This window comes from Emydura macquarii, unplaced genomic scaffold, assembly GCF_026122565.2.
Source record: "Emydura macquarii macquarii isolate MOO-44397 ecotype Brisbane River unplaced genomic scaffold, CSIRO-AGI_Emac_v2 contig_2473, whole genome shotgun sequence".
NCBI lineage: Eukaryota > Metazoa > Chordata > Testudines > Chelidae > Emydura > Emydura macquarii.
In genome coordinates, this window is record NW_027132610.1 from 8,440,175 (window position 1) to 8,584,353 (window position 144,179).

Sequence of the window (144,179 nt, forward strand, 5' to 3'; positions counted from 1 at the left end):
AAAATTCACAGTGCTCAGCAAGCTTCTTCAGAGCTGCTACAAATTGCACAATTGTTTCACCTTCTTCTTGATTCCTTTTGTGGAACATCAATCTCTGCAATTACCAGCAGTTTTGGAGAAAAATGTGCCTCCAGGATTTTCACAATGTCACTGTAAGATTTTGTCTCAGGCTTATCAGGGTGCACTAAGCTGTGCAATAAAGTATAAATTTTAGCTCCTAGAACACTTAAGGAAAATAGGCACCTTCTTTGCATCTGTAATTTCATTTGCAATAACAAAAAGCTGAAAATGCTCAGTATATGAGTTCTATTCCTCTAGAGTCTCATCAAAAGGTCTCAGGGGCCCAGTAAGTGTAGCCATTGCTGCCCCCTCCTTTTTTTCCCCTTTCTTTCTCTTGTCTTTTAGTGTCTTTTATTCATGTGTGTTGGGGTCATTCACACACAATTGCTAGGGATTTCCATTTCCATTTCTTGTTTCTTCCTCGTTCCCAGTCTGTCTGCTTCACTTTGGTCAGAACAAAGCAGAGCCTGTTTTAGTTTCGGTTTGAACCATCAGTATAAACAGCCCAGCCCCCAAAACAGCAAAAAGCTTTTTTTCTTACATTGACTTTTACTTCTTTGCCAGTGCAGCACAGGTCAATCCCATCCTTCGTCACCACTTTTGTTATGTTGAATCCTTTTTATTGCTTGTGTTCAGAGAGAGAAATCAGCACAGGATCAGAGAGAGATACAACACACGGAGCGTCTTTATTGAACTAACACTAAAACCAGCCAGGATTGGCTGAGCTATCCCCTAATAGTCTAACTTTATTGCTATGGCAACAAGCTAAGCTCTGTTAGGCAAGACACAATTAGGCAAGACACAAAATACACAACATATTTGGAAAAACATTAAATCTGAAAATGTCTGACCACTCCTAGTGTTGCAACAAGGTGCAGCTCTTGTACATGCGCACGCAGCCCCAGCACAGCTATTATGAGGAGGTAGCCCTTTTGAGAACATCTACACAGCCTGGGTCGGCAGGCTTGGGCTAAAGCAATAGCATTAAAACTAGCTGCCTGGACGTTGTGGCTCGGGCTGGAGCTCAGGCTCTGAAGCTTAGGCAGAAGGATGGGCTCCAGAGTCTGAGCCGCAACATAAAAGCACTGTCCACACAACTTTCTTTAGCATGATAGCGTCAGCCTGGGCTTGGAGGCTTACTGCTGGTTGCTGCCACAGGCTGTGTAGATGCACCCTTTAAGGCCAGGGTTAGGGAGCGCAGGCTCCAGGAGGAGCACGTGACAGAGAGGGGTCATGTGCCAGAGGGTACATATACACTACAGTGTATGTCTGGGCTCAGACTCAGGCTGAAGCCCAAATTGCTCATCTGTCTACACACAAATCTCTCAGATGTGGGCTCAGACTTGGGTCCCAGGATCCTGCAGGGGTGGAGGTTCGGAGCCCAGGTGAAGCAGTGACCAAAGGTTTGAGCCCTATTGCTTTGCAGTGTAGAGACAGCCTGATTTGACTCACATCCTGGGCATCCACCAACAGTATCTCACAATCCCGTGGGCCAACTTCCTTTGTCCTCTCTGTTCCAACAACTTCCAATCGACTCAATTGAAAATGGAAGCCAACTCCCATTGCCGTATAGCAGCAGCTCAGTGAGTAAGCGTTAACCCTTCCATTGCCTTCTGACCAGCGAGCTGCAAACACACCATCAGCAAGCCTTCTGTGTTTGCAGAGAAGACTGATGAGAACAAGCCTTTTGCAAAGCATGTTGCTTCATGGCCACGGGAGCACATCAGATTTTGGTGATTCTTCTGGTACAAGACCAGCAACACTGCGGACTTCAGTACAAGTAACAGGAATGACCACGCATGCCAACAGAGAGTGAAAAAACTGGCAGCTTTGCAAATTTACTGGACTGGTGACCAGTGCAGGGAGCAGATTAAGTAGCCTAAGAGGGAGTACTGGAAAACCAGAGACCAGAACCACAACTCAGGCAACTCACTGATATGGTGCACTTTTTATGAGGAACTTGACTGGGTGCTGGGCACTGCTCCCAGCAGGGAGCCAACTGTGGTGCATGATGACCTGGTTAGTTGGGATGGTGCCCTGAATCCAGTATGGAGACCGAGTGCAGCAGGGACAGAGTGAGGACCATTATGCAACTGATGCCCATCCTAAAATTTAATAATTGTAAGGCTTAATTGTACACCAAGTGATTATACTCTTTTTATTATAATCTGATTAAATCTTCAATAACATTTTGCAATCACTGCAGATCAAAACCTAAAATCAAAGCCATCAACAACACTAGTGATGGTTTGCTAGGATGAAAAACAAAGCAAAAATGCTCATAATTACCTATATGTTATGTAACATACAATGGTTTAAACCTGCAAACCCTTCCTCACGTGATTTCAGTGGAACCACTCAGGTAAGGGTTTGCGGGAAATCCATGGTGTGTGTTTACTGGCATGTTGTAATAATGGTTCACTATATGTACTGAGCATGGGAAGTGGATGACCATTCTGCATGTCGATGCCTAGCATATGGGGACCCCTCCTTTAGTGAGGTTCCCAGGCATTACTAGAACTACAAATAATGTAATTACTGTGTCTCAGATTGATCATAGTATTTATGATCATTGATCATTTATTGAGCATTGCCTTTATGGAATTTGATGAAATCTTCTCACATTGCTTAGTGCTAAAAGTATCATCTCCATTATGTAAAATATTTAGTTGAAAACTAAACTGGACTGTGCACTAGAAGATGTAATGAAGGAAACAATCTAGTATTACATTTCCAGCTCTAATTCCCATTATGATTTGGTGTTCATATTGATGGTATTTATCATTAATCTTCAGAGACTTAAAGTAGTATCCACCAAATATAGGATATCCATAGAATATGCCCAGTATTCCAAATATAGACAAGAGAGTTTGCAGATAAAGAGTTGGTATGACCACTTCTAGTCAAACTACCATTCCTCTTTCATGATCTTTGAAATCAGGTATTCAAGAAAACCACATTTCACCAAATATACCTTTGAAATATTGTAGGTTTTATACCACGTTCATCTTCATGGTATCCAAATGCCTCACAGATGCTCAATGCAACATCAGTTTTAGTGGAGGCTGCGAGATAGCTCCTCAAATGCATATATGGATCATCCTTTAGTGTTATGCGAATGCAGTTCTGAATCCAGAATCTAATTAAGCAAATAATTATGATTCTGATCTTTTGAGATGGGGGGTTGGAGGGCTGACCCTCAAGAGATAAAGCAACTGAATCAACTGAGTATATACAATATTATGGTATTATAAGAGTGTATAGAGAAAGGTTTTTTTCTGAAAGCTAATGACACACCGGCGATTAATATCATTGTGCAATGTATGGTATTAACACTATGTAAGGAGTTATGTATATTCATTGATATTAGGCTGTACAGTCTGCCCAGACACGAGGGGGTGTCAAAGCCATCTACCTGTCTCCTGTGTAAATTAAGCATGGTGAAATCAGAAACAATGGAAGCTCCATTTACACTGAAACCACACAGGGGGATGGGAAACCCCCAGGAAGGGAAGAACAGCATGAGGTCCTCGCCTCTTGAAACAAAGTCACTGAACTTTGGAAGATATAAGCAAGGACAGACGCCATCTTCCGCATCCATCACTAGACAGACAAGAGGCCAGAGCTCTTGCAAGCTGAGAAACATGTGTCCTTCCACCAAAGCAAGGTTGGGCGGGGAGGATGTGGGAAGTAAAGTCTTTGGAACTAAATATAGGCGAGAAACCTGCTTAGGTAAAGATCTTTCACCTAAAATGACAAGGGAAGCCAGCACCTTGTGCTTTTGTGGAAGGTCTTGACTGAAAGTCAGCCATGGCTGGGAGGAAGGACTGGTGAGAGAAACCATCTTGAACAAGGCTTGTATCTTGCAAAATTAAGATTTAGATTTTTAAATGCATGTTTTCACTTATTTGCTTATGGCCCTTTCTAACTTTATTCCTTATACTTGAACTCACTATATCTTATGTGTAATTTGTTAATACATTTATTTCATTTTTACCATAAACCAACTTAGTGCTGTGTTTAAAGCAGGGGTTCTCAACCTTTTTCTCTTGGGACCCCCTTTGAAAATATTTCAGGCTATGCCCCCCTTACTCCTGCGCGGCTGCTGTGTGAGGCCCTGCCTTCAGAGCACCTGGCCAGCAGCTTCTGCTCTCTGGCCATCCAGCTCTGAAGGGCTCTGGCTGTCAGCCATGCATGAGGCTGATAGCCACAGCCACAGCATGTGTGGGGGCTGACAGCTTGACACCCCCGCATAACTACTTCACAAGCCCTTGAGGGGTCCCAACCCCTAGTTTGAGAACCCCTAGTGTACGCCTTAAACATTAATTTCCTAATTTGTTTACCTGATACTGGATCTGCCACCAGGTGAATTGACTGAGACTGATACCCAGTAAGGTGCAACCAAACAGCTTTTATTTTGGGACGTGTCAGAAACACGATTCCCACAACACAGATATAACACTACTTGAATAAACACTGGTGTCGAGACAGGATGGGGGAGTGAACCCCAGGCCCAATACCTTAGACCACAACCCCTTTGGTCCCCTCAGTCTGCGAAGGTATTTACAGTTTCTTTTCTCTCCCTCCCAGGGAGTGCTGGCCACGATCTCCTTCACTGGGTCCGGATCTCCACAGTAAGTCTGTTCCCGTCTGCTTCTTGTCCTTGATCCGTAGCCACGCAAAACAACGGTACCTCACCATGCTACCGCTAAGATGGGCAGCCCCTTGCTCTGGCACTTACTGCCTTAAATAGCTTCCCAGGGGCTGAGCTTAGCCAATCCACTGCTGGGATTTTCCCGCCTTGCTCGGGCTTTGCACATGGTACCGATTCTTAGGTTTTCCCGCCTTTCACTGTCACTGGGCAGACTTCACCTGCTGGCAGCCTGCCAAGTGTTAGCATCCTGCCTGTCTGAGGCCAATTCAAAACGGATTCTAAATCCAAGATGGAGTTTTCCCTTATTATTTATCCTATTTACAACCAAAAGAAGGGCACATAAAGATAACTTTCATTTCCACTGACACTGGTGTAAAGGATAGGGTGTGTTCAGCCCAGGTAATAAATTGTGATGTGATCTTGTATCTTTAGAGGAACAAACGAACCATATTATTTCTCTGAACTGCCCAGGTGAGAGCTGGACATTGCAGAGCACATGGTTTTGGGAAAAATATGGGTGTGTGCTGAGGTGAACCTGCTAGTTGTCTGATGGAAGCCGGAGTGGGGCTATAGACAGGCTGCCGGGGTCAGAGCTGCTGAACCAGGGTTGTCCGGCACACAGACACTTAGATGTGACCTGCATGCTTGTAGCTGGCAGTATGCATCCACGGCTGGGAGCTACAGCAGCAAGGCATTATAAGGCACCCAGGGATGCAGGGCAAGTGGTGACAACATCTCACCGGTCTGGAACTCCATCCCAGAACTTGACAAAGGCCCATGCACATATTATGAATGAAGAGAAAAATACCTCCCATATTTAATAGGACTAAAGTGAAGATGACTGAGGTAAAACTTACCTTGTTTACATTATTGTTTGTGCCAAAACAGATCTGGGAAGTGGGTTTAGATTTTCATTGTATCTGGATGCATTTTGCAATTGAGTTTTGTGATACTGAAATTTTCCCTCAGTAGTTCCTGATTGAAACAGAAATTAACCTAGTGAAATTGTGAACCTGCCGATTTTGCTTCATTGGGATGTCATGAGGCAAAATAAACTGCTTTATACTGTTAGCTAAAGATCCATATGGTTGCTTAGGATGACTATTCTTCTGGGAAGACAAAGTATATAGATTATTAGGTCCAGGACTTAATGTAATGGAAATGTGCATGTTCAGATGCAGAAGCTAAATCATTTAATGGTCTATACATCAAAATCCTAACCCTTTCACTTTCACAGTAGAGGAAGCACCGGAGTTGATGTATTGGCAAATCCTGCAGATCTTTTTCTTTTTTCAGGAAAGCTCTTTTCCAGTGTAAAGTTTTCTTAACCTTCTACCTCCTGGGACTCTATATAAAAAACCACAGTCGAAGACCTAGCCAGCACATCTAGCTGACTTTCCAGCAAGATTGGGTTGTGTCTCCCTGTGCCAAACCTGTCTTGTGGCACAGTCCTTTTGCTGATCAGCACCAGCTGGTGTCAGAAAGAAATTGCCCTTGTGGTAGATACTGGAATGGGTGGGTTTTCCATCACCTTCTGAAGCTTTTTGATACTACCCACTGCTGGGATATATTCCAGCCTGGTAAGTCTCATGTTCCTGTTTTCTTATGAATGTGCTCGGAGGTTTTTCTGTAAAGTTCTATAACTAATTTGTGATTAACCGGAGAGAAAAATATATCCCTAAATGGAAGGTGATTTCACTTATGTACATTCTTTGTAAAGAAAAACACAATACTGAGCAGTTAAAATAGGTAAAACGGTCTTATTTTCATTCATTCTTCAGTAATACCACACAATTAGATAGCAACACCTGAAAAAAATCTTGAAATAATTTAAACAGAAGGCAAAGAAGAACAAACCAGATAAACTAATTGCAAAATCATAAGAGAAATAAATAAAAAGCATTAGTTCAAGAGAGGGAACCCTTCAGAACAAGTTTCCATCACAAGACAATGTGATCAAAAGCTATTGCCCATTGGATGAACACATATAGCACAACTTAAGCTAAATCATGCTTTCACGATAAAAAAGAAAAAAGGTAAAAGTTTGATTTTTGCTTAAATTTTGAATATGATGTCACTTCAAATGAAATATTTTAAATCCAACACATCTGTCAATGTTTCCTAAAAGCTATGCAAAGATGTAGCTAGCAAAACTTCGCATTAAAAACAAAATATACAGTTAAACTATTTTTGGGTGGGAGAAAACTGGTTCTCATCTCAGCCAGAGATATCAAAGAAATGTAGCATCGGACTGCTTCAAAAACAAATATTCTCTATACAGTAATATACTGCGCAGGCATAGGAGATTGTTCTGTATCCTGATAGTGTGAAAGCAAACAAGCATCATACACCACAGAGAGGAATAAAATTACTTCATTCATAAGAGCTTTTACATTTTTTGCAAGAGATGGTAGCTTTATTTTTTAAACAAAGCTACTGGAATCAGTGACATGCGATAATATGCCCCAATAATACAGCTGCTAAGTCTGAAAATAAAGTTCATGCTTCACAATTGAAATATGTAGTGATTCTGAAATACATTCACTGATAATTAATACCATCATTACAACAGAGAGGTCATTCATAAATTAGTTCAGATTCTGAACTAGGTTTCTAAATGAAACACTTTTTCAAGTACGCAGAACATTAACAATGTACAGATTTTGCTCCAGATCAGCACATTAGTTGGTGTACTTTTACAAAAGGATGCTTATCCTGCAAATGACGTGGATAAAACAAATCCTGCAAGTTATAGGTTTGCTTTAAAAATGCTAAACATAATTAAAGTATTATAGTTGCCAACAATTGAGTGGCAGGTGCTTACCAAAGAAAGATGATTTCTCAAATACAAGACAGATCTTTTCAGCATTTTATGGGAAGGAAGGCGTTTGTCAGCAAGTGACAGAACAAGGAACAATTCTGCAGCTCATTTTGCACTTTGAGTCTGGCCTCTTTGCTTTTAAACGGTAACATACACTTTCATAAACAGCTTTCTTTTTTTAAATACCTCTCTGATTTACAGGTTGAGTCACAAAAATATTTCTACACAAGAATAAAAAGAGCTACTGACAACCACAATATAAACTGTAAAAATGGTTTTAGTAAAAATGTTCATCAAAATTTTTTGACATAGCAAAACATTCATTTGGAAAGTAAACTCTAATACAGCAGGCAGTTTGATCAAAGGAGAGCCAGGCATTTTTATTGTTGCCAGCATTGTGACTGATTACTTCCATATTCTTTTGCATTACAGGATACAAACTTTGTAATATATTAAATCATTTTCTAACAAAGAGTCTGATTATTGCACTTTATAAAAATTCCAGTAATATCAGGCTTTTGTCCTACTCTTCTGTGAACACTGATGACTTGCAACAATAACCATGGAACCAAACACTTTCTTATGAATAAAACAGGTCCTTGAATGGTTTTAACATAGTGGAATAAAATGAAAACACTTACAAAAATGAAAAATGCATTCCTTTTGATATTGATTTTGATACACAGCAGCAATGGGTAGGACTAATTGCTGACAAGAACCTTCTCTTAGGGAAGATAGAGTATATAGCTTACCGTTTTACGTTTCAATTTGGAAAAATACTAAGCGGAACCAATAATACCACAGTTCTTCTGCTGACTGTCTCGAAAGGCTAATGACAATAACATCTTAACATGCATGTGCCAGCTCTTAAACAATGAGTGCAACAAACTTGGTAGATATGGCTGTTTCAAGATGGAAAGATACGTACAGTGAGGAGGTTGAGAATCCCCCCCCTCTTTAAAATATAAAGTGGTTTTTGGCCCTGCTTATTACCAGCTGTATCAGTAGAAAAAAATTGGAGGTTTTGTACCAGCCACGTAGAAAATCAGCTGCTTGAACCAAAGCGGTTTTACAAAACTATATGAGGCTTCCAGGCCAACAAACAACAGTCAAAGTTACTTTGTTCCTCTGCTCTTTCAGCATAGGAACTAGTGAGGAATGGCTCATGCCCACTGTGGATAGTCCATTTACAGCAACAATCATGTCACCACACCTAAAAAAGAAAACAAAATGGAAAGCAACTCATGAACAATGATACACAACAACTCTAACACAGCAATGAGTAACAAACAACATTGCATATTTAGGGCCTTGGGTTTCTACTGGACTTGAAGTTCAGCTGCAAGAGCTAAAAGCATTTAGTTAAAAAAAAAAAAAACATGAAGTTTGACTGCCCATTGTAAGTAGTATGGGGAATTCTTGAACCCTTGGGTTCAGCTCTAGAGTAATTCTAATACTAGCTTTAAGAGTTTGCCTGTGGAAAAATATCAGGATTGATGCAGGAGTGGAGAGGGAGAGAGAAAAATAGTTTACTGGGGTTAGCTAGGGGATGATAAAACATATTACACATATATGATATGATAAAACCATATATATGTTTATAGGATATAACACACACACTTACATATAATATAAATTTATTGTAGCTGGCTAAAGCAGTGACACCTATAGTTAAGATTGCTCAACGCTTTCCAACGTAAGACCCTGTTTTCAGTTGCTTATAACTTTACCAAAATTAACCATTCAAGCTAAAATTTCCCATGCCAGGTGTCTGCCTCAGGCTGTGTGTGTGTGAGTGAGTGAGAGTGAGATATATTTATTTATTTATATTTTGGAAAGTTTCAATAAAATGGTTCAATTGTTTCCAAGAATGAGGGGGAAACAGCCTGACTCAGAGTGGTGAGGAGCAGATGGACAGTGAGGGGAAAGAACCCTTCCTAACTTTTAAGGCTACAAAGTCAAGAACTCAATGTTCTTTTAACATAGTTATTTTTAAACGTAATTGTATATTAAAATAAAAATAATAATTTACAGAACCATAAAACAAAATACAGTATGCTTAAGAACCTGAGAATGTTATTTTATCTGATATTTAAGGATTTTAAAAACTTGTTAGGATACTGGTATGCAGTCTTAAAGTGTATGACCAGGGAAACCCCATTCTCAGGAATAAGACATGCAGAATTATAAACACATTTCTTTTCTTAAGCTACTTTGTAAAGAAATAGAAATACAGAGACTACTGTGTAGTAAACCTCCACGAGTCAGGAAGATCTTCCAAAACCAGAGTATCACCCTTTGCAGTTTTGCTATTGCTATGATCTGAATCATAAGATGACCTCTAATCACCATGGCGTTGGAAACATGCACTAGGCTGTTCTGAAAATGAATTAAGCCTTCCTCATCTTGTATTCATCACGAGTCATATCTCTCCTGTACGTAAAACAATATGGTACAATCTTCTCCTCATATTATCGAACCTTCGTGCAGCCCAATTGACAAACAAGGGAAGCTTTAATAGGCATTTCAAATTCTGCATTTGGATGGACACTAAATTCAGCCAAAATGAACACCCAAATGTCAGATTTGGGGATCCTATTAAAGTACTGTATTTGAAAATTGGACCCTGCATGTTGATTGACTCTCACAATGATCTTGACTAGGTACTGCCCCCTAGCCTCTCCTCCACTCACTTCCCCACTCCTCTATTATAAAATGAGGCTCCTCTCACTTTTGTAGTCCTCCCTGAAGTAGGCAGAAAGCATTATACAACATGCTCACTTCTCCACTCTAGGCTTCAAACCCTGGGCAAGACATTTGCTACCTGTGCTGGGTCTTGGCCTAAAGAAATCAGTAGAGGTGATGGGGGAGATAGGTCAAATCAGCATCACAGGCTGATTGATGGTGGAATGTGTTTCCAAATAAAGGTGAGAGAAAGAAGAACAACTGGGACTAGTGATTCTCCAAGTTCTGACTGATCCCACTTCCCTCAGTCAAAAAAACTTACTACTTCCCAGCACTGCACCCAGTAGAGGTGCTAAGCTTTAGGGAGGTCACCAGTTCCCAAGAAACACCTGGATATTAGTCAGTGTCCCAAGGGTTATATGTAATGTAATAAAACACTTCATGAAATATGAATTGGATGGACAGAATGATAATACCATTTAAAAATATGCGACAGTACTTACTTTAATCTTCCATCAAAGTATGCTGGAGTTCCAAGAACAATTGTTTTAATGAAGAAAGGCTGGTTTGTGTGATTCTCCTCATATCCTCCAACGATGCTAAAGCCCCAACTTCCTAAATTGCTCCTCCGTAGCACTACATCATGGCAGCTATGTAGGCAGCTGTGAGGTGAGAGAACAGCGTGGAAGGAGAAAAACACATGCCACGTAAATATTTTTATGTTATGCGCAACACTTGCTATATCACATCACTGCAATAAGCATGAAAGAGAAGGGATAATAGTGAGCAAAGGATGGTAATTAATAGTTTCCCAGGATGAGTCATCTTGTAATATTTAACTATCTTGACTACTGTGTGCTTAAAATTACAAAAAATACTTTGGAGGTAAAAATGTATTAAACATAAATAACGCTCTGTTGGAATTATTGCTTAAATTCAGTTAAGTCTGGAAAGTGACACTAAAAAAATGATATGGTGGGGTTTCATATTTACTGAAAGATGATTTTTCTAACTGTCAGTTTAGGATTTTCCAACTTCAGTTTAGGATCTGAAAATCCATCTGTCTTCTTTCTGCCTCTTACTGCTTTATCACTACCAGTAATGAAAATTCTGCAGTCAGAGGACAAGTTTTTTGGATGATGCAAAAGGCAGAGTATAAATAATCCAGATTGCATTCTAGTAGCTATCTTGGCTTTGAAATACCTACAGTAGTGAAACAAGTAGTAGTAAAACAAGGAAATATGACTAAAAATACACAAAGAGAAAATCTGTTGGGTAAAAATATGTCAGATACATATAGTCATTTTCCTGACCATCACCACACTTTTAAAGTGATATTGCATATGTAAAAATGCTGAATTAAAGAATATTTTTCTTTTCATAGAAAATCCTTATTCAAATCCAGAGAAGCAGAAGAATTTGAAGTAGGGCTACCCATTGCTTCTCTAAATTAATCATGTCGTGCTATGCACTGTAGCATATAAGGCATAATTAAGGAGCAACATGTGGTTGTTTGTAATATGTGAGCAATAAATGACTGCCAACTCTTGTGAAGTAGAGGTATTTATCAGACTTGAAAACAGTTTGCTGTAATTGTATAACTCACAAGATGTTATGACTATTTTACAGTTACAGAAAGTTACATACAGGCATCTTGTACAGGAAAAACCTAGAGGAAATGAGAATGGGCCTGATCCTGGAAGCCCTTTTTATCAAGGGAAATGCTTGTTACTGTGCATAGTTCTATTCACTTCAGATTTTTATTGTGGTCTCAGTACTTATTGTCAGATTTGGTTTCTCCCCTGGTTAGTTGCAACGGGAGATTAACAGGGGTCATGATGTGCATGTATCTGACACGACCCCATGTATGGTCATGCTCGAGCCACGCACACAAAATTTATACTGAACTCAATTAGTCCTGTAGGATCATCAGAGGGATTTTGAGAGCAACTCCCACAATGCCGCTATCCTGCCTCTTGTGGATTGCATCACCATCAGAGAGGCAGGATGCCTTCAGAAAAAAAGGAGACACAAAAACAGGTGCATGTTTCAAGACAGCCACTGAATGGACCCATTCCACCACACAAAAGGCTGAAGTCCAGAAAGAGCTTTGCCTCTGTAAGTCCCTTACTCTGTAGCCTTCCACAGTGGTATTTTGGGGTAACAAAATGGGGAGAAACGCCAGTGATCTTGGAGAACCTGGCTCCCTCAGAACAACTCCCTCCAGCTATTGACCTCGAATGAAAACAATGATGTACTCTTAATCGAGTGAGAGCTGGGCTGGCAAAGACTGGTGACAATATGGTCAAGTGGAAGCTGAGGAAAGACCCCAGATATGAATGTGGAGAACCTAGGCAAACACTTGAACACTGCCACTAGTGCCCCCTGTCAACATCTCTTACTCCAGAAGAACCATTTGAGATATGTGACAACAACAGATCTTGGCTGGTTTTGGAGCAGTAAGCTATCACGACGACTTCAGGATTTCATTCTGCTACCATCACATTCTGCATGCTCTCTGTGGTTACATCTGCAAACTGTGGGTGTAATCCTGAAAACTCTTAATATTAAGGATAGGGCTTAGTGATTAAAGGTAATAGGCTAATAATTAGCACAATAAGCACAATCCTGGACAGTAAGCATTTTCCAGAATTAGGCCCATGGTTTGTTGATGTAGCTACCAGAAAGTGAAGAATGGGATGATAAGTGAAATCTGGTGATATCAGTCAGGCCACAAATCAGGAAAAGGAAGTGGGTTTGCTGCGAGTTTCAACTGAATGTATTTGTGCTTGATGGAGTTGGTGGTGGGTTTTCTTAGTTACATATGTGATATTTGTGAATGCAGGTTGGTCTGTTCTAACGTCTTTCTGCATGTGTGCCTAAGACCTGTGAGATAAAAGTCAGAGATCAGTGAAGGTTATATCCTTAATTCTAGGAAGTTATTCATTTGCCTTTATAATCTGTGTTTTGTATATTAATATAGAATGATTTGGGTAGGTGTTCTATGTTTCCTGTTTAAAACTCGGGCATAACTTAAAGATCAAAAGGACAGCTTACATTCATCAGGGGAATTGAACTTGGTTAGTATTAGACTTTTCCAAGGTTTCTGAAGGGATAATCAGTGTTTTCTTTCTTCCGATTGGCTAACAGGATACTTTTCCTGTACAATCCTTTATAAGTGGATTGTAAATTGAATGTGGCAGCAATAGTTAGCACCTGCTTCACCCTATTGCTGTCTGTGCCTAAGCTATTCTCTGCTTTTGAGTTTAAATCAGTTTTAACATTACATTAATTAAAACTGCTGTAGCAGCACAAAATAAAACCACACTAACAATGAATTGTTATTATATCAACGCATGACTGAAAAAGAAACCCTAAACATGTTGTTTCAGCCCTACGTAGGTCACACACATTTTTATAGCAAATTGAGACATGTTAGGAGAGTGACAGGAGTTAATATTATAATAACACAGTGTAAACATGAGTTTAAACAGATCATTCACTAACTAGCACCTTGGAAGCCCCAGCCACATGACCCATGATGGTGACCAGCTAGTATCATATTCGTTTTCGCTGACTGTGCTTGGCTGTTCCTCGTTCGTCTGGGGTTGTTCTTCAACTGTCTGGACCTCCAATGTTCTGAGCGCCACCACGGAAGAGTTAGCACTGGCTTTGAGCATAACCACTGCCTCACTATGACTTAGATTGGTCAGATCAATGCCATTAATATTCAGCAACACATCACCTGTTTAAAAGGCACAAATAGGAATGTGAGTCATGTGGCCTATTGAACAGTTGTCTTCCTGTGCAAATACATGGCCTGTACTTGTAACACATTACCCAATGCTGGCTCACGTCAATGTGTTATTGTGGATCTAGACAGTCAGAAACAATACTTCTCAGAGGTATGAACTGCAGGGGATTAACTCTGCAGCCTCACACGGACAATTTAAACATTATAATTTTTAAACTATATCACTGCTGCATATTTCAGCAGAAACTCCCGCTAGTGTGCTCGGCTATCATGCAATTCAGAGATGGAAATGATCTATTAGGTCAGGCATCTCTATTGCCACCAATAATAGAACTTCCCTGCTTGGAATGATCCATGTGGTATAATCTTCCAGTGCTTTGTTCAGTCCACATTTAAATGACTTGAACACTGAAGCTTCCACCACTCCCACTGGAAACTATTTTCTCCATTAGGGATTTTTTTCTCCTGACTTTTCCAGTTTACTGTTCCTTTTCTTAATTTATCCCATTACTTATAATCGTACCTCAGGATTTAAAGGGATGGGGGAAAAGTAATAGCAAAAGGTGTAACATAGCCACAAGGGAAAGTCTTGTAGAAGGTAGCACAACAAATGAGGCATGAGAAGAGTATCCCCCACTTCCCTCCCCATATGCACACTTCAATCCTACTGCTTGTCTGTGCTTTGCAAATAAGGAAAGACAAAACAGGAGTCACAGGAAAGATTGAAAAGGAAATATCAGCTCCGAGGAAGCAAGAGCATCTGTAAAAAGACAATAATGATCTGGAAAGAGTCCAAAACACAAGGATTGCTGACAAGGATTTTACTTGAGAATATTTTAAAAGAAGGAGAGTGTGAACCAAGAACGTTTCTTATTGTCTGAGTGGTTACAGTATTCCTGCTGCAGTGTAGAACAAATCAGCAAAAAACACACAAGATATGAGAATCAATCACTTTCCAGAAATTTTTGCATAGCAGGGAAGGCTAAGGCTGCAGTGGCAGGCTTCATTTGAAATTCCTTTTGCTGTAACAGCCTTAACATCACAAAAAGAAAGTCAGCTGTTGCTTCAACAAATGGATTTTTAAATAATGTTTAGAAAAAAAGATTTATATACTGCATTCCTGTTTCTACCTTACACAGTCATGAAAAATATCCTGAGTTACCTCATTTTAAATTTGCACATTTAAGTTACTTTCCATATCTTGCCCTTCTGTCAGTATGAGCCCAGGAGTTTTCGAAGTCAATGCAGTACTGCTTGGGGTTGCATTATGTATCTATGTGATTTAGGCTCACGTACAACACATTTTACAAAAAATAATCAGGAAAATGTCAGGCTCTGCCTTAAGCATTATCCCATTAGGATTACCAATGTCATCCATCCCACACCTGCTCCCACCTCCTAATTCCCTACCCAATTCCTTTCTCAAAAGTCTGGGAAAAGGGACTCCCCGCCCTGAAGATCAGCAAGCTCACTATAGGTCTGATCAGGGATGGGGAAAGAGTTACAGAAAGAAGGGTCGCTTGCTGAAAATGCCCTGCTAACCTGGCGCCTGTCATCAGAACAGACGAGTTTAGCTGAGGTACTGAAGATATTATACAGGGAGAGAGATGGTTTCTCAGACAGTGACAGGACCCAACCCATATGACCAAAATCAAAAACAGGATGTGTGTGCTGAAGTAAAAAATATCAGACAAGACCTTTAACTCATAGGGGGATTACAGTCAACTTTAAAGATATAACCAGCCATTTCCTGATCTCATCAGGCTTCCCCGGTTATCCTTATCTACAGAGCCATTTCCTAAGCCAGTGGAAAGTGTGGTATAATAAATATTCCACTGAATTTCCATTCATGTGAGAGAAGCATTTATCATTGCTACACTACATCTGCTGAGAAACCTTATGATACCATATGCTCGTAAAACAAATTAATCAACAGAATAATTGAAAGATGCACACACTGCCGTTAGAGTCAAATCTTACCTCGTTTGATCCTGCCATCTCTTGCAAGGCAGCCATGAGGTTGCACGCTAGTAACAAAGATTGGCAGGTCACCACTTTTGCTGCATCTGCCTCCTGCCACTGTCATTCCAAGGGATTCATGTGGTTCTTTTTTCACAGTGATATGCTTTTCTTGGCATGTAACACACTGAGAAAGATCCTGCAAGAAGACAACAAAAGATACTTTATTTAAAAATTTCGAAATTGATGCTTAATAGGTTCCTAATCCTTAGTTAGGTACCTACACAGAGCAGCCTGATTTTCAAAGGCGCAGAGAGCCTGCAGCCCTCACTGACTTCCATGGGAGGTGCAAGTGATTAGCGCTTTTGAAAAATCCAGCCATTTATAAAGGTTCCTTAACATGGATTAGGAGTCTAATTTTAAGCACCTATTTTTTAAGTCTCACCTTGCATTTACGTACAATATGCTTAGAGGGGCTAGCACTACACTGGACAAAGAAGAACTGCAAAGCCAAGTTTTGGTGCTGCTGCACAAAATCCAAATGTTCATATGGCTAGCGTCAGGGCACTGAGAAACACAGGACTTTGATGTTTTGGTGGAAGTCACTGTTACTAAGTACATCATTTTTGTAAGTATCATATGGACTAAACTACAGACTCAGTGTGAAATGAAAGAGCATGTGTACTTTAAGGTTCACAAGCTGACACACCCTTTAAACAGTTTATTTTTACAGAAGCACATTTTACTTTTGCTTTTGCAGCTTCTCTCAAGAATCAGGTTTACCTATGTTTGGCTTCACACCATCAGAAAGTTTTAAACCTGAACTAAAGGGTTGTTTACACAAGGAGTTGTTCTGCAATCAGCTATCCTGATTAACTCCCTGTGTGGTTGCTCTTTTTCTGGAATAAAATTGCCTTATTCCAAATTAGTTAAATCCACTTTGGAAGTAGATTAGGCTAATTTAGCATAAAACACTCTTATTCCGGAATAAGAATGTCCACACAGGGAGTTATTCTATAATAGCTATTCCAATTTAAATTCATAGCCTACCTTAATCCAAATTAACTTGCCTAGATAGACAAGTCCAAATGTGTATTTTATTTGCTTAAACCCCTCTAATGCCCACATACTTAGTGACATATTCAAAGCATTCCACATTTACCTCCAATGATCATCTCAAATCTACAGAAGACTTAGAGGTAAACTAAAATTACAGAAATAAGAAATTACACAAATTAATCTTCCAGTTGCAGTTACATCATCTCCTCCCCCCATATGAAAAAAAGAAGCAGTACCCTTTTATATTCCCCGTAAACAATGCCAGAAGTAGTTTGGTATTACAGTGGCAGACACATATCACTGTACGCGTATTAAAGGCAGCTTATTTTTAATTCCTTTAGGCTATTGACTGTCTACTTGCTGGTGCTGTATAGTTATGTAAACAGAATTCTTTAAGACAACCAACTTCAAAAACAACTCTGGCTTATCCTTAGATGAGAGAGGAGTGCAGATGAATTATATGATGAAACCCCTTGGTCCTTTTCTGAAATCTCTCAAATTTTTGGAAGAAAATCCTGGCAAAAACCCAAGTGCTCACAATTTAAATGACTGACATTGAATTTGGATACCAAAACTGTTTGTTGAAAAAGGATAAAGGAGGTTTATTAAGGCCAAACACTCTAGGTGATTATATGATTCATTGACTTTGAAGAGCCAGAAGTTGTATTTTTGGAACTATGAAAATACCTGAAGCATAAGCTCTGAAAAATATTTTATTTTCGTAGGCAGTCTTCTGCATAATGTCACACGGAGTCTCTTCAGTCTGCCCTTTACCCCATTCTATAAAATATAAGCCACTCAGTACCCTTGCAACAGCCACAGCTCTCTTTCCTTCGATTCAGAGAAGGGAAAACATGACTTTTCCCGCCACAGTCAATGACAATCTGTTTACATGGCTGGTGGATATGCTCCAGCTCCTCGGGTCTTGCAGTTCAATGGCTTGCACAGCAGGAGTCCAAAGGATGCTCCGGAATGGCAATCCTCCCACATGATAGTAACACGTTACCCACTTTCTCTCACATGACTCCAGAGCTCCAATTTTATCTCATTCACAAGACTTGGATGTGTCACTGTAGCCAGCAAATTGGAATAAAATGTTATTACATTTTCTTTTCCAGTGGAGAGAGAGAGAAACACTAACCTTATGCGAACTGTGTCTGCTGTGGAACAGCTGCTGCGACTGGTGCTGGCCGCTGTTAGGAGTCCCTGCTTCTCGGAGAATACTGACTGTTTGCGATTTCACTGGTCTGAAGATTGTTAAATTCACCTTCTCCCCGCTAGCCTGAGGAATATACATGCAAAATGAAAATAATAATGAAGTTCATATCATATTGTTATTAACCAATCGAGGAGGGATGATCTTGTGGCTAAAGTATTGGGCTGGGACTTGAGATATCGGGGTTCAATTCCTGGCACTGGCTCAGACTTCCTGTATGATGTTGGGCAAGTAATTTATTTTTTCCTGCCTTGGTTCCCCATCTATAAAATGGAGATATTAATACTTTTTCTCACCCTCTCTCTTGTCTATTTAGACTGTGACCTCTTTGTGACAGGGACTGTCTCTGACTATGTGTATGTACAGCACCTAGCACAATGAGGTCCCCAGTTTCAGTTGGGGCTCCAGGCACTTCTGTGATACAAGGCAATAATAAGAAAAAGGATGGAGTATATTGACAGGTCATGGATTTCTTAGTTTACAAAACTACTCAATGTTTGTTTCAAACCTTAACAGATATTTAAAAGCAAATTATTCACCTGAACTAAGTCACTTTGTATGCAGATTCAGGGAATTTGTTGAAGTAGTTAGAGAGAATGTATAGCCAGACCACCAACCGGTGTAGTTTTGGGGACTATCCAAAAGCTCAATAGTTACCCGAATGTTTCAAAATCCCAATGCCAAAATCTCTAAATGTGAAACTGACCTCTTCAAAATCTCAATACATTGAAACATTGACATAAAAATATCACAAGATTATTAGAATCTCCCTATAATTATAAGAAGTGATACTTAAGATGAAATTTAAATTAAACAAGCAAATAACCCACCTTAGTATCACAGGTCTCCAACTGCTATTGGAGTATGGGGTTAATCAAATAGTATACAACACTACTCTACAAATTCCTAGTGTTTAGGTAAGGTGGTTTACTGGATGGGTACAGGGCTAAGAGTCAGACTCTTCCCCCCTCCGTCCCATCCCTAGTTTTGCCATTGATTGGTTACTTCCCTTTTTAATCCCCATTTTACAGACAGGGAAACTGAGGCACAATGCTACCTACTTTCATAAAGCTTTTTGAGATCTAGAGTAAAGAGGGTGATAAGTACACAGCATTATGATCTTCCTTGATTTCTTCCATTAGACTCCAGACTACACTGAGCTCATCCCATTCATATGAATAATCTTATAAGCTTCAGTAGGCTATGACACACGCCGGGGGAGGCCAACACACTTTTTATTTCTGGCCACATGGGTTGTCTGAGGCCCCAAAAGGGGACAGGTGTATGTAGTGCATTTTGCACTATTATGACCAAAAGCACCCTGCATTCACACCCTACACAGAATTGTAATAACCTTTACACAAAACATGCCTTCTGAGATATTACTTGAAAACGAAATAACTTGCTGGTCAATAATATCACGGTGAAATGTATGTAGCAACATTATATTCTCCCTGTACGATGCTGTTAGCACATGTTCAAACCCCACAGGCCTGACTAGACAAAAGGCATTAAACATGTCTATCCTAGACAAAGGAATGTGTGTTTACCTCAATTTACATATAGTAGTAAACACGGTCCTTGAGACAGCACAAGGGGGAAATGGTGAGAGACAAGGCAAATCTGCATTTCAGCACACACAGGGGAGAAGAAAAATCATGGAGCTACCTTCACTCCCAGACTCCACGTCACCTTCTTTGAGTAAACTTTCCTTTGAGGGGTAATCTTCAGAAGAATCCACTTCAAAGGGTGACTGGACTATAAAAGTGAGGGGGCAAAAACACCCCAAGGCATCTCTCCCGATCTCTCTCTCACTCACTTAAGACAAAGGAACCAGTCCTTTGACATTGGGGAGAATCCTGACCTGTGAATTTGGTCAGCAATGTTGCTGGGAACCTGTGGTAAGTATTTTACCTTGAACCAAGTCTAGCTTGTAAAGTTTAGCTACTAGAAAGCATTTTATCTTTATTTCTCTTATAACAATTGCTGACTTTAATACATTATACTTGTACTCACTTACAGTCTCCCTTTGTAGTTAAATACATTTATTTTATTTTTTAATCCAAACTAATCCAGTGTTGTGTTTGAACTGTTTGGGTAACTCCAGTTCAAGTAGCAAACTTTTGCATATTGACCCCTCAATAGTGGGCAATAGACCTCTAAAATCTGAATTGCCCAGGAGAGGGCTGGACAGTGGAGAACACACATTTTGGGGAAAATTTGGGATTGGGAGTGCGTTGGGGCCACCGTGCAAGGAGTAACCAAGGCTGGTGGAAGACAGTGTGTGGCTGGAGTTTTGCTGACAGGTTGCTGGGGTCAGAGCTGTAATTATACACAGAGTGTGGCCTAAATGCTGTTAGGCTGTCTGTGATTGGCCCAGTTTGAGAGCTACAACAATAAAGCATTGGGGGACACCCATGGTTACGGGGCAGGCAGTGGCAGCCTCTCAACAGTCTGGATCGTACCCTGGAATGTGACAACTCTATAAAAGAATCTATATTATAAGATCCCAGGAATGTCACTCCGAAGCTTAAAATGGCCGTAGAGTCAGTTTGAAGTGATGGAATCAGCTACATGGCTGGAGCTCCTTTTGTTCAGAGTATCACAAGGTTGCATCTTCCCTTGGTTTTGCGATCTGTTATCATCCAATTTTTAAGTTCTTAGCCATTCTGACTTCACAAATTACACCAGTAAGGCATGCATCTCTGCCATGCCAGGAGTCCTAGACCATTGCACTAACAGAGGTAACTCAACCAGTCACCATCATTACTCTACTGGTAATCTGCATGCAACAATTTCATTGGCTGAATGAGGGAGACTCCACATTGATACTTAGCCCAGCTGCCACACTGGTGCACCCAACTGCCACTGCACAAACCAACACAAATCTCCCAGAATTACCCCCTGTACAAATCAATCCCCCCACAACACAACCAGCATACACAATACCACCACCAAACACCCATAGCTCCTCATTGCAGCACATACCCCTCATTTGCCACCCCCACAAATCTACACTAACTCTCCCAGCACAACACAACCCACACAAAAATCAACACAACCACCCCCACACAATAACCCCAACATCACTCTGAAGCCTAGAAATTCTGTTGAGTCACTGGGAAGCAAATGGAAATAGCTACCAGCATGGCAGGGAGCTCTTTTTGTTCAGAAAATCGCAAGGTTCAATCATCAATGGGATTCACAGTCTGTTTCCATCCAATTTTTAAGTTCTCAACTTGCTTTGTTTGTTTGTTTTTAAACAAATATGACTTTATAAATTACCTGAGTGACAGCACGGGCTTTCAGCTACTAGTAATGAGTAACATCTGCCAAAGCCACCACAGTTTAGGCACAATACACAAGTTGTTCTGTCCTGTACTATGCCATTTTTGGGTGAAATTTGGTGATCTGTACAATAAATACCTTGATATGTAATACATTTTAACGTTTCAGACTGAATAAAGTACTCCTGTTAGAGGACAGAGTTTACCTGGATAATCTGAGCAGCAAGTTCCGGTGTCCCATGTTTTAGGTCATGTCCATTGATTGCGAGTACTCGGTCATTGCTGCAGAGTCTGCCATCTTGAGCAGCCAACCCCCCTTCCAAAAGGTCAAGAACAAAAACTCCTGGCTCATCTGTTCTGCGCACTAATTTAATGCCAAGCTGTTCACTGGAGTCTCGTTTATGCAGCGTCACATGAAAGCCTTCCTCTCGCAAGGAAGTGCTGTCTGCATGGTTGTGTGTCCGGCTTCCAAATCGTCTCTCTCTGAGCACTGTGAGGTGCAGCACCATGCAGGGCATGGAAAGAACAGCTCGAGCATGGTTATGGGACACATTGCTGATGTCAAAGTTATTGACCTGGAAAACAAGAAGTAAAATGATATTCATGTCTGATTAGTTGTTTCCAGATGTATAAATAAAATCCTTGCCAAACTACAGTCCAGAGACCCTGTTACAAACTCCTAATGGCTTATACCTGGAATTATCTACTTACCCCATTGTGCACCCTCTCTCTCTTCATTCAATTCTCTCCTAAAACCCCACCTCATCTGCTGAGCTGCAAAGCTAACCCCCTCAACATTACACCATCATTACTGCAATGAACACCCATTTCCACCACATTCTACATTACTGCCATCCTCTCAGTCTCCCAGTGCATTTGCGTCTGATCTTCGTGAGTCTTTCACTCTGTATGCTACTCAGGGCAGGAGCTGTTTGTTCCAGTCATACCTTTATAGAGCCAAACACATTACTGTCACTTTAAATATGAGAAGCCTTAAAAAGAATGTGTACAATTTTTTAAAGAAAGGAACTTTAAGGATTAGTTTATAATCTTCACAGAAACATTACTTTTTGTAAAATTTGAACGGGATTGGAGCATACGCAGGTGTTTTGTATCAGAAAGGTACCAAATATTTCAATACCGGATCATCTCCAATGGGGGTATATGCTCAGATATTCAGCCAATCAGATTACAGATTGGTAAATCTATAAAATTTGACCTACAGTACAGCAGGTTGTAGAATTAGCTGGTTTTGACTACTGGACAATTCTAATTCATATTTAGAGAGTGAAAAAAATATTTGTTTTTTCATATATGTCAGCATGCTTTATATTACACTTGTATGTTGCCCTAAAGCAGGGGGTTCTCAAACTTTTTATTCAGGGACCCTCTTTGAAAATATTTCAGGCTGCGATGACCCCCTCTACCCCCCAAAAATGATGACCCTTCCCATACCATGCCACTCTCCCCCCATGCCAGGCCATCCTTACTTCTGTGCTGCTGCTGGGGGCAGTGCTGCCTTCCAAGCACCTGGCCAGCAGCTTCTGCTCTCTGGCCACCCAGCTCTGAAGGGCTCTGGCTGTCAGCCATCCATGGGGGTGGACAGCTCACAACCCCCCCATAATAACCTCATGACCCCTTGAGGGGTCCCGACCCCCAGTTTGAGAACTCCTGCCATAAAGGATAGTATCTGAATTACAGGATGTCCATTTCACAGTTAATCAGCTTCATTTTGCAGTATTAGCGCTCAGGATCAGGACTGTAAATGAGACACCACATAAGTGTACAAGGAAGCAGAGACAGAGGCTGTCTTGGATGCCAGTCCAAGACTTTCTATATTAAGTCATGCACCTCCCGTACCACACCGAACAGAGAGAAATTAGCACTGCTGGGATGAAGTACCAGTGATTGTTGTTGAAAACCACGTGAGCTACAATAAAATAATTCAAAAGCATGCAAGATGCAGAATATTAGAATTATGTCCATCATTCCTATTATTATACGATTTGAGGTGGAGTTAATAAAAAAACAGTATCTGATTTTACTGGTTTCTACCTGAAAACTATTAGAGCTAGAATCAATGCAGTAAGTGATCTGAAGGCTTGGAATTTCTACTAATGCTTTGAAAACATTCATCTTTAACTCTCAGAAATTCTAGAATATTGGCTGCTAAAAACAGTAGGAATGAGAGGGGAAAAGAGATGGTAAGTCTGAATAAATTGATTTTTGTGTATGTATCACCTAAGTTGTTATTTTTTTCTTCTCCTAGGAAAATGAGAGGATCTTGGAGGTTCATGCTACTGCTGCCATCTTAAGTAGTTCCTGTTTCCACATTCAGAATGACCACAGCACAATTAAGTGAAGGAAAATATTAAACTTAGGGGAAAAAAACTACAAAGTCAAAAAATTTTCAATATAATTAGACCATTGGAGCTCTTCTTGAAAATGGAAACAAACAGCTTATGCTAGCGACAACCTCTTACTCCGACTATCAGATGCCTCTGGAAGAGGTAAACATTGAGGAGGTAAAAATATTCACTAACATATTCTTAATGAGCTGTGAAGCTAATGCCATGATTTACTTTATATAATAGCATTAAATCTTGTGCCTTAAGTCAAGTGCTAACGGGTATCTGAAAAGGAAAAGACTTCTCAATTTGGGTGAGCAAGAAGAGTTAAAGTTCACCTCACAGTCATATTCAGCTTCTCTAAACTGCTCAGATAACACTCTTTGAAGGAATCTTCAGAAGTCCACAAGTGAAGCATGAACAAATATAACTGCACGCAACACAATATCTAGTTTTGGTCTGCAAAGGCCATGCCTAGTAAATTTCATTAGCCAGCTTAGCATCTACAGAGGTCAATTCTGCGCAAGGAAGCCCTTAGGTCTTCTACAGTTTCTTCTGACCTCTCCGCATCCTGCTTCTGTACTCCCCTCTTATAATAGCAAGGGGATTCTACTGAACTAGCTTACAGAGTTTGCAGAGCCTCAGCTACAGCTACACTAGAGAGATTACAACAAGCAGTGCAGCTGCACCACAATAAACTCTCTAGTGGAGCCGCTCTAAGACAGTGGGAGAGAGCTCTCCAATTGACTTAATTAATCCACCCCGCAACGAGCGGCAGTAGCTATGTTGATGGAAAAAGCTATGTTGACTGGCACTTATGTCAGTGTAACTTATGCTGCTCCGGGGGGTGGCTTATTTACACCCCTCGTGACATAAGTGGTAGTGCAGACATCTCAGTATTATCAGTTCTATAGGATTTTTACACTGCAGTTCCAATATTTTTCCCCATTTAGAGTCACTTTCCAGCTACTTCTGGCTTTTGGGATCATAATCGACAGCTGCTCAACAACAAGGATTTCTACAACTTCAGTAGGCTCACCATTCTGGCAGCTCATGATAGCCCTTGACTACTGAAAGAGCTCTCATTGGCTACTGGGGTTAGTGACTGGATACAGCATCCAATCAATGCCTACAATTGCCTGGTTTTGAAGATAGGGGTTGGCAAAAAGTAATCCAAGCTATAAGAACACTGATAGTAAAAGGGCTGGTTTCTCTAAAGTCAGAAAAGGAAGGTTTTATAGTCTGAAGTCCATGCCAATTTTATTTAAAGGATAACTAGTATTTTCCAGCCATGTCTACCTGCTGGATTTTTTAAAATATATTTTTCTACAGTGTATGGCTAATTACAAACTCTACTAGATTATGGATAAGCAAACACTTCTATTAAGGCCAAGTTGCAGTGACCGATGCAACCAGTTTGTACCAGATGGAATGGTCCACAGTTGGCTAGAAGGGGACATTTACTAGGATATGTAGGATCCAATGGACAGTAATACTTAAAGCAGTTGAAAATAAAATTTAAGAACTCAATTGGAATAAAACAGAACTAGAGCTTTTAATACTTTCTTCTGCTATTTCCTTATTCTTCTATTCTGCTGAATGTATTATATAATTATAACAGATAATAACCAAAGTTATTTTAACTGTTAATTTTAAGTAGGAAAAACAACACTAGTATTCTCAACAGACCATTTCAAATCACATCAGTGAAGGACTTCACCACAAGTTTTTTATTTTTAAATATAATTTTTGATTTAAAGTAATAAACAATGGCTGGGCACCTGCAGCTGGAAGGTAATATTACAGCCTGGTTAGCATAATAAACAAGGCAAAGTAAACCCCATAACTCACAAATGCAGTTGCAAAAGGCAAATTATACTAATTTCCTAGCCAAAAATAACCTTTGCTTTCTTCAGAGGGGGTGCCTATAAATCAAAAGAATAGGCGAGTCTCAGAGCATTACAAATAGAAAACAATACACTCAGCCTTTCTTATCCATTTTAAAAGCTATCAAACAGAAATAATTATAGGAAGCCAAGCCCCATGAACTATGTAAATCATTGGTATCAGTACTAGAATAACAGACTCTGCTCAGTCTGAATAATAATTTGTTTTCAAACTAATATCGCAAAGCTAACATTTACACAACATAGACTGACAGGAGAACTACCACCATCTCATAACATACTGTTCTGCAATGACCGAATGCATACAAGTAGATAGACTATTTAATTAGATTCCATACTTGAAGTATTTGGTCTCCAGCAAGAAGTCTTCCATCTTTGGCAATGATCCCATCTCGATAAACCTCTTGAATAACAATGTTGATCAAAGGCGTTTCATTGCCGCCCACTATGCTAATTCCTAACTCAATAAAAGGATTGGACCGGTGAATTTCAATTGTAGTGATCTCTCCTTCAGGCAAGCTAGGTGGCTGGTGGGTTGCTACTGAGTTTAAAGAAACAAATAAAGAAAGGTTAATATACTTTATGCCCCAGTACATTTTCAACACTGCAAATTAATGGTTGACAACATAAGCACACAAGACAATGGTATTATAGAAATACAACAAATTGGATTGGCTCCACTGTCTGCTGAAACACCTCTATTAACAAAAAAAAGGGTAACTGAGCAGTACCCATGCACTAGAAGAAAAAGTTAGGTATTACTTTAAAAAGAGAACATTCTGAACCTTTCGGGACCTACCCTTTAAAAACTATTCTCTTCTTTTTCACACATTTTCTTTTCAATTAGCCCTTTCAAGTGTTTCAGTTTATCTAAAGTCCAGTTGTTTTTGCTGTATACAGACTAACATGGCTACCCCTCTGGAACAGTTTAGAAAAGGCAATAATAGAAAAGAAACATAATATTGTGAGTCCTACTCCAAGGAGTAGGAATTACATATTTGTCACTCCACCCTTAACTGGTTGCATGACAGTAACAGCTGTCACTGATTTACAAGGTCAAGGCAAGAAACAAGTACACCTCTAAAAACAAACACAGACAGCTACAATGGAAGAGGAGGATGCTAATGAATGGTGAGTACAGAGGCTACAACAGAAAAAGGAAGGGGAAAGACCACCTTCCTCTGTGGTAAGGCTCAGTGTTTCCTCTCTAATATCGCAGATGCTAGAGGTGTTACTGTTAGTTCGATGGAGATGGATGCAGGAGTTACTCAGTTGCCTTTTCGTTCGAACAGGACAGTATTCCACAGCTGGGAAGCCTGTTGATCCAGGGGAAAAAAAATCTCATCTTAGAAACCAGCTTCAGCAATTCTATAAAAAACACATTGCCTCAACGTAGATGCCAGACCATTAAGACAATAGAGACATTAACAAGCACTACAGCACCTGATAATGTTGTGGGACAGCAGCATGATACTACCGCAGTAAAATAACAGATAGTTCTTTCCCTTCTAATTGTGCTTTCCTCCAAGTGCTACATTTTCAAGCAGAGAACACTTTGGGGAGTTTAATTTTCCAATTAGAATCATTACAGGACAAGCCAAGCAGTTGTAGATGTGGGATTCGTTATTTGTTTGCAGGACATGAACTTACAATGATGTCACTTTACGTTTCTGGGCTTGATTTAGACAGATCAAACAGAGAATTACAAGATAAACATAACATACCATCTGCTGCTGTGTTCTCTTCAAAGGCAGGATTGTCAAGGCCAGGCTCATCTGTCCACACAGGAAGAGCAGTTGATGTAAAGTTCTGCTCCACTGGCACTGTTCTCGTCCCAGCATGGTCTAGATCTGGAGATAAAGTGCCTCGGTGATCTATCACACTGGGTCCATTTTCATTCTCAGCTTCCGTCTGCAGTTTGCTAGACTTCCTTTTCTCCAGTACGACCCTTCGATGGGAAGCTCCAGGACACCTAGAGACAGAACGTCATGTTACTTTCAAATATACATGAAAAGTGGCAATATTACACAGCACAAAAAGCTTGAACATTCCTGTCCTAAATTTCCTGTAACTCCCTTCCACGGCTCTCCAGGTCCTCAGTGCCCCCTCCATCCATGACCCCACAAGTCATCAGCATGCCTTCTAATCTATGTCTAACCAGTCTCTTGGTCCCCCTTGTATGCACCCGTTTGCTCGCTGTCCACAGACTGCCCCTTCTATCCATTTCCAAGAATGGGTATCGGAAACCCAATCCTTTACTCTGAGTCCAAGCCCTGCCCCCTTGTATGCCCCTGCTCAACTTCCCTCCACATTTCCCCTCCTATCACACAAATTCCTGCCTGGAACAGGCAGCATACCAGTTTGTATTGCTTAACCACTTAAAGCCTTTTTCTGAGTCAGCTCTATATGAGCGTGGCCCAGGCTGTAGCCAAAAAATAATAAATAACGGGGGGTGGAAAAGAAAGGAAAAATACTACATCCTGTTGTCACTTGTGCATGCATACCTTTTGTGAACAGAGCATCTCTCTACCCCTAGGCTAGTATATACGGGGAGCCAGAACCAGGGCTTTCTTCAGCAGGGTTAAAAAGACAGCAAGCAACAGATAACTTTAGGCAGGGGAATAAAAAAATGCATAGTCCCTAATTTACAAAAAGTTTCCTTTTAATTAGTATAAAGCCTTTTATTTTCCCAGCTCATTCTTGCTTCCTGACCTATGGTTGGGCTGGAAATGCACCTTCTTCCTTTTTCCCCACTTGATCCTTCCCTTAGTATTTATAACTGCTTTAATGAGCCCCTAGTTAAGCTGTTTGCAATCTACCTTAGAGATTTTTTGTGCATTTCCTATATGTTACTTCCATGCTGAGACAACTGTAAGTACAAAGGGGCAATACAATGTTATGGTGATCTTTCATTTATAGAATGATCTTACATTTACATAATGTCTTTCATGTACATCGGTGATCAGGTCTGGACCTTGATCTTAATTCAGTGTTGCCAACTCTCATGATTTCATCATGAGACTTGTGATTTTAGGTGTTTTTCCTATAGCCCCAGCTCTTAGAGTCATGGGAATCGCAGGGTTTTTTTTTAAGAATAAGTTTCAAGCTTGAAAATGTGAGTCCCAAAAGGCTCAAACACCAGAAGACAAATTTATTATTTTTAAAAATGGCACGATTTTAAAGTCAAAATGATATTTCAGCACCTGACTCATGATTTTAAATGCATGAGTTGGTATAATGAAATCTCCAGCCACACAGTTCTCCCTAGCACCATACCTGGGTTCAGTACCCACACTGAAGGAATCGAATCACAAAAAAAATCACAAAACTGAATCATTGAATCACAAAAATTACTTCCTGCAGAACCTGAAGCTTCCCTTTAAGTCCCATTAAATACTGGTCTGTTCTAACTTACCAGTCTAGCTCATGAAATCTAGAGAGATCAGTTTAGGGGGTATGGATGCTGAGATAGTCTAGAATTTTTTTTGATACAGTTTAAGAAGACATTTTTGTTTAGAAATATTTTGACATCTATATCAAAACTATACCGTTACAACCTGGTGTCAATTCCTTCTCCTTGCATAGAGTGTGTTTCCCATAAATATTTGGCAGATAACTAAAATCTTCACAAAGAAATAAGGTTTTGGTTTTATTTTCTAAATAGGAACTTTATAAATTGAAGTTAAAATGAGGAATTTTCAATAATGTGCTAAGCATGTCCAGTGATTTCAGTGTAATCCTTTTCATGCAGTACTCTACCTGACAAACCAATTAAAACATAATTAATCCAATTTACAGATAACAAATGCTTGTAAGAAGAGCCTCGTGAATGAGCTAGAATGGATGATGAAATGCCATTCAAACCCCAAAAGTGTTACTAGTCACTAAACTTGTAGTCATTTTGCCAGCAATATAACTGTCTTATGAAGGCTATAATTTATTTACTTCTGACCCTGCCAAGTCTTTAAAAATCACAAGTAATCCACAAACCCATGCCCTGAAGTTATCTATTTGTTTTGGGAGTTGGGGGAAGGACCAAAAAAATCCTTCAGGAGGAGGGGTTTTGTTGCAGAGATCTCTCTTCCCTCCATCCTTTCTTATGCAAACTAGTCCTTGACCTTGAATATAAACCTAGAATATCTATCCATCCATCCTACCCCGGTATAGAGATTCTGATTACTGTACAAATAGCTAAAAACCTGTGCTATCACACAGGTGTAATTCATAAAGTCGTGTGTAAAAAACCCAAAATGGCTGAGAATTTATAAATTGAATAGTAACAGACTACAAATCAAAATGACTATTGAACCTGGTGACAGTCCAAATAAAGAGCTCTCAGCTATGTTTGTAGCTGTGTCTATCACTTCACATTGACTCAACAGATGTTCTAGGCTTCAGGGTGATGTTTGGGGTTATTGAGTGTGTTTGTTATGTTTCTGTGTGGCTGATTATGTTGATTTGTGTGCTTTGTACTAGGAGAGTTGTGTGGATTTGTGCAGGTGACAGTTGAGTATAGCGACCGGGCCAAGTAATCCACCATCTGTGCTGTCTTCCTCATACAACCAATGAAAATGTTGCATGCAAATTAGCTGTCGAGTAAGAGCAGTGATTGGTTGAGTTCCCACATATCACAATGGTCTAGGAGTCTTGGCAGGCATAGATACATATCATGATGATACTGCAGCTGCACATGACATAGGTATAATTAGTAAAGTCAAATGGCTGAAAACTTAAAAACTGGAAGGTAACAGATGACGAATCCCAGCGATGATTCTACCTGATGATATTCTGAACAAAAGAGCTCTAAACCATGCTTGTACTTCTTGCATAATTTCACACTAACACAAACACTTTAAGCTAACATTCCTGGAATCTTATTATCTAGATAAAGGGATTGATCATGTACAGTATGTGCGCATTATTCAAAGAGTGAAGCCATCCACAATTTACATGGGTCATTCCATACAAGTGGCCAGTACAAATCCCAGACAATACTATACACCTTGACCTCTTCTGTTTATTCCAAATATTTTGGAGAAAAGCAATTTTAGGGCACCAATCTTCCAATTTGTTGTATATAGGGCGGCCCACTGTGCCCATGCGGGGTGCTGCTGAAGCCTGCGGGTCTCCGTGAGGCACAGGGATCTATCTTCAGACAACAAGCCACACGACCAGAACTTCAGAATGTAAAATGCATTTTACTGGCACTATTTCTCATATTATTCTCTCTCTAAAATCAGGTCATCTTATGACTAATAGAAGAGGTGGTATTAGTGTTTTTAAAAATCTCCAAAATGAACTAAAATAGATTTTCTGTAGATCAGGGTGTCATGAATGCAAGAGGTGATATGTCATGACCTAACAGGACTAGTAAGAGTTGCTGCTTAGTGCTGGTGAACCTGGAATTGCAGCTCTTCTTGGGATAAAGCATGTTTTTCTAGTTAATGCAAATTAGATTTGTTGCAGCTATATAATTGAATATGACTAGTCCTAGATGTTGAACATGTGTAATTTCAGTTCCAAACTTTATAACCCCATGCTAGATGGAAAAGAATTGTTTGTGGTAGATTTTGTTTGTGTCATAATTTTAAAGGTGGTTACTTAGAATGCTAGAAATTTTTGGAGAGATGGATTGGTAGGAGAAATGCAAAAAAGAAAGGCCCAGGTGCAAAACTAAACATTTGTTTCATGACGAATTGCATAGTGAATAACCAGGGTTTTGAAAAATTCATTTGCTCGTTCACCAGTGGTGAAAGGGAAGATTTTATTGCCAAGTTTTTATTGCAGCCTACACCATCAAGTTGCACACAATTAAAGCTTTCATTAAAAAACAAAATTTCGAACTCTCCTAGCTACACAAGTAATGTTCCAAATGGGAACTGAAGGTAACAGAGTCTGCAAACACACAGCTGAAGTGTCTCTGCTGCTGCCAAGCAGCATAAAAGTGATATTAAAAAAGACTCAGATTTTTTTCACAATTGCTATTCACAATCCTGATGCAGCAGTGGAGGATCCTAACACATGTCAATTTCATACTGTTGCTTTGGAAAGCTAGGAGCAGCAGGTCAGCAGCAAACCCATGCACTGGGAGTGTAGGGGAGGACCCAAAAAAGCCTTCGGGAGGAGGGGTTGAATTGTGGAGATCTCTCTTCCCTCCACCCTTTCTTGTGCAAGCTAGGAAGCTGGAGGAGGGGTAAGAGCAGTAGTGAGGAACCCTTCTCTCAGTAGCCAGGAGGGTCAGGAGCGGGAAAAGCCACAAAAAGCTCCTTCATCCTTCCAGCAATGGGAGCAGGTTTGGAAGGCTGGAAAAGCTTCAAATGCATCAGGCATTTAGCAGCTAGAGGCAGATAGGGAAGACAAGCCCCCAAAACAGGAGCCAGGGATAGCATCCTGGTAGGAATCCCAGCACTCTCCTACTTCTCAGAAGCCATGTGGGGCAATGAGTTTTCATCAGAGCATCTTGTTGATGGGGACACAGCTTGTAACCTGTGTGAGAACAAGTGTGGTGCAAGGAACTTTCAAACTCCAATGGTCAAAGCCAATGGAGCACCCTTTGGGCTTCCTTTACTTTGGAATGGTAGGTTTTGCATTTTTTAAATTTTTTTTTTTTTTTTTTTTGGTAATCCTTGCTATAGTCATGTATGAATCTACACATTAAATATAGAATCAAAGAAGATTAGGGATGGAAGGGAACTCAGGAGGTCATCTAGTCCAACCCCCTGCTCAAAGCCAGACCAACCCCAACTAAATCATCTCAGCCAGGGCTTATGCTGGTTTCCAGCCACTGAGCAACTCAAAAAGGTTCTTCTCTGACAAAACAGGCTTTCAAAAAGGTTTATATTTAACTTTCCACAAAAAATGCCTTTTAAAGGAGACACTAAATATTCAGTAATGGAGAAGAGAGTGTTCTGGATGCTTCTGAAATGGTTACACTTTTCAATATTGCACAGCAATTTGAGGCTCAAACTTTAAGACAGGACCTAAAATCTTCATATGAACCAAAATTTAGTTGTGCTGGACCAACAGTGTACCTTTCTAGAATGGAATTTGGCTAGATCTGAAGTCTCAGCAAGCTGAATTTAAATCAAATATTGCAGAAGTTCAGTAAGATTTTCCTGGACCTTTGTCAAGTAAATGACTTTTTATAAAATAGGTGCCAATACCATTTTTAGTTATTAAACATTAAAAGGTTTCTAAATACCACAGGCTCAGGAAATAAAGTACAAGAGACCCTTACAAGTGCTGACTCTAAGGGTCTGTGGCTCCCAAGCAAATCTGATGAACCTGAAAAACTGATAAATCAAGGGGAATCTAATTAAGCAATGAGGTAACATGGGGTGTGATTAGTGACCATGATAATCATCAAATTTGTGCCTCATGCTTCTAATTTCCTTGGTAGAATAGCTTGCATTTACCACACACACTGGAGTTGCCTGGTGGATATTATGACATTTCTTGCAGCTTTTATGCTTAAACAAAGTCAATTATTAGTTAACTGGAAATGTTAAGTCTGAGCTTGAATATATATATATATATATATATATAGATTTTAACAGTGAGGCTAACCAACATATGTCATTTCTTAGAAAAGCAGGCTAGTTCATCAGAGTGCTCACTGAAGCTGGTTTATATCATCTATGACAAAGATTACAACAATACTGAATTTTACATTTTTCTTTCTAACATTTAATAATCAGTAGTAGTATTTTATTGGATTCACCAATCCATATCAAATCAAATTCAAGCTACACGTTTATTGTACTTTTTATGCCAGTGGAGGAACTTTCCATAACGGTATTCCAATGTTTTCAAATAAACTATACTGAAAAACATAGCTTTAGCATGTATTTAAAATGTATGACAGTATCAGTAGCACAAGTCAACAGAAAGAGGGAATTCCATGCACATGGTGTGCAGCATTTGAAAGATTGTTACAGATTGATAGGAATAAATAATGACGCCATTTAAATTAGACCTCATAATATGACTTGTGCATTAGACACACACAGATTTTGTCTAATTCCAAAGTGTGTATGCATGGTGTTTTACACTGGAAAAAGTGACAAGTCCCTGCCATGACGATTTACAATTTAAATTTGATTCAGTAAAGCAAGAAATGACAAATAACGGAACAGGGCTAGGAAGGTGAGGGCACTAATAGTGAAATATCATGATATGACCCCTTAATGTTATGGATGCATTGTGTTACTTTCTGTTTTTTTGAAAATAATTGATTTAATATATTAGGGTTATAAGTTAGCCAAATCAGACTTTTTCCCCACCATCATGTAGGTTAGATGTGACCCTGCCCTGAATGAAGAAAAAACAGTGAAAATTGCTGTTAGGAAGCTGGATGGAAATAAAAAAATAAATAGTTATTCCACTTGGACCTTTTTCCAGAGAAAGGCAGATATAGAACTTTATGGAAACCTCCTCCTTCAATAGTGTATGTAACACAGTGTTTAAAATGTAAAACACAATGCATGTGTAAAGAGGTTTGAATGAAAGATCTATGAGTAGAAAAAAAATTCTGGCATTAGACGCATACCGTGTTTCCCTTGTATCCATCACCTCCCTGTCTTCATTTAATGTTTGACTATATTCCTCTCCTATTTCATTTTTAAATCCCGCAAACCCTTTAAAATGTGCCACTTATTAGGGGCTACATATTCACAAAGCTTTTCAACAAGCTGACTCGCTATCACCATCATACTTCAGTTCTCATAACTAAATGCAAGGGGATGCCCACATTTGTCCATGACCCAAATTTGACTCTGCCTGGGCCCCATTTCAGTTCATGAAATAAGAGTAATAATAAAAAACTCTCAATATTAACTGAAAATAGCCTGAAATATTGTTTAGTAAACAAAAACAATGAAATGCACGCAATAAAACAAAGAATGTTAAAATGCTTATTACAAAAAATGACAGTTTACATTTAAGAGGCCATCATTTCACCAGTGGAGCAAGTACAATATATATTCAGGCAGCCTGGTGGAGTTTTAAGGTTTTCATCTCCCTCCTTTCTGGGCCACCAAGCCCTCAGAAATAATCCCTTTCATTTGCTCTATAGCAGCCATTTTCACTTCTCACCCTATAACTTTCTAACTGGAAATCAGTACATGTCCTAGCCACATCATAACACAATGCACAGCAGCTCAATTTCTTTCAGGTCTGGAGACAGACCACAGAGCAAAAACAAGGAGGATACTCCAGAATTTACACCTCCCAGGTTACATAGCACAATCCACTAAGTCTGCTCATAAGGGGTGCAATCCTGCAAAGTGTCTTATTTTCCACTAGATTCATTGGGGTTGATAGTGCGCCATAACTCAACATGCAGAAAAATCAAATATTTTATAAGTGCATCTGCTACTCCTCAAAAAACCAAACAAAACACACCAATGAGCAATTGACCTGTTCTAGGAACAGATTTGTCAAAAAACATCTTGTATACTGAATATTTGACAAAATTGTACTGTATAAAACCTACACAGTTTAAACTGCTATTATCCTACCAATACAAAAAGGTGTACTATACAACTCCTTCCATTGCTCACCTGTTTTTGAGATGGGCTTCCAGCTCACATCGTTGCATTACTTCCTGACATACTGAAGAAAAGGGACACAAAACAAACAATTTGTCTAACAATTTATGAACGAGAATACTGGATTTTTTGCAGAGTTTAAAATGGAGCCTTTTTCGATCCAATGGACAGAAATCCTTCTCCTGCAAGAAGTTCCTTAGGCACTTGTAGCAAAATGTGTGGCCACAAGGGGTGTCTAATGGTTGCAACAAGGGCTGAAGGCAAATATGGCAGACCAAGTCATCATCCACTTCATTCTGATAGTTGTACAAGTGATTCTCCCTTGTCCAGTGTTGCTGGCCACATTCAAAACACAGAGGGTTCAAGGAGGAAGTCTGCTCCACTGAAACCATCTCATCATTTGTAGTGCCCATTGTAGAGCATGAGGTGCAGGTTTCGTTTCCTCATCAATTAGACGTGCTTGTGTAGTCTTGACTTTTTACAGTAAGGTGACTTATTCTGATGCTCTTTAATGAAATATCGTTTTTCTGCAACATACAAGAAAATTAAAGTTATTCATGCTGTGTTACAAACGATCAATATGAAAACATGGATTAGAACAGTTTAAATTGCTCGAGTTTATCAAAATACATAAAAATGCCCTAATTAGATTAATTTTATTTTTCTTTCTGGAAATCCATCATAAAAGGGTTAAAATGAAACAAATCCATAACATTTATTTTATTTTACAATAGAAACATTTTATTGCTACTTAGCTGTCTTATTGCATAGCTTTCACCTCCAAGAGGATTGTGGGTTAACAGCAAGGAGACTATGTTATGATATTTTAGATTAAAACCAAACAATTATTTTTACTGATTAACACAAATTGTGAACTGAGGGTTATGAGACCATTAATCAAATGTGTACTTTAATGCATGAAGAAATGCATTTATTTAGCTAGCAATCTCAATAGTTGAGAATAGCTGTGACATCCCATTAGTTTACATGCCACATTGTACCTATAAGTTTTTATTTAGTGGATTACTGCACACTGAGGGTAACTCATTCTACCCAATATTATATATTTGATTCAAAATGTAGTGAAAGGCCAGGAACAAGGTATGGTGCAAATTGATCATAAATTGTGCAAACTGATCATAAATTGTGCATAACTATTGACACCAGACAACCAATATGTTTGCTTTTTCATCTAATGAAGTTAAACACACAATGCACTCACATGGAAAGAAGTTACACCTAGCTAGGATACTTAAATGTCAGTCAAAGCCAACATTTAGGTCCTTGCTTGTTATAGGAATTATTTTCCAAACCCTAAGCATGTTAACTTTATTAATAATTAACAAGATGTACGTGGTCAGGAAACTAGACAGCCAAGCCACCCTATCACAAAAGTTTCAATGCTACAGTAGACCTAAAGTTCATGCAAACACTGACTGGGCTCCTCACCAATTCTTATTCCAGTTTTCTCTCCTCAACAAAAAAAAAAAAATAACCACTGCTGCCTCCAAGTAGCTTTGTGACTACAAATGTTTTTATTTAGAAAACAATTCTAATATATTTTAGCTTTTTATTTCTCTAAACAGCTGTTAGCCCTTTGAAATTTTCCTGCATTGCAAAATCCTTTTTTTTCTTTTTGCTAGACAGCACATTCCAACCTCACTCCGCCCTGCCAAATAGAAGACTTTGGGCACATTTTGCAAGGATTACAATATCCTTTGACGCAAAAAGGATTAAACAGTAATTTGTAATCCAGGATTCTATACTGCTGCGGAAATAGATGCTCCTCATTGCCCTATCTTGTAGTAAATAATGTGCACCTTCTGCTAAGGATTTCACGAGGGAATAGGATAGCAGTTCTTTCCTACTAGTGACAGAGAATGAAGAACTAGATTACATGGAAACCAGCCTTAAGTATATTATGTAAGAAATCTAACAAAAATTTGACAAGGAGCCTTGTGCATAGGGCCCTCCTCTACACAGAATGTAACCCCCTTAACTTTATGTCCACATCGGTCAATAAAATAATATAGGAGGTATGGGACTTTCCTAAGGACTGCTCTCTACACACAAAATCAGTCAAAACATAAATGTTCTAGAAAACGTAGGAGTTACTTTCCAAAGAATAATTTGGGACCTTATAAAATTATATATTGTCTGACTGCTTAATGTTCCAGAAATCCAAGCAGAATGCATCAGGTACTGTGTGTTCTAACATTCCAACGATTTCATTAACAGACAGCAGCAGCACAACAGTGGCAGTGGAGGATAAGTAGTGAAGCCATTTTTAAGCAGATATTGTCTGAAAGCCAAACCCATTCCCAACTATTAATTGCAATCAACACCCTTCCTGTTCTTTAAATGTTGTTACTTCAACAACACTGGCTCCATAATCAATGTCTTGACACCAGGAGTCATGATCTCTGCATTAAAAAATAACAGTTGAAGTATCTCACTGAAGCCCTTTAAACATAAGTTACTTGTACTGCACTCCTTTACAGAGCTCAGTGCAGCATCACATGATGAATACGCCAGTGGGATACTTGATAAGGCAAAAGATGACCATATCAGGCTTTTGGAGAGAGGAATAATATAATGCTGTCTTATGACGCTGAAGTCACCACGACTCATGGGTAACTCCAATACAATGGCATGAGATCTCATAGTCCTTGTGATAACCAGGGCACACACACTGATCTGATCTGCAGCATGGGTCGTGAAGAGAAGGGATGCAAGTTAAGTATGCCTCCTCATAGTCTGATCACCTCTTCAATGCTCAGGTCTGGGCCTCTTTCCACCTTTCTAACAGTGGTGGATCTGCTTTGATGTTCCAACCCTGTGGACTCATGGATTCTGTTGGATTCCAGAACTTTTGAGGGGAAAATAGTATCCAGACATTGGATCAGTGAGTTGGCAGGCTTGTAATACATTACAACTACTGTTATCTATGACTGTTCATGGGCATATCCTTTTGCCATGCATCCTCTTCTCAGGTCACCATGGGTTACTGGTGGACAGCATGTCTGACAGATGGTACAAGAGTGAATAAGACTGGAATACTGATGGCAAGAGATTGGTATTGAATCCATCTGGTTACAACCCTGAGGATTTGTAATCTGTGGTGAAAACTAAAAGATCTTTTTTCTAATTCACCATATTTTCTCTCAAGTCTCCAATAGAGGAATTGTTCCGGTTAGGGAGACTACCACACTAAGTGGTACTGCCTTCAACTGGTTTCAGTCTCTGCTGCAAAGAGCTCTGCAGATAGGACCAATCTAACAAATAATAGTATATTATCTCTGATTTCATTGAAGCTGAGTCAGAGCAGGTTGTAGACCCTTCTTGCTTTCTTAAATATTATTTTACTTTGCAACTGGAAACTCCAAGAGAGATCAGTTTCCCAGTCTTGAAAGAATCCATTCCCTCCATGGCTAGTGAAAGCCAGTGTTCAGTATCCCTGAAGTACCAGTGCACCTCAGTTTACAACTTGATAATCTCTCTCTCCTTATTCAATATCCTATATCCAGCATGACTATGTACAACTGCTGAGATGTTTCTTAGAATTATAGTGTAACAGTTGAAGAAAATAGCCAACTAACTGTAAGGGGGAAAAAAGGCAGAAATGTTCTAACTCTGTCTTTCAGTGTATATAGTCCACCATAAAATAAGTCTCCCGGGATTTCTGTGTGAAAGCAGAGTAGCACAGGTGATGCACTTGTTTCAATTAGTGTCCCTTCGGCAGCTGCCTGTGACTAGATATCCAACTTTGCACAAAATATTTAGCAGGTTCTTCTTTTTTTTTTTGGTCTAAAATTGGTCTTACTCATGGATCTTTTGGTTCTGATTTACTGATATAACTACAATTCAGTGAATCTATTCAAGTTCTTGCACTGGCTTGAAATGTTGTTGGTTTTTGTTTTGGTTTGGTTTTTTGCATAGACTCAAATGCCATGATTTTCACTTTTTTCCCTGGAACAATGCTATAAAACATGAAGTGAACAAGGCTCACAGCAAGAGTGACGCCCTCCCTCACATTAGCTTACTACTTCCTTCATACGTGACAAAGAACAGATTCTATATTATTTCACTGTTTACAGACGACTATGTATTTCTACATGAATGCCTTGAAGAATTTAAACTAGCCATGTTCAAAATCTCACATCAAGAAATTATTGGAGGATTAGATCTTAATAATTATTTATCATTTTTAAATTGTACAAAAGATTTCCCTTGGCTCCAAAAAACAAATATTTAAAAAAAAAATTAACTGTTTTTTCCCAGTTCCTCCTAAAAGTTTCACATCCCAGAGTTTCCAGTTGCATATACTACTCTGCACCTTTTCTTTCAACAAAAGGGAAGACCAAACGAGCATCCTCTCAATGACTGCCACTGTTGCTCCTTTGCTGTACCCAGTGGCCTCTCTGCATGTCATCTGCTTCTCTCCAAGACAGAGAGGATCCAGATTTAATTGTTATATAACTAATCAATAAAACAATTTATTTTGGAACAGGCATTTGCTCATTAAATATAATGTATATAAACCAATGTAACAATATCCAATTTAAAATTATGAAACCAAAATAATACTGAAAAAATAACCAGGTGTTCCCCCTTGATCCCGGGCTGTTCTATGCTGGCCTGCTCCCCACAGCCTCAGGGCTTCTCTAAATTGGGCTGGCTGCCAACAGCACTAAGGAGCAACTCTACTTGCTGAGGTGTAGAGATGCCAAGTCACACCCTCTGGGTAGAGAAGATGTAGGAGTTACTGTGGAGGCTTTACACAACCAGCAGTACCTAAACATAAGTACCTAAACATCCCACTGCACCCAAATAGGGGCAATCTGTTCTGGCAGGGTGATGCAAAGCTGCTCTAATTTAGTCCAGGAGATAGTCCTAAATAAATAGATGAACAAATCACAATGCCTCATTTATCAACCAGTTGGGTCACAAAATATAAAGTATATTGTCTTTAGACAGCATACTTTATAAAAGAGTCAAAAGGTACTTCAAAGATGTCTGAACTGTCTTCTGTTCTGATCATACCCAGCATCATGCTAGCTGAGCACATGAGGGAGCTGTTAAGTGATATTATACTTATTCTCCAAAATCACATAGGATTTTACATTTTCACACCTTTGTACAAATATAAACTAAACCTCATAACACCCAGACGGGATAGCTAAGCACCACATCGAGTAGTTGAGGAAACAAGGAGAGGTTAAATCAGTTGCTCAAAACCAGAGCAGAGACAAGATTAAAAATGAGGAATTCCTGGTGTCATTGTTTCAGGGTAACCACACCGGCATTCCCCTACTCCTTGGGTCCACTCCAGGAGGGCCCAGCCAGATATCAGGTCTCCAGCCATCACCTGTCTGTTGTTCCACTCCCTTCTGACTGGAGGTTTTACAGGCTGCACAGCTCCCTGCTTTACACTGTGATATTACCAGCAAGCCTGTCTGCTGATAGACCAGAACCTGTGCTTTGCTTTCTCTCCAAGGGCTGTGAACATATACTGCCAGCAGTTACAAGTTACTGCACAGCTCTTTCTAAGCAAGTGCCTTTATCCTTATGGTAAAATCATTATAGAGAAACCAAAAAACCATCAAAGCATGCTAAAAACTTACCAGAGGCCACTATTAGTCTTACAGGACCATAATAGGCCCTGGTCTTTCCAATGCTTTTACAAAGATTGGGGCCCCTCTTGGACAGAAGGTCCCGTCCATTTGCTGGATCAGAAATAAGGCCCTCAGGCAGTTTAAACACAGCCTTTTTAGATTAAAAGTCCTTTCTATTTGTCTGTTGATCTCTGGAAAACCCAGTTTCAACACACTGCTTGCATTGCCTGCCAGCCTGACTCAGCAGGTACAGTTTCTGTTTTTATTATTAAAACTGTATGGTAAAAAAAAAAACATGTAAATGAAGCAGAACTAGAAACAATACTCTGATGGTTTTATAACATCTGTGTTAATGATTCAGATATCTGAGGCTTCACTATATTCATTATATGGTCCGGGACCCCATTGTGCTAGGTGCAGTACAAACAGAACAAAAAGACAGTTCCTGCCCCCTAAGAGTAAGTATAAGAAAAAAAGACAACAGATGGATACAGACAGGCTAATGGGCAGTACAACGAGATGAGACAATATTGGTCAGCATGATAGGCTGTAGTCTCAGCACACTAGCAGCTTAACCACCGTTGAGTTTTTTGTAGAGCACAAACTATTAAAATTCTCTGATACCACAGGAAGGAGTCTGGCAACTCAAAATCAGCAACATTGCTGGAGAGGCAGGAGTGTTGTGACCAAAGCCCCAGCAAATTTCTGTTAAGGTAACAACAAAATTTTTAGTTGAGTCTTTTTATCCAACATGCACATTTTCAGATGGATGTTTGGTCCTATCTTATACAGCAAAACTTAAAATATTAAGTTCGCCAGAATAAGCAGGCCTTTTGTATTCAAGCAAATTAAAAAAATCCCAATGGTAAACTTATCTGGTCAAAATTATACCAGAACCGAACAATGTTGGGCTCAAACTACTGTCATCCATTTACATCATCTTTTCCCCCCAACGCTAGTTTCTACATTCCATAAAAACAATATAATATAATATAATATATAATAACATATAATAAATTATACTGTCAATTAAAAATGTGCATTTGGATAGTGCATCAATCTCACAGAATTTCAGGAACACGTTGTAGACAATGCTTTTGTTTTTATGCTTCAGGAATTCAACCGTAAGGTTTTTAAATAAGTCACATCTTTAAGAAAAGCATTTTCAGCTTCTTCAGCAGGAAGACAGTTTTGCTGGTTAAGAAATGAAGCATCACCTAAATCTGGTGAATGTAGATTACGGAAGAGTCAACACTACTGAAACTTGCAGTTCATATTTGTGGTGTGCTACGTTTCCATAGTAACTAAGAGCTACATGCTTTAATTACAGCAGCTACTTTAGACGGGAGTTTCTTGCAAGGACACCTGCTGTATGTTTTCTTATAAAAAGAAGAGTCTCTGGAATAATTTGATCAATGGAATATCATTATAGTTTTATATTCTGTGACCCAGTTGCCACTTGTCAAGAATGGTAGGATACAAGTAGCGATCCTGTCAACAAAAGGAAAGATGCACAAAAGGAGAATCAGGGACACTACATGAAAGTGGCCTGGGAGGTGCCCTAAACAAACCCTATTAAATCAGGCAGAAACTACAAAAGACTAAATATTTAGCCAGAAGTGTTTGTTCAAAGTATGGAAAAATCATCAAGTGGCCACCTTCCACAACACATTTAGAGGGAGCCCTCGTTTTTGGCTTAGGAGGTTGCAATAGACCTTCTCTAGTCAAACTAATTTCAATAGAAACAGGAGAGATGAAACTGGTACCTCATAGGCCTCTGCAATGCAGTACCTAGTTCATTATAACAAATACAGAGGCTACATCAGGTAAGTCTCAGACTCGAAGGAGAGATGAAAGAAGAGAAATCTTTAAAGACACAAAATTTTTTGTCATATTAGATATAGGAAATATTGAAAATTTAGACTAAGCAAGAGACTCTCAAAAAGATAGAAAAAAAGATAAACCAAGATGTAAAGAATATAAAAATGGTGTGAAATAAGGGAAAACCAAGTTATTTTTTTAAATACTTTATTTATTTGATGTGAAAATACCCAATCCCACTTGAGAATAACCAAAATTATTAGCTCTCTCCCCGCCTTCCAATGGCCTACTCCAACCCTCCTGACTGAGGCAGAGAGCAAGAGGCTCAGATAAAATTATGCTAAAGGACTTTGTAGAAATTTAAAACTAAGCCACTGCCGAGCATAATACAGGGATTGTGGCACAGGGGTAAATATGAGAAGCAAATTTGACTCACACAAGAAACCTAATAGCTGCATTCTGGGCACACTGGAAAAAATATGTATGGAAACAAGAGGAAGGCCAGCACAAAGTGCTCTATAAATAAAAACTGTGTGTTTGTATTTAAAGCATGAAAAAGTTCTATGCCATTTATAGAAAATAAATGCTCTATCCAGGCTCTGTTACTGAAAACTCAAAACAAAATATCATAGATGCACAGAGTAAAAGTCAGTCTAAAATGTCAAAGTTTTCTAGAAAAACAGGCCCAAGGTACCTTACTCTAGTGCCTCAGACCAACAGCAGAACCATCTGAATTATATTAAAGACAATGACCATCTCTCGCTGTCAAATATTGAATTTCATTAGATCAATTTAAAAAGCAAAGCAAAGCTGAATACCACAATCAGACACAAAATACAAATATATTTTGGTGTCATTTGCAGAACAGTGAAATCTTATCTCAAAATCTTGAAATAATGGCAGAATATTCTGAAAATATGTAAAGAACTAAAGTCAAGAACAGAACTCCCAAGAGATGCTCCATATACCAGTAGTAAGGGTACGATTCTGTCACAGAGGTCTCTGTGACTTTCTGGGATTCTGTGACTTTTTGGGACCTTTGTGACTTTTTCTGGGACATGGCTGAAGCATCTATCAGCTTCCAGGCTTCCAAAGTAGTGGCTGCCCCAGGTCACTGAACAGCTGTGCGGCAGAAGCCGAGGGGTGGGAGGGGAGGGGAATGGCCGGCCCCCTGCTGATCAGCTGTCCTGATCAGCTGTCCGGGGGCCGGCCCCCACTCCCAGCCACTGCCTAACAGCTGATGGGTGGCCAGCCTCCCGTCCATGGGGTTCCAGTTGTTATCCATTCCCTCCAACTCTGTCCCAATTATTTTTTTTAGCAAAGTCACAGACAGGTCCTGGGCTCCGTGAATTTTTGTTTATTGTCCATGACCGGTCTCTGACTTTTATTAAAAATAACTATGACAAAATCTTAATTTTAACCAGTGGTCATAGTTGGACATATATTCAGGTTCCATACGTTTTTAAAAATTCTTTAATTTAAAAATCATACAAAAACAAGGACATTAGAGTTCAAACTAAGACCATAAAACATTCAAGGTGCACTGGGTCTCTATCTTTTCCATATCTGTACTGTGATTCCATGTTACAACACAAAAATGTTACAGGAGCTCCCTCCCATTGAACCGGGATGAAAAGGAAGTGGTCGTGACCCTGGCTTATGACTCCCAGGTCGTGACCCCTTGATTATGACTCCCAGGTTCAGAATCCACATTATAGTGAAATTACAGAGTTAGAATACCAAAAGCCAAGATGGATATTCTGTGCCATAATTATCATATGCCAGAATAAATATGCAGAATTTTACAGATTTGCCCACAGCTTCTATTATACTATGGCTGAAAGTAAAAGACAAACTTGCCATAAATGCACAGCATGTACCACATGAACCTATGGATGTGTCACCATTACACTTCAGGCAGATTAAACTAGTTGGTGAAATTTCTTTGTCTCTTCAACACTCTGATGTGTTCTTCTATCAGTAAGAAGAATAAAGTACATTACTTTGTTAATTCAAACCTAAATTTAATCTAATAAGGAAAAAATTTTCATTCAGGATTATACACTCACCAAGTCTGAGTGTTTTAGAAACAAAGCCTTTTTTTTTTTTTTTTTTGGATAAAAGTGCAAAATTTAAATAACTTGATTGCTCTCTTAGTTGAAAAAACAACTTCCCCATGCGTAAGTAATTCAGCTAAACATGGCTTTTGTCCAAAGTATAGAAAAGCACTGATGCAACCTTTAATTAACATCACTGTAAGGATTTTATGACTGAGGAAAAAAATTAGTATGCCTATAGTCAAGAAATTAACAGCAAGGGGGATAATTAGCCAAGCTACTTTCTTCTTACTGATTGACTGAGTTGTGGAGGGAGGCAGAGAGTGAAAATTTTGCTTATCCATGCATTTATTTTTTACAAGACTAACAGCTTTTAACATCTGGGTGGCCCTTTCTGCTTGGAGAGATTAAGGCATCAGAAAGCCATCAATGAAGAAGCTAAACCTTCTATAAAGCCCATCCCATGTATCTTGTTCTCAGATGACAGCTTCCACAGAAAAGCAGAGCAACATTAACTAGATTAAACCTAACAGGCTCCCGGCTATCCAGAATGTAACATATAAAAGACATGATTTGATTTAATTATATAGATTTTTAAAAGTCAGAGGCAGGGGTCCATTTCATGCTAGGTATGTGCATGTTGCAGGAGATTTTCCCCTTAATGGTATCTGTAGGGCCACCTCTAGTGCTTTCTGGTGCCATGCACATACACGCTGGTAAAAAGAGTGCCGCCAGTCCCGCATCCTCTCAGTTCCTTTTTGCTTGTAATCCGAGAGAGGGGTAAGGAGGGTGGGTCATGGAATGGATATGAGCAATACATCTCAAAGAACAACAGTTACGGAAGGTTAGTAACCGTTTTTTCTTCAAATGCTTGCTCCTGTCCATTCTATGCTAGGTGACTCACAAGCAGGAAGTGGGCTCAGAGTTCATGGACGTGCTGACTGCAACACTGCTCTCCCAAAATTGGCATCATCTTGGGCCTTTTGGGTGACAGTGTAGTGGGATGTGAAGGTATGAACTGATGACCAGGTCACGGCTCTGCAGATGTCCTGGATTGGCACTTGTGTGAGGAACACTGCTGATGAAGCCTGGGCTCTTGTGGAATGGGCAGTCACTAAGGCTGGATGTGGGACATTCGTCTGTGCATATCAAGCCCGAATACAGGTGGTTATCCAGGATGATATTCTTTGGGATGACACAAGTAGCCCTCTCATCCTTTCTGCTATTGCTAAAAAGAGTTACATGGATTTGAGGAAGGGCTTATTCCTCTCAATATAAAAGGTGAGGTCCCGCCTAATGTCCAACATATGAAGGTGATGTTCTTCAGCAGACTTATGAGGTTTTGGGAAGAAAATTGGTAGAAAGATGTCCTGGTGGTTGTGAAACTGCGACATTACCTTTGATAGGAAGGCTGGACAGAGGCGCAACTGAACCTTGTCCTGGAAAGAACACCATATAAGGGGGTTTCAATGTAAGGGCTTTGATCTCAGTGACCCTTCTGGCTGAGGTGATCGCCATCTGGAAGTTGGCCTTCCAAGAGATAATCAGCAGGAAGCATGATGCTAATGGCTCCAAGGGGGGCCCCCATGAGCCTTGACAGGACCAGGTTCAAGTCCCATGGGGGGATAGCTTTGCAAACCTGAGAGTAGCTCTTCCAGACCCTTGAGAAACCTGACCATCATCTCATGGGAGAACACTGATCTGCCATTCACTGAAGGGTGAAAGGCTGAGATGGCTGTCAAGTGAACATTACTAGGTGAGAGAGCCAGACCTTGATGCTTTAGGTGGAGCAGATAGTCCAAGATGGATTGCACAGAAGATTGGGATGGAGAGAGATTCCTTTCAGAGGCCCAACAAGTGAAACGTTTCCACTTGGCCAGGTGGGTAGCCCTGGTGGAAGGCTTTTACTACCTAGCAAGGCCTGCCAAACCTGATCCGAGAAGGCCAGCTCCTCAGGGTTCAGCCATGCAGCCAGGTGCAGGGCAGTGAGATGCAGGTGAAGCAGCTGGCTGTAGTCTTGTGAGATCAGGTCCGGGTGCAGTGGGAGCATGAGTGGCGCTGCTGCTGAGAGGTCCAGGAGTGTGCCGAACCAAGGCTGGCATGACCATGCCGGTGCTACCAGGATAACCTTTGCCTCGTTCCGCTTGATTTTTAGGAGAACCTTGTGAACCAAGGAAATTGGAGGGACGGTCGACAGTAGATGGTCTGCCCACGAGAGCAGGAAGGCATCAGTGAGGCAACCCCCGCTGTGCCCACACAGCAAACAGAACTGATGGCATTTCCTGTTCTGCCTAGTGGCAAATAGGTCCACCTGGGGAGGCCCCCACCTCTGGAAGATGACACTGATGACCTCGAGGTGAAGAGACCACTCGTGGTGAGAGAAAAAGGCTCTGCTGAGGTGATCCACCAGTACTTCCTAGAGTCCCAGAAGATGTGCCACCTTGAGGTGAATGGCGTGTTTCATGCAGAAGTCCCAGAGCTGCAGCGCCTCCTGGCACAAAGCCGAAGATCGAGCCTCTCCCTGCTTGTTGATGTAAAACATGGATGCGATGTTGTCTGTCAGGAACTGCACCACTTTTCCTGAGATTTTGGGAAGGAACATTTGGCAAGCTAAGCGTACTGCTCTGAGTTTCCTGATATTTGTATGTAGGGAGAGTTCTTCTTGGGACCAGAAGCCCTGTGTTGCCAAGATGGGCTCCCCACCCTCGGATTGATGCATCCAAGATTAAGGCTGCAGATGGATTAGCAGCACTAAAGGGTACCCCCTTCATTACCAATCCTGAGTCTTTCCACGAGGTCAGGGAAACGAGGACTGTAGGCGGGACTGTAAGCACTGGGTCCAAGTGGTGTCTGCTTGGGGAGTAGACTGATGCCAACCACCTCTGGAGGGGCTTGAGATGCAGCCTTGCATACTATCCCATGCAAGAATATGCTGCCATGTGTCCCAATAGTTTGAGACAGACCCAATCTGTCATTATTGGATGAACCGTGACCTTGGATATCAGGTCCAAGGATATCAGCTGGAATCGAGCCTCCGAAAGGAAGGCTCTAGCTTGGGTCAAGTCATGCATTGCCCCCATGAACTCTATTCTCTGAACCGGGACCAGAGTTGTCTTTTGTTTGTTTATCAGCAGACCCAGTGCCAGGAAGGTGGCATGGACTGTACTGATGCTGTGCCGTACCTGAGCCTGCAACCAACCTTCCATCAGCCAGTTGTCGAGGTACAGGTAGACTTGCATGCCTCGGCGCTTGAGGAAGACTGCTACAACTGCCATACACTCATTGAAAACCTGCAGGGATGCCAATAGGCCAAAAGGAAGAGTGGTGAATTGGAAGTGGCGATGACCCACCACAAACCTCAGAAATCTTCTGTGGCCACAGAATAGAGATGTGAAAATATGCATCCTTTAAGTCGAGGGTGACGTACCAGTCTTCTGGGTCCAGAGAGGGAATGATGAAGGCCAGGGAGACCATGTGGAACCTCAGTTTCCTGAGATATCTGTTGAGGCAAAACAGGTCTAGGATGAGCCAGAGCCCCCATCTGGCCTTTGGAAATATAGGGAGTAAAACCCTTTCCCTCTCAAATCTTGAGGAACTTCCTCCACAGCCCCAAGAGGGACTGCATCTCCTTGATGAGGAGTTGCTTGTGAGAAGGGTTCCTGAAGAGGAACAGGGAGGGGGAGTGGGAGGGAGTAGTGGATAAAAACTGGAGGGTATATCCGACTGTCATTGTGCTTGGGACCCAAAAGGCTGATGTTATGGATGCCCATGCCGGGCTGAAGAGCAACAGATGGTCCAAAAATAAGGGGGGAGGGGGAAGGGAAGGATCTGAAATGATGACTGGTACAGCACCCTTGGGCGCACCATCAAAAGGCCTGCTAGGGCCTGCCAGAGTATCTCTGAGCCCATGACTAGGAGGCTGAGGTGGACGGGAGTGGCTGGGGCCATTTATAACATCAGCCTTTCTGTTCATAGGGCTCCTGTTTTGGAGGCCCAGAGACTGTTAAGGAGGCTGCTGGGGCCTGAAGTGCTTTCTGGAGGCAGATGGAGCATACAGGCCTAAGAATTATAGGGTGGCCCTCAAGTCCTTCAGTCCATGAAGTCTCGTATCCATCTACTCTGAGAAAAGGGAGGAGCCTTCAAATAGAAGGTCCTGGATGGAAAGTTGAACCTCGGGGGTAAGGCGGGAGGACTGGAGCCAGGAACAGCACCTCATGGTGACGGCAGAGACCACTGTTTGGGTCACCAAGTTGGCAGTGTCAGATCTCCCTGGAGAGAGATCCTGGCCACGTTCTGACTGTCTTCCAAGAGGGCTGCAAACTCCTGCCTCGACACTTGGGACAGAGTCTGAATTTATTCAGGGAATCCAATAGATTAAAATCGTATTTCCCCAACAAAGCTTGCTTATTGGCAATACACAGTTGGAGGTCACCATAGAATAAACCTTTCTTCTGAAAAGGTCCAGTTTCTTAGAATCTTTTTGTTTTGGGATAGCACTTGACTGGCCTTGCCTGTCGCTACTGTTTGTTGCAGACACCACCAGGGACCCTGGGGACGAGTGTGGGGTGGGAAGAGTCAGAGTACAGGTAATCAAATCCTTGTTGGCACGTAATACTTTTTGGGGCCAGAGAAAAAGGAGTTTGCCATAGGGCATTAACTGGTCCCATTACTGCCTCACTGATGGGCAGGGCCATGCTGGATGGAGCTGCTGCAGCCAGTATATCGATAAAGCTGTACGATGTCTGAGTTCCTCAATCTCCAAGCACAGGTTTGAAGCGACCTGCTTCAGCGGGTCCTGATGGGCCCTGAAATCATCCTGGGGAAGTAGGCTGCTGGGACCCACAATGGCCTCATCTGGGGAGGATGAGGAGGAGGCTTAGATGAGAGGAGGAGCTCCTTCCTCTTCTTCAACTATGTCCATTGGAGGCATCTCCTGGACTTCGGTACTGGAGTCGGGGCCTGGTGCTGAACAGGAAGGGGCAGTGTGAGGAAAGTCCTGGTACCAGGAACTCCCTCAAGGGTTCCTGTAAGGCCACTGCATCAGTCAACGACCCGCTGGCCATGTGCCCACTCGAGGACCAGCACCAAAGCTTGGTGGGGCATAGGCTGGGTACCGATGATGGGCTTTTGGCAGTACATAGGATACCCCTTCGGACTCCAAAGAGGATTCATCTCTTGGTGACCATGATGGAGCGGTACCAGCTTCTGCCTCCGTACAGTGCCAGGGTTCCAGGGGCCAGTGGACGTGTCAGGGATCAGGATGCTAGAATCAGGTGGGGCTTGCCCCTGGATGGCGCCCAGGGACCCAGTGCCAGGAAGGCACTTGACGCACCTTGTTCCTTTCTGCTCCCGAATGCCAGGGTTGGCGGGTACCCCAGTGGGGTTAGGGGGAGACTGAAGAGACAGAAGATTCCTAGCTGCCTGAAAAGCCTCTGGAATCGATGGCATCATCAGACAGCTGGTAGTGCAGTGGCTTCCTGGTGTCAGCGGAGGGTCCTGCACTGGATTAAATGACCTTGGTGAAATCTATGGTGCTGATGAGGGTCTAAGGGTAGCAGAGTGGCCTGGCATGAGTCTCACTCCTTCTCTCTGCTTGTCTCTCTTCTGTGCCAGTGAGCGCCATCTGTCGGCGTGCTGCTTTTTGTGCTTCTTCCTTGGCACTGGGGATGAGCTCGGTGCCAGGGGAGCACTTTGCACCGACATCGACGTGCTCGACCCTGAATCAGAGCGACTCAGCTCTGAGCCAGGTCTGAGGGTGGCTTCCATGAGGATAGCCTCTAGTCTGATGTCCGGGTCCTTTTTAGTGCGGGGTCTGAAGTCCTGGCAGATTTGGCACTTGTCCTTTATGTGAGAGTCCCCCAAGAACTTAAAGTAACTGCAGTGGGGGGTCACTCATTGGCATAGGTTTGCCACAGGAGTCACAGGGCTTGAAGCTCGGAGACCATGGCATGCCTGGCCCTTGGGGCAAAAAGTCCCACGACAATAGGAACTACATACACTAACACTACTTGTGAAACTATATACACTAAACTATTAAACTACAAATGAAGAAAAGAGTCTGAAACCACTGGGAAGAGGCCTTGCCAGAGCATGGAAAAGTCATTCCAACAACTGTCATGAGTGGTCAGAAGGAACTGAGAGGGTGCGGGGCTGGCAGTGCCCCTTATACCGGCGCATATGCACACGGCTCCAGAGGGTGCTAGAGCTGGCCCTAAGGATATCACTAAGGGAAAAATCTCCGGCAACAGTCTATGCGGCACACACACACCTAGAATGGAATGGACATGAGCAAGCACTCCAAGAAGAAGTGAAGTGTGGCTATGTTCCCTTTTCATCTTCCTTGAGAGGTGTCTTCTCTGCTTAACTGGGGAGCAAGCCCCAATCACATCACTAATCTAAAGGTCTGAATGAAGAAACTCCAAGGAGATAACTATCTTGGAGCTGCCATTGAGAGAGGGTCAACTTACACCACCTTCCATGACAGACACCTACCTCCTCTTTGACTTCACCTTCTTTGCCAGCCAGTCACATTCCGGATGGCAAGGGGAGCAGAAACTATTCTGTGGGGCAGATTATGCCCAGTGATAAGCTCTTTGGATCAGCAAAAGGATAGGGAAACTAGGTAAAATATACAATCAAATGAAAAAGCACACATCTAAAATTCAGAATTTCTAAGGAGATCTAAACCAGATGGGTGGGAATTCTTGGTTCTGCTCACTCTTTTTGGTGTGAAGGATGTAGTCTTTACAAATGGCTCAGCCCTTGACAGAGCTATGGACTGCCTTTTCTCTGCTAAGGCAGGAGCAAACAATATATTAAGGGTTACCAAACATATTCTTAGAGAATTCTTAGAAGTTTCAGGCACTCAATGCTACGAGGGAGAAGTGTTATAGAAAAGGGAGCAAAAGGCATCCTGGATAGAAGGGGACTTGAAGCTTTAGTCATTTGACTCAACTGGCTAAAGGCTGACACTAGTAACCACTTAAACTGGCCTACATAGTCATAACAAAAGGCATGCTTCTCCAGAGATCTGGAGATGATTTACCTATTCCCAGTGCAAGGTAAAAATTACCAAGATGGAGGCAGCTCCTACAAAATATTTCCCTTCTTATGTTATATCTTCATTGCAGGAGTTATCTATACTCAGGTTAATCTATGTTGAGTAAGAGCTACACATTAGCATTTGAGCTGCACAGTGTGACTGTATTAGCTGCAGAGTGATTCCATTTAGTCTGCAGTACAGTGTGATTGTGTTAGAGCTAATGAGTTGTGCTACACTCCCGGGTGGATCAGTCAACTCAAGTTAAAAAGTACCAACACACTGAAGTTATGAGGTTTTAATGTGTGGATGGGACTTAAGTAAGGGGCAACATTTGAGTTAATTCTGCAGTGAAGACAAGCCCTTTAAGACAGTGGCTGGTCACGCTTGGTTTAGATCAACTGAGGTGCTCACATCCAAGTGCAGATCACCCAAGTTAACTTTGCAGTGAAGACATACCATATGGTTATTGCTGTAGTTCATAAAGTAAAATAGTGCATGACCAGACAAAAGAGGAAAAATAAATTAGAATTCTGTATCAAGACATCCTGACAATGGCCCAACCCAGCACCTCTAAAGTGAATGCAAGGTTTGTCACTGGTTTCAATGGGAGCCGGACTGGCCCCACCTTAGGCCTGAAACCTGAACTGGGTGGACGTCTCCTGCACAGAGCCTCGCTAAAGTCAACAGGGCTCTGCACAAGAGCAGGGGTCCACTCACGAGGAGTTCACAATGCAGCACCAGGGGCACAGACTGTAAAATCCTGTAAAATCACCTGGGAAGAAATACTACAATTAGTGAGCAAACATAATCCATCGAGGAACTGGATTGCCCAATGTGTCAGCGGCACAGGAGGAACTACGCTTTAAGACATATGTGAAATAAAATCTAACCAGTAGTAACTTGCTACATTTAGTGAATATTATGAGATAACCCTTGTAAGGCTTGAGGTTGTTTTCAGCTAACAAGTTGTAGGTCGAAACTCATGGTTAAATGGTTAACGAAAATACCTGAGCCTCAAGGACAATGGCTAGTGTAAACATCCGATGGCTCAGGAAGTCAGATGTCCTCTTAGTGATTCTAATTCCAATGAGAACAGCACATTTGCTTTTAGAATTTCTGTCTCATCTACCACCTATCTGTAAGGACCGCCCCCTCCCTTCTTCCTCAATTCTACCCCCACCCCGAGTGTAACCCTAGCACCCTTGATGTAAGTAGAGTGATTAAAGTGTCTCTGCATGCATGTAATGACCATTATCACTGTTGTTCTCTCCGGATGGGACAACAGTCTGTATTTGTAAGTGAGTAGATAAAGAATTTAAAATGTACTATGTAATCGATAATAAAGTGTATATAATTGACCACTGTAACACCAGGAAGTTGAAGCTGATTTATCAGACTTCCCGGTATCTTGAATAAACCTCTTCAGTATTGTCTGTGCTGCCTGATTCTTGGAGAAAGAATCCTTCGTACTTTACACCATAAAAACTTTTTTTAATTAAATATTTTTGTTAGAAAGGTTAACAGCTCTTTACATTATTTTTTACACACCCACCTCATGTTATTCAGGGTGTGAGAATAGACTTCACAGGAATTAGATCTCTGTGTGTATATATCCAAAGGAGGCAAAGAATATACAAATTAAGATAACATTGCATTTGTATCAGTCAAAAGCTGGGCATAATACGCTTTCTTACTCCAGTGTTAATCATTCCACGGCCATGAAATATGCTATAGACTTGTAAGGAGCATTTGTCAGGTAAAACAGTTTTACTTAAATCCATTTCCATCTCCCTTCTATATCTTAAAGCTTTTTACTTCCACACCCTTAAAATCCTATTCTACTCCCTTTCTCAGTTATCATCTTGGCTGATTGTATTAAAATAAATAGTAATCCTGGGGTCATCAGGATCCACAGAACAACAAGGTTCTCTCACTGGTACGCAATGCTTTAAACTGTACATTCCCTGGAGAGGGAAGTTTGTACAGTACGGTACATTCCTTGTATCCTTCAAGAGTGCTCTTGGGAACAAAGTATTTCTGTATTTCAGTAAAAGGTAATTGAAATACAGTTGAGGGTTCAAGTGTAACTGTGAGCAAAGATGCAGTGTTAACTTAACACAGCAACTTAATAGAACAGATTCTGATATACTTCCTAGGCTTACTCTTAATCTTGCATGGCAGTCTGTGGCCAGATGCTAAGCAACTTGTTTCCACTTAATCACATGGAATGAAAGCCCAATTTTCAAAACACTGAACTCAGATGGAAAGAATAAATCAGTCCTGCATGCCAACAACATCTCTGCGCACTTTCCTTGGAAGTCTAGTTCTTTTCTTTGTTAAAACTTAAACAACACAACATGAGCATGGAAGTGAAAATTATTATTCTGTAATTAAATAACCGTCAAACATTATTTCATACTTACAAAAATGCAAAGCAGCTGGGAGATACAGATGTACAGAAGCTGAAACAAGTTTTATCAAAACCAAAGAAAAAAGTGAAAGGTGGAATTACAAAAATGAGTAATAAGTACTAATGCCAATGAACTGAAGCAGAACACTAAAATAATTTGAAATAATTACTAGTTCATAAAAGTGGTGTCGTGGTAGCCGTGTTGGTCCTAGGATAGTAGGGAGACAAGGTAGCTGAGGTAATATCTTTTATTGGACCAACTTCTGTTAGTGAAAGAGAGAAGCTTTTCAACTATTCAGAGCTCTTCTCCAGACCTGAAGAACTGTCAGACCTACTTTGGGTACTCATGGTTACAGTCTTGAAGCACGTTACCACAGGACACAACACTTCTGTAAGCAGTTTTTTAAGAAATGACACTCTAGCATTAGAAATACCCTATCTATGTGCAAGAAAGATACCACAGGGTTGGAAATTCAAACTTTTCTTGACAGGGTAGGTTGGCAGAAAGAAAAAATGCAAACTCGTATCTCTTTCTAAAATCCATAGAATCTTCTCCCCATCACAAGCTAAATGTTCCAAAATCTTTTTGTAACAAACAAGATACCTGCATATAGTAATATTTTGCACTTCTATCAAGATCTCAGTACGAATGAACTTTACAAACTTTTAGCATCAATACCTGTGAGAGATAGGTACTTATCTCCATTTCACAGAAGAGGGAAGTGATATGTGCAATGTCATACAGCAAGATAGTGACAGATTTCTGTGAGACGGTGGCAACCTGGAATCACTATCAGCCAGATCTAGATTTTTTCTGAACAAGTAATCTACAGATGAAAGCTCCATTTCTATTAGAAATGGGAATGGAGTTTTTCCACTTGTAGATTACTTATTTAAAAAAAAAAAAAAAAAAAATCCAGATGCGTTGCCACCATCTCACAGAAAGTCTGTATCTTGTATGAAATGAATCTGGGTGTTTTGCTTCAGTCCCCAAAGGACAAATGGAGCACTTCAACACAACTTGCTGGCAGTCTCATCAGAAAGGCCAAGTAATAACAGATTATGGAAAATTAACTTAAATTAAGATAAATGATCTTGGGTCTTGTCCACAGACTAGAAATACACTACAACAGAAGAATAGTGTACTGCACTAAAAAGCCCCTTCTAGCCAAGCCAATTCCATTTCCAAGATTCAAAACAGAAAACAAACATCGGAAATACACAGACTTGTGGGTTGTCTACACAGAACAGTTTAACTAAAGGGTGTGATTTTAAACCATTGCAAAATCCTACATAGACACTTATGTTTTAAATAATTGTATCTCTGTTTAACTTAAATCAATTCCTTTCTGACTAAGCTAAAAGGAAATAAAGCCTTATTAAAATATAATAGTCTATACTGGGTTTTGCACTGGTTTCGCAAGAACATTTAAAAAAGAAAAAACAATCTAATTTAAACCAGTGCAACTTTCTCATGTAGACCAATGAATGGAGTCAGTATTTTTTCCTTCTTAATTTGGAGCATGGCATGATCCATGGATTGTTACAGTTAAAGGCATGATCTCACAGTTGTCCTGTGTTGTAACTCCTGGAGTTTTGAATGGAAAAGGCAACAGGATAGAGAATTAATTGAAAGCAAATGACAAAGCGAATGACAGAAAGCAAATGAAATCAAAACCTTTCTTCATAAGGTAGCTCAAATGACTAAATTAAAGTTTAACAATATTTCTATGCTGGCTACCGTGAAACCTATGGATAACTATACAACTATTACTGTAGGTATCCTAGGAGACCAAAGCCATCTCATGTTTAAAGCCTTAATTCCCTCCCTAACTCCCAATACAAATCACATGGATCTATAAATAAAACAAGTAGCCTTGACAAAGGAGGAAGTTGATGTTTTATTTTGGGCCAGAATGTAGGTTAACCTCCACTTACTGCTTATTGTAAGAATTTTATTTCCTATTGCATATCACCTCTCTTCTTTCCCCTCCCCCTCCCACTCTTTCCTGACTACAAAGGTGCGAGAAATCTCTTTTTGGCTTCCTATATATTTTAATACATATATAATTTTTTAAAAGAAACCCTGGATTTTAAAAAGCAGAGTGGCTAGAATTTTCTGATCTTAAAAATATATCTTGTGGAAATTACCAAAAAGATCTTGCGTTCTTACTATCTAAATTCCGGTTACTGACCAGACTGAACAGCAATATTAACCTGTAAAATACAACATGCAAAATCTAATAATTTAAGAAGGTATCTTCAAAAATACAGATCTTTAAAAAATGAAATAAAAGGGCATAAAACAGCTTATTTGAGACAGATCAAATTTGTGTAGATTTTACACTTTGACTATTCTGTGCATTTGAAACATGCATGATCTGAAAATATTTCCCTTGATTCTTGTTTGTCATGCACTTCACTGGTTCTAACATACAATTAGATAATCTGAGTCCAACTTCTGAAGCACAATTTCTTTAAAAATGCAGAACACACCATAGGAAACACCCAGGTAGGATTTCTTACAAATCCTCTGCAGACAACGAGGCACACAGCAGAAAGGATGTACTGCAAAATCTGCAAACATAAAGCATGCCAATACCCTTCCTTAATCTTCTTTTTAGGCACGTATTTTTACCCTTTCATTTCAGAATTTTGACAGAAGTATAAACATACCTGCACAACATGAAGAAAAAGAAGAACATACATTGTTATTCCCAATAGAGAAGGAGGCTATCACACGATGACAGTGAACTTCAAGAGAAAAGGTTGTCAGCATGCTAGTATAAGTGAATATACCAATGGGTAATTAAAATAGGACCAACCTCCTTTGTAACTACTGGAGTGTAACATAGGCTTTGATTTATTTAAAGGAAGTAAACACATCTGATAATGCTGTATGAATGCTAGTTCATCCTCAAAAGCCAGAGTTAAATAAATACTAGAGTGGCACCTGCCCATGGTTAAAAGATCTGTATGCATTCATATTTAATATGTCTTTTTCAAAGAATAAATCAGACGCTAAAATTAGATTCCAGCTAAAACTTGTTCTACAGATTCTCATGAACATGTGAAATAACATCATGATATTTAATGGGCAGCATTTAAAAAACATATACCAAGAGCTTGTAACACAGATAAACAAGAATAGCTTGCTCTAAAGAACACACACATTAGTTGTACAACATTGACAGCATACTTCTGAGCCACTGTAATATATGCTGTCTGGGTGTGTTAACAATATTATGTAAAGCCTGGTGTGATGGGGTATACAAACCCCACACTGGGCTGGAAAGGGTTGAAGGACAGTACTGGGCCTAGGTAGACCCACCCGCCCTGCAGAGCTTGCTGCATCTGGATAGAGACAGGGTTGAAGAAGGAAGCAACCCAGCTCAGAAAAGGGAGGTGGGGGAGGAGTACAGACCTACCCTAAAGGCTCCTGACAAAGGGGCCAGAGAAGCCTCCCTGAAGTAACAGTATTATATACTGAATCCGGTTTGAGCTAACGGTTTGGTTTCTTTTTCTCCTTATCTGGGACCAGAAGCTGAGGAAGGAAAGCGGCAGTAAGAAGTGACTCAGGGAAGCCCCTGTGGACCTCAGAGGGCCCCTTTGAAGGCCAAACACTGCTGACCCTCCTAGGACCGCGGGTCACAGCCCAGTGGAGTGGGCCGACCCGGGCTCCCTTACCATTGACCAGTGGAGTGCCATGGCTGGGTGTGCATTAACCACTAGGCCATCCAGCACATCAAGGACCCAATTACACTTGACTTGGCAACATACGGGTCTAACAACATGTAATGTCTGTTTTCCTTCCCCTGAACCCTTTTTTAAAAAAACAAAAACAAAAAACCCTATTATTAAAACGGGATTAAACACAAAAGTGATATTAAAATACTTCCACAACTGTGCATAGGTGATGAAAACAGCTCAGGGCAATATGATGTTATGTATCATTTCTGTTATAACATCTAGTCACAAAGAATGAATTCAGCATGGAAAAATCAGCCTTACACCTTGAAACTCTGCCTTTGTTGCTTAAAAAGGGACAGTCTCTCGTACAGAAATCTGCTTTGTCTTTTTACCACTAGATATATTGCACACTAGCATAGCTATCAACTACAAACCCATTACCGCCTACTATATCAGCCATTATTTTTTATAAAGTTGAATATTTATTCTTGGACTTCAATAGTCTCCTCTTTTCCAGTTTAATACTTCATGGTTATTATAATAAACACTGTGCTAGACAGAAAAATTATGTATAGTAAATATTATAGGATCTAAAGGTGACATTCACTATCTCCTTTAAGACACATGCTTATTTCTGATATTTTAGTTCACTTGACTAACAAATACCAAAGAGCAGAAAATATGCTCTGGTTTTAAAGGGCTCAAATTCAGCCTCGGGGGGTTGCTTCTGCAGACTGTTGGGGGCACTCAACCGCCCAGTCTGGTCTCTATGCTGCGGGGGTACTCCCCTCTCAACAGCTGTCATGTTTAAAGCAGTATAAAAATGGTTCCTCTTACTCTTTCCAGTTTGATTTAGGCTCATAGGATTAACAATGGGGCAGTGTCATAACAAAGGCTGTTGGTTCCTTCCTGGATAGTAAAAAAGAGCTGTATGGTCCAGATATAGTATTTTCCTGGCAAATGGCTCTGGAGCCATCAGTCAAAGTTAAATACAAGGGCTTGTTGGGCTGAGTGGGTCATCCTCACGCTCCCTAAAGATAACAGGAGGGACATAGTAAGTGTTACGGAGCCTTTGTCTTTCAATTAGGGATGGTGCTTCTTACATACAATGGTGATGGGGCATTACATTGTAGTAGCATCCAAATGCCATGAACAGAATTAGTGCCTCAGAATACAAACACAAAATATATACGTAGTCCCTTCCTTTCCTAAAGAGCTTACCTTCTCCAAAGCAACTGGGAGTAGAAACTCCCTTTCAGTATCAAGGGTGAAACAGGAGAGCTCCCTCTGAAGGGGGAAGGAAGAAGAAAACTAGGACTGGTCTTTCTTCTGCTCTTTTCCCACCTTCGATAAGGATGTACATAGAGGTTACTTCGTGACCTAGCACTGCGCCTCACCAGAGGGTTCAAATGGAAGGAGATACATAACTCATTTTACAATTCCTCAACCTTTTCCTTTATATGGGAAAACATGTAATCTTTATTAAAGCTGAAAAGAACTAGCCTAACAATGCAAAATATAGCAAAAACATAGCAAAATACATGCAAGGCACTACCTCATTTTTCCATTTTTGGATTTTTCTGTGGTAAAAACTGAACCTTCCATTGATATTCCTTCTTGCATTCACAAAACTCAAATAACTTTGTGCTCCTACTCGCAGCTATCAAAGTCAATTTGCCTGAACATGAAACAGAGTAACATCTCAATTTATAAGCCATCCATCTCCCTCTCTAACAGCCTCATTCTAACATTCATTTACACCTGTTATGGGGCATGCATAATTTAACACTGAATGGGATCTTCAGGCACAACAAAAGTGTTGACTAGACTAAAAGCATTTCTTTAGAGACATTTAGGACACAAATACCAAGATGAGCCTCTGTCTTGTCACTGTCGTTAACACTGCTACGCCAGGACATGTGCTGCTGCTTTCTAAATCAGTGCCTAAGGATCTCTGGTCCCACCTGTCCTCTTCTATCAGCTGCCCTGGGATGATATAAACAACTTTACATATACTTAGCTCTCTACCCATCCACTATAGGTCAGGCATTTCTGAATACAAATGGTGACATTAACTACTGTTTCCATCCCTGTCACTGTAAATTAAGTCTCTACTTAAAATAATTAATTAGCGCCTAGTGTTTTATATGTAACAATTCCTGATCTAATAATGAAATCTTCACTTATATGCATCTGCTGTTCATATTTACTGATACCAAAAGTTAACACAATCTCAGTCGTCGTGTCATTTCTCCTTCATATTAACCCACCCTGTTGTGGGCAGTTACCCAGACTCCTGCACTTACCCAGCTGCATTAACTGCATTGCAATAAACCTACTAGAACAACAAGAAAGGTAACCATTTTTTAAAATTGTGAGTCCCCCCCCCCCCCCCACTGAAATGTTATGGTTTATTTGCCTATTTCTTGCAAAACTTACAAGAGAGTAAAATGCATTGGCTCTGAATGCCTAACGGAGGTCTGCACAGATCCATACATTTAAGGTGAGATGAGATCACTAACTGATCTTCTATATAACACAGACCACAGTAATTACTGTAAGTGGAGGAAATTATTCTTGTAAGAATGTAAGTGAATACTATGGAACCCAATGATTTGTGGCTAAACCTCTTTCAGAAAGGCACTGAATCTAAATTTAAAGACTATGTAGATAAAGAGATGGTGAATTTATTACTTGCTTTGGTAAACTCTTCCAGTGGTAACATTACCCTGACTGTTAAAAGTTGGATCTTGTTTCCAATTTGATCTTAAACCTCCAGGCACTGGTCTTATGCCTATGTCTGCTAGTTTAAATAAGTCTGGTATCAGGTATCTCCTCCCTGTATAGGTACTTACTGACTGATCAAGTCAATTCTTAAATGGTCTCTCTGGAAGAGACAGAGCTCCTTAAATCTGTAATTGTAAGGCAAGTTTTCCATACCACAAATCATTTTTGTAGCTCTTTTCTGAACCTTCTTTAGCTTTTCCCAACATCATTTTTAAAGCATTAACACCAGCACTGGACCAGTACTTGTCTCACCAATGTAATATACAGAGGTAATACCATTTCCATACTTCTATTCAATATTTCCCTACTTATACATTCAAGGAGAGTGTTAGACCCTATTGCCACAGAACTGGAAGCTCATGTTCAGCTGATTACTTATAATGACCCCTAAGTACTTTACAAAGTCCCTGATTTCCAGGACACATCCTCTAAGTATAGCCTACATTCTTTGTTCTTAAATGTACACCCTCGCATTTGCCCATATTAAAATACATGCCGTTCAACAGCATGCAGCTGATGATACACCAAATGATACAGACTGTTCTGTATTAGTAACTTGTCCCCATTATTTACCATCCCACCAAACTTTGTGGTCTTCTGCAAAAACTTTATCAGCAATGATTTTATATTTTCTTCCAGGCCACTGATAAATACTGAAATGCATTATGCTGAGAACTGATCCTTATATGACCCTACTAAAAGCACCCCGTTTTGTGGACAATTCCCCAATAACAATTACATTTTGAGTTACCTGAATGACCTTTGTCATCACATTGTATTAAGCAGGCACCTATTGTAACAGCCAAAACACAATGCATGTACTGCACTGTACTGGATATTTCTGCAATGAGCATTATTAAGAGAGGCCACTGATGAGCTGGGGAAGGTTCCAGGTGATATGTCTCACAATTGCACCAGTCAGATCCCATTAAGGAAAATTTTCAAAGATATAAAAGACAGCGCCTAACTTCAACTGAAAATCAATTTGTTTTTTTGACCCTGTTAAAAATGAGTGTTCTCTTATGCTTTTGGGACCACAAAAACTCTGCCTATGTGAATGGACACAGAAGGTCTCAATTAGCCTCACTAGGAAAAATGCCCTGGGTGAATTCCTTTTCTGCTGGGTGTTTCTACAAGGTATCTCAGTCTATGAATACCATCTACCAAGGGTATATAAACGATATCACTCCAGTACTTGTCCACTTTACCCTTTCAGCCTCAGTCTCTCCCTGTCTTCCATTTCCTCCATCTTCTACTTTTACATAATCTTCTGTTATTCCTTTAAGCAATCTGCAAAATAGCAATAATGATCATATTGTGGTACATGATCACTATGCCTATTCAATTAATGTCAGTTATCTTTCATATGTACATAACATTCTTCATCTTGCCAGTATAATGAGTGAATTTTGTTTGCAAATCCACTGTCCTTGTGGCACATGAACTCAATTAGTTTCTTATAATTTTTTTAAAAGAAGAAAATAACTTCACTTTTATCAAAAAGGAAAAAACTAGGCAATATTTACTCTATTTTAAAAAATTCTCCACAAATTTAATAATACTACAAACCTCAGAGTCAGAGCAGTAAAACTCTGAAGCTTGTATATGAAACTGGCCCTTTCTATTTCAGCAACATCAAATAGTTGAAGTCCACAAATGAGAGTTCTCACTCTCAGTTTTTAGCAGCCTTTGGACCCATTTCCATCGAAACAAAAGAAAGGTAGGATGCATGAAGATAAGGTGTAAAGGTATTAAAATACAAACATTACAAAACCCCTTTCCTTTACATATCACACTAGGGGAAATAAGGTATTTCCAGGGAAACAAAAGTTTGATAATTGTAGTTTCTACTTTAATTTCTCCTTCCATGGAAATGGACATTAGATCATAGCACAGTGGAATGATTTAAATCCACGTGACAATTTAAATGAGTTTTATAAACTCACAAGATATTTAAATTTTAAATGTAGAATTATAAGAGCACACATTTTCAATTAACTAAATAATAAATTGGGGTTTTAAACTGACTTATTTTTCACTTGATACAATACTTTATTTAAATATTGCAGAAGTGCAATGGATAAACAATATTTAAAATATTGAAGTTTCCCTTTTATTCAAAACTTTTTATAAATCCCAAATCACATAAAGTCACTATAAAACAGAACCCTCCAACGTTAACAACACTGGAAACTTGTTTAGAATTTCAATACAAAGTTTTGTTTGTGAAAACCTTTATCTATACAGACTCTCAAACTGTATTAATATTAACAGTGTGTCATAACATAACAATTACAATCCATGATCACAAAATCACAAGTCAGCTCTATTATTCAAGTTCCCTGAAGTTACTTTCAAACCTTACAGAATTCAATGTTTGAGAAGGAAAACAAACCCTGAAAGCATACCTATTTCTAGGTGGTTTTTAATCTTTGAGTCACAAGATTGAATGATGAAAACAGTCATCCAACATAAGCAGAAGCTATAGTGGTTTACTGCTTCCTTGTTTGTCCTCCCCACGTTTCCCTGAGATTTCTACCATTGGATATCTGTTACATTTTTCAGTATTTCATTGGGGAACATGACTTTTGAAATGGAAAAGACTTGGCTTGCAGTTTAATTATTGTTGGCAGAAACCCACTTCCAGCATAAACCTCTTCTGCATATTCAAGAGTCTCTGTTGTGAATGGAAAATTAGACTGTATTAAAGCCTGATCACAAAAGTTTATCAAGATTCTTCCACACTTCAAGAACTTCAGCAATTCAATGTGAATTCCACTGTACAGAAACAAGTGCCATTGCTAGTAGCTTAAATGTGTGAAGTACTCTTCTGCACACCAATTCCAATCAATATTTTTTTTTAACCTTAGGACAAAGTACAGTCAATATCCTGTCTAGACCCTTTGACGGTTTTCATGAACTTGGGTCTCTCCAAAACAAACTTCTAGGCAAACTGCAAAAGTATTCAGCCTTACTTTATGAGGCTTACAAATCAACAGCCACCTTCAAAGCTGCTAAATATAAACAGAAAGTGGTTGCTGCAAAAACAATTTAAATCATATAGGCAATGTAATCTGACATACCTTCTTTCTGATAGTATTGACACTAAGCATGCTGCATTGTGTACCATACAGCCATTTGTTGCCATGTAAAATAAGATTTTTCAACCAAGCTGGCTGCAGTGTCACAAAACTAGTCACATGGCACTTATAGCAACAACAAGGAGAGTCCTGTAGCACTTTAAAGACTAACAAATTTAATTTCTGCAGGCATAAGCTTTCGTGGGCTGCTACCCACTTCGTCAGATGCAAGAAATAGAAATCAGATAGGGGGTATATATACATACATCTAAGACAGGGGTTCTCAACCGGTGGTACGCGTACCACTAGTGGTACGCGGAAGATGGCTCGGTGGTACGCAGTGGAAAACGCGCCGCCGATTCTGCCGCCAATTCCCCCCCCCCGCCGCCGCCGAAAAACCCTGCTGCCGCCGAATTCCCCCCCCACCGCCGCCGAAGAACCCCGCTGCCGCCGAATCACCCCCCCCCGCCGCTGTCGCTAAACCCTGCCGCCGCCGAATCCCCCCCTTGCCACTGATTCCCCCCCTTGCCGCCGCCGAAAAACCCTGCTGCCGCCGAATACCCCCCCTTCCGCCGCTGAATCTCTTCCTCCGCCTCCGGTCAAAAAATTTTTTGCCGCCTAGTTAAAGCCCCCCCCGCCGCGAAATGCATTTTCCGCCGCCGAGAAACCGCGTCGCCGCTGAAAGCACCATCCTCTCTGCCGCCGAAAAATGTGAAACGGCGGCAGGGTTTCGGCGGAGGGCATCGATCCCTCACGCAAACCCGCAATTTTACTGAGTCCCACTCTGGCCAGGTACAGTTAGGTGAAGGGGTACTTGACCCGACTGTACCTGACCCGAGTGGTACTCTGTAAAAAAAAGGTTGAGAACCGCTGATCTAAGGGAAAGAAACAACAATGGTGAGGGTAGGTGTTAGCAAAGTCTATTCAGTTAGAGTAGATGAGGCCTATTCACAACCATTGATTAGGTGAGAATGTGTGAACAGTGACAATTACTTCTTGTAATGAGATAACCATTCCAAGTCCCTGTTCAGACCTAGTTTGATTGTGTCAAGTTTGCATATGAGTTCCAGCTCTGCAGTTTCTCACTGAAGTCTGTTTTTGAAGTTTTTTTGTAGAAGTATGGCAACTTTCAAGTCAGCTACAGAGTGTCCTGGGAGATTGAAGTGCTCTCCTACTGGTTTATGGATGTTACCAATTTTTATGTCTGATTTGTGTCCATTTATTCTTTTGCGTAGTGACAGTCCGGTTTGGCCAATGTGCCAGCAATGCCCCTCTGCCATGTACATGATGGCATATATTATATTAGTAGATGTGTAGGTGAATGAGCTCCTTATGGTGTGGCTGATGTGGTTAGGACATGTGATGGTGTCACTATAGTTGATGAACGGGCAGAGCTGGCAACGGGGTTTGTTGCAGGGATAGGTTCCTGGGTTAGTGTTCTTGTTGTATGGTGTACGGTTGCTGTTGAGCATTTGCTCCAGGTTGGGGGGCTGTCTGTAAGCGAGGATAGGTCTGCCCACCACGGCTTGAGCGAGTGAGGGATCATCCGCTAGGCTAGGTTGTAGATCCTTAATGATGTGTTGGAGAGATTTTAGCTGGGGGCTGTAGGTGATGGCCAGTGGTGTTCTGTTGTTTTCTTTGTTGGATCTGTCCTGTAGTAAGTGACTTCTGGGTACCCTTCTGGCTCTATCAATTTGTTTCTTCACCTCTCCAGGTAGCTATTGTAGTTTTAAGAATGTTTTATGGAGATCCTGTAGGTGTTTGTCTCTGTCTGAGGGATTGGAGCAAATCTGGTTGTATCTTAGGGCGTGGCTGTAGACAATGGATCGTGTAATGTGTCCAGGGTGGAAGCTGGAGGCATGAAGATATGTATTGAGGTCAGCTGGTTTTCGGTATAGGGGGTATTCATGTGACCATCCTTTATTTGTATTGTAGTGTCCAGGAAGTGGATTTCTTGTGTGGACTGGTCCAGGCTGAGGTTGATGGTGGTGTGGAAATTATTGAAATCCCGGTGGAATTCTTCGAGGGACTCTTTCCCGTGGGTCCAGATGATGAAAATGTCATCAGTGTAGCGTAGGTAAAGGAGAGGTGCTTGGGGACGAGTTTTGAGGAAGCGGTGTTCTAGGTCAGCCATCAAAATGTTGGCATACTGTGGGGCCATGCAGATGCCCATAGCTGTGCCACTAACTTGAAGGTATAGATTGTCTCCAAATCTGAAGTAGTTGTGGGTCAGGACAAAGTCACAAAGTTCAGCTACCAGGTGTTCTATATCATCATCAGGGAAAATGTTCCTGATGGCTTGTAGTCCATCTTTGTTTGGAATGTTGGTGTAGAGAGCTTCTACATCCATAGTGGCTAGGATGGTGTTTTCTGGGAGATCACCGATGGATTGTAGTTTTCTCAGGAAGTCAGCGGTATCATGAAGATGGCTAGGAGTGCTGGTGGCATAGGGCCTGAGAAGAGAGTCCACATAGCCTGACAGTCCTGCTGTGAGGGTGCCAATGCCTGAAATGATGGGGCGTCCAGGATTCCCAGGTGTGTGGATCTTGGGTAGCAGATAAAATAACACTGGTTGGGGATCAGGGGGTGTGTCTGTGTAGATTTGTTCCTGTGTTTCTTTAGGGAGTTTCTTAAGTAGAGGTTGTAGTTTCTTTTGGTATTCCTCTGTGGGATCAGACAGTAGTGGCTTGTAGAACGCGGTTTTGGAGAGTTGTCTGGCAGCCTCCTGTTCGTAATCCGACCTATTCATGATGACAACGGCACCTCCTTTGTCTGCCTCTTTGATTATAATGTCAGAGTTGTTATAGCAATTGCAATAAAATATTCAGATGAATAGGTAGGCTTAGAAGGATTACATTTTTATTGGTATGTGTCAGTAAACGTTGCACTCACTATATCCACACAAACTGATGAAAAAAATATTTCCATTGACAATTTTGCAATTTAATGCTTTAAAGCTTTAACTTCTTGAATCTCAGAGTCTACTGTCATTAAATAATTATTGTCCAGCCCCATTCCTCCCTCCCTCTGCCCCTTCAAGCTCCAACAATTGTGAAAATTTAAATAGATAAAAATTAAAATAAAAAAAAAAAAAAAAGCTTAAATCCCTTAATTTTGCACAACTGTGGAAATTTAAATTGATAAAAATAAGGAAAAAATGCTTAAAAACAAACATCAGTATAATCCAAAATTACAAAAACAAAAAACAAACCTCCCCCCAAATTTTGCCAAGCCTATGAATAGGGATGACCAGAGATATCATGCTGTGCTACCAACTCCTCCCTCAGCATTTCTTGTAGTTCACACAATAGATTCACTGTGAACTTCACATTGTCCATCTGTACTCATACACCTGCACTCACTGAATAGTTTCTGAAGACTAACACTTCGTTACCCAAGAAACATCGAGCCACTGCAAACCCTGATGGAGCAGTTTAGTCTGGTTGAAACATTTCTGTTTTTTTGATCTATGGATGTTAAATAGATCGCTAGTGAAAGTCCACCAGAGGCTACTTCCATCGAGCTATTTTAAAAATAAGCTATACCCCCTTAGGGATGGGCATTTTCTAGAGAACTAAGGCCAGTCTACACTACCATTTATTTCTGTGTAACTTATGTCACTCAGGGGTGTAAATAAGCCACACCCGAGCAACAAGTTACCGGTGTAACTAAGTGCCGGTATGGACAGTGCTATGTTGGTGGGAGAGCTTCTCCCACCAACATAACTACGGCCTTTCACAGAGGTGGATTTATTATGCTGACGGGAGAGCTCTTTCCTGTTGGCATTGAGTGTTTTCACCAAACACACTACAGTGACGCAGCTGCACCAATGTAGCACTTTCAGTGTGGACTCGCCCTTAGACTCTCCTCAGAGGTCTGGTTGCAAAATCCCAAACAAAAAGTAGTCTTGTAATCAAGTCAAAAAACGAACAAAATACCCACAGGGTTTCTTCCTCCCAAGGGATCCTGCTGAGGTTTCAGATTTTTCCTAGAGATCAGAAGTTTGTGTGCAACTGTAACCAGGTAGATTCTGCCTGTCTCTGGTAGAAAGAATGTAGCTACAGCTCCTGTCACAGTTCTGTGGGAAGGTGGCAGTTTAACTCCTGTATCCTTCCTCAGCATGACCCAATAGGAGGGCAAAAAAATTCTCAGCAACTCTGTGGTTACGTTTCCTAGGATTCTCTCTCACTGGCCAGGGAAAGAAGAGCATTGCCCTGCCAACACTTCAAGGCTCCAGATGTGTGCCTTCTACCGAGTAAGCAGCCCATGTCCTCTTCAAATCACAAAGACACTCCAAAACCACCAACTTCCTCTCTCTGTGGTTGTTTCCTAAGTCTGCGTTTGCAGAACCCCCCCAGAATAGGGTAAACTCCCCTCCACAGTCTTAAAGGAACCTCTAACAGCAATACTGATTGCTAATATAACGGGGCTATTTACATACTGATTTTGAATCTGAGCTTTTGCTGTTCCCACAATGGATGGTAGCAAAGACTGACTTGTATTTTTTGGCATAGATGAACATTTTAAATATTCAGCTTCTTAGTCGGAAAAAAATCTCTATGTAAAATCTGAAATTCTATTAACAATCTGTAAATTAAAGCAAAAAGTCCAAAATATCTATTTTAATGACTGCAAAATGAGACGTAAATAACCAACAACATAAATAAAAAAGATTAAATTGATATTTTTAAAATAAATGTATTTCATTAAAAAAAAATCCTTTATCTTATTTTTGTCCAGGATGGCACTTTTGCCCTAGAAACAAACTGCCTGTGACACCCAGTCCTATAAAACCTGGGCCTCGATCCTGGGAGCACGCTTAATTTTACTATGATGAGTAATCCCATTAAAATCAGTTAATGTTACATCTTTAAAATCAATGGAACTTTAAAAATCCTAGTAGTGAAGTTAAACATGTGCCTAAGTGTTTGCGGGATTGAGGACTCAAGGAGCAAAAATCATAACAAAACAAAAGACGACTCTCTAGTTAAGACTCTGATCCTGCATTGTGATCCATGTGGATGGACTGCTATGCCTACACAGAACCTCAATGAAGTAAAATTGATGAAGTTGAAGTCAATGGGAGTCTGTGCAGGCACAGAAGTCAGTCCAGGTCTTTTACTGGGCCTTATTCCCGTGTTGCTTATTTTGCTATGGAATTTAGATCCTGATGTTGCAATAGAATCTGGAAAGGCAGACCTCTTAATACCTGTATGGAGTCCAGTTATGATCCACAGAAATTCTTTATAGAATCAGTTCCAGAAAGCTATCGGCAAATATCTCCAATGGCCGGCGATGGAACATTAGATGGGGAGGGCTCTGAGTTACCATAGAAAACCCTTTCTCAGGTGTCTGGCTGGTGTGTCTTGGCCACATGTCCAGTCTTGGTCACATGATCGCCATATTTGGGGTCGGGAAGGAATTTCCTCCCATGTATGACTGGCAGAGACCCTGGTAGTTTTTCACCTTCCTCCACAGCGCGGGATATGGCTCACTTGCTGGTTTGAACTAGAGTAAATTGGGGATTCTCTTTAACTTGAAGTCTTTAAATCAAGATGTGAGGACATCAGTAACTCAGCCAAAGGATATGGGTCTATTACAGGGTAGGTGGGTGAGGTTCTGTGGCTTACAATGTGCAGGAGGTCAGACTAAATGGTCCCTTCTGGCCTTAAAGTCTATGAGAGTCTCAGACAATGTGTAATATAATTAAACGAAGGGTCAGATTTTTTCTTTAAGTCACAGGTCCCTAAGAGTAGTTCATACAGCTCTTGCTAGTAGTGACGCTCCTTGTACCCAGTTGCTTAACTGCATTAAACAGATATTTTACTAATGTTTTATACTGGACAGTTGCTATAGTTGCCATTGGAATGCTATGTGATCGTGAAAGGGAGGAAGGTGTCCAAGAAAGCATTTTTATTAAGATGTTGTCCATATTAGACATTGAGAACCTCTACTTTAGGCCACAAGGTAATGGCCATTCAAAAATGCTTCCTGTCAAAACAACACAGTAACTTATTCTTCTCAGGTGGTTCCTGGTACTATATGTACAATTGTGCTGTCAGTGAAATCAATTGGAGCTTTACTAGCTACTTTACTGGGGCAGACTGGACCCTATAGTATATATATTTTTAAAAAGTAAAACGCACCAGATATAATAATCTGTAGGCACATGAATAAATCATTCATACAAAAATTAATGACTGGATGTAAGCAAAATGTCTACAGTTAAAAGTCCATTTTACAAGATCTTACCATCCACTCTTGCCAAATTTTCTTCAGTTAAATTTATTTTTCAGAGCTACAAAGAATCTACTGCACTGACGTGTGTTCAACATTAATTATATAAAAAACTGCTTAGTAGTTAAAAAAAACCCATACAATTGTAATCTTCCCCCCCCCCCCCACCTGTATTTATGTTTACGCTTTATTATATTTTAGTATTACTACACTGCATGATTGATATTTTTTTAAAGAAATATCAATTCAAGAGAATATTTTTCCATCTCAAAATTAATGTCGTTTAACTGGTTTGGCAGTTCTTCCCTGTTGCAAAATCATGCAGTGGCATGAACTGAAAGTTCAAATCACTTTGTTTTCATTATTACCACAAGCATTCTAAGAAATGTTGCCATCAATAGTAAATTCTCATGAAGCTGCATTCCTATGGCATGTTTTGTGCAATTCATAACACAATCTAGTATTTAATATTCAATTCATTCTTCAATTACTCTGCTAACTTGACTCTACTTTATTACATTTTCTGGTACATTTTATTTTGGATATTATGACATCGTGGTTCATGCCATTAGAGAGGAAACAAAATAGAGATGCCTGAGGACAGATGAGAATAAAATGTCAACAACCTGGAAAATCAAGAATATCGCTGTCTATTTCTGTTCCTACATAGATCTTTTCAGCATTAATGCTAAAAATATCAACATTTCTTCACTATAGAAATTACCATACAGCCATACACTTGAAGGCCATTAAGAAGCCATATCTGATAAAAAATGTGCCAGCTCAGTCATTTAATAGGGAGCCCATTTAGGTAATAGATAATCACACAACAGGTAAACTCTTTGGGGCAATGCAAAGTAGAATGGGATGCCAATCCTGGGCCTTTAAGCATTATTGTAATACAAATAATAAATAAACCACCACCACAAGGGCTCTCACAGTCTGTACTGGGTTCTCTAGGCTTCTGGGTCCAATACAAGGTATTAATATTGACTTTTAAAGCCTTATATGGTTTAGGACCTAGCTACTTGACACCATCTCTTTCTCCAGCACCCCTGCAACACCTAATCAGCTACTGAATGTCCCCACGTTGTGTTTCTTGTTTGGCAGTAAGGTGACCAGATAAGTGTGAAAATCAGGACAGAGGTAGGAAAGAGGGTAGCTGTCCCTATAAAATCAAGACATCTGGTCATCCTAATTGTTTTCAGCAGGGGGCCTTCAACTCTAGACTTCGCTTCCCTCACTGGCTTGAAAATTAAGTACATTAACCTTCTGGCACAGCACCAAACTCATCAGTTTACTCAGACTTTTGCCAGAAAAGCAAGATATCATTACTTCAATTTGTCATCAGAAGAGACGTCTAATTTGCTTATCTTTGTTATATTATGTTTTGTATTTGAATGTATATGTATGGTGGGAAACACTGGAATAAGCACATTTTTTAAAAAATAAAAACATTACGAGAGCTGGTAGCGACTGTGATATTTAGCTTGCCTGACATTTCCCATTATAAAAGATTCTTGCAACCTTTTTTTGTAAAGTTCTAAGCCCTACCATTGTTTGTACTGTCCCCTGAAATTCCATTCAGGTTGGCAGAGATATAAAATGTTAAAAACTGCTATTTCTCTTCTCCCATTTGTGTTGCCCAGGAAAATGTGGGCACCATGCCAAATTAACTGAGAATGAGTATTCTAAGGTCAGGCACACAAAATTGCCAAAGCAGCAGTACTTCTCCCCAACCACACCCTTCATTCTTCAACTGTACTGGGAACACCTGGGACCTGCCAGAGCTGCTCTAAACGGAGAAGTCAGGCCAGGCTTGATTTCTCCCAACCACCCCATCCCCTTGGTCCCAACCCATGGCCCCAGTAGCCCACTTCTCCCCTTGAGATAAGCATCCTTCTTCTACTGCCATCCAGTCCTGCAGCTCAAGCAGTACTGAAAGTTCATGGTTCAAGCCATGCTGAAGTACCTCATGGGAGGGGGATGGTTATAGATGTACATAACTGAATATGTTTTTACCTTTATCCACTGAAAAAAATCTTACAAAATTACATGCAAACCCCCCATATTAAGAGGACATTATTTAAGTTGCAAAGTCAAGCAGTCAAAAGTTAGGAAATGCCAAATTTTAAATTGCCCACTGAAGCTTAATTCCTTCACCTCCACCCCAAAAACACTCCACCACTGCATCTGCTTTATGATATAGTCCTTAATTACATGTTCACAAACTATGTTTTCCACAGAACCCGTGACTCATTCAGTGCCCAGAATTGACGTGCAAAGAGCAAGAATTAAATATAGCATTTCCTAACTTTTGACTGCTTGACTTCACAACCCAAATAACATTCTTCTAATGAATGTTCCTGTATGTAACATTAGAAGGTAACTTTAGCTTGAAGTCTGATGGAATTGCAGCAAATCAGAATTAGGCTGATTCTGTACTTAGCTAGGTGACTCCAAGAAATTCCTAAGTTCTAGAAAAGCTATATTGATTCAGGAAAAAGAAATCTTTCCACTTTTAAGCTCTAACTCAATGCTCCAACATGGTAATGGTGAGCCCCACACTACAGAAAGAGCCATTCTTCAGATGAGACTTAACAGAAGGTTTTTGATCATCTGTGGTCATTAATTTTCCTCTTACTTATTGCAGGAGTCCAGATGTCAACTCTTATTAAGCTGATTACATTCTGCCAACTTAAATTCTCCCCCAAAGTTTCAACAGGCTATCGTATTCTTTACCATTTCCTATCTGAACTCTTCTGGAGGGTTTTTGTAGGCTGCTGCATTCCACCCCAGCCATGTCCACATTTCAGTTGTGGGTACATGGGAGTGCCCACAGGCTTGGTCCTCTTGACAGCAGTATGTCAGACACCTCATTCATTTATGCTGAACAGTTCTTCAGAAGGACATCAGAAAAACTGAGGAATCATCTCCTGCACCTCACACATTCCAGAAGAAACCACCTTCAACAAAAATCATCATACTCCCACACACTGGAAGAAAAAAAAATCAGAAAGCCTACCTGTAGATCATGCAAGCAATCCAAAACAACTATTAAAAAAAAACCCCGACAGGCACCCAACACAAAAACAAAAAGTGGAACCAACTACAATTTCACAACCCACAGAATACCACCTCCGGAGAAACCATGATACCAGGATCCACTACATAGATGCTACACGATACATCAACATCTCAAGACTACCCCTAACCAGAGCTGAATTATCTGTACTCTCCAAAGAGCTGAACTTCTGCCCTGCTACTGAACTTGACACCATATTAACATGTGGGGAACTAGAAGAATTCTTTCGCTGACTCCTCAAAGAATTCTTTCACAACAAACATGACACCAGCTACAACTACGACGTCCCCACGAACAGTCATAAGAAAAAAGAATCATCTGACTGGACACCCACAGCAGATTAAACCACATATTGATCATTACATTGATTGCTTCAGGAAAACAAAATTGATTGTGACATCCTTAATCATCACATCTACCACAATCTTTCTTCAGTAAGACAGCTATATAGTCCCTGAAATCCAACCACCAGATAGCGATCAAACCAGTAGACAAAGGGGGTGCCATTTTAACCTTCAACTGTGATGACTATGTCAACAAGTTCAACTGACAACTCTCTGACACCATCTACTATAAAGAATTTAAAAGAAGGGGGGGGAAGAAAAAAAAAAGACCACCACCACACAACAGTTCACCCAGGAATTTAAAGAGATCATCAAATTCTTCCCCAAATGACTCCAAAAGAAACTCTACAACCTCATCCCCCACGAACCTACCCCAGGGACATTTTACATGCAGGGTCAGGTTTAGGGGCAGGCAATTGCCTGGGGTGCTTGGCTTGGGGGGCACGGGCTCAGGGTACTGTTTTCGTTATTAGCAACAACAGGGAAAATAGAATGTTTGAAGTAAAATGTTTCAGGTATTCCATATGTGGATTCATTTTTCATTAACCTCCTAAAATGTTCTGGATCTTTGCAGAATCTTGTCTAACTTTCCAGACTTTTTGAGAACTACATTTTACGTGGTAGGAAACTGAATCTGCATTGGCTAGTTTACCCAAAATCAACTGACAAAGCGTTGTGGTTTTGTTGCAAAATATTTGACAAGAATGCCAAATCATTACTTGGGCTTACTGGGTAAAATTACTGGCATAACTTAGCTGATGTTCTGATGCAATATGACAAGTCACCCAGCTATTTTATGGCCTACTCCAAACGGATGGAGGTTGAGTCCAGGCTCAAGATGAATAAATGCACAGATGCAAAAATCTAGCACATTATTAATGTAGAAACACAGTTTTGGATGAATGTGCTCGAGGGTCTGATCTCAATTACCCACTTCCTTGCAAAAAATAATTTGGTGCACAGTTCAATTTCTTGATGTTAGTACATTTCAGTTATTTTTTTAAAATAAAGAAGGTTTTAAAGTCAAAAGCTTGGTTTAAAATATTTTTCTCAAGCAGAAACAGTAATTAGTCTATGTTAGATATTAATCCTCTTCCAATCCATTTGTTAAAGCACAGCGATTTTTTTTCCATTATAGGATTTAAAAAATACACAAACCAGAAACTTCTGGAGTTTTTAAGATTTGCAGAAATAAGGTGTTACCCTTTTCTTTGAAGTGGCTACATCAGTTTTATTTCAAATATTGGAAAGTTGACTTTCTTTCAGACAAGAAACTTGAAAAGCAAATGTTAACTCCACATTGCTGCAACTCTATAAACTACTGTTTGTTCTTTAAAAGGGTTACAGTTTAACATCTGAACTCTAGAAAAAATTCAACAAAAAGCTAGTGAAATATTAAATGCTCCTTTAATAAGAAAGTATTCTACATAAGTGTTTGCATGGTGTTTGAATAATTGCACTTTTTAGTCTGTCCTATTGTATTTCTGTAGATTTGAAAACTGAAAAAGATGAATACAATGAAAACATTATGGACTCATTTAGGACAATATAGACCTTAATTGAAATATATTAATTTTCAAATCTATTTAGTATTTTCTACATTTTTCTTATGCAAACAATGCACAGAAGCCATATGGAGTATTTTAGTCCACTGTGTTTTATGTGACAGATGCAATGGCAACTTATGAGTATACATGCAATAAGTTTGAGTGTCTTGTGCAAACAATCTGTTTGACAGGGATATGGATCACACAGTTTTCATATTTTAGACAATACATGAATCAAACTTGTTACTACTATAACAAGTTACTGGTAGCATTAGAAGATTATAGATATTCCTGAAGATAAACAAGTGTAGGCAAAAGCAATACGTTAATGAACAGTGAGGTTTGTCAAAAGTATTTTGTACCAGTTTTATGTAAAATATGTACATTATGTTAACTACACATAAAACCTTAAAATTAGAAATGACGAATTCTTCATGAATTGAAGATCACTTCTGCATAATATGTTTGACCATACAAAGGAAAAGCAAGTTCAGAGATAAAAAGGAACATAATATGTCAGACTATACTTAATCAAAAGGCTAACACAAAAATGCCATTTTTTCGACTAGCTCAGTCAAAAGATGTTCATGGAAACCAGATGCAAGACAAGTGAAATCCTTAAAAGATTTGTACAGGGACAGTTCTGGGGCAGGGAAAAACAAACAAACAAAGTTATGGTCACAACCCATAACTACACTGATACAGTGGGCATAATATAGTTCTGACGTCCTAAATTAGACTCTGATCCTGCAATTTGGTCCATTCAGGTGGACTCTTATGCCTGCGCAGGGCCCCAACGAAGTCTGCAAGGCTCCACACAAACACGGGGTCCATCCATGTGGATCAAATTGCACGATCAAGCTTAGCGTTGTCTTGACTAAGGTTTAAAGGTGTGGTGTTGTGTTCTAAAAATCTAGTGTAGACCAGACACTATATTTTTACACACACTGGCTGGTCGTGTTAAAGCCTACATTCTTCTGAGCTTCAGCTCGCCCAGATTAGCAGGTGTTAGCGTATACATTGCTTTGTCTGTAATAGACTTTTACAACATGTTAGTTAACCTATTCTAACACCACCACATCTTTTAATTTAATTAAGACAAAGTCACATGGTATAGACCAGGCCGTAGTCCCAGCTCTGCAAATGACTTGGGTAAATTACTTAACCTCTCTTTATTCACTTTCAACACCCAAAATTAACAAAAATCAACATGTGAGTGATTGAGTACCACTTAAAAATGGCAAAGTTTTGGACTCAATAAGAAAGTTGAAACCCTTTTTTAATGCTAACTACATCACCTTCTGTGTAACACAGAGAAATGTAACAGCATGATTGAGGCACTTCTCTTTGGACATACCCCTCTAAAACATTTAAATTCACAGATCCACTATTAGATGCTGCAACAGAAGAAAGAAGAAAAATTAAAATAGTAAAAATATAGTTCAACACGGGTATGAATACAAAATTATTGATCCATCATGAAAAATGACCTGACTGTGGTTACAAGCATCCAGAGGAGGAAAAACGATGTTCCTTTACTGTGTTAATTCCAAGTTCAAAAAGAAAATTACATAATATTGCATTTAAGTTTCAGAAGAGGCCATCCAAGAAAGAAGAAAAAGAGATGGAAAGGAAGTCTTTGATATTTGATAAAGAACCGAAATGAAAAAGATGAGAGAAATTCTCAGGTGCAATCACAATAAGCTGACCTATGCGTGTTCACCATTCCATTTAAAACTTATAAAGAAACAATACTTAAGAATACGAAAGCAAACTGTAGATGTTCAAGAATTCTATAGCAGTACCATGAGCTTCATGGTTAGCAGATTAAAAAATTAGAATTGATGTCGCAGCCTCCAATGGATAGAACTCTCATGAATGGTGTCTTTCTACATTTACATCCAGAAGCCAGATTTGAAATTTGCACTGAGAAAAAGAGAGACCGATCAAAAATAGAGTACACATTTTGTACAACAGATGCACTAACTTTACAAAAACAAGCAAAGGAGGTGTCAAAGTATTGGACAATAATATTAATTTTAACAGAACGTGGAAATTTGGCTCAATCTAATAAAAAAAATGAGCTAGAGCCACACACAAACAAACTTAAAAAGTAATTCAGAGAAGCTTTCTATTAGTCAGTTAATATAACTGACCCCAAATAAAAAAGGTCCTAAACTGAGACCAGAACAGGAAAGAGATTGAAACTTGATTGATGAACCAAATCTGAGTTTCTTCCTTCCTTCCCTTTGGCAATTAGAAATGATGATCCAAATGTTTACCCAAATTCTGTGTTTGTGAAGGAAGTTGTGTCACAGAGCATTGCAGAAAATTACAAAAAAAAAAAAATTCAACAGAAAAATAGGACAGTTGAATTCAGAACTCTATCTGTTTTTAGAAGACATGCACTCCTGTCAGCATGGCATCTATCAGGCATGTTTTGGCACATTTGGATTGATCTGGCTTATCTATAAAAAACGGAAGTCAGATTCCTCTTGTATAGCGACCTTGGCTTCCTGCACAAACTTTGCAGTTTCATCTTTTTCTACCCTTTGTCTGAAGTTTATAAACCATACTGGTTGTATAAGTCCTTGCATAAGACCAAACTCTGCTTCTATCCAGAAGACTAGGTAGTGCATTAGAATCCCATATTCTAAACTTGCAGCTGAAGCAGAGAGGTTGTTACAACCCTGGCTGAACTCCCCTTGTGGATAGTCACTAGGTTGTTGTATTGGACCAGAACCTCAGCTCTCATGTGCTTTTAAGCCTACTGTCTAGAAGTGGTTCAGATTCACTATCTTTAAGGCTCTTGGGTACAGACTCAAAGGCTGGTACCCCTCGTTGGGATGTAGCACCCTGCCGTCCAGCTATCCTAGGCCCCAAGACTAGAACTGCAAAGAGGAAGGGTCTCAGAGCTCAAGCTTCAGCCCAAATCCAAATGTCTACACCATAACTAAATAGCCCTGCAATCGAAGCCCCATGAACCTGAGTCAGTGGCATGGACCAGCTATGCATTTTTAATTGCAGTATAGACACAGCACATGGAGTTCTCGGAGATAACTGCTAACAGTTCCAAGATTACATCAACTAGTTCCTTAAATATCCTATAGTGAATTTCACCAGGCCCTGCCAAACTGATGATATCTAACTTATCTCAATATGCTTAAGCCTATTCTTTTCCTATTTTGCCTTGCGTTCCTTCCTCCGTGTTAATATTGTATTAAGTATCGCGTCACAATTAGCTTTTTTTGTGAAGACTGAAGCAACACCTTGACTGCCTTGATGTTGTCCATTATTAGCACTCCTTCCCTGCTAAGTAGAGGCCCTAAACTTTCATTCATCTTTCTCTTGCTCCTAATATATTTAAAGAAACTTTTCTTCTTGCTTTTTATGTCCCTTGCTAGTTGTGACTCATTTTGTACCTTAGTCTTTTTCATTTTGTCCTTACATACTTGTACTATTCTTCTGTATTCATCCTTAGCAATCTGTCCATGTTTCCATACTGGCCTCTTACTAGTTTTTCTATTTTCCTGATGCCCTAGCACCAGAATATTTTGAAACAACGTTCTACCAATAATAAATCTGCGATGAATTTACAAAATTCATAACAGTGAAAAAACCTGCATTTATTCTAATGGTTTTGTAACAAGTAAAAACTGATGGCTGTCCAACTTCACCTGAAAGTTTCTCATCAAATATCAGCTTTGGGTGGCATGGCACTTTGTAACAAATATTATTGGCCTTGACACTTTTCAGATAGTTCCATTATTTATCAAAGAGATGTGCCTTTATGGCATATAATAGCTTGATGCAGACGAAACTACAGTGCACGGCTTCATTTCACCCTCTCGTAAGCCAAGATTTTGCACCACTTGAGGGATCATTTCCCCAGATTCTCTTTTTCTGCTTACATGGCAAGACATCCTAGTCAAATTCATAGACAAGCTGTGCTGCTGATTCTCCCTTTCACAGCTACTGTATCACCTTCTGTTTCGCTTCAGTAGAAAGCTTTTCCACCTTCCCCCCATACCAAGCAGAAGAACCAGACATGATAAGTCACAAGGTATGAGCCAAAATGTATTTCAAAGTGAAAAATTTGTAGAATCAAACTACTGCTTATGCAGTATTGTACCTCCGAATGTATAAATGGACTAAGACGGCTTATGCAGCAAAAATTTAATTCACTCTATGTCATTTCCATTTAGAAGCTGACACATCCTTGAATATTCGATTGTATCTGATGTCTCAGTATGTGCAACTCTTACACAATATGCAAATATCAGGTGCTTCCATTGCAGTTAGTTTTGCCAGACTAAATAAATTAGTAAATGATACAAAGATACAAGTATTAGTGATGCTAAAACAAACAAGTTCAGTACTTGCATTCATTCAAATTGTTTTATTTGTATGAAGTGTTTTGCACTACACAAAGAACAGTGAGGGTCAATAGTTACAAAAATACAGATTTAACATGCAACACTTTTATTCATAAGCTTTGTGGCAAGAAGGCATTCAGTTATAGTGCACAGACAATAGCTCACTTTAGTATTTCTTTCAGCATCTAAATTGTATTAAAGTAGTTAAGAAGCACATCTAAATTCTGAAAGGATTACAGATTGAAGAAACATTTCATGCTATTTTAGCACAAAGGAGTAGATTATGTCACATTTTCAAAAGATATATTCTTAAAACATACAGTTAGGATAGTTTAAGTATTAGGACCAATGTGGGGAAATTGCTCTCAAGCCACTGCATACTAAAAATTTAAATATTGCATAATGTAAATGAAAAATGGGGCAGGATCTTGTACAGAAATACAGAGCTATTCTGCTAACTCACTCAGGCAGCCAAACCAGGTGGGTCTCATTAGTTCCATTCAGTAACATAAAAGGCTGAAAATGCCCCTGTAGGGCAAGTAAGAAATAAAGACAGGGAAAGGAGGCAGTACAACCCGCTCAGGAAGAAGCTTGGAGACTGAAGTTTGTATTCATAAGTACAGGCCTTTCTTAAAGGTTTTGTTACTTGAATTAAAAGCAAAATAATTCCAAGGAGAAGAGTTAGTTTGGACAATAACCATTGTGTACACTGGGTTAACATATGCTGTGTTAGGGTAGAGTTGGAAACTATAGATCTGTAGTGGACTATGATTTATAGGTAACTCTGAAAATGTTAGTTTAATCAAGAGATTTATACATCAAATTAAGATTTCTCTACACAGCCTTACAATGCCTGTCTACTTTTACCTTACAATTATATTAGTTTTATTCCAAACAAGTCTAAGTAACTTGAGGAGAAGGTGTCTTGCAACAGAAGGAAAATGGGTATGATGGGAAATATCTATTAAGTAGTGGTGAGTGTGTGACATACCAGGACACAATCCATACCAATCAGTAGCTGTGTCACCCCTGCCCTGTAACCTGGGTGCCCTTTACAATGCCTGCCTGCAGTAGCTTCTAACCTCAGCGGCTCAAACAAACAGCCTCCCACACATAAGTCACTCTCAACTGTGTGTGTGTGTGTGTTGCAGCCAGCCAGACACACGTTGGCTTTTACCAGCCTTAAAGATTACCACAGGGTAACTCCAACATACTCCCAGTCTCAGATTTCCCCACAGAAATGTATGTCCTGTATTGCCCAGCCCTCACCTGGATAGTGCAAATATCTTAAGCCCATTATGTCTTTAAGGAAATAATACGCGAACAACTTGTTACCACAAATGGAGTTACCCAGACACTTCAGTTTGAAAACACTGGGCTAGTGAAAACAATAAAACAAATTTATTAACTACAAAGAGAAAGATTTTAAGTGAATACAAGTAATGAGGCATAAAAAACAGAAAAATAAAGATAAAACGCTTACTGGTGCCTAAGAAACTATATTGGATTCAAAGCAAAGCTCTCTCACCACATGCTTTCAGCTATCTTACTGACCAAACATTTTAGGTAAGGATCTCTAACCCAGAGTCCAATGGCTGCTTCCTTTGTCTCTTCAGGTGCAGTGAATGCGATGGGCTGGGAGAGAAAGAGGGTTGTCTTGAGAGATTTTCTCCTGCTTTTTATAGTCCCCCTCTTGAAACACATTTCCAGCTGGGAGCAAGGTGACAGGCTGTCTGTGTGGAAGGAAGGAAACTCCTACTGTTCCTTTGCTAAAATGTACATTTTGTGCCCTGCCCTCTTTCCTGCCAAAGAATGGCCACTTAGCAAGTAATGGTCCAACAGCCTTGTTTACACTGGCTGAGGCGTCAATTTTCCCTGTGTCTCTGAGGAACTGGTTTGGCCAATCCCCAAATTTATCTGGAAAACACTTTTAATCATAAATATAAGTTGAAGTCATAACTTCACATATAATGCTGCTTTGTGTATTTTGCCATGATATTATTGATCAGCAAATTATGAGTTTTCACATGATACTTTACAAGGCATTCTTTGTACAAAAATTATTACAATAGTGTATAGGATGTGAACACAGGAATATATTCTGTCACAGAGGGTATGTCTACACAGCAAAGAAAAAGGCCAGGGGACTCAGGCTGGAGCCCAAGCCCTGGGACCTTTGCAGCCCACAGCATCCTAAAGCCTGGGATCCAGACTGAGCCCAGAAGACTACACAGCAATGAAACAGCCCCATACAGCCTGTGCCCCGCAAGCCCGAATGGCTGGCACAGGCCAGCCGTGGGTTTTTCGTTGCTATGTAGACATACCCAGAGAGTACAGGGAAGAGTGGCGAGTAGATAAATATACATTAAGATCAAAACAAACAAAGAACCAGCCACACTAGTTCAACAGCTGTCACTTTCATTTTTCTCCAACTAAGTAGGAACAGCCTAACATCGGCTTACTTATGTGAGTGATATATTGTAGATACTCACTGCACTATCCATAGGTTTGGAAGGATTCATTCTTTTTATTGGTGTATATCAGTAAACGTTGAGTTCACCATCCACATACATAACAGAAAAATATTTCCAACAGTAACAACTGGAAATGTACATATAGACAAAGTAAGAAAAATGCTGTTTAAGAATATATTAGTTTGATTCAAGGATATTTACTTTATATATTTTGACGTGATGTTGACATAGTGTTTTAACAGTTATAAAGCTTTAGCTTTTTGAAACTCAATGTCTACTGTGATTAAATAGTTATTGTCTGACTCATCACAGCTTCCCGCAACTGTGAAAATTTAAATTGATAAATATTTAAGAAAATGCTTTAAAATAAACATTGATATCTGTTAACATTATTTTAAAAAATTAAATTCTGCGAAGCCTAACTATCCATGAGGCATGTACAGTTAACAACAGCCCGTAAATCCTTCTTGAAATCTGATTTACTGTATAACCAATCACTACTGAGCAGTCATCTTTAAGAATCTATTCCCTGGCTGAGAAAGTCATTACCTGGAATGTTATTTGGAGAAAAAAATCAAAATACAAAAGGGCTTTTAAAAGTGTTATTCTGCACACAGAGTGAAAAGTGGCAAGAAGTACCGGCATTGGATTCAAAATACACCAATTGCCTGACTGAGAAACAGTGGATATGTCTACACTGCAATTAAAAGCTCCTGGCTGGCACATCAGCTGACTTGGGCTCAGGGACTCTGGCTTAAGAGACTGTTTAAGTGCGGTGTAGACATTCGGGCTCTGGGACCCTGCAAGATGGGAGCCCTTCCAAGCACAAACATCTACACTGCAGTTAAATAGCCCCTTAGCCCAAGCCCCGCAAGACCAAGTTAACAGGCATAAGCCAGCAGTCTAACTGCACTGTAGAACTTACTCTGGGACAAGATAAGTTACTTTGGGATGGCAGCTAAAGCTTGACTGATGAAAAAAAAAATACTTACAGTTGTTAGATATCAACATTTCACTTACATATCAGAATAATTCCCCATGCATTTCACCTTTCAAAGTAACTTACACAAAATTCCTGTGTTAGAATATATTATAGATTCTCCAAGCACAATGAAATATCTATCACTGTAAGTGACTTCCATGAATTTGTCCCAATATACATATCAGCATCACATCAACACAGCTTTACCTGAATCTGCTGATTTTGCCTATATTTACCCCTACCTCTGTTGCTTAGGAAAGCTCTGCTGCTACATATGCACCTCAATAGCAACTGATAATTTCGTGTTCACACTCATTCTTAAAGAGCAAAGAAAACCACGAAAGATCATTTGGAATCCCTTGACTGCAGTAGTCATCTGCCCTGCAAGCCATAAGTTTTAAAGGGGATATTGTTCGTAACAAAGGGGTTAATATCCTGCATTCAAATGGAAGTAGCGTATTCTACAGGAAGAACTAAGCAATACCGAAAGAGGTTGTAAAAAATAAAAGGAGATAAATACTTATTGCAGTTACTTATAGCAACTCTTCTTATTCTAGCATCATCTTCTGATCAAGCAGTACAAAGAGATGCATAACACAGACTTCCTGATATAATTTCCATTGGATCTGTGCAACCTCTAGGAAGATAATGCATGACAATTTCATGTTCTCACAGCTATCACTAGTAGAGATAGCACAACTATAAGATATTTCAATATCACTCTCAAGGAAATATTTCTCTCTGTGCTTTGATGCTCAGCTATGGGGAACACCAATTGGTTTTCCCAACTGGCTACACAAGGAAGAATATCTGACAAAATTACAGGACGACAGAAAGGAAAAATTGACACCTATGCCTTGCCTTTGTCCAACTACTATTTTTTTCCTCCTCGCTCCCTGCACATGCCCCTTTCTGGTTGTGTTTTAATCCAATAAATATATTGGTAGGTATATCAAAAGCATCACATTTCCTTAATATCCTTTTTATTTTCTGGTATCATACCTAAGATTTTAGACCTTTTAAAAATTGTATCTGATCGTGAAATGAATATGTGCCTCAACAGTCACTATGATTTTTGCACCACACCTCATTGTTCTTACATAAATATCTGTCTACTTTATCTACCATTAGTTAAGAGATCCCAAACCTCTGCAATGAAATATACATTTTTTTCTTCTCTAAAGGAATGGGCAGTGGGAGGGAGGGGGCAACATTTAATTGTTTATCTTTCCATTCCACCTTAAGCCAATTTGATCCAATAAACAACAAAAATCAAATGTGCAAATAGGAGACTGGATATCCTCTCACTTACGTTAGCCTGTTTCCTAAAGCATTTCCATCCTGGACAGCTTCCTGTCTAAACAGGATACCATGACTTAATCATTGTCAGAATTTCTATTCTGTGAATTAGGCACTTTTATTTTCAAACTGCACCTTGAAGAAAACATTTGTCATATAAATTCAGGATGTTGACCTAGAGATTAAAAATATCATTTAAATGAAAGATCTATCATTGATTTCAAACCTGAAGTTTTCATAGGCTTTCACTTTTTTTTTTTTTTTTTTTTTTTTTTTTTTAGTGAAGGGGGGCAAGAAGGTTGAACTTGAAGGATTCCCTGCTGTACATACTAATAAAATATTATACATAAGTATTTGCAATATTGGGGTCATAAAGAGCATAAATACACAGATTCAACTGACATTCAAGTCAAACATGTGATGTATTTTTGTTATTTAGGGTAAAGGAAAGAAATAAGCTTATAATTCAGAAAACAGGTTCTCCAGAGATCCAAATTACTTTATATAAGAATAGCAGTATCATTTCTAGCTTCATTGCATTTATTTCATTTTACTTTATTATTTGCTTTAACCTATTCTGCTATACAAAATGGTAATACAAAAAACATTCAGATAGTTTTTAAGAGGGTACAATAGATACAGAGCAATTTCACAACTTATTTACATTTTTATAAAAAGTGAGAAAAATATTTAGCAGGGGTGTTGTGAAGTTTCAGTCATTAAATTATGTAAAAATTTTCTAAGTTCTTTGGGTGGAAGATGTTACAGAAATGCAAAGTATTGTGTTAATTTTTGAAACCTCACAAGCTAAATGCCATTCCTCCGAAAGACTGCATAATTATACCCATACAGCCAGTACTTCTTATAGTCTAATCCATAAACTATCTTACGAATATATATTTAGAACTTGATGAGGAGTGTGTTTGACATTTAGAAACAAGAAAAATGTTTAGATCTACAAAAAGATAAAATCCATAGGGGTAGCTGTGTTAGTCTGTTTTTAGCAAAACAGCGAGAGTCCTGTGGCACCTTAAAGGCTAACAAATTTATTTGGGCATAAGCTTTTGTGGACAGAAACCCACTTCATTTCGGGTTTCTGCCCACGAACGTTTATGCCCAAATAAATTTGTTAATCTTTAAGGTGCCACAGGACTCTCGCTGTTTTGCTAAAAGGATGAAAGTTTTTCAAAACACTTGCAGCTTTCTTGTATCATATTTTGTTGTACTGAGCAAACATTAAATTAACCCAGATCAGTATGTAATTCCTTGAAGCACATGATTGCACTTCTACTTTCTTTTCCCCATCCAAACTGCTAAAAAGGAAACATGACATGAACATCTACCCAGGTTATTTCTGGAATTAATATTCATTGACACAAATGTAAATCTAAAAGAATGTAATGGTTTGCTACATAAAAATCATACAATGAAAAGCTTTTAAAAATAAAAAAACTACAACATTTACATTATTGCAAAATATGCTACAAATAGGAAGTCAGGACATATGCAATTGTACTGCCAACAGTAAGACAACAGAACCCCGACACAGCTATAAGCTGGAAAAGTATATTGGAGCCGGCATGCCCATTAAGCAGTATGATTCCAAACAAGTCATTTATCCACATGACACACCAACACAAAATACAGGTTTCATGCAAAATATGAAGTGTTTTGGTATTAAGCATGGATGGATAGGTTTAGTCCACTAAATTTATTTCTGTTAAACCCAAATCCTGCAAACACTTATGCACAGGTTTAACTTTCAACACAAAAGTACTGATTCCGATGAAAATTCTCATGTTTAAAATTAAGTCCATGAATAAGTGTTTGCAGAATTGGAGCCACAAAAAGTATGCATTATAACATTCTTTATTGCACGGTTTACACCATGACCCAACAATTATGTAATTAAATAATGACAGTTGAAAGAATTTAATTTTCATCTATAAAAGGCAATAGACTTTCTAAGCAAATAGATCAATAGGGTTAAAATAAGGCAATTAAGAAGCATGCCAGTCAGTGATATGATATTAGCTAATTGTTATTTCAAATAAAAGTCAACACAAAGTTTTCAAATATCGAAGACCAACCATTGACTGAGATTTAATGTTTTGTTGCCTTCGACACCAACTACAGAGACTAATTTTTTTTAGATGACCGTTGTTTTCTTTTTAGTTATAACTGTTAGTACTTAATAAACAAACTATATCTTACTGATTCCCCAAATCAATTTAGATTAATCCAATGACTAATCAACACTTTTCCTTTATATGTTCCACTTTAGTTTTAAAGTGATACTCTCAACTGAAAAAACACATGGGTCTGAAAAGGTTTTTCCTTCTATTGCTATAAGCAATACCTAAATAAAGATTAAAGAAAAAATCTATTTTGTTCAGCTTTCTTACTATGATTATACATAAAATGTTGTCAATTTCACTCTTTCCTCTGCACTGTCAGTTTCAATTATATGAAGACATTTTAAAAAGCAGGAAAATGAGATCATAAAACCTAAGAGTGAGTAGGGAGCTCTAGGGGCCTGAAACTACTTTAACTTATTTTTGGAAGTAGATTAAATTTCAATGGAATGGTGCTCCTTTATATCAGAAGCTAACAAATTTGCTAGTTGTCAGCAAATAAGTATAGATATATGCACAGATATATTTTGTTGTGGTTTGACATACTCTATATGCACCACAGCCCCGATTCTTTGATTGTTCTGTGCAGGTGCACCCTTATGCCAATACCCTGAAGTTAAAAGGCTCCTGAGAGAGCAGGCCCTTGGTACCAGTGTGAACAGCTTGCAGTACCATGGCCTATATTTCTTGTAATCAACAACAACAAAAACATGGTGCCCAATCCTCTTGCAGAACTGGATCCGTGGTTTCTAGCTTTGTTTAAAGTGAACTGATTTTTTTTAAAAAGGTGTTGTAATAGAATCCATTAATATATTCTATCAGTAGAAGCAAAAATATTTGAAACCCAATAATTGAAAATAGTTTCTTCCTTTATTTACCCTGAGTTCAGGGTTCTCTACCCTGCAGGAGTTGATGTCACTAAATCCTAATACAGGATGAGGATGCAGCCAGATCAGGAAAACATTACAGAATATTTTAGTTTAAAATACATGTTAATTGTTACATTTATCCATGTATTTTAGTGATTTAGTAAAGCAAACAGTTAAAGGGTTTTTTAAATATATCATTTCAGTTCATCTTTAGACTAACAAGGTAGTTCTCTTGGCATTTGCTTGTCAGCCTGTTTTTAACTTCCCTTCGCCTAAATACTGTATCATTTTATGCAGCACCAAGTACAAAGGAAGACAGGATTCCTGGTCCAAGAAGCTTAATTACAGAAGCAACTCTAGTAATGCTCTATTAAGTCATGCTAATGGTCTAAAATGTGTATTTAGCTTACATATCTTATTTCCATTTTGAGGACATTTGTTTTAATAAAGTCACAGCAGCATATTGCACTAATATATTTATTTTCAAAGTGGGTTTGGACACTATTTCAAGCCATCTGATGTTTCTTCCTAAACTTCCTTGATCTGCTATCTGATTGTATGCTTAGGGTAAAAATCAGCAAAACAAAAGAATTGAGAAGGGGAATAAATATCAGTCATTCAAATTGTTTATTTAATGAAATGAAGAGTCTAGCTCAGAACAGCTCCTCTTTTTAACAAAGGTCAAATGCATTTATGATTTAGAATTTATTTTCAGAGACAATCATCAAAAATATCCCAGAACTAATCTGTAACAAATATTTTAATTTTGAAGACCAGAAATAAACCCACAATATAATGTAATTAAAAAGGAATTAAATTAAACTCAGAAGTGCTTAATAGTGGATTTCTACAGATGTAAACTATCAAGTAGTATGCATTAGCAACATGGCAAGAGACAGTCATATTTGCCATTGCCACATCTAAAATAATTGGTTATTCACTTAGCTAACTGAATACTAATATTTTTTCAAGATAAAGAATAATTTCTAAAGCGTCCCTTGGAAAAGTTCAGTTGATTTGTAGATGACCACCCTAGTTTTTACCTTTTTTTTTCTGATAGAAAAACACTAAAGTCCAAAAAAAGAGACAGTGTCTTATTTAAAAAATAGACATCTACATTTAAATTCTGAAATAGCTCTGTTCTACATGTTTCAGGGAAAGTTTACATATATATCAATGGTTTTCTCTGGCAGGGTTGTAAAACACACAACCTTAACCCAGCTCCTGTAACAGGGGCTTGTTTGCAGCTGTTCTTTCTTCCTCCCACACACTCAGTAATTCAACTCCTTTTCAGACCTTAGGGCTCTTTTATAAAATTACCTCAGAGTAAACAAGATGTATTTCAAGATCAGATAGAATAAATGCATTTGTGGTCAATCTTCTGCACATAAAGCACAAATATTTCAGTTTTGGCACATATGTAATTTAAGTACAGTCTTTGGCACATAACCACGGTTCAGGTTTGGGAAGAGAATTGTGTAGTTCTTGGAAGACACCCAGTGTGCAGTTCCATCCAGAAAATACCTATTTTTTTTTCTCCTTGAGTGTGTTCAGTACCACAAGCACCAGGGAAGAAACCCCACTTCTTCTCTAAAGGGATGAGAAATGGCAACAGGGAAAGGGGGCAAAGTAACACCCCTTCTCTTAATACTTTTTTGCATTAATGATATTGCCTTTGCTTTTTTCTATCCTCAGAATTCAGATTTTGTTGTTTTCCTTTTGTTTTTTCCCCCCACAGGTAAGAAGGACTTATTTATATTCAAATAAAAATATTGAATAGGTACATAAATATACAGACAGACAAAGTTAGGCTGAAGGGTAGCAGGTGTATTTAGGCAGCCTTTGCTTGCAATGCAGGGTTTATCCAAATTTTCTCACTGTGAAAGGTATGAAATGTGTGGGGGGAATTCACAATCTCCCAGTGAGAATGATGGGAAGTGCAATGTGTCAGAATTTGAAAGACCATGAGGGAATTCACCACCAACATATCCTCAAGAACAAGTAAATCTGCCTCCCTTAAAGTATGCGTTAACTACTTATGCTAAACAATGGCTCCACCTTGTATTTAGCTGACATCCTGAGTACTTTCCCAGACCTGAAGAAGAGCTCTTCCTAAGCTTGAAGCTCTCACCAACAGAAGTTTGTCCAATAAAGGATATCTTTTCACCCACCTTGTTTCTCAGCAACAGCCAGAACCATCCACCCCACAAATCTCTAACATGGAGAAAGGACTGAGAGAACTATGGGGAATAGGAGAAAAAATCAGTCTCTCTCCCCACCCAATCTTTCCACTGGTTATCAACTTGATCAAATTGCTGATATTTTTATTTATACAAATATAGGACAAAACACTGAACTAATTCATATCTTCTGAGGTATGCATATTATTAGCCTACATAAACACATACCCTCATTACTTTTATCCTGGTCGTCCCTCCCCCTTCTCGCTCTTATTGCTTGCCATACTCATTCCATGTGTTTTGGGCTCTGATCCTGCAAGCTCATTTGCGTAGGCTGACCCCCGTACCGAAGCAAAGCCCCAGGGACCTCAATGGGGCACTGTGTGGGGGCAGGAGTCCATCCAAACTGATCAGCTTTCAGGATTGGGACCTAAAAGCAGTCAGCTCCTTGAGGCACGTAAAGTGTTATTTTATGGGTTTGCACAGTGCCCCGCACAATGGTGCCCTCAACCTGACTGGAACCTTTGGGCACTAGCACAACATACATAAATAATAATGGTCTTCCTTCCAGCGAGAGGGACAGCGCAATGGGAGACGGAGAAGGAGATATCATTATCACCACCCTACCCCCCTCTGCCACTGAGTAGGGACTCTGGGGGAATGGTGCCCAGGAAGAGAGGAGTGAGTAATCATCATCCAAGCCTCCCACACATCCTCCCCCAAAACACACAACACCCTCTGTCCCCGTCAGAGGGGAGGGAGGCGAGGATCCTCCCATCTCACACACACACACAGCCCGTACGAAACAGAACTGGGGGAGAGGGGAGAGATCATTTCCCTGCCCACAGATTTCAGGCACCATCCGTATCTTTGGTCCGGAGCGGAGGTTTTTTTACTCACTGGTCGGATATTAAGCTACTAAGCAGCGGCCAGTTCACACCAACCCAACGGGAGACAGGTGGAGATGTCACCAGCCAGCTCCAATAGAGCCAGCCCGCACCAGGCGCGCACACACACATACACACACACACACACACGCACCGGGAGAAGCGGGGCGCGCTGCGCTCGGCTGGCGGCGGGGCGGCGGCACCAGGAGCGCGCAGCCCAGCAGCGAAGTTACTCACCCCGGCCGGCTTGCGCCGCCTCCTCCCCGGCCCTGGCTCAGGGCTGCGCCCGGGTCCTCTCCAGCTCATCCCGCGCGGCCAGGGGCCGGCTCCCTGCTGCCCCCCGCCCGCGGCGGCTCCGCCTCCAGCTGGCACCGCCGAGCTCCTGGCAAGAGGCGAGCGGCCAACTCCGGGCAAGGACTTCGCCGGCGTCGCGCGCCTCGCCTGGGCGGGGCGCCGCGGCCCGAGTGACGGGGCGGCTCAGCCACTCAGCTCGGGGCCGGAGGGGGTGGGGGGAGGGGAGGACACACCGCAGCCTATGGGAGCGGGGCCGGGGCGGGACCAGCTGAGGAGGTGACGGCAGCCGGCGCTGGGGTGTCCCCGCCGCTCGCCTGATCCCAACACACGCACGCGCTCTTTAGGGCAGCAGCGAGGAGAGGTTAACGGGGGAGGAAAGGGCAGGTGGATGTGGAAGGTGGATGGGGGCGAGGGGAAGGTAGGTAATGGGAAGGGAGCGTGCACCAATAACAACCGGCTTGATGGGGGATAATTGGGAATGAGACGAGAGCGAAGTGAAGTGAAGTGAAGTGAAGTGAGCGAGGGTCAGGGAGGGGTTGCGACCGAAGGAGACAAGGACGCAGCATTAGGAGGATGAGCGCTGGATGGATACATGGAAAGGAAGGATGTTTCCCTTTGCAGACGCCCCATCCCCCTACATGACCAGCTAGAGCCCTGCTGGAAACAAAACTGAGCTGGGTTCAGGTCACAATCCCGGCTCGCTCCGGTGCTGTGTTACATGCAAGGCGAAGCCACAGTTGCAACCATAGTGGGGATGAGGGTAAATAACTCGCCCCCTTTTCCAGCCCGGTGATTACCCTGGTGATGCCCCCCCTCAGTGCAGTTTCAGATCTTGTGCATTTTCACTGCTCCTGGTCCCCTCTGCCTCCAGCTTGCCTTCCCGGTTCAGTGGGAACCGACTCACTGCGATGCAGCCCGATCACCAGCCTGCTGCCGCCGCCCGGCCGCCCTGTGCTGGACACCAGCATGATGAGTGGGTAACCTGAGTCGGTAGCATCCCTACTGGGCAAGGATGCGGCGGGAAGACGCCTTTGGGGATGGCGCTTTAGATACATTGTTGGGGTTTCTCTCGCCAGCAGTGGCAAGGGCCGGGGGCGTCACGTACCCAGCAAACCCCTCTGGGTCCGTGTTCAGAGAGGAAGAGCCTGAGCACGCAGCAACCCGCCCGTCTGCAAAGAGAAGCTAACACAGCGCGGGTGGGGGGAGCTTAGGGGTACCGGGAACTGGGGGAAGGGCAGACCCAGGTTTCCTCTGCAGGCCTCCTCCCCACTGAGCAGAATCGGAGTCAGTAAGGACAGGGGGACCCGAACCGCTCCGGGGTCAGGCCCGGTGAAGGTCGGCTGGGACACGAGCCAATCGCTCCCGCTAGGAGAAGGGGCTCCAGTCCGGGCCCCGCCGCACTACGCGACCCCAGCAGCTTCCTTCCCAGCTCAGCTCCGCCCCGCCCCGCCCCTCCCGGGGTCCTTGCACCCGCTGCCCCGCCCCCTTCCCTCCTCCGTCGCCGTCCCAGCCGCGGCCAGTGGATGGGCCCGGCCTTGCTTCCTACGCTGCGTCTGTTCTAGTCCGTGCCTGCCAGCCGCTGCTGCCGCCGCCGCCGCCGCCTGGGTGGGTGGCCTTGCGGGGGGTAGCGCCGCATCGACCTTCGCCCCGCCGCCATGGAGGAGGACCTGGAGCTGGAGAGGTGAGAGGCCGGGCGGGGCGCGTGTTTCTGGGCCCTGGGACATGGCGGGGCCCGCTGTGATCTGCCGCGCCCGCCTGGCGTACTTGTTCTCCGCCCTAGGCCCCTTCAGCTCTGCGGGGGGGGGGGCGAGGTGAGGACGAGTGTGGGGGATGGGGGGTGTTAGGAGTTCAGGGGTGAAGGGGGGAAGAGCGGGGGGGGGGGTGCTGACGTCGGCAATTCCTTCTTGAGGTTTAACTGTTGACTTCCAGACCCGCTCCTTGACATCCTTCTGGTGGGGCGGGGCCTGTGGGGGCTCTTGTGCCAGGCTTTAGGGGAGGCAGCCCCACCAAGGGCTGCTGCTGGACCCAACAAGATACTCATTAATCATATCATCTCCCTTCTCAGCTTATCTTGCTGCTGTCTGGTAACAGGAGCTGATTTAATGCTCACCTACTTGCTCTGTTGTGGGGCACGATGATGTAAGGTAATCTGCCTCAACAGGTAACGTTTGTAGTGCAGAGGGCCTTTAAGAGAGAAGCTGAAGCACTATTGTTCAATGGTGCTGATTCAAATGTTTAAATGTTGCATTTTCACATTTTTGTATAAAGTCACCTGACAGCATAATATGCCAGAAAATGAAAGTTGAATCTTTTTTTTTTTTTAAAGGGGTTGCTTTAAAGTGGATGCTACCAATTTCACTTACATCAACATCATGCCTGTGACCCATCTGTGCCTAGGGTAGCCCATCTGAAAATGTCAAGGTCAGGGTAGGATGCAAAAAGGAGAGCAGATGCTCTCAAACTAGTGGTTAACGCTGCATTTAGATTCCCCAACCAGTTACAAACAGTGCTTCTAATTCCCCATACTGGTTATCAAGAAGCTAAAACAAATAAATTACATAGCCTGCTTTACTACATTTCAGTCTCGGGCTGTCAGTCAGGAACTAGGTCAAGTAAAGAGATCAGTTATTTAAAACTCTGTTCCCTTTACCAAAATGTTCTCCCGACCCCCAAAGGATCAGCCATATTGCCAGATCAATGTAAGTTTGGATCTTACCCAAAATACCATGCTGCCAGTCAATCCTTTAGTAACTAAAATGAAAGGTTTATTATAAAAAGAAGGAAACAAATGAGAAGAGAAATGTTAAATGGTCAAAGCAATCAAATACATACAAAAAACTGTAAAGTCTATATATATGTCAGATTCTCAGTAGAATTGTGGAGTTTGCAGGCTTGTTGTACAGTCCCTCAGGTGTACATCCAATACCTGAATGAGTCTCAGTTCTTTCTTTCACAGCTTCAGTTAAAGATGAGTTGATCCAGAGGTAAGAATCAGGAATAAGATAATATGGATGTGATGCAGGTGCCTTTTATGTCCCTTTGCCATGTGCCTTGACCCAAACACAGGTACATAGCACATGGCATGGAAAAGCCTCAGAGTCCCTGTCTGTTGGGCATGTTCTTACCTGTCCTGGTGACTCATAAGATGTAGCCCTGGGTTCATTGTACCTGTGAGTTCCTTAATTTAAGAATTAAGCCATTAAGAAGGCTTAGTTCTGCTGCCGTCCTGTCTGGGGTATCACCCAGAAACATAGCACCAGATGAAATACCAATGTTTCAAATTAAGAATTAAGCCATTAAGAAGGCTTAGTTCTGCTGCCGTCCTGTCTGGGGTATCACCCAGAAACATAGCACCAGATGAAATACCAATGTTTCATACATATTTAGATTTTATAATACAACACTGATGCATATATATATAAATGTGCCTATCAATTTTAGTGAATTATAACCTTTCCAACAGTACATGGCATCTCTCGTACACACATTGTAATTTTGCAATATATTTACTAAATAATATTATAAATGGTTGCTCCTAATATAGACAGCGGCACAACACCCACATGGCTTGGAATATTTGGGAGGACAGGGGTCCAAGTTTACAGTGCAGAGACTTACAGACAAGAGACCTTGACTTTAGTTTGATAAGTAGAATTATTTTCCTATTCCTACAACATCAAATATATTTTATTTTAACCTGTCTTAGTTCACATAAGTGGTTTCCACAACTATGTTGAAGCATATACAGTTTACTACTAGAAAACATTTAAGATGTACTTTGCAGTACATGAAATGAGGTATGATAGTATTCCAGGATTGCTGAGGCTGCCAGTTAGTATGCAAGCCCTTCATCTCTCTATTGCAATATCATTTCCTACCCCTAGACCTGTTGTGAGGCAGTAATCTGATTCCTAAGTGGATGCATTCTGGAGAGTAGTTTATCAGAGAGGAAACTCAGGTTATGGGTGCGAATAACATAGGGGCATTAAAGATACTGCTGACTTCCTGTTAGAATTCTGAAATCTTCTGTAGGATTGGCTCAAGTTACCTCATTGTCTCACTCTGTATCCCATGGCCTGGTTATGACCTACTGGAACAATGTAACTACCAATTTTAAAAGTGTGCTCAGAAGACTTTCTGGACACCTGGCCCACATTTGTGGAATTTGCTTCTGGGAAGACTGAGCCTCAGAATCTTTGGAATAAAATGTAAACCCAACTTTTTCAAACTCTTTACTTCCTTAAGGAAAGGCATACTTATAGTAAATAAATAAATAAAATGAAACCTCCCTACTAAATGAAGAAAGATGGGAAATTTTCCATGTTCACTTTAATAAGCTTGTGTTGCCTCCCAGTACCAGTTATGGTTGCAATTGGATCACAGTGGAAGTTGAAAAATTAATAAGCCTTGTTCTGTTAATTGAAACAAGAAAAGCTTAATCTCTCACTTTATATTTATTATAGTAAAATTGTGGCTATGTTGACTGGAATAATTTTCAGGGAGAATAAAACTAGTCACTTTGCATTCTGTTGGGATGAGATAATTCATTCTAGTATGTGAATTGACTGATATCATATCCAAACACACATTCAGTTTACATGCAGGTTCATTTAGTTAACTATTCAGTTATACTTTCTGATTTGGAAATGGAACAGAAACATTTACCTTGTTGGTAAATCTTGTTGGTGTTGTGCTATTTACTGTGGGATTGTCTGCGTGGAATCACTAGTATAATAGTTCTTGCACCTTGACTTGTCATTATATATAGAATCTCTCATGAGATTATCCTTTAGCAGTATTTCTAACAATGATAGCATGGGTAGTGGCAATGCAAGCTTCCCACATTGCTCTTCCAGTGTGTCTTACACCTAACTAGAAGGAACTAACTTTGTGACTCCATTTTACAAGAAATAACTTGTTAACCCCACTGTCTTTCTCCAACTGATATTGTAGATGGGACAAAGTTTATAGTTGTGCTGGTGGAAGTGAGGGGATAATCAGGCCCAAGAGACTTTAATGATCCCTTTATCGCTATAATTCTTTGGTAAAATACCTCTTCTATGATCTTAAAAACAGTAACAACCACACAGGTCTGAAATATCAAACTAAATATGAATATGTCATGAGGGGTGGTGTGAAGATTTTACTGGCAAAAGTTTGGGATGGCTGCTTTATTCACTGTAGCAAATCTAAACTATACCCTCTTGACTTCTACCTATGCCACACAAGTTACAGAAAAGCTATTTTAGGATTTTTTAGAGAGTTTTAAAAATATTTATTTGAGCTATTTTTAGTCTTGGCTTCTGCATTTGAAGCCAGGTGCCTTAGCTACCATGAGTCCAACTGCTCAAGGAACCATACAGGTTTATAAAGATGACTTAAAATAGTGTTTTCTATATCTATAAGCATTATACATTTAAAGTCTGTTATATGGACATCTTCCAGGTCTAGAGCAACTGCTGAGTCCCATTGGGAAGCTGGAAGTCTTCCAGACGGGGAAAAAAATTCTAATTATTTGTTCACATGCAGCTAAGACTTAAGTCTGATGGTCTGACAAAAGAACTGGATTCTCCCAATTTTCTGGCAGTGACTTCATTCTCTCAGGCAAATTAAATTGAAAGATAGTTGCTGCTCTGATAGTCTAAAGCAACGATATTCAGACTGAGGCTTGCGAGCTACAAGTGGCTCCTTAATGTGTCTCCTACAACTCTTTACAGCACATATTAAAACAGTGTGTGATTTAATTATTAACCAATCAAGATGCTTTTACTATGTTATTAACCAGTTGATAGAATAATAATACTTGGTCAGTCATTTTGCTGTGGGAATAAAAAATACATATATATATATATATATATATATATATATATATATATATAAAACCTAAATATATCCCCCGTCACACTGTTTAAAATATGAATATATAGTACTATAGTAAATTAAACAATGAATTCACACTACTGTGGCTGTTTTGGGTAAAGTTGATTGCTAATGTGGCTCCTGAACCACTGAGGTCTGAGTACCACTTGTCTAAAGACAGTTCTCTATGTTCTGCTTATTCAGTTTTGGACTATTGTGCCAAGTTTTGTCACTTTTATTCTTTTTTTTTTTTTTAGTCTCCAACTCACTTGGTCTTGTAGTTTTTATTTTTCTTGCTTTAACATAAATTAAAATGTTACTGTCATCAGTAGTGATGGATGCTGAATTGGCTATCTCTTGTCATGTAACTCTAACACAGGCCGAGACTTAAAGCAATAAAAAAAGCAGTGACCACAGGTTGTAAATAAACCCAGGTTTCCCATTCGTATTTGCTACTATTTGTGGCAAGTATTGGGTAACCACCCTTTTCCCATAAATAACTTCAACTCCTTTCTGCTGGAAATTACAGGCTGGCAGTTTCCCCTGAACATCCTAGTATTAATTATATAGGAGAATATCCAGAATATATATAGGAAATCTTTCATAGCCTTACTGAGATACTAGGCCAAATTCCAATGTAATGTAATTGATGCTGAGAGTATAACTTACACTCCAAAGGGTAGATATACAAGGTTATAAAGCAGCTAACAGAAGAGTGTCAGCGTCTGACAGGACTGCATTATTTTTCACCTCCCCTGTGCTTACTCTTTCTGCAACCCTCACTCTTCTACCTCTTTGTCATGTTAGTTATTCACAACACCATTTATGTCATGGCCCTGAAGAACTTGCATTCTAAAACAATAAAATTTCCTACAGTTGAGATCTCCTTGCCTTGGGCCCTAGAACAGCCCAGCAAATATGTGGTCTTCTGGGAATATATTCTGGGAGAGCGCTGGATATACTCTTCATTGATAATCTCTTCCACAGTTAAAGCTGACTCCTAGCTGCCAGAAACATTTCACAACTCCTGAATAGCATCTCCTACTAGAACTGCCTTCCTAGTTTTCAGTGTCATCTACTTGAAATTGTTTATTCCAAATGCTAAAGGCCTTATCCCTGTGGACAACAAACTCCTTATATTATTGTTAAAGCAATGGGAGATAACAGTGAGAATTTACTTTTTGCAATGCACAAGCTGCACTTAAAATCTAATCCCCCTAAACTATAAACATTGCAAGTTAGGAAACACAGTTTAAGAGCTTTTTTTTAATAGCTGATTTTGTAGTTATTTTAATAGCTGATTGTGTGTGACATTGGGTATGTAATGCAAAGGTGATCTGCCAAATAAAAACTGAGGATGAATTTCTGTGTGGAATCTTCACTAATCAGGCTGTGCGGGGCTATTAGCACAGAAATAAGCTTAAAATAACACTTTTTAAAAGAAGTGATCTATTGGCAGCCTTAAAACTATTTAAAGACAATGGAATTCAAAACCAGATGAGTTAACTCCAAACTCTCCTCAGGCATGCCTTCTATTTGATTCTTATATGCTTATGTGGCACATTTGGCGTGTTTTTTAATTCTCTTTGCTGTTCAGTGTGGCATTCCTCAGGCTCCATTTTTTGAAATCCCTTTTCATCAGTTTCCATATGTATCCATTTAATTATTTCACATTATATCCTGTGTGTCCGTTGCTAATATTGTCACTTATGGATCTGCCTCTTCTTGCTGACTCCAGAACTGGCATCTTAGTCCTGTTCCAATGCTTGGACAAGCTGTAAAAATAGCTGTCAGGATCCTCAGATGTGTTGAAACAACAAGTAGATTCTCCATTTCCAGTTGTACTCATGCATAATAGAATGGCACTTACATTATCAGTAGCACTACCATCTTGAATTCTGATCTTCAGAGCAAAACAGGGTAAAGCCTGGTCAGTTCTTGAATGTAGATAATACTACAGCAAGTGGTTTTGTCAGTGGCACAATTCTCTCTACCACTATTGAATCAATGCTCCATCTGATGTTAGGGGACACAGTAGCTGAGCGCACCACAGTGTAGCATTTTATTTTATTTAAAGTGAATTTAGTGATGTTATATTACACCACCATGGGTTCGGTTCTGGTTGCTACAGTTTCAAGATCAACAAAGTGAAATTGCCTCTGGTGCTTTTCTTAAATTTGGAGGCTCCAGTAACACACAAAGTCCAAGGATAATGACCACTGAAACAATCACAAGCATAAAGTCTTATCTGTACTACAAATTTTATTAAAGCAATAAGTAAAGTTACCCATGCATATAGAAATCCTATAAAAAACTATGCAATCCTATAAAAACCTATAACTCACGCCCTCGAAGATTCTAGGGTCCAATGGACCTCTCAATAGACAATCATCAGTAGAAGGATAGTTCCTGCTCTGGTTTTTCCATGGGTCTTCCCACTCTTACCCAACCAGGGAACCCTCTTTTATATTGCAGTTCTTACCACACCAGATACTTTCATGCATATGCATGAAGGTGTCAACCTTCTTTCCCTTAACTGTTCTTCCACACTGCATGAATATTGGGGTGCCCTGTTTTTCATAGGTTGCGTGTAGTTCCTCTAATTCTCATTACCATCTATGCGTGACATGTACCCTGTGGTCAAGACAGACATTCAAAGATGTTACAATCAGATGTCTTGTGGTCTTGGACTATACATTGTGGTCTATTGTAATCCATTTTTCCATAATCTCATCTATTGGCACATTTTATGCAGTAACCTTGTGACCTTGCTGGCACAGGGTTATTCCTAGGTCACCCACTCATATCAAGCGTTCTTAAGCCTATGGCCTAGTATGGCTAAGCTAAAATCTTAAAGGTCTCAGCCTGTAGGCCTTGCGTTTCAGCCATGTATTACTAATACCCAGTACACACTCATAACTCCTAAATACTTGATCTTATATTTCTATAATCCTACCATTTAAATCTATTTAGCATAGATTATATATGAAATAACATGATAAATGGATGACAAAATGAACGAATTGGCTACAACAGTCTTTCAGATGAGTCGAATGGTTCTGGTTAAGTCATTGATCCCAGGGAATTTTTTTAGGAGAGGTTAGTCTCTATGTTCTTTGATAAAATGAGCCATCTCTAGTTGTGTAAGATGCTGTACTGATTTTGTACCCGTCTGTCCCCTCCCTTTAAAGGGCTGCATTGTATCAGTGAAGCAATTCCAGTATGTGTATTACCTTTATATGCAGTGTTGTTGTTGACATGTTGATCCCAGCATATTAGAGAGACAAGCTAAGTGAGGTAATATCTTTTATTGGACCAATAAAATGTTGGTGAGACAAGCTTCAAACTACACAGAGCTCTTTTTCAGGTCTGGGAAATGTATTCAGTATGTCACATCTAAATACAACATGGAACAGATTGTTTAGCATAAATAAGGGGTTCACACATATTTCAAGGGACCATTCAAGGTGAAGTGACTCATTAATACCTCTCTAATATTAGAGAGACAAGGTGAGTGAGGTAATATCTTTTATTGGACCATAATGAAATGAAATGAAAACTTAGGGTTTGATTTACAAATGCACATACACAATTGCATGTCCTAAGTTGCACATAGAGTTGTTGGGCATTTATTTATGCAAATGAGCATTGGAAACAAATGGTATTTTGCATGTGCAAGTACCCAATTATGGTAATTGCATGTGTAAAGTAGGCACACAACTGTGCACATATTTAAAAAACTAGACCCAAACTGTCGAGGAACAAAGTATTGGTAAGGTCAAGCTGATAACCTTGCCCTGAAGCTGGGGTGTTGTGGAGAACATTCTAACAAATGCTCTACTCATGAAGTCAACAGGTGGAAGATATGACACAAGAGTCTCCCTCTTCTGGGGCACCAATCAATTATCCTGTCTATTGAAATCTTCAAACCACACTGTTTCTGCAAAGCCTTTCAATAATAAATCCCCAAAGAAAAAGTGTGTGTGTGTGTTTGTTTGTTTGTTTGTTTAAACAACTGCAATTTAAAAAACAAAACAAAACATTTTGTTCCACCATTGTATTTGTCTGTCTGATATAGATAATAAACCTTTTGTGGAAGTAACTTTTTTCCTCAGTGTATCGTAGCCCAAGAGCACAAAATACGCCAAAAAATATATATATTAGTGACTGATTCTGAAGACCTGATTAGGAAACTTCAGGTCAGAGAGTTGCATGGTAAAAATTATTATAATGTGGTAAAAAGTTTCTAAGATAGCCGGATGGAAGTGGATAGAAACATCTTTAATCTTGGGAAACCAAATTTTGTTTGTTTGTTTATTTTTGGTGCATTGTAAGGTCACAGTGTAGCCACACACTGGCATATATTCTAACTGGATCTATTTAACAGCAAGGTCAAACATTTTCCATTATTAAACAGACCAGTGCAAAAGGCCATCTTGACTGAAGAGATTAAAAGGATGTTGATAGAAAATTATTTATAAACTGAGATAAACAAGGAAAGGAAAGTCAACCCTGACTGCTGAAAATATATGGAGGAAAATTACTTTTTTTACAAACGTTCTAAAGGGAACCAGTAAAGACATATACAGTAGGACAATAATAAACTGATACACCAGCTGGTGGCTTTTTGTACTATCAGGTCCTTATCACAATGGTCAGCATATCTTGGTTGGCAGACATGAAATGCTATGAGCTGAATAAAATTCTTTAGATGTTGAAGACCTATTTAAACAAGTATGCTGCAAATGGGTGCATGATTAGGCACTATTATGATGTTAAAACCACTAGTTTTGTGCTTGTAAATTTCAACAATCTAAAGGTAATAAGCCATTGGACTCGGATGGTTTATGCCTCAGAATAAGAAGATATGTCTTGTGAGGATGTAGCAAACCAGTTAGCTTATATGTTGAGTCAGTCTAGTACCACATTAGAGGATTGGAAAGTGATTTATATTACCCACCTATTGTTTTTCTATTAACATGAACCAGAGGCTTATAGACTAGTTAGTCAACTCATTTCTACCCGAGACTAAAATAAATTAGTCTAAAGAACAGACTAGGTTTTGGCTCAAGATTAAAGGTACAGGAATTGTAAATAGTAAGTCGCATAGTTTTACAAAGCATAGATAACATTTTTAACATGAGTTAGGCTATTGACACAGAGGGGGCTATGACGTTTAGAGCCCTGTGTGGATACAAAATTTGGATCTGCATCCGATCTGCAAACATGGTGAACAATACATCCGCAGATATCTGCTTTATATATATAAAGCGGATATCTCAGATTTGTAGGGCTCCAGATACAAAATTTGGATCCGCATCCATCTGTGATCTGCAAACATGTTGAACAATTTACAGGGCTCTAATGATGTCAAGGAACCACATAAATGCATCCGTTTTAGGCCTTGTCTACACTACACGGTTAGGCTGATGCAAAGCACCTTACATCGACCTAGTTGTGCATGTGTCTATGCTCATATTGGTCTCCGACTGCTGCAAGCAACCCATTATGCAGACATAGTAATACCACTTCCCTGAGCAGCATAGAGCCGCAATCAATGTATTTAGGTTGGCCCAGTGAGAGGGTAGATACTGCATTAGTTATGTTGATACAATCTGTCCTCCAGCAGCTGTCCTACAATGACCCATACTGACCACTCTGGTCACCTTTGTGAACTCCACTGTCTAGAGGTTATGGAGACCCGAAGCTCCTCTTTTCCCTTTAAAGCCCTGTGAATTTTTAAAATTCCTTTTCCTGATTGCCCGGCTTGGTGAGCACACCTAGCAGCTCTCCATTGTTGAGCGGAGATGCCCATGATGGCTACACACTCCAGACACGCTCCTGTCTGGAGTAGACAGGAAATATTGGATCTTCTGGGTTTGTGGAGGATAAGAGGCTGTGCAAGCATAGCTATGGACCAGCTATAGAAACGTTGACATCTATGAGCAGATTGCAAGGTGTGGAACTGCTGTGTCCAATTTGCCCTTTCAGCTGAGGCTGGCTCCCAACAATGCCTCTCTGGTGATAAACAGCAGACCCTTCCAGGCACTGTTATTACCCAACTCAACAGCAGGTGGAGCCCCTCACCCAGCTAGATAGTAGGAATGTTTACTTGGGCTGCCTCTGCCTCTGTGACGCTGTCAGTAAGCTACAAACCTCTAGCAGATAACATACTCACACAGGCATTGACACTCAGGTAGGAATACACCCAACTGTGGTACATGAATGCTTTCCCTCAGCAACTCATGAAACAACACTAGAGAATGGCATCAGCTAATTCCCCCCTGCCTTTATGCACTGCACCAAGAATTACACTGTCTTGCTCTAGTCAAAATCTGGCCAGAGTAAACTCATTAATTAGTCTGCCCTTTCCCTCCCCCCCGATGTGGAGAAAACATACACCAGTCTTTGTTAACTGAGCTGAGATTTCCCAAACACTTCAATCCAAGACACATTGTTTTAGATAAAATTATAAAACAGATTTATTAACTACAGACAGATTTTAAGTGATTATAGGTGGTAGGTGTAAAGGATCAGAGCTAGTTACCAAAGAAATAAAAACTCTGCAGTCTAAGTTCTTATACACTAAACAGGATTTGAATCAGCAATATCTCACCCTGGCTGATGATACAAGCAGGCTACAAATTCTTGATACACGGGCTGCATCTGCTTTGTAGCCTAGGTTCCCCTTCCCCATTCAAAATCCTTTGTCTTTCAGATGTTCCTTCAGGTGTTGAGTTGTGGGGGAATGAAGACAAGTGATGTCACTCCCCCTCTTATATAGTTTCTTCCGGCTTGATGGAACAGTTCCGGCTTGATGGAACCCACAATGCTTGTGGGTTGGTGATCCACCCTCATTGGTCAAGCAAGGTCCATTGTCTACATGCTTTCTCTCTGTGAAGCCTTCTGGGATGACCACTGGGAGAGTGGATTCCCTTTAAGGGTCCATTAGCATGTCTGGCTATTTCCTTGTTGTACCTGAAAAGCTGGTTGCAGATGTTTCTTACCTCCAAACATATTTCAATAGCGCACATATAACACATTTTCATAACTTCACATCCAATGGCAGCACCTACAATTTACAGGATATTAATGTTTAGCAGATCAAGACTTTTAAAATGATGCCTCACAAGGCATACTTCGTACAAAACGTATCATAAAGATATGACAGTGGTGAATATGGGGATTTCAGGGTGCTGTACTGAGGCACAGAGTTTCACAGTATCTTCCATAGTTTCCATGTTGAGGACCTGCTTTCGATTTGAAACTTCTAGCTGTGGAGAATTCCTCCTAGTTCTCTCCTCTCTGGTGGCCACAGTCTGCCTATTCTCTTCTGTCTCCAGCCAGGTAGAATGCCGCTATGACCTCTTGCCTGTGGTGGTTACAAACTCTCATGCCTTCACTCTAGATTCTTCTCTCTCTAGTTTCTTTGTGGCCGTCTCCATTCTTTCTTGAACCCGGGGTACTGGTGTTTTCCTAAACTCATTGTGTATGAACTCTTCAGCTTCTCTGATTCTCAATAACATCTCAACTTGCCCCTCCCATCCAACAATCTTTTCCTCCAGCACAGCCAACAACTTCTTCTTCATGCATAGAAAATCTCTTCTGGCTTCGGGCAGGAAAGAGAGCTGCCAAGTGATTTTTCCATCAGTGTAGATAATCCATCTCTCTGAGAGGTGGTAACTAAGTCGAAGGAAGAATTCTTCCATTGACCTAGCTGTGCCTACAGTAGGGGGAAGGCTTGTGAAATTTCACAGTCCTGAGTGATGTAGCTTGGTCAACCGAAATTTTAGGTATGGACCAGGCCTTAGTTTAGATCAGGCCACTGAGAAGTCCCTAAATAGGGTACTCCATAGGTTGGTGATGAGTACTATTGGTTTTCAGTGTTATATCCTAGAGCAGACTGTATTTGTAGAGTAGTAAAACTTGCTGTCTACTCTAAAATTGGAAATAAATAGTGTACGTGATGAGTCTTAAGTTTCTTTAATGATTGGTGGTTTTTTAATGTGAGCAAACATAAAGTGATGCATTTTGTAGCTATTGTTGCCTTTCTGTTTTTTTGCATTGTTAGGTAAAGATTTGGGTTATGACAATGAAAGGGAAATGAGGAGTTAAACTTAATTGCCACCTCTTCCAGTTGAATTGCTTCCTTATGTAAATTGGTGGTATTATCACTTCAACATATAAACCAGCTTTTCTGTACTTCCAGGAGTTTTTAATTTTTTCTTAAGTGGTCTATGAATCTGTTTAATATTTTGTTTTTTCCTTTTCATATCTAGAAAGGCAGTAGAAGAGCTTCTTAAAGAGGCAAAACGTGGGAAAACCAGAGCTGAAACAATGGGAGCTATGGGTTGGTAAGTTCTGATGCAAATAAAATTTAAATAAAATCTACTCTACTTTTTAAATGTAGGTGGAATGAAAAAACACACTAAACAGTATATACAAAAAAATTAAACAATAAACTTTACACTTACCATATGGCAGAGCTTTCATCTCCAACATTTAATTTTTAATAGGATAACATTAAAACGTTTATTTTATTGACTTTACAAATTGATTTCTCCAAACATGATAATGGGAGATGCAAAAATTTTAACTCTCCTGACTGGGGTGGAAACTGAAGAAAGTTCTGCCTGAGTGAAGATTCCCATATCAAGCATTTATAGAATATACCAGTTTGAGAACAAGTGGTACTTTCTGTATTAGCATGTCCTTATCACAGTGGTCGCTGGATCAAATTGAAATCAAGATATTTATGAGCCTGGAACATATTTGATAGTCAGTTTCAACATATATGTAGTTGATTGTTAGCCAGTAAACATTCATATTTGTACCTAGGTTGGACTTTTTTGTGTACACTAAAAATACTAATTAATGTCATAACAAAGAAACTTTATGGCAGTTATTTTTATTATAAATTGTCGTCTTGCAATAAATTTCTGTTTGAGTTTATTTTTTGTTGTAGTTTAAAGTAAAATACACTTTTGGAAATGGTTATTTTTGCTCAAGACTTTTAATGTAATCTTAAACCCAGGAGATCTTAATTTCCCTCCAATTAATATTAATTGAAAGAAAATTAATATTGTTGAAATGTTTTACTATACATTATGGCAAACTGTTAATACACTATTTTCATTTTCGTAGTTACTCCTTCAAAGTATACCTGCACATAGTACTGTAATACAGTGTGGTGATTTGATCAGAGGAGTAGTTCATCAGTTCAGTAGTTGTATGTCTTTAATATTAGGCACTCTTAGACAAATTTAAGACTGTTCACAAATGCAGATTGCACCAGTTTAGGGAGACCAGTTTCTAACATGTTTAAGATCATGTCTACATGTATAGCGCTACAGCTGCACCATTGCAGCTGCAGCGTATGTGGTGAAGATGCTTTATGCTGACGGGAGAGAGCTCTCCCGTCACCATAAAAAATCCTTTCGAGCAGCATAAGCTATGTTGGTGAGAGGAGCTCTCCCTCTGACATAGTGCTGTGCACACTTATGTATATGCTTAAATCGGTGTAACTTTTATGTCACTCAGGGAGGTGGAATATTCACAACCCTGAGCGACATAAATTTTGCCAACATTAGTAGTAGCATAGATATAGCCTAAATCAGTTTGTAGACAAGCCATGACTCTTGCAAGTGGAAGCTATATGCCCTGAGATAATGGGTATGCCCTCACCACCAGCAGGCGTCTCATAATTTGTTTTTAAAGTAGCTGAAATGACTTAAAGTAAACTGGTAACTTGCTTAAAAGAATCATTCTTTTCACGTAGGTTAGGTCTAGACTTAAAAGTTATATCTACATAGCTATGTCAGTTGGGTGTGAAAAGACACACCCCTGAGGGTTGTAGCTATGCCAACCTAATCCCTGGTGTAGACAGTAATAGGTCAACAGAAGAATTATTCTGTGAACCTAGCTGCTGCTTCTCAAAGTGGTGGATTACCTAGACTGAAGGGTTCTCCCTTCCTATCAGCATAAGTAGTGTCTACACTGAAGCACTACAGTGACGCAGCTGTGCTGCTATAGCATTTTAAGTGTAGACATGCCCCTCGTCTTAACTATTTCGGTTAGAAGTGTGATTTTTATACCAAATAATAATGTGGTGCAACCCCCTAGTGGGGATGCAGTTACATTGGTATAAAGGTGCTTCTGTTGGTTATAACTTATATACAAGGAGTAGAAGCACATGCGTTATAACCAATAGAAGCACATGCGTTATAACCAATAGAAGCACCTTTATACCAATATAACTGCATACACAAGTAGGGGGTTATACCAATTTAATTATCTGTTTCTAAACCATTATAGGCCTGGTCTGCACTTAAAACTTACATTGACATAGCTATGGAGCTCAGGAGTTTGAAAAATCCATACCCTTGAGCTCTGTAGCTATGCTGACCTAACCTCCAGTGTAGACGCAGTTAGGTCGATGGAAGATTGTTTCTCTTGACCTAGCTACCTTAGTTCAGGGAGCTGGAGTTCCTACAGGCTTGGTCTATATTTACCTCCATGATTCAATGGCAGTCGACGGGAGTTACGCAAAGTACAAAAGAACTTGCGTAACTCCTGTCGACTGCTGTGCTTCTCTTCTGCACGCTGTCTTCACTGCACTGCACTGACAGGAACTGTGTTCCCGTTGATGCAGTGCTACACCACTTGCGGGGGTGGATTAATAACATCGACTTCTGGATCGACTGAGCGAGTCTTCACTGACCGCTCAGTCAATCCAGATAAGTCGATCTGACGGTGGCAACTTTGCCACTGTCAATGTAGACATAGCCACAGTGACCGAAAAACCTCTTCCGTCAATATAGCCTGCGTCTGCATTTGGGGTTACAGTGGTATAGCAGTGGTATAGCTCTGCTGCTAGAGCACATGTAGTGTAGACATACCATAGTTCAAGAAGTATGAAAACTGTAGACAAACCTTAGGGTTTTATTCTTTATCTATGCTAGGTCTAGGTTTGGTCTTGTAAAAGTTACCTTATGCATCTTGCAAATGTCTGAGTTAAATTGCATATGGACTTGCAGTCTAATCCTGTGTTCACTCTGAAAACGTTTCTAAAATGAATCATGGAAAACGGAATGTTTTTGGAAAGATTTGAACAAAATCTTTTCAATTGGGTGTGTAATGAGAGAACAGTTGGGGAAGGGGCAGAAAGAAGAAAAAGATAATTTCATGCCTGTGTTTCTAACTATACTCTTAATTCAACCTTAAATAATTCCTCTTTCGTGTCTATATACTATTTTTCTATTCAATAACAAATAGAAATCCTTAGTCAGAAACATTGTGGGATCCAAATTGGGGATAAGACAGGAATGTTTTGAGAGCATCCCTGTTTGTGTGTGCGTTTGTTTTGATTGCTGCTTATCTCTATTTGACTGTGTCCCTGTCCTATTTCTCCTCTCTAAGTGCAGGTCTATAGTTGCAATGGATGAGTGTTCCTATGCTCTATATAGCAACAGGCACCCTGTATATTGCATTTCTAAGTAAAATGGATTAGAACCTCGTGGCCCAGTGTCTTCATCTGTTTTACTAACAGAAAGTACTCCCAGTGCACTGGAGTGCAGAATTACTCATCTGTAGTTGTTTGGCAGATATTCGTTTGAAAAGGAAGGTGGCTCATTGTTTATTAGGATGTGTAACGGTTGAACTACAAATATTAAAATGCCATTAAGCTTCATGCTTAATTACGTGATAACATACATTCCGTCACCTACTACAGAACCTGTGCTTTATGCATACTTCACTTTGAAATGTTAATGTTCTTTAATATTTTTAATCTAGAATTTTTTAAAATGAAAAGTAATAAGCACAAATTCCATTCTGTGGATCTGTTTGCTAGTCAGCAGAAGAATGCTTTGTCCTGCACAAAATGCGTATTTGCTGTCCTGTTCATTTGAAGTCAAAGACTCAATTTCCATCGACTTCTGTAGTGTTGGATCCAGATCTTCAATAAAGTAAGGGCTAAAAGTATACATCTTACTCAGCAAGGCAAAGGCTTTCACCTCGCTAGGCTTGTCTACCCTAAAGAAACATTCTAAAATTTTCCCACCATTGCTAACACTGATGAAGCCCACCAGTCAGTAATATGAGTCACTCCCAAACTTTATTTTTCACAGTGCCACTGTATATATACTACACAACTTTGTAGAAAAACTTTTGAAGTGTTCCTAGGACTATTTCTTATTTCCTTCCATCCATAAAGCCATAATCTTTAGTTAGGAGTCTGGTTTGGTTACACACCCACTATAGAAGGGGAGAAAAAATAAAACTGACATTTAAAATGCCTCTTAAAACTAAACTAAAATAGCTATTTCTAGACATCATAATATCTTGACTTTAATATCCAGTGGTCCTGAAACTTTCTGATGCTAGAAGAAATTGCTGTATAAGAATAATTTCTTTCCAGTGGAATAGTACTTCCATCTCTAGTTGTGCAGTGTGGTCATAAGGTATCCAGACCAGGAAGGTTACTGGTCCAGGTCTGAATATTACTGTCAGCCCCAATGTAATTTTGGGGAGGGGGAGAATTGCATTTTTGACGGAGATAAGGTGACTAACAATTTGAGGCCGTTTGAAGTTGAGATTTAGAATATTATAATACATTAGGGAGATTGCAGGTCAGATGGTCGAATGTAATATGGATATCACCACCACATGAGAGTATAATATATGTATCAACATTTTGTCATGAAATGGAACAAATCCTTTTATGTGTGTACCTATGGAAAAAACTACCTTAAATTTGCACATCTGACCATTTCCCATGCATACTGCTCAAATAATCCATCTTTTCTGTTCTATTTTAGCAGTCTAAACTGTTCATATTCAAAATGCCACCGTTTGAAAACTAAAAAGTATGTACATGAAGTGCTTTATTCTCCCTCTCTTCAGTATCTTAGCATGACAGGAGTCTGGATTGGATCAAGAACAAGCAGGGAACACTGCCTTGAAGATGATTATTTGCTCATCAATCTTTAGGTTTTAGCGATTTAGATCTCATTGTAATGGGTTATTTTATCCCTTTGCTGCTAAACTCTCACTTCATGCCTGCACAGATCCCAATGCCTGATACCTGTTTCACCTGGACTGTAGCCCAGCTCTGCTTTAGCCTCTTTCTGATCTGAGGCTGATGAATCTCCCTCCACCCCATCAGTTTTTCTCCCCAGATGACTGAGTTTCCTTCATTTCAGTGTTGTGCATGCAGTAACTGTACCATCAAAAACAAATAATTTAATAAGACACTATTTATTTAAAGAGATTGTTTTATAAAGGCAGAGACTGTCTTGCCATATACTGTGCCATGCACATCAGTGCTAAAATAGTACATTTGCTTTAAAAAAGAAAGAAAAAAGCTAGAGCAAACAGACAAATACAAAGCATTTAAACTTTTAATCCGGGCACAGGTTGCAAAAAGCTGCCGTAATACTGTAAGAAGCTTAAGGTGCAAAGGTTAAAGCTGGTAACATGTTTTCTGATATGTTGGAAAAAATTCTAAGCTTTATCATTCATGCCTAGCCTTGTCAGCTACAATAGCTTGTCCTTCCAGGCTGTGTGCGTGCTTCCATAAAATCTTCTCTTTCAGTGAGCTGACTGGCAGTTTTTTATACAGAAGATAGGGTGTTTATTAAAATAAAACCCAAAAAACAGACAACCACCCCACCCCACTCTGGAAACCCTTGAGTTATCTGCTCAAACTTGTTCCTTGTTTACTTCTTTTTGTTCTTTGGCTTATGCCCCATCCCCTCAAGAAGGCTCGTTAACTCAATCCAAATCTCTTTGAACATGTTTGATCTTGATCCTCATTCCCACCTGCCATGGGAAGCCACTGGGTTGGGACAAAAGTACAGTTCACACAAAGCAAATGCATGCTGTTCTGTGTTAAATTCAGAAGTATATCTGACATCCAACCCAGCGTATCTGTCAACACATTCACTAACTGTTGGAATTTGCAATGGAAGCACTATCCTGTTGGAAAACTGGTAATCCCACATTTCTGGTCACTTAAACAATTAAACTCAGATTTGTTTAAGATATTTAGGCGCTGCAGTGCTTGGCCTTGCATTGCCTAACTGTTTTAGGAGCCTGAATCTCATTTTCTAAAGGGATTTAGGCACTTAAGGGTCTAAATCCCTTGGAATTCCTGGGGCCGAAGCAACTGCAATCCTTGACATTGCTGTTTGTCCCTTCCGCCCCCCAGGGTATTTTTTGTGAAAAGTCAAGGACAAGTCACGGGCTTCTGTGAATTTTTTATGATTGCCCACAACCTGTCCCTACCCGTGGCAGAATATTAGCCTTATCAGTTAGAGGGCAGAGTGCCACCTACTGAATCAACACTTCTAACTCTGAGAAATTCTTTGAAGGTGTTCAATCTGCACATAAACTCTAAACAAACAAACAAATAAAAATGTCTGTGCAGCTTACAAGGGTAAAGCAAATCTTCAGAAACTTTCTCTTATTCCAGAAAAAAATGCTTCTAAATCAGATACCAAACAATCTTAGTTTTTATTCAGTGCATCAGTAGATGATACATGTCAGAAGATTGTACAAAATATTGTAAAAAGTTAATCCTAGCAAGAAGAATGAAATAAATGCAAAATATTTGGTTAATAAAACTAACTGATAAAAATAAAAATTGGTATGTGCTAGAGATTACAAGACGAGCTGCGATATAGCAAAGATTAGAACTGTAAATGGGATTAGTATCCTGGGTTTTTTGAAAAATAAACTCACTTCTTTTGAAAGACATTTCCCAAACCTAAGTTAAAAATTTTAATAGCCTATCTATTTTATTACTATAACTGCTTAATGGTCTCATGCAAAAATGCCTTTTACTTTCTAAATTTCTCAATTCATTAAATAAACTACACTGAATATAGTAGAACATGATCTTGCAGACCTTTCCCATCAGACTTGGAATATATTGTAATTATTCAGGAAAACAAATATTTAAGCATTGACAAATCATTTTTAATATGAACTATGTAGGTCCACATATATAGTATATAATATAAGCCTCAGCCTCCACATCTTATTTTTTTCTAATCTGTATTTCCTCCCTATTTAAAGTAATGCAGCCATTCTGTTTTCAGCCTCAAGACTATAATAAAAAGGGAATGGGAACATCCTGAATGTCTTTTCCTGTACTCAGAGTTTACACTAGGTGGCATGCAAGGAAAGCCAAAACCACAAACTTGAGTCTCTCTAAAAATGTGGGGAATACTCATGATGAACTTTTATATTTGTGTTAAGATGTTGTTGTGTGATTATTTTGAAATGTCTTTACAGGATGAAATGCCCTCTTGCAGGTACAAATAAAAGGTTTCTTATTAATACTATTAAGAACACGTTACCCTCCCAAAAAGAGCAAGACCAAGAGGAGGAACAAGAAGAAGACAGTAAGCAGCCTGAGCCAAGTGAGAGCAGGAAAGAAGAAAAACCAAAGAAATATAGAACTTATCCTTACACACCCAGCTTTCAGGCCAGAAGAAGAGTCAGCTATTCTCCTCCTAGGTACCGGAAAAGGAACCGGCACACAAAGGATAAGTGTGAAAAGTGACCAAGCAAATGATGAGAAGGTGATGAATACATGCTGTTATAAGCCAAGAATGTAATTAAACTTTGGACTGCAGGGATGTTTATTAGTCTTTAAAGATATTGTTCAATACAAATCTCTTAGTTGGCAATTGCTTTGGTGAGAAATAACCTTGGAGTGGTTTTATAGTTCCTCCTTAAGAGAAAATGAAGTACAACATTAATTTGTTGATTAGTTTAGAACTACGTACTTCTCCCTTTATTTTTCTCTTCCCTAATTAAACTTAAGTACTTGCTGTCAGTGGGTCTTGCAAGTTAATATATTTCACTGTTCAGTATGATTAGTCAGTTTACCTTTTTGGAGATTAATGTAAGCAAATGTGTATTTACATGCAAAATTGATGGTTACTTAAACTCAGTTAAAAAACTTCTTCATTTGTGTTGGTGTTAATTTTACAGGATAGATCAGATCTGAAGAAAGGAAGACTGGAGCACTCCTAGCCCACATGTACATTTTCTGTAGCTTGTAAGAGGTCAATATCATCTACTGAGAGAACTGCTGACTTCTGTAGATGCTTTCTTTATTGTTAAAAACAAATTTAAAATGGGTAATCTTAGCTTTAATACTGAGGAGGAATTAATTGTAAAATGGAATATGGTTCACCTGTTCCCATGTGTTCTACAAACTTATCAGAGGTGATGGCAAACATTAGCAGTGATAAACTATAGACGCAATAATTTTATCTGTATTTAGACTTCTTTCTTCAGAGGAAGAAGTTTGAAAAACATAAAGACACAGTGCTTTGAAAACAAACCTCAGCAGCTAAAATTACCATGTCTCTATCCAGGGCTGTGAATTTTACAGCTAAATATATTACTAAAGCCACAAGGCAAGAATTAAAAAATTGTTTTCTAACCACTGATGTAATAACTTTCAAAGCCTGTGTGACAATTTTGTAGTGGTACAATTATAAATACAATTTGTGACTTTGAGTACACATAAATGTAATTACACATCAATATACTCTGTATGTCTTCATTCTCTGTGTTCTCATTACTTGTTTTTTGAAGCATTTGGGGTTTAAATATTCTCAGACTTTTTTTTTTTAAGTTTCAAGTGAGTTGAGAATAAATCTGAAATGTTAACTGAGGATGCATCATGTATCATCTGTAAACTTGGGGAAAATGAGCATTTAAGATTGCTATGATTCTAACTTTAGAATAAACCGAAACATGAATAGCTTAAAAATACTCTTGCATAAGAGGACTCAGTCGTTTTTAAAAGGCTTCCTTAAAGGGACATTGCCAAATTTCACGGACTCCAACATATAATTAACTTTAAATATTAATTTTTCATTACATTTAAAATAGCATAGGAAAAAATTATACTGTAAATACTAAAATAATTACCATCAGTTGAATTCTTCTAAGTGTATCTGCCAGTGATTTAAATAAGGATTTACTTCAGAAATGTATTAAATTAGGACTGCGTCGTACCAAAGAGGAAATATAGGGGGTAAAAAGTAAGAGTTATGCCCACTTTTTTTTTTTCAACTTCAGAATTGCGGAATTCAGTGTTCCCCTCCATGGAGAGGGGAAGTGGCTGTGAGCTGCTGCCAGAGACTGGGCCATATGGGCTCCCTCCCATAGGGGTGAGCATGGGATGGGGAAGTGGTCCTGAGCACATCTTCACAGGTTTCTGGAGGAAAACAAAGTGGGGAGAGAGAACCTTCCTATCTCTTCCCAGAGTGAGTCTCATTGTTCTGCTAAGGGAGCAGGGGAAATGGGAAAATAACTCTTTGAGCAATAGTAGCAAAGGATGTTGGTTTTGGTAGCTAGACTCAGGGAAAAGGAATGGGGAGGGTTGTCGTTTGAGGGGAAATTGGAAGGGATTGTAAGTTAGTAGTTCTAGGATTCCGACAATGTTTTATCAGTTTTATGTCTTGTCTTTTTTTTAAATTGTAAGCTCTGTAGGGAAAGAACTGTTTGTTTGTATAGTGCCTAGAACAAGGGGGCCCACTCCTGGGCAAGTCTCCTAGGTGCAACCAAAATGTCCCCCTCTCCTAGGAGGCAGTGCTTCTGGTCTGATGAGGTACTCTTCCAGATGGGATTCCTTTTGCTTGTGTGCATTGTGACTCTGGCAAACCAGGTGCCAGCTCATGCCAAGGCTCCTAGGCCTCACTGAACACTGACAAATACATAGTTGGAAAGCAGTCTGGCTCACCTGTGTGTTAGCCTTGTTAAAATAGATGTTAAGTTTATAAGTAGGGCCCTATCAAATTCACGGCCATGAAAAACGCATTACGGACTGTGAAATCTGGCTCTTGTAGGGGGGTTGCAGTATTGCCGTCCTTACTTCTGCACTGCCTTCAGAGCTGAGTGGCTGGAGAGCAGCAGTTGCTGGCTCTGAAGGCAGGGTCCCCACCAGCAGCAGTGCAGAAGTGATGATGGTCTGGTCTGGGGTTGAGGTCGTCCCTTTTTGGGGAGGGCCAGTCTTATGGGTGGACGACCGCCCAGGGCGCCATGGTCAGGGAAGCACTGTGGTCATCCCGCACAAATGCACACAGCCAGCCCAAGGTCCCTTTAGCCCCCTAGCGCTAGGCCCGGAGCCGGGGAGGGGCAGGGCTGGGGGCTTCTACTGTATGCCAGGTTCCAACTGCTAGTCCTGGCTGGGCTTGGGAGGGATGGGACTTCCTCTTCCCCTGAATAGGCCACTCCTGAGGCTGGGTCAGACCCACTTGTGGGAACCTCCCCCGGCTGCAGGAAGCTCTACAGCTGCTGTCCAGGATCCCAGCCCTGAAAGCAGGGCTGCTCCCAGCACCAGCACAGAAGTAAGGGTGGCAATACCCTATCATGCCACCTTTACTTTTGCTCTGATGCTAGTGACAGAACTGCCTTCAGAGCAGGGCTCCTGGCCAGCAGCTGCCACTCTCCCGCTGCCCAGTTCTGAAGGCAGCACCACCACCAGCAGCAGCACAGAAATAAGGGTGTCAATTCTGTGACCCACCCCCCTACTCCCTTTTGGGTCGGGACCCACAGGGTTACAACACTGAAATTTCAGATTTAAATATCTGAAATTGTGAAATTTAAGATTTTTTAAATCCTATGACTGTGAAATTTACCAAAATGGACCGTAAAATGGACCTTATTTATAACAATGCATTTAGTGTTTAGACTTGATGAAATGCTTGTAGAATGCTGCATGTATTGATCTCACTTATAACATCTGTATCCCATGGTATGAAGTTATAATGAGAGTTTGCATTGTACACCTCTATAACTGTGTAACTCACCAAACAGAAGCATTAATTAATGTAAAGTAATGGTCCTTACACAAGAAGGCCCACTGAAACCAAATGAGGCACTGTGAAACATCAAAGGACAAAGACTTTGTTGATTGCCTCCCCACACCCATGAAGAGGAGATGGGCACAAACACTTGTCCCATGAGTTTGAACTCTGGGGGAAGGGAATAAAAATCCCTGACCAGAAGGAACTTGAGGGCTAGATTTCTAAGCATAAGCAAGGGATCCCCAAGCTGCTTGGCTTGGGTTAGCTCTAGAGAACATACAGAGCTTGCATATCACAGCATTTTCTATTACTTTTTGAAACCTAAGACTGTGACTCATTTGTGTGTGTATGTTTACCTGCTACAACCTTCTAAATAGCTCTTATTTTTTTCTTAGATACTAAATCTTTAGTTAGTTTATTATAGGATTGGCTAAAAGTGTTACCTTTGGTGTGAGGTCTAAGGTACAATTGACCTAGGGCAAATGACTGATCCTTTGGGACTGGGAGTAACCTGAACATTGTTGTAATTTTTGGTGAAAGGGAACATCTGTCACATAGGCAAGTTTGCCTAGCTGGCAAGAGAAATCAGAGTACGCAAGGGGACTGTTTGTGACTCTATATGTTTGGCTGCTATAATGCTTGAGGAGTTCATGTTCGTTACTTAGTTGGTGAAATCTAAATATAGACCTCTCAACCAGTTTGGGGTTTGTGCCCTGCTTCTTGACATTCTGCCCTGAGACTGGCACTCACACTTATCAGCTACTCAGAACACCTTGACATGCATGTCTCCACATTTTTCTGTTTTTCCTCTCTTTTTTTCCCTTTATTTCTGTTGGTCTAGGTTCTTATAATGATATCTATCTGAGCATATCCCAAGAGAACCCAATTCACAAGAAATATGCCAGTGGGCTAATTTTCCTCCATACTTCTCTCAAGTTTGTTGGGGCTATGCAGCTTTAAAGAAAATAAGAAAACTTTTTCTTTCTCTTCTTCTGCCTCTATCTCCTCCTTCTGTTCCTTGTTGAGGTTAGTTGCAACTGTGAGAAAAAACTCACATTGTTCAATGAACCTTAAACTTCATTCTGAAGGTCGTGAGTTTTATGGTCTCTCCCCTTCTGTGATAATGAGTTCCAAAGCCTTGTTTCTCATGACTTTTAGCTTCTGAGTTCCCAAGGAATAAAGTTGTTGGATAGTTGCTCCCTTTAATGTCATGGACCAATTCCATATAGGGACTTGAGAAAATTAACAAACCTTGACTTTGGCTACTCATGGAATAATGGGTCAGTGTAATACTAAACAGAACATTGGCTGCTGCATTGTGAACTAATTGAGTTCATGATTGGCATGCTTGTCCCTAATAGGGTGAGTTGTAATATCCAGCCTTGTGGTCCTGAAGGCATGGATCCCTGTGGCTAGGTCTCTGTTCCCTAGCCAGGGATTCCCAAACAGTAGGCTGTGGCCCACCTAGCCCCAGGTAGTCTGCCATGGATGGAGTTGGAGGGAAATGGGGGGAACTTTGCCCCCCTCTCATACTGTATACATGGGGGGAGTGCTGGTGATGGCCCACGGCTGAAGGAATCCAGTAGCCCCTGGTGGCCAGCAGAGAATCATAGAAGATTAGGGATGAAAGGAACCTCAGGAGGTCATCTAGTCCAACTCCCTGCTCAAAGCAGGACTAACCTAACTAAATCATCCCAGCCAGGGCTTTGTCAAGCCGGGCCTTAAAAACCTCTAAGGTTGGAGATTCCACCACCTCCCCAGATAACCCATTCCAGTGCTTTACCACCCTCCTAGTGAAAAAGTTTTTCTTAATATCCAACATAAACCTCCCCTACTGCAACTTGAGACCATTGCTCCTTGTTCTATCATCTGTCACCACTGAGAACAGCCTAGCTCCATCCTCCCTGGAACCCCCCCTTTCAGGTAGTTGAAGGCCACTATCAAATCCCCCCTCATTCTTTTCTTCTGCAGACTAAACAAGACTAGTTCCCTCAGTCTCTCCTCATAAGTCTTGTGCTCCAACCCGCTAATCATTTTTGTTGTCCTGTGCTGGACTCTCTCCAATTTGTCCACATCCTTCCTGTACTGGCGGCCTGAAACTGGGAGGAGAAGGGGATGGCCCTGAGATGCGGTAACTCGCAGGGCGGCTGGAGGGTTCACTGCTATAAGCAAGCTGCCAAAGGCCTCTCACCTGCACATTGCAGGTCCTCAGAGCCCAGCCAGGAAGGGTGACAGGGCCTGGCCCCGGCTCCCCACCCTGGGGAGGAAGAGAGGCCCACAGGGAGACACTGACTGATGGGCTGATGCTGCGTTCCAGGCCTGCACCAATTGCCCAGCCACCATGCCAGGGAGTGCAACACTTCCCCCCACCTTGAGAGTGAGGCCCAGGTAACACCTCCCAGTACACACACACCACTCCAGCACCCCCCAACTGTACCTTCCTCCAACTGTATCCCCCTCCCCCCAGCAGTGTCCTCTATTTGGGGACATGAAATATGGTAACCCTAGGGACCTTCCCAGTCTGAGCCACCACACCCCGTGGTCTGTGACTGTCAGGCTCCCTGGCATATCGGCCCCATGGACTTCCCAAAGACTGGGGCTCAGCAATGCGGCTCTGTTCCTGCCTGGAGTCTACAACACCGTGATTGGGACCATCAAGGTAACCGCTGGGCCAGGTCGGGATTGAGCACCTGCCTCTGCCCAGCACTGGTAGTCCACGAGCCTTTTCCTTGTTCCTGGGCAGGGGGAGCCTGTAAGGCACACCAGGTCGTTGGGTGGGTGACTGGGGCAGAGCTGCCAGGTGACTGACCAGCTCAAGGCATTCAGCGGACTGATGAGGTGGTGGGGGTTGGCTGTAGCACTTGCCTAACCCCTTAGCCCTTTCACTGGCCCTGGTCCCTGCTGAGGCAAGGGGCTGTGTATGGCCTGCAGGGCCCCTCTCCCTGATGGATGTGTGTTAATAGTGGGCTGCAGTGTCTATTGCAGCTGCACAGGTAGGTCTCATGGGGAAAAGTTTGGGAACCCCTGTGACCTCGGTTACACTCCCAACATTTTGTCATATTTTGTTTTCCTCTACCCGCCCCCCCCCCTTTTCTTCCTCCTTCCCCAGATGCTCCTAGATGTTAGCTGTTAGGCATTTGCAGCTGGTATATTACTAAACCCTGTTGGGACAACACACCAACCTGTTTCCGAGAGAAGGTAAAACTGACTTCAGATCAACGATATATACGTAGGGTGCAGTGATACAGTCTAAAATAATCCCTCTGTCAATTCTTCAATAAAGGAGGGAGGGGAGGGAAGGGAAGGGGAAAAAGTAATAGTTTGGGTCTCTTCAGGCAGTCACTATACTGAATGGTACTGTTTTTCCAATTCACTAAGTCTCCCATGGGAGAGATGCTATTGGCTGGTAGCCACATCAGAGAAACTCCCATCATGGGACCATGCAACTGTTTCCCAGTAGCAGAACAGGCAAACTACTCTTTCCCGTGCCTCCACTTTTCCATACACAATGATTTCTGCTATGCTGGTGGGAACCATAACGTGGTAATACACTTCTACACTTCTCTTTATAGAGGAGATAGGCACACTTTACAAATGCTAATTTTGCTTCATAGACTCTGTGAGCTCACTGAGGAAGAGACAGAGAATTATTTCAGCTGCTCATGAAAGACCGCTTCCTCTTGGTTGGAAAATGGTAGCTGGTTAACAGTTTACATGGCAACACTAACATTCTGGAACAGCAAAAGGAAATCAGGTGAACAGAATGGTAACTATCCTAGTTTCCTGTATTCCCTGTCTAAAAGCATTATTCTCTCATGTTATTAGGGACATGTTTCAGCCCCACCAATGAGAGCTGCTCTCTCTTACATGGGTTCCTTGAGCATTATTGTGGCAGTGTAGATGAACCCGTAGAGGCCAAAGCAGTGGTAGGAAGAGGTATATTTAAAAAAAAATAAACCTTTGAATGGTGAGTATGCTCTTTGTACCAGGTTTTTTGGGGGAAATATTGCAGGCAGATAGTTTTCCCCCTGTTTCAGCAGTACTACAGGGAATGACAACTGCTCTATTCTTTAGCTGCTGAACAACACAATTGGGGTGACGAGAAATCTACCATCCCTGTTAATTTAATTAATATTAATTAAATTAATAAAATATTAATTGTATTCCTCAAATTTTAATGGAATAACAGGAGTCAGAGATCCAGCACCGACATTCCCTGCTGTTGTCTTTCAGATTTGTAAGTTCTCTGGGGCAGGGACCATCATCTGTTTTCTGTTTACATGGTGTCTAGCTCAATGGGACCCTATACTTTGTTGCCCTCTAGGCACTACCAGAACATAAATGTTAAATAATAATAATAGACACGAGTGCTGTTATTAAACTTTGCATTACAGGGTTAATGCTACAGCAAGGAATACATACCCCAGGCTGCATTATTTTTTTCAAAGAATCTACAGGAGGCCATTTCAATGGGTTACTTATGTAGTCCAGGCTCTGTCAGTTCATTCCAGTTCATGCGCCCGCTTGCCCTGTCCAACTCCTGCGTACACACAGATCCCAACACTGCAGAGAACTTTCTGGGAGGGACTTGAAAGGTAGGTGGACGGTGCTACAGAAGTGGGTCCCTGAGATGATCTGACCCAAAAAATCATTTGAAAGCGCTGCACTGCTTGAAGGGCAATTATGTCCCTGCAAACATTTGTAGCACCAGTTGACTTCCTAAAAATACTATTTAAAATAATTCTAGTTTAAGGAAGGCACTTAAGTGAAAAGCAATCAAGAGAACTGCTGTCTTGCCAAACTTATACTGGGGATTCAATTATTTTATTTCGTAACCGTTTCCATGCTGATTTGTTGTTTGACAAGCTAAGATGGGAGAAATTCATCAGGGCTAAACACAACGGTTGTGGGTAGCTGAGCTGGCAAAATAATGGGGGAAATAATCACAATTTTCTTTGGTGGAAAATATCAATATGTGTTGAGTGAATTATCCAAAATGAGTAAATCATCCACCAGATGAATGAAGATCCATCAGATTTTTAAAAAGAGCAACCTGTGGTTACTAGCCATTGCCATGCCATCTTTCCATATCTGATCCATGACCCACTTCAAATGCAGTCCATAGCTGTATTGGCTAAAATGTTATCATCTGATGGCTGTTTCTCAGTCAAGTTCAGTGCAGGTGAATTCACATCAGTGAATTCACAGTTGTCATAGTCGGTCGGGGAAGAGAGGAGGGATAAGTTCTGAGATATTCCTCCTGGCTTCAGTTCCTGGCTCTGGCACAGATTTCCTCTGTGACTTTGGGTAAGCCTATTACTCTTTCTGTCTCTCAATTCCCCCTCTGTAAAGAATGGATGATGATAATGCTTCCCTACCTCAGAGAGGTGGTTGTGAGGATAGAAATTAATGCTTGCTAGGTGTCTCAGATACTGTTGTGATGGGGAACATGTAAGTATCAACATAGATAAACAGATGTAGCTTTCTGGCTTTCCTCCTGAGACTGCCAGCAAGGGTTACAAGGGCTGAATGGAGCTGGAGACTGAACTGCCACTTTACTGCTGTTCCTGCCTAAATAGTGTTTAGGGGCATTGCTGGGACATTTTGGAGACATATACATTGCACTGGCCTTGCTCTTTCTCCTAGGATAAATAAAGGACTTAATTTGTTTAGTCTGGCACCTTTCTACTCTCAGTAAATTCGCAGTGACTCTTTCAGAAAAGGAGGTTTCTTTACATTGCAATTTAATATCAGTTTTAACAAAAGCATGCTGCAGTGTGATAGAGAGGCGTCTGGCTGACCTGTAAGACAATAGAGAAATGAGAGCGGCAAGGAAAGATGAAAGATTGGGAGGAAAGGAAGGACAATGTTGCACCTCTTTTAAATTAAATTAAATTAGTTTGCCATTCAGAAGTTTTCACAGTTTTTGTAGATTTTTCTCTCTCAAAAAATCAAAAATGTAAATGAAAATGTCAGTATAGTAATAAATTGAAAATATTTCCTATTAACTTGATAGCTGTGGGCTATTAAACTCTTCCTCCTTTGCTTTCAGAGTTTGCTACAAACAACTGAGAGCTTATTCAGCATAGGATACCATTATAACTGTAACTACAATAATTTTCAAGTTATTAGAATATTTTAAAACTTTTAGATAGGGAAAAATTCCCTAAACAGTAAATTTCTATCAAGATAATGCATTCAACATAGAAAACAAATATACATGTAATCAAAGTACATAACAGTGGATTTTATGAAACACTTTTATATGCTTTGCCATCCATTTTTTGTTTTAGGAAGGATTTAAAATCCACAACAGGAATATTACAATGTACAATTCTTCTTAACTTCATTGTACAGTTTTTTCTTCTTTGTAACATCAATTCGAGTTTTTTACAATGCATCATAAAAGCCATGCATCTCCAAGAAAAGGCTGACAGATTTGATGTATGACAGACTTAAGTTTAAAAACAGATTTTTTTTTTTCTAGCTGTGAAATAAATTGTGGTTCTACACAGAGCAGCTTGTTGAGGAGCAGTTATAATAGAGTTGCACAGTGATTATGAAATAACCACTGAAAACTTGTTAACAAAGGAGATGTAAATGTTTTTAGATCAATGGAATAATGTAGCAGGAGGGGGTTGCTTTTTTCTGTACAAACAGAACTGTTTTTTGTATTTGTCTGCAAGTTGATTACTTGAGAAGCACATTTCGTCTTCTGCCCTATCAGAATGACCATTAATAATAACTTTTCAGCGAATGAAACTGGACCAACACAAAACTAAGCTTTCTTTAGGCAAGTAATAGCAAAACACATTTTGTTTGCATGCAGAGAAGAATATTATTCAGTTTACTAATATAGGGCCTGATCCATCTATCCTTTACTCATGTCAGTGTTCCTTGCTCATGTAATTACTCCAGTAATTGTTCACGAGTTATGATTTGCACAATCAAGACCACACTGTCTTTGCATAAAACTACCTGTTTTTGTGTTAACATGGGCTATTCCATTTGCAGTTGTTTAGAACAGAGGTTCTCAAACTGGGGGGTTGCGGAATATATTCTGCAGGGGAGGGGGACACAAGAAGCTTTAGGAGAGCAGCAGCTGCTGGCCAGGTGCCCAGCTCTGAAAGCAGCGCCACCACCAGCAGCAGTGGAGACGTAAGGGTGGCAATGCCATACCATGCCAGCCTTACTTCTGTGCGGCTGGCGGCGATGTTGCCTTCAGAGCTGGGCGCCTGGTCAGCAGCCACCGCTCTCTGTGGGGGTGGAGGGGGAGCGTAAATGACTACAGACACAAAGAAGGGGGGCATGATCAAATAAGTTTCAGAGCCACTGGTTTAGAACACAGTTTTTGTTGCTTTATTTACTATTGACTGTCAACATAAAAGGGGACAGAGCTTCCATGAATGAACTCACACATCGTTGGAACATTTTTAGAACAAAAAATACATGATCAGTTTTTTTCCTTTAGTTTTCTAGACAAATACAAAGTATCTATAATATTTGAAGTTTATCAGACTATCAAAACTATATAAAACCCTCCTATTTTAAGCCACAAATATTTAAAAAGCTGTACTTTAGCTGTTCAAATGAAGTGTTACCACTGTTATATATTCATTTTTTGTGTCTTTAAATGATACAGAAAAGCTGAGGTATGGCTTTCTACATTTTCGTTTCAGAAGTCATTTTTAATAACCAAGGCCCCAATCCTGCAACTTACAATACATGGCTGGGCTGCCGTGGAACCCCCTAGACTTCAACCTGCACTATATACAGCAGCAAGCAGACCTTTTAGTCAAAGAAAAATGAGGCAAATGCTCCACTCTCCATACAAAGATACCCAGCGAGCAATATCTCCCTCCTAAAAAGGTGAACCTTGCATAAGGCTTGAACTTGTTTCAGACCAAGTGTGAGAGCAAGTTCCAAAGCTGAGGGGCCTTCACAGAGAATGCACTCCCCTTCTTTTTCGTATGAAGGGAGTCCAGAGTGAGTGCATCCAGCTAATCCCAACTATGACAGTGTCACATGGGCTTAAATAGAGAGAGGATGGTCTAGTGGTTAGGGCTAGGCTGGGACACAGGAGGCCTGGGTTTAATTCCCTTCTCAATCACAGATTTCCTATGTGACCTTGGACAAATCATTTAGCCTCCCTGTGCCTCACTTCCCCTCTGTAAAATGGGAACGATAGCACTTCCCTACCTGACGGGTGTTGTGAGGAGAAATATATTAAAGATTGCGAGGCACTCAGCTACTACAGTAATGGATGCCATATAAGTACCCGAGACAGATAAATAAGAAGGTGTCAAGTCAGTTAGGGCTTTATAGGTCAAAAATAGCTTAAATTTCACCCCGAAACCCACAGGCATCCAGTGTGGTCCAAAAAGCAGCACTATGATGAAGTGCCCACAGCACGATGCCCTGCCTCAGCAAGCAGGCCGCTGCATGTGGCACTAGTTTCAGTTTCCAAATGGTCTTAGAGGTGCAGCCCCCGAAAGAGCACATTACAGAAATTGAGTCCAAGGTGACAAAGGAATGAAACACAATAAAGAAGTTTTCTGCACTGGAAAACAAAGCTCATAGCATCCAAATGAGAAAAGGCTGTCTGGATAACTGCTTAAAGCTGATCTTCTAACTCTATTTTAGGAGTCTAACCTGACTCCTTCAACCTAGGAGTATAAATTTAAGTATATATATATATATATATATAGTTTTGACCTATTATCTTGTTGCTTTTCCCAATCCACCAATGTCACCTCAGTTTTCTTCTGGGCCGTCTAGCTCTCATCCTTGCCCCAAGCTTGTTCAGCACATGTATTCCAACCTAAACTCTTTCCAGCTTGGGTGCAATATTCAGGACACTGGAAAAGAAAATGGTCCAAAGTCTATCTCAGTCTCCAATGCAACTCCCAATCAACTTCAGATCTCTGAACTATGTCAACCTTCATGTGTTAGGTACATTGTCACTGCAGGCAGACTTTCCTCGGGGTTGGAAACATTTTTGAAGCTGGATAACAATGGGGCACATGTATTGCCATTTGTATAGTCTCTGGCAAGTGGAACCTTGAGCCTTGAATTTCCCATGGTTGATGCCAGTGCCCGTCACACACAATAATAAAAATGACACCTAGCTTTTATGGAACACTTTCATCAGTAGATATCAAAGCACTTTGCAGATGCACTATAATACAATGCAAATATTTAGATGTACAGTATGTGTTTAATAACTGATGAAATTTTTATTATATTTGAATTGTCATAAAAATAACTTATTGTCACCAGTTATTCCTTTTCTCCGTAGCTTAGATCATCTTGCCTCAGCCTTTTTTCAAGTACCTGGATGTATCTTCCATGCTAATTTTCTACAATTTTCACTCTTATTAAATGCTCCATTTTACTTAATATCTACATACTTTTATTTTATTTTCTTCAACACATTTCTTCCTTTCTGATTGTGCATTTCTCCCATCTGTTGTTATATTTGTGTACACACATACACACATACAAACCTAGTAGTACTTTCCACATTTTTATTTCTTTTTTCCTTCTCTATTCCTTTTCTATGCCTTCCCCTGATTCTCCAAATTATCTATCCTTCTCATCCCCTTTTCCTCTATCACTTTCCCTGTGCGTTTGTTCTTTGCTTGTTTTCCTTTCTCCATCTGTACCCACTGTATCTTGTTCATCTCCTGTTCCCATCCCGTTTTCTTTCTGCCAAACTCTCCTCCACTGTGTTTCTTCCACGCCTTCCTGAGTGTTTCTTTCCCCTCCACCCTTGTGGAACAATTTGCAGGATCAAGGCTTAGATTACATGAGTTTCAGGGTTAGGAACCATGTCATCATCTTTGTACTGTGAAGCACTTCATGCACCTTTGGGAACTAAAATAATACATAAATAATAATAGAGATGGTAAATATTTTCTGATGGAGCAGCTTTCCATCAGAAAATGCTAATTTGATTAAATCTAAATGTCTCACAGGAATGTATAAATTTTGTCAACATTTTCTATGGGAAATTCTGAAAATATTTTAACTATCATTTTGACTTTTATTATATAATATAATTAATATGTAGAAATGCTTTGAACATTTGGAAACAAAATATTTTAGAATATTTTAGAATATTTTGTTTAATAAAAAATTTGGAAATTTTGACTTTTCATTCCAGTTTGGGACAAAACCAAATTCTGAAATCTCAGAATTCCTGTGGGATGGAAATTTTGGTTTTTGGCCAGCCTTAATTAATGATGCATAATTATAGGTATTTCTTTCACCCAATATTAGATTTCTTCTCTCTACTTTTTTATAACCTGCCCCTACCCTCATTCAGGCCAATGGGAGGTTTGCCTTGGCTCTGGTTTAGCAAAATAGTTAAGCGTATGCAAAGTCCTGCGGAAATCACATATTTAAAGTTAAGCATGTGCTTAAGTGCTTAGCTGGAACAGAGCTGTAGAATATAAGCTTTCAGGTCAGGGACATGGCTTCTTTTATGCTTGTCTGGCACATGGCACATTTTGGACCCTACAAGAAACAAAAACACTTTTAACACTAGCTAGCACTTGCATGCTGATACTCAACTGTACATATTTTGATACTGTTAGTTTTTTTTATTTATTAATCAAATTTATATAAAAGGTCCTTGCCAAATGACACTTTATATATTTTTTCAGGATGTTTTAATTGTGTTTGTTGTGAATTTTAAATGTAATGAATTCTCCCAACAAAGACAACACAGGCTAAAACAATTATAACGCCTCTAGCTGTTTACCATGTAGATGAACAAAATCTTGGGGAATGAATTTCAGATGTGAAGAACCCTGATGAAAATACCCTATTGCTAACACCTTCCTTTTCACCCCACTTTGCCTTTTGCAGCTCCTTCTCTTTCTGGGGAACCTCCAGTGGTTTGCCATAGGGGAGTCAGCCCAGCAGATGTGAGCAGGTGGGACACCATCCGTCATAGTGGGACTATAGCTTGGGAACGTTCACACTTCTCAGGGAAGTTCGAGTGTTTCATGTAACACGTACTGGGTAATGATGTAAGAAATCTTCCATGTTTCTAAAACTAAACTGGCTCTTTATTAAGAGAACTATTTAAACTGGTGCTACAACTGTAGTGGGCTTTCCAGTCATGGCCAAAAAGACTGATTTCCTAGTGCCTCCTCCAACTTCTTCTCTCTGGCAACCTGTGCTCCTCCTCTAACTCCCATGCAGATTGCTACAGTGGGGATTTGGAGGAAGAGCATGAATGTAGTAGGATCTATGTACAGATTGGAAAATTTCCTTCTCCCCCATCTTATTCTTGATATGCAGTTCAGAAACAACAATTTTGCCCTGAAGAAGAAAGCCCAGTCAAGTCCATCTACGCTCTTTTGATGGATTTGAAATCCCACTATACCTTCCCAATTTACCTTCTATGTGAATTAGGTATCCCACTTTCCAGATACAGAATAAAAGCCAGTTTTTCATTTAGTCTAAAACTCCTTTACATACCTTTGCAATGTAAAGGAGACAAAGTGGGAATAAATTACATTTACACCTACTGTAAGGCCTCTTTACATTGCCAGCGTGCTGTTAAAGAGTCCTTAGTATAAATGAAAATTTGGTCTTCCATATCTATTTTTTCCTAATCCATTTGATGTACATAGGCTGCAAACACCAGAGTAATTTATTCATCAGTCCAGTCTAATATGTTGCCAAGGAGGAGAGAAAAGTGTCCACATATCTGCAGAATGTTGTACATTTTCATTTAATCATTTCAAAAATTTCTGAAGTTGTAGCTGTTACACAGGTGGTGCACAAGTAGTAGGGGCAGAGTTAAGGTCGTATTAGGAATGTGCAATGTGATATTTTGCAATGAAAATAAATAGGAAATGAGTGTAAACAGAAAGAAATGTTTTTTTCCATAGCTCATGCTCCTTCCCTGTGTTCAGAAAATGCATACAGGGAAGAAGAGAGCAGGAAGTAGAGAATGGGAGAGACCATAGAAATGGAAAGAGTGAAGAATCACAGGCATAAAAAACAGCATAAGGAAAAATGGAACATGTGGGAGAGAGGGACTGGAAGACACAAAAAGAGAGAGGAGAAATAGATGTATTTTAAAATTGATTTTTACAAATGTGGTGGAAACATACTTTGAATGATCTCTCTGTTAACATTCTTACCCCTCCCTCCTCATCACACCCACTTCCCCATTTCCTTCCTCTCTTTTCTTCCTTTGGTCTCCATCTTTCTTTGGAGATGATTTGGATATGCCATTTCAAAGGGTGCCTGTCTGGCCAAAGAATTTGGCTATCTCTAGGAATTCTAGAAACCTTTGAAAAGAAAGAGAAAATTTAGAAAGTAGCTAACTTCTAAGTTAGAGCAACTAGTATTTTTATTTTCTTTTACATGTTAGTCAAAACTAAACAACAACAACAAAAAAGCAAATAAACATTGTTATGTTTGGATACTTGGAAATTACTTACACTCAGAGAGAAACCAGCAGACAGGAACACAGGGAGATATAAACACACACAGACTGAGTTTATTGTCCTACTCTAAGACCAGACAGAACTGGCTGAGCTATCCCATAATAATCTAGCTCTGTTAGCTATGGCAAGCTAGGCAGAACACAAAATATATGACATATTCCTCCCCCCTTAATGAAAATGTCCAATTTTGCTGAACTTTTGTCCACCAGCTAAGCCAGCAAAGAGATAATTGATGCGGGGAAGAGGGTATTGCTCTGCTCACAACAGTGGGTTAACAGGAATCTTAAAATCCCCCCAAATCCGAATGGAGCCATCTTTCTTTAATACTGGAACAATTGATGTTGCCCATTGGCTGTGGGTAACTGGTACTAGGATTCCATTTTTGACCAGGCGCTCCAGGTCCACTTCAACTTTTGGCCTGATGGCATTTGGCACTGTTCTGGATTTCAGACATTTTGGCTGGCTGTCAGGCTAACCAATTTCACAGTGATTCCTTTCAGACTTCCCAACTCCTCTTCAAAAACAGCAGCATGTTTCTTTAATACAGTGGCCAGACCTGTTTCTCCCTTAGCCATCATGTGCACTTCTGCCCAATTCAGCCGGATCTTCTTAAGCCATGACTTTCCAATTAAGACAGGGTATTTGCCTTCCACCACAAATAGTGGCAATCGAGCAGTCTGTTCATTGAGCTCCACCTTAACATCAGTAGTGCCCAACATGGGTACAGCTTCTCCAGTGTACGTCTTCAGAAATATTTATGTCAGCTTAAGCAGAAGATGCTTTGGCTTCTCCTTATTCACAGTGTCTGAGACCAGTGAAACTGCTGTGTCTGTGTCCAGTTCCATGTGTACAGGTTTATCTTCCAACAGCAGGGTTACCCAGTATACATGTGAGTCAACTGCCATGGACAAGATGTAGAGTGGCACTTCTTCTTCTGACTGGGCGTCACTTTGATCATCATGCGCCCGCTCTACCATGTGTAGATTTTCCTTTTTGGTCCACCAGACAGCAGGCTTCTTTTTTTCCTGCTTGCCTATTCTGTTTGATTCTTCTTTCTTATATTTGCAGGCACACTCAGTTCATCCCTTTTTGCCACAATGTTGACACACTAGGTCTTTACACCAGCATTTCCACAGCAGTAACATTCCCGACTCCCCACTGTCTTGTTGATAGGTTCTTGTGACACCTTATGCACTCTGGTTGATGCACTTAGTTGTTGTGCTTCCTTTGCTGCAAGTTTCATGGAAACTGCACTTTCAATGGCCTTCTGCAAGGTAAGCTGGGCCTCTGTCAATAGGTGCTTCTGTATTGCTTCACTACACAGACCACAAACTAACTTATCATGCAGGATGTCATTTAACACATCATTAAATTCAGTGCTCAGCAAGCTTCTTTAGAGCTGCTACAAATTGGGCTATTGTTCACCTTCTTCTTGATTCCTTTTGTGGAACCTAAATCTGTCTGCAATTACCAGTGGTTTGGGGGAAAAATGTGCCTCCAGGATTTTCACAATGTCACTGTAAGATTTTGTGCATGGCTTATCAGGTTGCACTAAGTGGCGCAGCAGACTAAATGTTTTAGCTCCCACGACACTTAAGAAAGTTGCCACCTTCTTATCATCTGCAATTCCATTTACAACAACAAAAAACTCAAAACGCTCAGTATACGAGCTCCTTTGCTCCACAGTTTCATCAAAATGTCCCAGGGGCCCAGTAAGTGTAGCCATTGCTGCCTTTCTTTTTTTTTTTCTTTTCTTTTAGTGTATTTTATTCATGTGTGTTGGGGGTCATTCACACACAATTACTAGTCATTTCCTGTCACTAGCACTGCTTCCTTCCTCCCCCTTCCCAATCTGTCTGCTTTACTTTTGGTTTCTATCGTCAGCATGAACAGCAGCACAGCCAAACAGATTGGCAAAAGGTTTTCCTTACGTTGTACTTTTGCTTGTCGCCGGTGGTAGTGCAGGCATAAGTCCATTGTCCTCATCATAGGGATGTAAAAGGTTAACTGTTTAAACGGTAATCAGCTGTTTAACACTTAAATGGATTTTTAATTAAACTAATTTTTACATCCTTACCTCACCACCAGTTTGTTATGTTTGGATACTTGGAAGTTATTTCCACTCAGAGAGAAACCAGCAGACAGGAACACAGGGAGATGTAAACACACGCAGACTGAGTTTATTGTCCTACTCTAAGACAGGCAGAACTATCCCATAATAGTCTAGCTCTGTTAGCTACTGCAAGCTAGGCAGGACACAAAATACACAACAAACATGTATTAAGACAAGGCGATAGACAAAACAGAAAATATTATGTCATTGTATACATTGATGCTACAGCCTTATTTTGAATATTGCATTCAGATTTGTTCATTTCATCTTAAAGAACATTAAGAGCAATACTAGTAATAGAAAAAAGTTGAGAGAATGGCAAAGAAAATAGCTAAAACTGTCAAATTGTGTGCCTAAAGTTAAGCACTCCATATTTAGGCACCTATGTAAAAGCATCTCTCCTTCTTCAACCTGATCCATTGCAAGAATTTCATGGTATCTCTCTCTCTCTCTCCATTTCTAATGCCCCCCTCACCATTGCTTATTAGTCAGTGACTATTTCAATTTCTACTTACAAGAGGAAGGACTGAAGAGCAGTTGGTGCTTCATTCAAATCTCTAGAAAACATTCTGTTTGGAAACAATTTTGCTTGTGTGTATTATCTTCTGTCCTTTTCCTCCACTCTTGACTTTATGTACGTGTCTAGCAGGTGTAGATGGAATTGTGGTCAGGCCCAGTTCCTCTGTTTGAGGCAGCCCAGAGAGTAGTGTTGGGTGAGTGCTTGGCAATCAGGTGGACTCTATCATGTCGAGCACCTAAATGTTGTCATTAGATGTCCTTTCCAGTAAACACAGATATGAGGCTCTTAAGAGGGTTTGTGAGGAGATGTGGGTTCTGTGGTTCAAGAGTGACACCCAGTTGCACAGGCCAATCCTCAGCTAGTGCAAATCAGAGAAGCTACACCAATTTATGTACAACTACACCGCTCTACACTAGTTGAGAATCTGGCCCTGTTTCCATCTGAAATAATACTTGTGGGTTAGGGGAAGAAGTCAGAAGTAAGGGCAGAAATTTCTCAAGCTCCCTACTTGATGGCAGGCGCCCACCATTTTTTCCTCAGGATCATAATTTGGAGGGGTGGGGGTGGGAATCATGTTGCACCATCACCTCTTGTTTGGCCAACAGCATTTTTTTTCATCTCTGCTTAGCTAGAAGTGTTTCTTTCAGATGTAGACCTCACTACATCCCTATCTTTGTCACCTGGAGATTAGACTACCCCAATATACTGTACATGGAAAATTAAAATAATATGGAAACTGCTGCAGAATGCAACTCCCTCCTTGTTAAGGAGCGCTTCACGCATGCAGCACGTTACATTGGTGTACTGAGACCTGCACTGGCTTCCAATGACCTTTTGGGGTTGAATTTGAGGTGTTGGTTTTGACCTAAAAAGCCTTAAGCAGTTTGAGCCCCAGCAACCTGACAGACTTTCTCTTTCTGTCTGACATCACGGCGGTTGCCGTCAGTAGAGGTATATGCCTAAGCCAGCCACTCCCTGATTTAAAAGAACAGGGGTTGCTGGCGTGACCTTTCACAGCTCTGAAACTCACTTCCCAATGTTGGTCTGTCAGAATCTGATTTGCTTGCCTCTCGGCCACACTGAAAGGATCACGTATAGTGGGGTAGAGGGAGAAAAGGATTTGGAGTGGTTGGTTTTAGGGTATTAGCATGTATGGTATCATGGATCAAAGAGTTGGGCCTTGTGCTCCCCTTGGCAGTCTCTTGTGAATGCACCTTTTGTAAAGGCACCACCATCAGTACATAAGAAACACACTCTACTTCCAGTACTGCAGGCTGGGAAGCTACTGCCATATTCAGCTACATAACAGAGGGGGGAGGGGGGAAATCCCTCTAACTAAACAGGAAGTCAGGAAAGGGCAGAGCATGACTCCAATCCATAATATGCCAAGTAACAGTTAACCCCTTGTCAACAGCTACTACATCCTTCTCCCCCTAATTTAGAGTCAGATGTACTCTTTTAAATAACCAGGGAGTCTCCTCTCTCTGTGGATTTGCACCTCTCCTCAGCAGCTGGTGCCACCCTCAGAGGTGGAAAATACTTTCCCCAGTCTCCTGGTCCAGAAATGTTATGAATACCCCTGTCTTGGGCATTCCTGGTAAAACTGCATCATCTGCCCTCAGCTGTCCAGGTGGGCATCACACAAGAACAAAGGCTGTGATGCTTGTATGTCATTCCACAAAGAACATAGTCCTGATGTTGTATTATCACTCAGACATCACTTAAAGGATTTTAAAAGACAAGGGTGCCTAACTCATTCACAAGAAATACACTCTGCTTACAATACTGCAGGCTGGGAATGTGCAGATATATTCAACTAAGGACTTGTCTACACTAGAAAATTTTGTTGACGCAAGTTACAGCGATGATCAAAAAGTGCTGTAATTACAACACTTGTGCCTGTCCCCACAGCACTCATTGTGTCGCCGAAGCGCACGTCTACAGTTGTACTCTAGCATTGACAGTGAGAAAAGTGCACTGTGGGCAGCTATCCCACTGTGCAACTTGCCACCTTGTGCTGCTAGGAGTTGTGGGAGGGCAGAGAGGATCACAATGCATCATGGGTGTGGACTCAATGTCCCATGATGCAGAGATTTCCATCCCATCATCCCATGGGTTTCCAACTGTGTTTTGTGGCATTTTTCAACATCCCCAGTTTCCTGAGTGCCCACCATCTCTACCTGAAAGGATGGATCCTGTACTACTCTCATCTGTTGTTGTCAATGTTCTGAACACATCGTGGCTGGTTGTGTGGTATATCATCACCTCCCAATCGGAACAGGAATACGAGGTGCCTGACCTACTATGTGACATGCCAACAGCGTCGGATTACTGTTTGCATTCATGGAGCATCTGCTCATGGTGCACCATGGCTTTTGGGTGCGTAAAACAAGCACTGAGTGGTGGGATCACATCAGTATGCAGGTCTGGGATGATGAGCAGTGGCTGCAGATCTTTCGAATGTGCAAAGCCATCTTCATGGAACTCTGTGCGGTGCTCGCTCCTGCCCTGCAATGGAAGTACACCAAAATGAGAACCGCCGTCTTGGTGGAGAAGTGTGTGGCTGGCAACTCCAGCCTGCTACCTGTCTGTCGCTAATCAGTTTGGAATCAGGAAGTCCACTGTTGGAGCTGTGTTACTGCAAGTGTGCAGGGTCATTAATTGCATTCTGCTACAAAGGACTCTGAGTCTTGGAAATGTGCGTGAAATAGTGGATGGCTTTGCAATTCTGCTTTCCCTAACTGATGAGGTGATAGATGGCACGCATATCCCAATTTTGGCCCTGGACCATCTTGCAACAGAATACATCAATAGAAAGGAGTACTTCTCTATGGTACTGCAGGTGCTTGTGGCTCACCATGGGTGTTTCACTGACATCAAAGCCGGTTGGTTAGGGAAGGTACATGACACACATGGAAAGTAGTTCTATATTGGCTGCAAGAGGGGAGGGGAGGAACATGCATGAATTCAGTCTGCAGCATTATGCGTGACTTTAGCAACTCCATTTGCTCCTCCCTGGCTTTTATCATGCGCTCGTGACTTGCTGTCACTCACTCCTGGTTTTCCCTCCTCACCTACCTACCAATTTTCTGATTTTCAGACACAGTGTGCTTCCATACCCTTTTTCCTTTTTTTCCTGCCTCAGAAGACTGGAGGAGTTCTTGGAACATCTCTTTACTTCTCCATGGTCGTGTCCTTATCAGCCACAGGAGTTCAACAGGTGTGAGGGGTTTCCCCTCAAGGGCACATCTGTAGACGCACAAGAAACAGTGAACAGAAGCATTATTGTGAGTACAATAACAGCATTGATGCATTACTGTAAAATACACCTCTTTCTCACTGTCCCTTGGTAAGTGCACAGCTCGACAATCAATCGGCATGATGAGTTTTTCCCAGGGGGAGGGGACACTCAAGCTGGGAAAAAGGTTCTGGGTGGTTGTTTGGGGTCTTGATGCAGGTAGATGAGGACAAAATTTCAAATTTTCACCATTTTCTACATGCAGGGTCATAGAAGCCGATATCTCAGTCTTAAAAGTAAGCAGGGATGCTAGGGTGCATCTCCTCCATGTGAGCAGCTTCAAACCGGGTCCCTCTGCTGCGCACCTGTGTGCTGCTTTGCTCCCTGCACAAGTGATTGCTGATTGACACGGGAAAGTTTCCTACAACGGGGGAAGAAACAAAGGAGCTCTGCCGAGGAATTTCCAGCAGAGAATTGGCGAGTACCTCCAGGAAAGTTTCCTAGAAACCTCTCTGGAGGATTCCCATGGAATCTCGGTGTGCATTAACACAATTTTATGTTGTCTATGCACTGCTTAGCTGCACAGGGGAATGGGAAGCACATGCAAACACCGCTACTCTTGTGCATTTCTATCCCTTCAACCAGCTGTATAATGCAACAAAGCAAAGGGCAGCGGTACTTCATGTAACTGAGGAGCATCAGCTCAAAAAGATCAGTTACCTGAGCTCCCCTCTCCTGCAACCTGCACACCAGAGCTGTAGGGCTGGGACTGGCTCAAACCCTCCAGAGTCGAGGCGAGGTCCTGGCTCCCCATCTGAGCAAACGACCCAGTCCCCTGCTCCGCACTGTATTCCAACTTGATCTCCTCATGCATGACTTCTTCACTGGGGTTGAGTCCAGTGTCCACTGCCCCCGGCCTTGTGATGTATCCATGGGTCTCTTGGTGCTGGAAGTGGGGGTCGCTGCTGCTGCTGGCTTCCAGCTCCTTATAGAAGCGGCAGGTCTTTGCAGTATGTCCTGTTCATAGCCAAAAGATCTACATTGAAATTAAATAGCCCTGTAGCCTGAGCCTCGTGAGCCCAAGTCACTGACAGGGTCAGCTGTGGTTGTTGAACTACGGTCTAGACATACCCACCATGAGCTTGATACATATTTATGTAAAATATAAATAAATAAAATAAGAATGCTACTTCCTTTCTCCTACCCTTCGTCTGTCTTGTCTCTTTGGGTTTTAAGTTCTTCAGGAAATGGATCGTATTTGTACAGCGCCCAGGACAACACAATCTCAATCTTGGTTGAGCCCTGTAGACGCTTCTTTAATGCAGATAATAATAATAAATAATGTTATCGCTTAAGTTAATTTGTCCATTACTAAATTAATTATTATAACTTTATTTGCAAAGCAGTTTTAGTGGCCATAGTTGGAGACTGTGCCATTTCGATAAGAAGGGGTCGTTAAGTTTTTCCTTTAGCGATCTAGTGATGGGAATTTCAGTTAACCAAATTAAGAATATTCTGTACAGTGTGTTAAGGTTGTTGGTAATGCCTATGTTCTAAAGCAGCATATTTCAAACTAGGAAATAAATGCTTTAAAATAAATATCCTACAAGATATGCTATAGCGTTAAAGATCTACTATTGAGGTATCAGGTAAAATCTGAGGTTATTAAAAGTAAAGTATCCTCATTTCGTTTTCATTTCAGTTATTTTAGCTGTTCATTCATTCACTCTTCCCAAAGGATTTACAGTTCACTAAGGATTTGTATGTAGTGAGAGAGCAGGAACAGGGAATGCTGGTAGGAAGCTTAAAAGAGAATTGTTAGACTATATCTCCATCTCACTGTTCAGTTTGTAAAACAAATTCTTTAAGCAGGTGCTTGAATTCACAGACTCTTTAGGGGGAATTTATCAGTCCCAGGAATATACTGGTTAAGGGGGGAAAAAAAAACCCTAACAACATCAGCTGCTAGAAGGGAAAAGCTAATCATCTAAACTTTACTGCGGGAGAGGTGCAGCTGTCAAAGCAATAAGGTAAATGAGTCTTAGACTGAAATGGTTTTTGCAGTAGAACTCTGCTCCCTGATAAATAGGGGAGATTGAACTATAGCACCATCCTACTATTCCTTGGTAATGCACCATTTTGGGGCTGACTGGGTGGTCTTAAGTCCATTGCCACAGTGGCTACATCGTCGATACCAATCAAGGCCCCGCAGCTGAGACCCTGTGTGACCTGTTTCAGCAGCTTTTTTCAAACCCTGATTCACTCATTTGTGTGGGATGCTTTTCTGGCTACTTTATTTATGGGATTACATAAATAAGCCATTAAAAATGTAAATCTTCAGAACAGTTGAATAATAAAGATTTAAACAATAAGCTCAGGGCGGTACAGTACAGAAACTGCCCTGAACCAGCAGTATTGCACTGTCGTGGCTATGGCAACAATAGAGGGGTAAGGGAAAGAGAGAAAAAAATAAAACATCTCAGCATTGTGACAGTCATTGGCACCAGAGAAAGATTAGGGATTCTTTCTTTCTTTTTTTTTTTTTTTTTTAAAGAGTATTAGAACAATAATGAAGATGTGCCATTATAACCAACAAAGGAGACCATGCCATCTCTCACATAGTGCAGGTGTCAAAACAATCAAGCTTACCAGAGAATTGAATTTAAGTGAAGTTTATCCCACCTCGCCACAAAACATTTAACCCTTCAGAGTCTGGAGCAGGCTAATACAGATTTTTTTCTTCTCTCACTCATTCTGGTGCTTATATCTAAACAACTGTGTTATCTGAGCTTCTTTCTGAAGCAGTAGCAATAAAGTGGTGCATTATTTTCTTTTATTGATTATAAATAGGCTGGTGTATTTTATTTTACTCCTGTATTTGTAGCATATAAAGTACCTGTAAATGCTATAACACAGTGAAGGATTTTACAGCTCCACTGGAGTCTTACTCCTGTGACAGATCTTAGTTTTTATCTCCTGAGTGATTTGAATTTTATCAGGACTGTGCATTGTAGCTGACATTACAATACCTTTATAAGCTAACTGTACAAAATAAGAGCTCAGATTCTGCTGAAATCCTGACAACATATTCCACGAAGCTTGAGTCATTTTAACATTCTCCCTACGACAGAGTTACAACATTCCATGTACAAATTTTGTGTGTCTTTTCCCCAAATAGTTGACAACAACCATCACCTCCCCGTTTTGGGAACATGACTCAGGTATTTCTCCGGTGTAAATTTGGAATAGATACAATATGGGCTACTTCACTATTTCAAAGACCACTATTCACCGTTTTATATCTCAACTTTTATATTTACTAATTATGTGGATGTGTTTCCCTTGGGATCAGAAACCATTTGCTGTATCAAAGTTGAGGCTTACTTCCAACAAATCAGTGAACCACAATGAACTGATGTAGAGAACCACAATACCATCACACCTTGCCTATGGGTTTGACCATAATAAAAATGGATACATTCAAACCCAAAACCTTGCAAACTCTAAGGCCTGCACTACCTTCATATTGGTTCTCACATGAAAGCAATTGTGAAGTGCTTTTGAAAATAACTAGAGAAGTCTGCACTGTTCATGGCACAGCATGAAGGTTAAGGGAAGTCTCCCACACCAACCAGTTTTCATGCATTATTGTGTTTGGCTGAACTTCAAAATGTATTTTTCTTCCAGAGCTCCTGGGCTAGATGTTCTTCTTGCTTAAACCAGTGTAACTCCACTGACTTCAATGTAAATCAGAGGTGAATCAGGTTCAAAGTCTCTTTTAGTTTCATTACAGTTCAATGTCTAGTGTCAATTCTTGGTATATCCAGTTTTTTATAGTACAATACTAGTGTCACACAAGTACATTACAGAAATACTATAGGGGTCAGTGCCTAATACAATTATTAGTAGCCAAGTGTTACCTTGTCAGGCTATTTGATGAAATATTACAGCCAGTAAGGCAGGTGCTGCTTAGATCACCTGCTTAGGCACTCGTGAAAATCCCATGATCTGGCACCTATCTGCATCTTTAGGGTGTAAATACCTTTGAAAATCTGACCCCACGGACTTAACTCTGGGTACATTTAATTAAATACAATAAAAAACAAATGGAAAAGTGTTTTCCTTTCCTCTGCAGCCCTCACTCTCCTGCCCCCTTTTTAAAGTAAATTTAGTTCTTACGGATGGTATTGTACTGACACCTCTAGCGCTCCCTATTTATCCCCAAACAAATATCAAGTAAGCTGTACCTCGAGGACCTTACCTACCTTCTGTGCCATACCAGCCACAGCTGGGTGAATATCACAAGGCAGCATTGATTAATATTTTTGTACTTAAAAACGACTGATCACTTGGATGCTATTTCAACCCCTTTGATTTGCTTTCTGCAACCATTCAAACAGGCTAATTTTTCTTCATGGGGAATGAATGTAGAGAGGGAGATGGCTATAGATACTGATGAAAATATGTATCCACTTGGATAATCCCACTGAGAATTCTGGCTGTCTCAAAAGGATTTGGGAGTCAGCTAATCAGACAGCAGAAACAATATAATGTGATATAGCTGACCGGTCATACAGCATGAACAGATAATTAAGAATGGCAAATACTCCAATGCTTTTTAAGTTGTAAGGCTCTTCGGCGCAGAGACTGCATTTGCCTATTTTATTTTTTATTTCCCCTTGCATAGCAGGCTCCCCACCCTCCGAGCACAATGTGAGTGTGTGTGTTTGTGTGTGCAAATTAACAACAAATAATGGGAAATAGTTTGCTTGCAATCCATAGGCCATAAACATGTTCATCGGAAGCATTCATCAAATCATTTTGAACAAACACTTTCCTAAACATCAAAGCCTGATCACGGATAATTCATGAACAATACTGATCTGGAGGCATCATTGGGAGGGATAAGAATAATTAATTTCCCTGCTCATTTAGGGCCACGGCTTGCACTAGTTAAATGTAGAACAGAATTCGCAGGTATTTCCCACTCAAAGCATGAGGACAACTACAATTGCTATTGCAAAGTCAAATATTGCAGTATGGTGAATGTGGAAGTTTAATATAGTTGGTTGCCAGGTGCGAGGGCCTCACTAAGAAAGCACAGATCTTGCCAGAGCTGAATTTAAAGTATCAGCATCTTCAGTGCACTTTAATGGGGGAAATTCTGCCCTTAGATGTGCATGTGAGAATTTCTGTTAATGAGATCCTCATGAATTCATCCTCATGAATTTGGCTCTTCGTGTGCATGATTAATTAATTACTAAATATTATTATTATTCATATTGCAGTTACACCTGGAAGCTCTCATCATAGAAAAAGATCCATTGTGCTGTACAAACACAGATCAACAAGGTGGTCCCCACCCAAAAGAGCTTGCATTAAGCACATACTATAAACAGATCTTATTTTAGTGCAAGCTTTTTATGAATGCTTAATATGTAAGAGGTTATGAAGTGATGCAATGCTGCCAGACATTCTTGCAGCTAAAGCATTTTCCCGTACCACATCTGTACATCATATTCATTTGTCTGATGTCAGCCTTGCTCATGCCAGTGTTTTGCATGATGTGAAAACAGGGTGCACAAGATGGAGCAGCACAAATGGAAGTGGGGGCTACATGTGAGCACAGGCATAATACCCTATACTGAGTGATAACACATCTTGAGTCCTGTGTTTACCTGCTCCCTTCCTGATAAGTGCACAGGGTAAAGGGGCAGAGTACTGGAGGAGATTGAGCATGCTGGAGGAAACACAGTCATAAGCATGATCTTCACCAGACTAGTGCTGTGTATAGTTATGCAGGCTTGGCTCCCCTTATTAGGCATAAGTAACTTGGTGTCTGTGTAATAGGGCAGAACTAGGCTCCCCTGCAGTTCCTATGTTGCTCATTGAATTTTACTTTGCACTTACAGTCAACACTCTATAGCCATGCTGGACAAGATCAAGCCCTGAGATGGTAAGATGCTAAGAGGGCTTAGTGCTTGTCTACAAATGAAACTCTACAGCTGTGCTGCTGTAGTGTTTCCAGCGTAGATACTCTCTACTCCAAGAGGCGAGGTTTTTCCATCACTGCAGATGATCCACCTCCATGAGAGGCAGTAGCTAGTATTCTTCCATTGGCCTAATGCCGTCTACGTGGGGACTTGGGTCAGCTTAACTACATAGTTGTGGGGTATGGATTTTTCACATCCTTCAGCGATGTAGCTGAGTCGATCTAATTTTCTAGTGTAACTCTCCCTCAGTGTGTTTTTAGTAAAGCACTATGTGCACTTACTGAGCTCTACAAAAACTCTAACAAGGAAATACTATCTCAGGGAGATTACAGATATACAATGGTTCAATTAGATGTACATGTGACTGCCATGCAGCTGGCTGACACACAGAGGACGGAACCAGAAACCATTTGTCTCTACTGCTTGATCTAGAGAGCCAGGCTACATACCTGAGGGCTGTAACAGACACATGCCTTCTGAGGAGTGGGGAGAGAGGGAGACATAATATAAATTGACCAGTGGGTTACACCTGCCTTCTCTTTATTTTGTCCTTTCTGGCTCTGTAGCAATGCAATGTGATTTCAGCTAAACCCGTATATGAAATACTGACTTTGAGAGCTCCCTTCTACTTTTCTGTTCTTCCACCAATATAAAAAATGTATTTCACGCTAACAGGAATTAAAAATTATAAGATTAATTGTGATCAGACACAACCAAGCCAGACCCCAGGAAAGGAGTGAGTTTAGACACTACCTTGGGATCTTTGTACTTTATTTGTGTGTTATTGTTTTCACAATTTGGTTGGTTTTAGTTCAAAACAATAATGCAACATAAAACTAAGGTCCTTTCCTGTGCTTGGCTGTTCAAACCTTGAAAGGGATTGTGAAACAGAATTGCTTTCCTCTAGCCAGTTTTAATAATTACCCTGAGTCAATGCAGGGTTTTAACACCTAAACTTAGAGTGATTTAGCAGCTGAGTTGATTCCTATACATGACTTTATTGTCTACCAGCCTTTACATAAATAATACCATTTCTTACATTATTCATGTTCTTGCTAAAACCCCCACAAAAAAAATCTGATTGCCATTTGCATCAAATATTTTTTATTAAATTTACATTCGTTCAATTCAAACAGAGCCTTTATTGTTGGGAGGAAAAAGATAATCCTGAAGCATATGGAATCAAACAGAGTTTCCTGTGTTCTTCAAGCAATCTCTATGCATATTCCTCTGGTCCTCATCACTAAAGTATCTGAGTGCCTACTGAAGGAGTGGGAGTGTGTTGGTGACTTGCATATCACATGGGGTGTTGGATATCTCATGGGAAGTCCTAAATGTTTCACAGTGAACCTATCCCACCTTCAGTGGACAGGCATCCACATAAAGAACAATCAGAACAATAGGCTATAACTGGCAATCTCAGCAGAGACCAGGAATTCAAGTGGTCATGGAGATTCAGTCATAGAGGTGAGTCCATCAGATTAAAGTTGAAGCATAATGGCAGGACAGTATGGGAAAGCTTGTGCTCTTCTGTGGATAAGCAGAAGACTTTACTCGCTAGGACTGTCACCTTTCGCAGGCAGTAAATTTACTCATATATAAAAGTAAGAGTGTAACTGACACGTAAGTCTTTAAACCAGCAAATTTGAATAATTATAAAATTTGGATAATTATAAAATTGCATTTTGTTTTAATGCACATTGCTTTATATGAAAGTTAACAGCTTCATTTTCATTCATTTTAACAAGTGACCAAATATAACTGAAGCTTTAATTGCCTCTTACTGCGGTTCATTAACAGATCAGAAAACCGGCCAGAGAAGGGCACTGGGAACAGGAATTGAAGGGTGAGATGAAAGCTAGATGATAGTTATGGCAAAAGAAATTCTGAAGGGGGTGTGTGCCAGGGCAGGTGGAGTGACCTCGGGGAATGAAATGTTTTCCAGTAATTAAAGAGACTAGATTAGAATGTAAGCTTTGTGGGACTGGGACTGGATCTTCCTACATGTTTGTACAATGCCTAGCACATTGAGGCCCCAGTCCCAAATGAGGCTTTTGGGGCTATGCAATAGACATAAATCACTATCATGATACAGAAATGAAATGCATTCTGCACAATCATAATAGAGCATGTGGAAGAGAGTGCCAGACCCCATCAGCATTCATTTCCTTTTTATTCACTTATTTTCCATCACAAGCATTCTCTCTTCTGGAAGAGATACTACTTTCAGTTCTGGCCTCTTCATCTTCTTAGCTCTGCAGAAGTTGCTTTGGTTCCTTCTACTGCATCTTGCTGCTTCTTCAGTCATCTAAATCCAGCACTCCAGGGGGAAGTGGCCTGTTCCAGTCACTTGGCTCCATCCAATTATTTCAGGGGCCAATTCTGCACCACTGAAGCCACTGAAGGTTTGACCGTTAATTTCAATAAGAGAAGGATCAGGGCCATTGTCTTTTCTGGGGGAAAAGAACTTTTCTATTCACATCTAAAGGGAATGAAAAGCCAAACTGTACCTTGTGCTTTACATATGAGATGTTTCCCTTTCAGCCAGTACATTATGGCAGAGTTTCAGAACCTTCTTGGAGTTTTAAATGACATTTAAAATCTTTAGGAGAAAGAAAGTCTAAATGTAAGTGTGTGTGTGGGAGGGAAGGGGATCTTGATAGTCTTATTCCTCTTTACCCTCCTCGCCAGGAAGGAGCCAGGCTTCCAGAACAGCCACATAGAATCTGAGGACTTCCACATATGTCCTAAATTCCACACAGACCTCAGGGCAGGTGCTAATTTAGGCGGCTCTCTGCCTGTTCTGTAAGAGGTTGGGGAAGGGGAGTAAAACTCTCTCTCTTTGATAGAAAAATGAGGAAACTCTGTCAATTTAAACTCAAGGCCTGATTCACCATTGCTCTGCGTCTTGTGTCATTGTGGATGCCAGTGTGAAGTGGGTAAAAAAACACAGCCAGATTACAATGGTAACATTTGGCCTCACGTTACACCGATGTAAATGACAGCACAAGATGCAAGGCCGAAGAGAACCAGACTCCCAGTTTTCTGCCCTCCTACATGTGATAAAAACAATGCAGGAGAAAATCAGGCCCTGCTCAAGAACAGTACAAATGAGTTCCAAACTGAGGGGAAAAGAGTGACGATGTAAACATGATACTTGTAGCTATAGGTACAGGTATTTGCTAGGTGAGGCATACATATAAGTTAAGGTAGTAATGCAATGAGCCTACAGGTTTCAAGCCTGTAAGACAATAGCTTAGCTAACCTGATCCAGGCTGAAGGCCCCAAAAGTTTTAGCATAAGCAGTTAACAAGGAGGAACTCTAGATCATAAGATAGAATGCTGTAATGACTAAACCGCTGCCAGGTAACCACAAGAGACCAGTTTATAACAGCTTGGAATATTTTAAGTTAGGAACATCAGCAGGTGTCTGACCACAAGAATGCCATGGTAACTAATTTACATATATGCTAATAAACTTGAGGTAAAAGACCTCATAACCTATGGGAGACAGGCACTCCAACGTCAGGGGGGCGTGGAAGTTCAAACAAGGAAAAGGGGCCAAAATCCCTACTGAATATGTATTAGGCATAGAGGCATCAGCCTAATACATTATAAAAGCTGTATCCCAGCCTGCAAGTCTGGGAAGATCCCAGGATGATGACCACTGGTGGTGATGATGGTTAACACTTCATGTTTTTCTGGAGACTAGAACCTAGCAAACCTCAGAATTAAATTGGAAATTCTTCAGTGAACAATATAATTAATACACAATCAATAGATCAGGCAACAGCCTAATTCAGCTTCAAATTGCTTCTTAATAGAAATGTACCATATACTGAATGGAAACATCAACCTCCGTGCTATTGCTGATCGATCATTTTCACTACTGAGCTGATGTGAGATGTCATCATTTATCGACATGAGTCTTGTACATTCAGAAAGAAATCTCCATTTTAAACCACTAGCTGGCAAGGTTTAAAGTCACCCTAGCAGAAATGGTATTTTCTCTATGTGTCTGTTTCAATGAGTCTCTCATCTTTCCCTAATCACCTCATACGAACAGTTATAAAAATTGACCAGCAATATGAGTTTTCCAAATCTGTTGCCATCCAATTAGGTGAAAAGTATATTAAAGCCAATACATTCAGCTAAGATACTTTCCTTTCTTCTTTATTAAAAAAAAAAGTTATAATTGGTGACCCCAAATAAAACTGCATCTTTCCCATCATAAAACTGTGTATGTAATTATATGAACAATGCTGAATATCATCCACATGCTTTAAAAAAAAAAGGGAATAATTAAACAACCAAAAATAACCACTGTGAATTCAAACTGAAAATGAATGGAGTCTGCCTCATTCATAAATGTCATATGAGACTTTGGTTAAAAAGGCAAGCCTGTCATCCCAGGGACAGCAGCTGTTGTTATGTTGAACAAAATGGATACAAATGGGTATTATTTTAAAGTGAAATGCTTAATTTCAGGCCTAACAAGCACACTGTCCTCTCTGTAACCCTGTGTCATACAAGCCATGATCTCCAGTAGAGGGCTTGATTGCACAGGAAATCAAATTCACTGGCTGTGGCCTACCAAACCAACAAACACATTGGCAATGTTTGAGTTACTATGGCAATCACAAA

General features: G+C 40.3%; 2 protein-coding genes across 7 annotated transcripts; one reads left to right on the forward strand and one right to left on the reverse strand.

The window, feature by feature from the left end:
* Positions 1-6,454: 6,454 nt before the first annotated feature.
* Positions 6,455-91,052, reverse strand: LNX2 (ligand of numb-protein X 2). Of its 6 annotated transcripts, none has more exons than XM_067562918.1 (11): positions 90,453-91,052; positions 35,311-35,825; positions 27,475-27,722; positions 26,926-27,066; positions 26,089-26,288; positions 21,702-22,070; positions 18,134-18,274; positions 15,955-16,132; positions 13,734-13,965; positions 10,724-10,882; positions 6,455-8,748 (listed from the first exon to the last, which is right to left on the reverse strand). In XM_067562918.1, the coding sequence occupies exons 2-11, from the start codon at positions 35,709-35,711 to the stop codon at positions 8,613-8,615; spliced, it is 2,205 nt and encodes a 734-aa protein (XP_067419019.1). In that variant the 5' UTR covers positions 35,712-35,825; positions 90,453-91,052; the 3' UTR covers positions 6,455-8,612. The 6 variants fall into 6 exon arrangements, with proteins under 6 accessions (XP_067419019.1, XP_067419016.1, XP_067419018.1 ...); XM_067562915.1 differs by having other exon boundaries at positions 26,089-26,291; XM_067562917.1 differs by lacking the exon at positions 90,453-91,052 and adding an exon at positions 89,320-89,339 and having other exon boundaries at positions 26,089-26,291.
* Positions 91,053-92,008: 956 nt separating this feature from the next.
* Positions 92,009-113,162, forward strand: POLR1D (RNA polymerase I and III subunit D). Its single transcript, XM_067562921.1, has 4 exons — positions 92,009-92,190; positions 104,648-104,722; positions 111,666-111,955; positions 112,371-113,162. Exons 1-3 carry the CDS (start codon positions 92,165-92,167, stop codon positions 111,934-111,936), a joined length of 372 nt encoding a protein of 123 aa, XP_067419022.1. The 5' UTR covers positions 92,009-92,164; the 3' UTR covers positions 111,937-111,955; positions 112,371-113,162.
* The last annotated feature ends 31,017 nt before the right edge of the window (positions 113,163-144,179 follow it).

Excerpts from the sequence above, each read along its gene's own strand:
- LNX2 (XM_067562915.1), bottom strand. The coding sequence starts at position 35,711 with ATGGGCACTACAAATGATGAGATGGTTTCAGTGGAGCAGACTTCCTCC. Across the intron at positions 26,292-26,925 it reads GAGCCTTACCACAGAGGAAG|TAGCAACCCACCAGCCACCT; the intron begins GTGGTCTTTCCC and ends CTTTAAACTCAG. Across the intron at positions 16,133-18,133 it reads GCAGACACAGTTCGCATAAG|GATCTTTCTCAGTGTGTTAC; the intron begins GTTAGTGTTTCT and ends GTCTTCTTGCAG.
- POLR1D (XM_067562921.1), top strand. The coding sequence starts at position 92,165 with ATGGAGGAGGACCTGGAGCTGGAGAG. Across the intron at positions 92,191-104,647 it reads GAGGACCTGGAGCTGGAGAG|AAAGGCAGTAGAAGAGCTTC; the intron begins GTGAGAGGCCGG and ends TTTCATATCTAG. Across the intron at positions 104,723-111,665 it reads ACAATGGGAGCTATGGGTTG|GATGAAATGCCCTCTTGCAG; the intron begins GTAAGTTCTGAT and ends ATGTCTTTACAG.